General features: G+C 47.4%; 1 protein-coding gene across 1 annotated transcript; it reads right to left on the reverse strand.

Moving 5' to 3' along the window:
• Positions 1-10,556: 10,556 nt before the first annotated feature.
• Col15a1 (collagen type XV alpha 1 chain) lies at positions 10,557-119,287 on the reverse strand. Its single transcript, XM_074051391.1, has 41 exons — positions 118,975-119,287; positions 118,799-118,881; positions 79,705-80,252; positions 78,521-78,595; positions 77,026-77,106; positions 70,334-70,478; positions 67,953-68,065; positions 65,556-65,687; positions 64,123-64,281; positions 62,223-62,369; positions 61,709-61,837; positions 57,909-57,962; positions 55,251-55,343; positions 53,343-53,468; positions 52,791-52,853; positions 46,515-46,550; positions 46,001-46,141; positions 45,769-45,837; positions 45,030-45,065; positions 44,843-44,926; positions 42,764-42,829; positions 40,750-40,785; positions 38,846-38,908; positions 36,560-36,628; positions 36,436-36,471; positions 33,652-33,705; positions 33,495-33,554; positions 32,130-32,198; positions 31,991-32,032; positions 28,523-28,568; positions 26,162-26,242; positions 25,697-25,746; positions 25,156-25,248; positions 24,179-24,323; positions 20,348-20,412; positions 18,802-18,930; positions 18,608-18,667; positions 17,826-17,885; positions 13,869-14,054; positions 12,531-12,646; positions 10,557-11,648 (listed from the first exon to the last, which is right to left on the reverse strand). Exons 1-41 carry the CDS (start codon positions 118,983-118,985, stop codon positions 11,435-11,437), a joined length of 4,065 nt encoding a protein of 1,354 aa, XP_073907492.1. The 5' UTR covers positions 118,986-119,287; the 3' UTR covers positions 10,557-11,434.
• Between the last annotated feature and the right edge of the window lie 13,038 nt (positions 119,288-132,325).

Consider the following 132,325-nt stretch of genomic DNA (forward strand, 5'->3'; position numbering starts at 1 on the left):
TTCAATTACAGAAGCTACCTCCAGCAGCTTCTCAGTCATAGATAGGGAGTCCCTGACAGAGGGAAACTGGCATGCTATTCCCAATTTCCAAGCTGGATGTTTTCTTCTATTTGCCCTTGGACTTATCTGAGTAAAGAAGAAATAACTGGCCTTATTTCAAGGTTGGAATGAGGACACAAGAGAAGCTGCCTGTGGTTGCCTGGCAAGAATGGAGGGAATTCTGGTTGGGTCCACAGGTACGATTTAAGCCCACTGGTCCTCCAGAGGACTCTCTAGCATTTGAATGCTCACCACAGCAGGCAGCACTAGCCAGAGACACAGCAATAGCAACCCCAAAAAATAACTGCAGAGACTTTTGTCCAGATTCTTCTCCTTCTGCCCACCTCAGATACACGAGAGAGCTGGGACTTGAAGGAGGAAAGTAAGGGGATATCTCAGGCCTGGGTGTTACTCCTTTTCCATCTTTATTCCTGGAAGTCAGGATCCCAGGTCAGGAGCACTCTGTGTGAAGGCATGGCAGGGGAGAACAGATGGAAGCAGAATGTTGAGAATAGGGGCGGATGGTTTTCAATGACCAGGGAGTTTTGCAATCTTCCTGTGCCTGTCCTGGGCTTCTGTGTCCTCCCTCCCCTTCCTGCTTGGTATGTGGGTGGAGACCGGACCCCTGTAAGCTGTGCATCCCAGGAAACTGAGTCAGCTGACATCTGCCTATGTGGTCAAAGGTAGGTACAAGTGAGGGATTATAAACAGGAGGAAGGAAAGAATCAAGATATTCACTCTACACTCTCTTCCTTGCTTCTGCAGGGCATTTTGGCCTTGGGCTCTTCCCCTGTGACTCCAGGCCTAGTGCAGTTCAACTTTGCTTCTTGATACTAGCCTCCAGGCCCTGGTGACACATTCTCCTCCATTTCTCTCTCTCCTGATAATGCCTGGATAGACTTACTATCCTCTTCATTTCTTGAGTTTTCTATTACCCTTGCAAGTTGTTATCTGCATCAAATTCCTGAGGTCTTTAGAGTCTATGCTAAAAGAGACCAGGCTATAGAGATAGAGGAGTTGGGGGCAGCAATTGCAAGAAATCAAAGAGTTTCATACTTACACCTTAATCAAGACCTCTTAAACCGATTGCAAGCATCTCAACTCAATGCTATCTCTTCGGAAGGGTTTCTACACACTAGTGAAGGTAGCACCTTCTCCTCCAATCACACTCAACCCCATTACCTTTGTTTCTTTTATCAACTTTCAGTACTGTCTGGGTTCAACTGTTTATTTGTGTGTTTGCATGTTTTTATGCATCTCCGTCTGCCATATAAGATCCTTAGGGCAGTCACTCTGTCTTCTTCTGTGGTCAATCCATCACTAATAACTGACTGATCAGTGTCAGGATCTGATCAAGTGGGATGTAGAGACCCTGGACCTGAAGCTGGATGGAATAGCTGGATGTCATTTTGGTCATCAACCCTTAAGGACATAGTGAGCATGTAATTATTGCATATGAGTTAGAGCATTTTTGGGATCGTGTATGTGGAAGTGCGTATGTGTACTATGTGATACTGTGTTTAACATCCAAGGGGTGAAATACCATGGGCACCTTTATTGTCACTTGCCTGTTCCTCTTTCTTGTTTCTGTAGCAACCTCTTTCCTTTGAGGAACTGCTCCTATCCCACCCTTAAAACTATCTAAGAATGTAAGCTGTAGGGAGGTGGGCAAATTTGTGATACGCTTTTTAATTTCTCTTATTGTTAGTAAAATATTGTATTTTTGCATTAATTTTGATCATTCCACTTTCATAGCACATTAACCATGGTGTCTATATTTTAAAATTTAAATTTGTAAATTATGTGTAGAATCTTTTATATTTTGAAATAGCTTCTGTGTCAGGTTGTAGCTTTTACATTATAATTATATATATATATATATATATATATATATATATATATATATATATATATATAATTTTTTCTTTCTTTCTTTTGCCAGAAGGCTGCTTGCCATACTTATCAGAGGTCTCCTCTGCTTTGAGGCCATTACTAAGCAAAGTAAAGTTATGGGAGCACAAGCAATACTGTGCCAGCCAATCTGATAAACAGGATGGCTACTAAATGGCGACTGGCGGATGGCATACACAGTTGAGAGATATGCTGGACAAAGGGATGATTCACATTCCAGGAGGCCAGGATGGGACAGTGAGATTTAATCACACAATGGGAACAGTACACAATGGAAAACTTAGGAATTGCTTATTCTGGGACTTTCCATTTAATAATTTTGGACTGTGGATGACCATGGAAACGGAAATGGTGGAAATCAAAACCACAAGTAAGGGGGACTTAATGTATATAAGAAGGCCTGTGGCCTTGTTGACAAGAGAAGGGGAGGCTGTCCTACTGAGGTGGATCATAGTAGATACCTCCTGTAGTGGCCTCAGCCCCCTTAACCTGACTGAAATCATAGCTATGATGGAAGGTTCTGACTCACCCCCTGCTGCTGGGATTCCACCTCAAAATGCACCCCTCTTGTCATTCTCTCATAGCAGGAAGCAGACATGCAGACAGTTAACACCCTATGACAGCCCTCAAATGCTCCAGCCTCCTGTCCATTAGTGGACACTTTGGGGGAGACATTCTGCCAATTTCTCAGAGGTCCTGGAAGAACTGAGCTCCCATTGCTGACAGTAGTGACATCAATAATATATAGACACAAAAGTCCATAGATAGACTTTCCCTACTTCTCTGTTCCAGTAGCCCCTTACTCTCCCACTCCAAACAGGAGAGGATCATATAAATTCTAAGAATTCACTAAATCAGGTTTTAATAGGATATATGCTGGTGAACATATATCCTATTTTGGTCATTACTTTATTTTTATTAGCGTATATTAATTTTATTAGTATAATTAATTTATGAGTTTCACACATGCATACATTGTTTGTTGATCAGGTTAACCCCTCTATTGTTCTCTTTCTCATCCCCCCCTTCCCTATTTTTCAACAACTTTCAGTGAGTCACCTTGTGCCACCTTCACACACAGACGACACAATGCATTTCAGCATTCTTTGTCCATCATTCTTGTTCCCTCTCCCCTCTTCTTCTCTTCCCCAGTCCCTCAATTACAGTCATTTTTTTTACATACTTTTATTTCAAGAACTGTTTCTTGTCCTCCTAGTTTTTTATTTCATGCTTCTTGTACCCTGAAAATACAGGTTTGGAATTTAAAAAGTTATCTCCTGTTTGCTGTAATAATTGTTTTTAAATAGAAGCCATTGGATCCAATGGAGCTGCTAGTTCCCAATTTTGACTAACTGGTGCTTGTTGTTACTTACTGATGTTCTTGAACATTGAAGTCTGCATAGCAGCTCTTTGCTCATCTTGCCTCCAGCCCCTGCTGACCCCATCAGTCACAGCACAGTCACGCTCAGGCCCAGCCTCTGCTATGGTTGTTGCATACCACAGCACATTCAGACCCCTCCAGAAAGCCCTCAAGGCTTCTGTCCTGGTGCTGTTCTTTCATTTTTAAGTTTTCTTCTTCCTCTTCTTACAGGTTGTTTTCTTCTTCCTCTTTCCCTCTCCTTGTCTCAATTAAGATTTGTGGAAATAGCTGGCTCACTCAAGAGGCAGAGATCAGGAGGATCGCAGTTTGAAGCCAGGGCAAATAGTTTGTAAGACCCTATCTTGAAAAAACACCCAATACAAAAAAGGGCTGGTTTTGTGGCTCAAGTGGTAGAGTGCCTGCCTAGCAAGTGACAGGACCTTTGTTCAAACACCCAGTACTGCCAGAAAAAAAAAAAAAAAAAAGATTTGAGGAAGTGTTGTAACCTCAAACTGTTCTCTTGACATCAAACCTGAGTGGCTTCCTGTGAGATAGAGTCTGAGAGCAGGCTCAGGGGTGCACGGCCCATAGACCTCCAATTTCCGATTGCCAGCATCTCCATCTCTTTGCCTGAGATCTTTCTCTGACCACCTGAGTCCACTCGGCCTGTGTGTTGTAGGATGGAATTTGACACAGCGCCCCACTCTCTCATGCTTTCCAGTGGCTGATGGGAGTCAGCATATTGTTCAAGTGTATGAGGACCAGCTCCAAGGTGCCATGATTGGAACTTACTGGGGGACTCAATGATGGAAGTGTGGTCCTGGGGGGCAGTGTGACCGGTTGTATCCCCTCTCTTTGGGTCAGAAAGATAGGGGCAGTTATGGGTTAGGACAAAAGTAACTTCATCCTGGCTGGAATGTTCCTGGTTTATCTTAAGAAAATATCCAAGAGTCAGGAGCATCTCGAGCCAGGGTCAAGCCAGTTGTTAAGCTTCCCATATGTCTCTAATGGTATTGTCCATGTAGCTTGCTGGGAAAGTACACAGGATTACTAATGGGGCAATCATGGTGGTTATGACTCAAGATGGCTGCAGTCATGTCAAGTTGAATCCCTACAGATATAAATAACACATAATATAAATTTCCAACCCTTGTCCCTGGGGTTGGAAACTCAGAGATGCCAGAGTTCCTATGAAGAGGGTATAAGCTGGGTGCTGGTGGCTCACACCTGTAATCCTAGCTACTTAGGAAGCAAAAATGAGTTGGATCATGATTTGAAGCCAGCCTGGACAAATAGTTCACGAGAACTTATCTTGAAAAAACCCATCATAAAAAAGGGCTTGTGGAGTGGCTCAAGGTGACCCTGAATTCAAGCCCCAGTACCACTCAGTCATAGCTAAACACACTTTACAATCTGTCATTCCTTCCCTCTCTCATTTCCTCGATGTTTTCTGGGATCACTTTCTATATAAACTGCTTGCAAATGAATTCCCACCTAAAGGGAACTCAAATCACAACTCTGACTGAATATGGCAGGCGTTTTGGAAATTCTCTCTCCTGGTGTGGAGGATGAACTGGAAGAGGGAGCTAGAGCAGTGGGTAAGAGAGGAAGGAAGCAACACCACATCATCTTAAAGGAAGACCATTGCTCACAGGAAGGGGAGAGAGCCCTAGAGTATTAAAAAACATTTTGACACTTAAAAATCAAAGGGGTCATCATGTAACTATCCCAACTTTGAACTTTCCTAGCACTTATCTTTGGGTGGCATTCAGTCGATATTTGTTGAATAAAATAGTAGCAAGGATTTTGAATGTTCCCCAAATTAAAGACTGGTAATTGTCTGAGATGGAAATACCAATTACTCTGATATGATCATTATACATTGTATTCCTGTATTGAAATGTCATCCTATCTCATAAATATGTACTCAATTAAAAATAAAAATATATAGCTGGGTGTGATGATACATGCCTGTAATCCCAGAACTATGGAGGCTGAGGCAGGAGGATTGAGAATTCCAGGACAGCCTGGACTACAGTGAGACTCTGCTGCAAAAAGTCAAAAATAAATTAATAAGCAATACAATAAATAAGTAAATAAATGACTCCCTGGCTAGATGGGTAAGAAAAGGAGCAAATCTAGGAGAAGAAGGTGAGCAATTTCTCCTACTGATATATCAGATAACGGGGCATTCTGCCTCCTTCTTGGAACTCAGGCCTTGAGCAGGCATATGCATGGAAATAATCCATCTATTTAACAGTCATTGTGGCACATGCTCCCGTCAATCAGAAGGAATCTAGCCCTAGTGTTGGGGCTGAGTCCTTGAGGACCCAACTGAGCCAAATGATAACATTTTAGTTGTTGGATTATGGGAAGGGGGAGCAGAGGGGCAGGATGGCCAGCATATTTGGGCTTGGGACAGTGGATATTCACTCATGGCATGTAGAGCTGAACTTGTGGGGACACACTGAGTCACAGCCCTGGCATGGAGATGGGCAGAGAAAGCAAGCAGATTGGAAGACACCATTGGGCAAGGCTGGAGGAAGAATCCCCAGCTCCTCATGGAAGACACTGGTCAGGTCAAAGATGGCAAACACTGAAGGTGTCCATTCATAGCCAGAGTCTCTATCCCAGAGTTGCCAGTGAGTTCATTCAGTGCAGGTCATTTGTGTACCCTCCCCTCCCGATTTGATAGATAAGGACACTGAGCTGCAGGGAAAGGTTGAGTGTAGGGATTATTTTCAGGAATTTGGAGACCTCCCCTACACTTGACTGCATATAATTTGGAGTACAAGAAAGAAAGCAAAAAGAGGAAACTTGTTGCTCAAAGAGATTTGAGGAGGTTCGGTGCTGTCCTGGTGACCCAGGAGCCCTGGAAGTAAGCAGAAAGTTCCTTCTCCAGCTGCTAGGTTAAGCAAGATGAGCACACACATATGCTTCTATACTGTAGGGCTCCTGAGGAGCTGGGAGAAGGGGTAATATAAATCAGATTTGCAATGGCCTTTGTATTAGCATGGGCTTGGTGTATTTGAAAACTGGGGGCATGATTTATCTTTGTACCTTGAAATTGAAACATGATCTGGGGTACAAAATAGTTATTTTACAAATATTTCTTAAAGAAAGAGTGAATAAACAAAGACCTGCTTGATCTCAAACATGGATCTGATTCCACCTCTCACATTCTTAAAATTTTCCCAACATGCCCCTCCACTTGTAGGATAAAGTCCAGATGCCTTATTCTAGAATTCAAGACTGGTATGATCTCACATCACCTAAAATCCCACCATGACATCCTGCCCCTATTACTGGGTCTAATAGAATTTATTTTTAGTCCTCTCAATATTCTGTGCCCATTTTCTGGTCATTTCGAATCTCTGTGTATTTCAAATGGAGCAATTACTTCATCCGTTTGGCTTGGGGCTGCCAACCAAAGCCCTGGACATCCAACACAAGTGGGATCAATTGAGATCCTTTCCAGGAACTGATGTAATCCCAAAGGGGAGAGGAAATTCCTCTGTGGCCATTCCCTGGACTGATGAGGTCATGTGGGGTGACATAAGCCTGGAGCTGTCTGCAAGCACGTCTGCTACATGAAGGAATCTATCCTCAGTTGGAGGGATGGAACCACATTCAGAGAAAGGCATAAGCAAGCAAGCAATCAAGGCAGACAGGCACGAGCACGCACACACACTCACACTCTCCCACGCACTCGCACACACTCACGCACTCTCTCATGCACACACACGCACTCCCACGCACACACACTCACTCACACAGACATACTCACGATGTCACACTCTCCCACACTCTCCCCCACACTCACACTCCCTCACACACTCACACAACTCACTCACTCACACACTGACACACTCACGCACATTGACTCACACATACACACTCTCCTACCAACACACACACACTCTGTCTCACACTCACTATCCCACGCACTCACTCTCCCACGCACACACTCACTCTCCCATGCACACACATATACTCACACACACACACTCACACTTCCACGCACACACTCACATACTCATGCCCACTCACACACACTCTCCAACACACACTCACGCACAAAAACTCACTCGCCCACACACTCACACACACAATCGTGCACACTCACACACATATGCACACACACTATCCCATGAACACTCTCCCACGCACACACCACACATATACTCACGCACACTCACACCCTCACATGCACCCACTCACACTCCCACGCACACTCCCACATGTACTCATGCACATGCTCACACATACCCACGCACACACTCCCACTCCCACACATACGCTTACACACTCACACACTCACTGCCACACACTCTCCCACACTCACGCATTCACACCCACACTCCCCCCCCACACATATACACACCCCCACACACTCACGCACACTCACCCACTCTCCTATGCACACACACTCATGCACACTCACTCACACATACTCACTGCCACGCACTCTCCCACACTCACGCATTCACACCCACACTCCCACACGCACTCTCCCACACTCACGCATTCACACCCACACTCACACACACATACACACCCCCACACACTCATGCACACTCACCCACTCTCCTATGCACACACACTCACGCACACTCACTCACACATACTCAGATACGTACATACTTACACACTCACTCTCCCACGCACACTCTCACTCTCCCAAGCACACACACTCACACACACTCTTCCATGTGCACACACACACACACTTACACACTCTCCCACACTCGCATACACACATCCTCCCGCCCACCCACACATGCACTCATGCACAGACACACACTCCCCCCCCCCACACTCGCTCACACACTCACACACACTCACTAAACTCTCCCATGTGCACACACAGACACACTCACTCTCCCAAGCACACACACTCACACACATGTTCACATACACACACACTCACGCACACATTCTCCCACACGCTCACACACATTCATACACATACTCATGTATACACACTCACACACTCACACACATACACTCACACACATTGACACCCTCGTTCACACAATCACACACTGTCCCACAACACACATGCACACTCTCTAGCACATACACACAGTCCCCCCCCACTCTCCCACTAACACTCACACACACGCACACTCACACACTCACTGTCCCACTCACACACAACGTACTCACACACTCCCACTATCCCACTCGCACACACTCACACCCCACCAGACTAAGTGACCACATTGCCATAGTGCTTGAGTACCTGGTCTCATGAGTCAACTTTTTTTGGGGTGGGGGGTCACTTTGAGTTGTTTCTCTTTTTGACTCATACAAATAGCCTTGACTGATACTGGGCTGTCAACAGTTCCCAGAATTCTTCTGCCTACATCCCTTGCAGGTTCAAGTGACACCAAGTCCAGAGGCTATGGGAAACCTGAGGGTGGCTGCTTTTTCCTGTCTTCTTGGTTCTTTTCAGGGCACACTATACGGCCATGTCAGGTTGGCAGGGGGGTTCCCCAGATCTTCTTTTTCATTTGCTCTACCCTCCACACTAGAATTCTGGTCCCTCTGATCCTGTGGCGCTTGGCCCCTGACATTGACTGGCACCCAGTTCTGTCCTTTGGTTTTGTGGCTGGGGAAGGGAGACTTTGGAAGCCTGAAGCTGCAGGCTTCAGACCATTCGTGTAAAGTACCCAAAAGACTTCTAGCACTATGAAGATCAACCACTTGTGCCAACTCTCCCCATATTGCCTGAGAGCAGCTTCCCAGGGAAGCTTTGCAGGGAAAGGCATAGAGTGAAGGTTTGGAGTCCCTTCCATCATTGTACTTTAGTTGTGTGACAAAATTCAGATGTGAAATGTACCAGATGTCCAGAGGGGGAGCATGAGAAAAGCAAGGCAGGTCTAGGGGTGTGGGGATGTCACACACACATTAGGAATTGGGAGAGGTCAGTCCAGACAAAGTGACTGAGGCTTTCCCAAAATGAGGTGGGGTATAAACAATGCAGCCTGGCAGAGCAGACTATGTAGCTTGCCTAAGTGACCAGTAGGACATGGCCTTTGGCATGTGACAGCCAGGATTATGTAGAGGCTGGTATTCAGCAAAGGGTTCTGAATGCTGACCCAGAACTGGGATGGTCATTCTGAGCCTGAATGGGGTTGCAGTTGACTAAGGGCCTCCTGTTTGGAGGGCTGGTTATGCCTCCTGCCGTGCATGAGGATTAGGAGACAAGGGCAAGAACCTCAATGGCCATTCCTGGGGTTGGCAAAAGCCGCCTCTCCTCCTGTTTTCTCTCCCAAGCCCTGTCTTCCTGTGCCATGTGCACTCTGACTGAAATGGGTGGCATCTACGCTTCTCCTGTCCCCTTTCTCCTGCCATTCTTGGCCATGCCAAGCACCCCATGCCCCCAGTAACTCATGGATGGGTTAGTCCTCAACCATCCACTTCTGGGACTTTTCCAGTATTGCTGTCTTTATTCCATGACTCATTAGAAAGATTCGTACCACTCTTCCCTTTGATGCCCCTAAGTGGAAGTTCTGGGCCGCTTTTTTCCTCTCAATTTCCTTCCTCTTTCAAGGACTATAAGGGTGAATTCGTGTTGCTGAGTTCCTGAGCCAGCCCAGCTGCATGGGAGGAAGTGTCACAGCCTCTTGCCTGGTGATTCTGTTTCTCCTAAGAGTCAGACTAGAACCAGAGTCACACACTTGGAGCCAGGAAGGATGGAACAGGAAGCCTTGTGAGGTGGTTTCTTAGAAAGTTCTTGGGCATTGGAGTGAGACAGAGTCTGAGTCCAAAACCTGTCCTGCCACTCACCATCTATGTGACTTGGACCAGGCAGGCCCCTGAGCCTCAACAGTTTTGGCTGCATTTGTAAAGTGGAGATTGAAATACCCATTCTGCAGAGCCATTACAAAAAGTAAGTGAGGCCTCTGAGGAGTCTGATGTTTCCTAACTAAAGCTGCCATTATGCTTGTCTTATTCCAGCCTCCTTGAGAGAGAGGCAGTGGTGCCCACAGTCTTGCACTGAGACAGTGGTAGAGTCCCAGTGGGTCCTGTTTCCTTCTCTCAGCGTCTTCCACCCCTTCTGCTCCCACCGAGCGGGAGGCACAGAGCAGATGAGCGTTATGGAAAGATCTCCAGTTCTCTTGTCCCCTAAGGACTAGCTCCAGTGGCAGTGACAGGGCTAGCAAACACACCCCAGGTCACTGCCACATCAGTGGTGAAACATAAAGGGCAGGGAGGAGGGAATCAAAGAGAAGAAAAGTGCCTGGAAAAGATGTTTTTATGTTCACTTGCATGGAGAAAAAAATCAAAGTACACAGCATGTTGATGCATTTTTTCTCAGAAAATTCACCCCTAAGAACCTGTTTGTTTCAGTTGCAGTTATAATTCAAGAATTGTCAAGTGCAAATCAAAAATCAGGAGAAATGGGGAGGAGGGCAGCCAAGGGAAAGGTAGCAATTTTGTGCTATTCCTTTTCTAGTTTCAGGCAATTTAGAGTTTCAACTTTTCCAGCAAGTCATCAGAGTTATATAAACAGATGCCACACTAAAATATGATAGGGTAAAAATATCAAAGTCCAAAGCATGATGGCAATAATATTTTAGGGGAAAAACATATTAAAGTCTGATACTCTAAGGAAATACAAATAGGATCATTTGAGCAGTTCTGTTTCTCTGTATGAACAGCAGTTGCAAAGGATGGATGGATGTGAAATAATAACACATATAATTTAGGGGTTATATTTCTAAACACTAACTCTGGAAGAAAACATGAAGGATGTCTTACACTCAATGACCATGGTTAGAAAGAGGAAATTACTTTCTGAAGGATGCGATGGGAAAATGCCATGTTTTCTGTTTCAACCTGCCCGTAACCTGTGTTGGGATGTGTTCACGCTGCATGGGCTTCCTGCAGGATCTAGCACCGATATGGATCAGATTTGGCTTTGATCTGAGTCCTTTATGTCTTTCATTTTGAGTGTAATGAGGTATGTTTTCTTTGGTTGTTCTTAGGACGAATGTGTAATTTTTTTAAAAAAAACTGTAATATTTACAACAGTTAAACATTTTAGATTTCAGTGTCAACTCTTCACATAAGAAAAAAAATGGAAAACTCTTATTCAGAACCATCAGAAGGCCATTACTTCCTAGCGTCTGTCATGAAACTGTTTTCGATACACAGGACAATTAGCCTATTAGCACAGCTATATGCTTTCTGGTCCAGAATCTTCCCCGAGCTCAGTGGGGAGGCCAATCCTGTGACTGCCATGTCTGAAGCTCGCCACGCTTCGCAGTACTTATCCACAAGACGGACGCCGTGGGTGCTGGAGCCGTGCCAAACAACCTTCTGGGGCCTAAAAAGTAATTTTGTCATGTTACTTTTTGATGGACACCACTTTGTGATATATTTTGGTAAGCAAATTGGCCTAAGTGTGGTGAATCAAGCCAAATACCATCTGGACACACCCTATTCCACCTGTACCCAACTTGCATGCATTGCCCAATCATGCCCTCTGCTATCATGAATCTCAGCCATTGCTCCTGAGGTCCCTTCCTCTAGAGTGCCCTTTCACTTTCAGACCAGTCACCCCTCATCTTTCAAAGCCTAATTGAGGCCTCCTCTGATTCTCATCCCTAAGTAAAAATGAACGCTTACCTGTTTCTCCATTCTCTAACCACACAGCATTCTATTCAGAGTCAAAGTTAGTCTGTGTCTACCTTCCCTGACAGACCAGGAGCCCTTTAAGGGTAGGAGCCAAGCAGGTGAATTACTGTGCCTTCCAGGCCTGGAATCTGGTCTGTTACAGAGAAGACACTAGGAAAAGGTTTGCTGAGTTGTTCTATTCTGAAAAGCACACATCGTTTTCAAAGACTTAGAGTGCAACTCACATGGCAGAGTTACAGAACCACCTGGGGTTGTATCACTTACCACTTATTAAGTGCCTACTGCATGCACCTATATTCATTTTATCTGCACAACTATCCTATGGTACAAATATAATTCTCTTGCCCATTTTACAGGCACAGCAGCTCAGGTTCAGAAAGTCGGAGTGTCTTGCCCATGGTCTCATATTGAATTACTGGACCCAGGTTTTCTGGCTCCAAGGTCAGGGCTATCTCTGTAGCCCTCAGCTGCCTCACTGTGGCTTTACATTGGTGACATCCCACAGGGATAGCTGATAAAGGCATTCCATTGTTAGGATGCCTCCTAAAACTGTCATGCCACCCCCACTTACCAAGAAGGATCTGTCATCACATCTCGGCCATCAAAGGAGTATATTGGAACATGTGTATTGAACTGACCTCCGTCACCGGAAAAAATTGACTCCCAGTTATTAAAAAGTACCTGGCCCTATGAAGACAAATATCACATAAGAATTGTTAAGCCATTGGCCTGCAAATGGACTAGATTGTACCACTCTTCAGAGCCCAGAGGCCACTTCACACTGAAGACCCCAGCCCCAGTCTCAGGGCCTGGACAGAGTAGAGTTTAAGACATGTACATGGTTTGATTTTTATGATCAGTCCTTGAATCCATTGGTTCTACCATCTTCCTTCTTGAGGCAATTGCTCCTATATGTGTGCACAAGGCTCTTCTCCATCAAGAGTCAGTTTAAGGTCTTTATTTTATTATTATTTTTAAAATAGGCATATATACTCTGCTTTGAATTTGTGCAAGACCTCAAGCCAGTCTCCATGTGGGTGGTATGGAAGTAAAGCTCTGCCCTTTTCCTGAAAGGAAGAGCCTGGCCTCTCGTAGATGGAAGAGGAGCCACTATGCCAGAGGGTGAAGGTACTTGAACAGAACCTGGGAGAGCAGGTGGAGGGTACTGGCTGAGGGGTTGGAACAGGACTTTGCAGCCACTGGACTCCAAACTGGAGGACTGGGGTTCTAGGGATTGACTGGACTCTATGCCTTACTCGCTAGGACCCAGGATGTGTGTGACTATTAACAGAACAGCCCCTCTGTGGCCTCAAAGGAATTGGCCATTTCCATTATATAACCTGTGGATCCTATGAAGCCTCCTGGCAAGCAAATGGGGCAGAGAAAGGTCTGGCAGGCTTGGGCAGCTTAGCTCAAAGACAGTGCCGAGCCAGGATCGGGGTGAAGTGCCACTGCCCTGGGACCAGCACTCCACTGCTATGTCCACTCAGCTGATACCCTCCAGAAAACATTCTTGGTGGAACCAAGACTCAGAAGCCAGGAAATGAATTCTACTTTGCAGTGACATGGAGCAAACCACTTTCGTTCTCTAAGCTTCAGTTTTCTCATCAGACAAACTGGGAAAAGAGTAATTCCCATTTTTATTAGAATTACCTATTCTGCTAATAGATAAAGAGCTTTATAAACAAACAAAAAACAGACTCCAGTCTGCTCCAAGAGTCATAAGCTATCCAAGCACTAAGGCCACCGTAAATATGAAGAAACCGAGAGGTAAAGTGATCTGCCCAAAGTCACACAGTACATGAGGGAAAAACTGGGTCCTTGAATGATGGACCTAGATGTGGCAAATGCTCCAGTCCTTATGGGACCAGTGCACCTAGAAGGCAGTGGGAATGGGGTTTGTATTTACCTTGAGGTTCACTATTGGAAGGCTGTATCTCTCTGCTTTCCTCACAACTGTGGAGAGATCTTGCAAGTGGGAAGACAAGAATGCTCGGAAGGTGGACAGCAGTCCTGTAGCCCTGGCCTGCTGGAAGCACTGAAAATCAGCTCGGATGTCCCCAGAAAATGGCATGTTCAGAGCAACCAAGCGTAGCTGAAAAATATTGAGAGAAAAGACTACAGTTAGCATTGAAGGCAAATTCCAGCGCTGTGACCATCTCACATTCCAGAGAAGAGCCCAACCTTCAGATGGAAGGCATGGTGCAGACTATCTAGCTCAACCTCCATCCGATACTGGAGTGACCGTCCCCAGTGAGGAGAACCTCAATTCCCCCTCAGCAGCCTGTTTCAGCTCTCTGAACAGCCCATGGGATGGAAATGTCTTCCTTAAGTGAGAAAACAAAACAAAGCACTGCTTGGACAAAATAAAGCACTTCAGAGACCTAAATCCAGCCTGTGGATTCAGGAAGTCTGGTTTAACCCCTAGCTCAGTCCCCAGCAGGAGTTGTAAGCTGGCTTTGGTTCCTGATCTCAGAGCTTTCCCAAGCAACTGCTGGCTACCCTTTCTTCCACCTCCTACCTAGACCTGGGGCTGATCTTATGAGGGGTTAAGGGGAAAAAGCATTGAAAGGAGAAGGACATGGCTCTTATTACTAAGACTGCTTGGATAGAACTTTCTGGAAACTAGGGAATCTAGTGATCTAGCTTCTCATTCTTGCCAACTTGTTCAGCAGGCAAATCCAAATGTCATTCTACAGCCTGTTTCCTCTCAGATGTTCTCTCCCCAACCCACCATCCCTTTACTTCCCTCTCTCCAAGACCTTTCTGCTCCACCCTCTGGAATATACTACAACCAAGGAACACTCACACTCCTGCTCTTCAGACTCATCACAGGGATAACTTTTATTTCACCAGCTGACACAGGCTGGTGCAGGAGTGGGGCCCATGTGATCATGGAAAATGCTTTTTTGTTTGTTTATTTGTTTTGATTTATTGTTGTTGCTTTATTTTTGCAGGGCTGGGGATCAAACCTAAGGCCTCTAGCATGCTAGGCAAGTGCTCTACCATTAAGCTATATACCCAGCCCAGGAAAATATTTTTAAATATCTTAATCAAAGGATATACGATGAGTCCTCAGTGGTGAGCAAGGAGTGGTGTTTCTCTCCCCCATTTTTGTGCTACCTCTCAGATTTGAATCAATCAGATCTGATCAATCAGATCACCTTGTTGGCATTATTCTGCCTTTTCAGCTTCCAGCCAGTTGGTCACAGCTAGCTGTGAGCTACAATATCCAGGCTGCCCCATGTTGCCCTGTCCCTTCTCTGGACATTTTGCTCAACTCCCCACCCCTTTCCTTCCTTTCTGTATAGGACAGATGCCAAGCCTGTCACCTCCTCCAGCCCGACTCTGCTTACTTATCTCTGTTTTGGCTTTTATCATCATGTTAGATGTGGGGTACAGATCAAGCAACACCCCTAACTCTCACTCCGCCCACAACTGTGATGAAGTTTCCCAGAAGGCTTTCCAGCAGCAGCATTTGATGTTCTATGTCCCCAACCATCAGAACTTCCTGCACCACCCACTCACCACGACCACTTCCAGGCCATCAGACTTCAACCCATCCAGTCCTCAGATGCCCTCACCACACAGCCCCACCTGTCTTCTACCTTCTCTAGCATCTGGAGACTCTGGCACCCGAGGCAAGGGACCTACACTCTTATCACCTTTGTCAGCAGGCTTCTGGAGTCACATCTGAGGCCATTTCCACAGACTCAATGGAGTGAGGCTCCCCAATACCAGGACCACCTGATAATGGCACACCTTCAACCCCATCCTCCACCTATCCTTTCCTAAAGAGACATGCAGAGAAACGTCTGGAATTACAGCCAATTACAATTACAATTACAGAATTGGGTGTTTGGGTCTTCTGTTTGTGTTTCTTTAGTTTCTGGATATTTTTATAATGAATAGATACCATTTTTACGAAGATGACCATGTTACAACAATCAAAATGTTAAAACGGCCATTTTGTGGGTATTTGGAGATTTGGTAGAATCTCCAAAATTATAGATAATTTCCTAACTTTCTTCTTCATTCTTCATAGGCATTGAAAACATTTACTACAGTGAATATGTATTACTTTTGAATTTACAAAAGACTGCTTTAAAAATCCATTCGCTACTGCCCTCACTTCTTTTGGGGGCTTTTGGAAGGGTTAACTAAACTAACTTCTCTCTCTCCTCCCCTCTTATTTATTCCTCACCCAACTAGAATCTTCTTGGCTATTCAAATGCTTATCTCCACTTTCTAAATTTGAAGGGCACCTTCTAGTTCTTTTTGTGGACTTCTTGGCAGCCTTTGACATGGTTGGCTGGTACCTTGCTTGGCATTGCTTCTTCTTCTCTGATTATGACCTCTCAATTTCCTTCTCAGATTTCTTCCATTGATCCCTTTTTGCTTTTGCTCTTCACAGACTGATCCCTTTTCGTTGTGTAGATTCTCTTTGGGGAACCCTACCATCCCCATTGGCTTTGCTGAAGACTCTCAAGTCCATGCCTCCAGACCAGGTGCCACAGCACATTTTAGACCTCCCTATCTCACTCTCTCTCAGTCATCTCTACTTGATGTCTTAGAAGGATCTCAGACTCACATGCCCCAAGTGAGTTCCTGCTTGAGATGGCAGCCTGGAGGAGGCATGTTTCTGGGGTCTGTCAATCCCATGCCTTGTTCTTTGAAAGTGCCTATTAAAGGAGTGGCCTTAGGCCTTCAACCTCATTCTTCAGGCTGCTTGATTGGACTGAGAATGAGCACTTGACCTAAGATAGACCACAGAGACTGTCTTGCCCCAGACTCTGAATTGAGAGAGGGGATTGGCTCTGCAGTCGTAAGATCACAGACAGTTGGGGCCAGAATGAATGCCAGGAGAATCTACAGCTGCATGCAAGCTCATGGAACCTACATCTGTGTGTTGGGGTGGGCTGGAGAGAAGGAGGAAAGAGGGACTCTTGCAGAAGGGGGTCTGTGGTGATGGTAAAGTAAACTAAATGCAGAGACAAGAGACCCAGGTCTCGTTGTACTTTCTGTGATTGAGTCCAAACAGTTTCTGTAATGATTCGGACAAGATCTTTATTTACGCTAGTAAAGGGATGGAGTGAGAGTTTCTAATCCCAGCAGTGCCAAATGATTCCTGGGAAGGAACCTATGACCACGTTAGACAAGCAGAAACCTGGGCATCATTTCTCTCTCATCCTTACAATGCCACATTCAACCAATGACCAAACTGGCCCCTCCTGCCTCCTTCTTGTCTCTCCAGTCTGGCCTCTTCTATAGGCTCAGTGCTGGGCCCCTAGTTCAGATAATACAGAGCCACCTAACTGGCCTTTGGACCCCTCTTCCTGTCTTCTCCAGTCCACTTGCACACTGTAACAGAGGTAGTTTTTAAAGTGCCAATCTTACCATCGCCTTTTCCCGCCTGTCTGTAGCTCTCCACTGCCCACAGGAAAATGTTCTTCTCTTGGCTTACAGGCCTTTGCTTAACTCTGAAGATTAAACCAATCCCTCTTTGACTTCAACTCTATCCATCAAGCCATATGGAAATTCTTGCCAGTGAAGGAATGCACAGCGTTTCCCCTTGCCTTCCTCTGCTGCATCCTCCCTCTGCCCTAGCTCATTCCTAAACCCAACTCTCCTTTAGTTTAGAGGTCACCTCCTCCAGGCAGACTTCTTGACCTTCCTCAGAACCCTAGCATCTTGGGTTTGCTTCTCCCAAGTGATGATGACATTGTCTTGTAATTGTCTGTATCTGATTTGCCTCTCTCACTAATCTATAGGCTCTTGACAGTAGGAACTAGGCACTAAACAGAGGGCCTTGCACATATAGACACACATTCACTATTTGCAGAGTAAATGAAAGAATCATACTTACAGCAGGCTTCTCAAAATTGGCACTTAAAATAGGGTTCAGAGGAGGCTGGGGCTGGTATGGCTGTTAGATAAAAAAGGAAAAGAAACAGTCTGAATATGCATTCAGTCTGTTCTCCAGAGTTAAGTGGGTGCAAGTTCAAAGTTTCTTGGGATAATACTTTAGTTTGATATTGCCCTTAACTGTGACTCTTAACTGTGATGGAGTTTCATGGTCAAATCAAAGTCACTCTCAGAAAATGAGGGGATGTTCTCAAGAGCTTCAAAAAGAGCCCTGAGCCAAGGAAGCAAAGGACCCATGTTTAACAGCCAACACATTCAGATAATAGAGCAAGTCACCTCTTTGAAGCCTCAGTTTCATCATCGAGATGGGGGACAGTAGCTGCTTCAAAGGGTTGCAACAGGCTCACAGACAGACCTCGTCAGTTGCCTATGATCTTATAATGCAGAGAGTGTCAAAAACAAAAGGGTTCTTCTAGACTGCTGGTGCCAACCAATGATTTCACAAATGGGTAAACTGGGGCTAAGAGAGGGCAGGCCCTTGTTTAGGAAGATTCAGCTAAGACCTGGGAGCAGCAGGTCCTCAGCCTCTGGACCCATTTCTTCATCTACTCTATTGCCAGAATGTCCCATTGGCACCTGGTAATTTTCTGGGTTTCCACCAGGGGCTAAGCCATGCAGAAAGCTGGTCATTCAGAGCTTGGGCAGATCTTGGTGCTAGGTGCCAGGGGTGGGGTTTGGTGTCAAGAAGCACCAAGCCAGAGGCATGGCAGAGAAACTACTCACGTTGCTGGACAGTGCAGGTGGTGGGGGGCTGTCAGCAGGAAGAGGGATCAGTTCTCCCAGCTGTAAGGAAAAGAGCGCACTGAACATGAAACAGCAACTAGAAACTGTGCACCTGCTTTCAAAACAGAAAAATGGCATTTGTGGGAGTAGGTTATTACTATTATCTGAGGGTTGTTTGGAGTGTAAGAATTTACCTGTAACTTTTTCCAACCGTCTCGGACGCGAATGAAGAATTCTGCACTGTCCCTCAGGTAGATAAAAGTTCCTTCTATGATCAAGTGCGCTGTCTGCAGCATGTCATCCATGCTGCTGAGTGCTGTGACCTGTCAGTCAGATTATTTTAAATTCCAAACACTATGGTTACTATCAGAACAGGGTCACAGTTTGGATAAATCAACCCTTTTATAAAGTCATGCCATCATATTCAATTTTTAAAAAACCTTATTGCATCATATGTGATCTATAATGTACTAGAAACTGAAGAGCATCTTTTTGATGAAACACAAATCTAAATTATCATAAGTGAATTAAAACACAGAAGATAAGGTCCTATGAGAACAAAGACATAACAACAAAGTTGTCTTGGTTTTAGCAAAGTCACTGGTGAGTTTTGCCACCTCCACTCTTTTTTTCACACTGCTCGATGGCACTGACACTGGTAAATGATGTCATCTCATGCTGCTTTTTAGCAAGTTTCAAATTTGTTTTTATTTGCAATAAGAAATGCAAGCTGGCATGGGGGTGCATGCCTGTAATCTAGTCCTCAGGAGGCAGAGGCAGGAGGACCATGAGTTTGAGGCCAGTCTAGGCTACATAGTGAGCCTCTGTCTCAAAAAAACAAAAAACCAAAAAACAAAAACCCAGAAAGAAATCAAAAGAAATGTGTAAGTAGACAATTAGACTTATGGCTAGTTAGTTACAACATTAAATACTAAATACAATGTAGAAAATGGGGAACTGAACTTTCTCTGTTTCAAAAATGATTATGACAGTCATTTAGCAGATCTAGAAGTAGACTTAGAAAAAATCTACAGAACAGCACTCAGTCTCAAAGAACTATCAGTCAGGAGAGTTCTTCATTTTTATCTTAGCTGAGAAAAATGATAAAAATTAATTTTCACTTTGCCTTGAAGATAAAGACTTTGTACATTTTTGATGCACACAGGGCTTAGAAATCTCACCAAAGTACCCAAACATCAGAACCCCATCATCTGCTAGGTAACTCTCTTTGGCAGCCTTTTCTTTTTCTCACTGAAATCCAGTCACGATCAAGGAGATTCCTAGGACACCTTGTGAAGTGTTCACCCATCTTTCTGCGCACCAAAATAAAGTAATAACCCTACTCCAAGGAACTGTATGATGATGAGTGTTCAAGAGATGTCCTTTGACAGGACAGAGAATGACCCACGATAAATATGACCAGCATGAGAACCTGGTTCTCATCCACACTTGTGCTTCTGTGTTTACATGATATTGTTAGTTCTTACTATATAGCAGTCAATTAAGGATTAACAGGGTAGAACTTAAATAATAAGTTACTTTCTGTATCCTCTTATTTACTAAGCCATGTGAATAGATAATAAATAACCCTCTGTTTATTGAACTGTGCCAATTCTATTGTCATGGAATTCTCATTCCAAAATGAAAGGGACGCCAGTCCCTAAACACTGTAGCCAAAGTTTTAAGTTAAATCCATCCAAAGCAGAATGATGATGACAAGATATTGATAATGATACTGACCAAGTTTCTGGGTCCAGGAAGGCCTGGCTGTCCTGGAGGGCCAGGAGGGCCTGGAAGGGCCACAGCTAAGACAAAACAGAATAGAAAGGTTACAAAAAAATGTGCTCCTTGCAAAATGTCCCCCGGGGCTGCTGATCATGAGGAGTGCTAACAGCTCCTCCAGTGCAGCAGGGCATCCCACCTGTACCCTTGGGGCTCTGAGCCCAGTGTGGGACTAAGGCTACAATGATTGGTTCAGGGAAGAGCTGAAGGTTCTTCATCATCACCCTGGATCAAGTCATCCCTAGGCCTTTTTAGGTTTAAAGTGAATTAAGTTGAATTTTCTGTCACTTGCATCCAAAAATATCCTGACTCATACAACTTATTTCCCCCAAGAGACAAGCATGTGACCACTGAACAGAGGAAGTGGGCTCAGAAAGAGGAAGAAAAGGGGCTAGGCTGTGGAAAGAGGCCAGGGTAGTACAGTGACAGGAGTTCTAGCTTTGGAGCCAGGAGACAGGGACCTAAGTCCCTAGTGTGTCAATTACCAGCTATGTGATCTCAAGGAAACAGCAAGCTCTGAGCCTGACTGTGAGCTGTAAATAGGCATTTCTTCTTCACAGGCCTACTATAAGAACAACCGAAGTACAAACTAAGCTTTGCAAAGTGTACAGCATTCGGCCAGGGGTCCTTAGCTTTTGAAGAATCACTATGCCCTTAAAAGCCAAATCAGGGCTACTGCCTTCTTTCCCACAAAAATGTGCCTCACATGGGTGCACACACACACACACACACATAACTCCATAGAAAATGTTGGTGGTAACTTTCCAGAAGTCCGTGATCCCCCGATTGAAAAGGTCCTGTTTCAAGCAAACATAAGGAAGTATTCTTACAGCTGTTCCTTTGCTCTTTGGCTACCTCTCTAAGACCCTGTCTCCTCCAAACTCTGCAAAGCTCTTGGCTGAGTTAAGGATGTTTTCACAAGTTCTAGCAAAATTACTGCATGGAATTCTTCTGGTCATTGCAGGCAAATCTTCAGTTCTGACACAGGACTGGAATGTCCATACACAGGTGGTGAGTGTCCTGTGGCTAGTGGGTCAGAGGAGGACTTGGATATGGGTCCCAGTCATTCCTCCTACCAGTACTGGTCTCCTATCCTCTCTGAGCTTCAGGGACTGCATCCATGGAATGAGTTTTATAACAATGTACATTTCATCTCCCTTCAGGGTTGCTGGGAAGAGTGCATGGGAAAGCAGCTATGCAAGTGTTTTGTAAACTGGGACTCATCATATATTATGCGAGGGAAAAATCCTTGGTCAATGCAGCAAGGTGTCCTGGTCCCCTAGTGTGGTGTTGCTATGAACATCAGGTTCTCAGTTTTCTGTACTCAATTTGCCATGTGTCCCTACCTCCCACAACTACTCTTCATCCCTCAAGGCCCCGTAGGCACCTCTGGTTTTAGCCACTTAGCACCTTCTCTTGAGGTCTTCCCCTTCACCTCTACCACCATTTGGTTGCAGAAAGAGCCACCATGTTTTCATGTGATCCTATTTCTTGGCTACAGGTAATTGGTCCAAGGATGGTACCTAGCTCAGGACAGGCCAATCAGACTCCTTCCCTATTACTTGCCCAACTGCAGATGTTTCAAACTAAAATTGAGAAAGAAGTCTAAGATTTCTAGCTGACAGTGGAAGCTGTAAGTTGTCAGTAACCATATTCCCCTCCATGTAGAGGACGTCATCTGTGGGAAGGGAGTAGGAAGCTGACACCCAGAGAGAAGCTGAGATAAGAGATGGTCAGAGAATCCTTGTAGAGGTCAAGTTCTTGATTCTGGCTGCTCTTGATCAAGAGCATGGTCCAGTCAAGACCATGGTCTACCCTTTCCATGAATTGATTGTTCATCTCCTTCGTGGCCAATAAATTTCCCTTTTGCTTGACTACTTTGAATTACGTTTCTCGTCTGTAACCAAGAGAGTCAAGGCTAAGTCAGGGTCCCAGCCCCAAGATCACCTCCTGTATAAAGTTCTGCCTGATGCCTCAGACTCTTCCATCTGGCTCAGGCCAACCCAATCCACAGAAAATCATGCACTTATGGTATTACAGGCTGAGTATCCCTTACCCAAAATACTTAGGACCAGAAATGTTTCAGGTTTGGGAATATATATATATATTTTTTTTGGTTGGTACTGGAGTTTAAACTCAGGTCCTCACACTTGCTAGGCAGGCATTCTACTACCTGAGCCACTCCAACAGCCCCGGGAATATTTTTTTTGATACTGGAATATTTGCATATCTTGGGGGGTGGGACCAAAGTCTAATCACATAATTCATTCATGATTTATACATGTTTTATAAACATAGACTGAGGATAATATTATGAGTCATTTAAAATACTTTTTGGTATTGAAGTTTCATGGTGTGGAATTTTCCACCTGGGCCATCATGTCAGTACTCAAAAATGTTTCAGATTTTAGAGCATTTCAGATTCTGGTTTCCAGATTGGGGATGCTTGGCCTGTTATTATTTTCTACCATGTACATGGCAGAAATAACATGGGCTTTGGAGCTACACTGACCCGAGTTCTAGTCCTCTTGGTACCAGCTATGTGACCTTGGAAAGGTTGCTTGATGTCTCTGGGTGTCATTCTCACCTGTGAAATGGGGGTGCTAATTCTTCTCTTAAAGTGTTGTGAGAATTCAGCAAATTACTTCAAGGATTTACAAAATGCCTGGTGCTTGGTGAATGCTCAGTGTCTGAGTATTTCCTTTAACTTCACCCATTTTGCATTTGAAGCACCAAGGCTCCAAGGGATGGGCAGATTTTTATACTGAGTGTTGTAATCAACGCTTGTCCTTAAGCCAGGTTCTCAAGTCCCTAAGGCATTAACAAAGCAGCCAGGAAGGTCCCAGTATCCATGAAAAGATGCTTACTGTCAGTAGTTATGAAGGAAATGCAGACCAAAACCACAATGAAATAACACCTCCCACCCAGCAGGATGGCACAATTAAAACATGTAATAATAACAAGTGTTATGAGGTGTTGTGAAGATGAGAGACGGGACCCTCATACACTGTAGGCAGAAATGCAAAACAGTGTGGCTATTGTGCAAGATGGCTTGTCAGTTCCTCAAAACAGTTAAACAGAGTTACCATATGATTTGGCAATTCCACTCCCAGGTATAAACCCAGGAGAACTGAAAATCTATATTCACACAAAACTTTGTACATGAATGTTCACAATAGCTGGTAAGTAGAAGCAACTCCGGTGTCCATGAACAGATGAATGAATAAAAAAATGTATATTTAGACAATGGCATATTATTTGGCCATGAAAAGGAGTGAGGTATGATACATATTTTACCATGGATAAACCTTGAAATCACTATGCTAAGTAAAAGAAGCCAGACACAAAAGGTCACATATCATATGATTCCATTTTTAGGTAATGTCCAAAACAGGCAAGATCTGGGAGGAAGAGTAGGGGAAAAGTGACTGTTAATTGATACAAAGTTTCTTTTTAGTGATGAAATGTTCTAGAATTAGACAGTGATGATGGCTGCATTACTGAACTGTACACCTTTTTTTTTGTGGGGCTGAGGTTAGAACTTGGCCTTGCTTGTTAGGCAGGAACTTTACTGCTTGAGGAACACTCCCAGACCCTGAACTGTACACTTTAAACGGGTGAATTTTATAAGTGTGAATTATGTCTCAATTTTAAAAAGAAAAAAAAAGAAGGCTCTGTCCTATCCAGGAAACAGCCCATTGTTAGTGTCTTTCACACACCACCTAGATATGTGACCCTGGGCACAAGGATAAGGCCAGGATGAATGTAGACACCACTCACAGTACCAACCTGCGCCCAGGATAGCTGGAGGTCCTGGAGGTCCGGGGGGTCCTGGGGGTCCAGGAGCACCAGGTCTTCCAAATCCAGGTGGCCCAGGCAGACCAGGAGTTCCTGGGGGTCCTTGGGGTCCAACAATGGCCTCTCCCTTCTGTCCCTATCAAGGCAAGAACATAGTAACAAAAGAGAAAGTACCACTGACCCTTAGAAGTCCCACCTATTCCTTTCATGAGGAAAGAAGACAGTGGATTCCTGCTATTGTTCTCATTATTCACAATTCTGGGCACAATTCCAGTTGGTGTCAGCCCTCAGGAAACAGCAGCCCAGTCATTATGTCTGAAGACAAGAGAGAACCCAGGATCCCTGGAGTCAAGGAACTCTGGGATATCATGAGTTTAGTCCTTGCACTTCACAGATGAAGGAGGCTTCCAAAAGGGAAAGGACTTGCCCCAAATCGCTATGCAAGTTAAGTGTACAAGTAGAACCCCACTTCTACCCCTGGCATGAACTCTGTGACCAACACCAATAATCTGGTCACCAAGATAAGTAACTAGGTTATATTCTCATTGTGGGCAAAGCTTGATCTTCTCTCTCATGGTCTGGAAAACCCTCTCATCCGAAGAAGACCAAGCCCTTCTAGGAGCTCCATGTTTAAAAAAAAAATTAAGAAGAACTGGATAACCTCTCGAAAAATATTGCCTGTACCTTCCATTCTGTCTCCATTATATCTCCTCACCATTCATAGCTCTTTGTGTTGAGTGAGTTTGCTACCATGTCCATGAGTAAGCCAGTGTGCATATAGCCTGGGCTAGTTCCCTTCCCTCCGTGAGGCTCAGCCAACTTTCCCACCAATCAACAAGTGGGAGAGAGAGCAGGCTGCACCCCAAGTCTTGCCTCCAGCTTATACTATAACTGACCCTTGATTGTTCAACTGCCTTGTCAGACTGGGGGCTTCAGAGAAAGCCATGGGTCCTTAGGTCACTACTTACAATCAGGCCTGGATTTCCTGGCAGGCCTGGAGGCCCAGACACAAAGAAGTTGCCATTAGACTCTCCTCGGAGCCCCCTGTCTCCATTCTCCACCTGGAAGAGAGAACATAGGAATATTTCAGTAAGACTGGGATGAAGTTTCTCTGACATAAACCCAAGAGATTGGAACACAGATTTCTATGGTTTAAATGTGTTCCCCAAATTCCATGTGTTGGAAACTTGACCCCTAAAGTCATATGTTAATGACATTTGGATGTGATACTTCAGGGAGGTGATTGGGTGGTGAGGATCAATGGACTAGTGGTTATTGGACAATGGCTTTGTTATAAAAGCAGCCCTCCCTAGCCTGCTTCTTTTGTCTCCCAAGGACCCTGACCTGAGGTGGTACATGACATCACATGGTAAGGGTCTTCACTAGCTTCCAGAACGGTCAACTGAATAAACCTTTCTTCTTTATAAATTAGCTGGTTTGTAACATTCAGTTATAGCAATAGGAAATGGACAGAGATAACAGGTCAAATGTTCAGGAAAGAATACTCACCTTCAAGTTGTTCAGAAAATGCCTCAGGTAAGTTGGATCCACTGGAGGACCTGAAGAAGAAATGCTTCATAAAATTCCCAGTCATAATTTCAGAAATCTCAACTTTTCAGAGTCTAAAAGTTGGTAACCAGGGTTATTTCCTGGTGGAAGTGACCATGCCTTGGTTTAGTTCTTAGGGGTTGCACTGGTCTTAGTGGCACCCATAGTCTAGTCTAGGCCCAGTCACCTAGACACTGTGATCCTGGGCAAGTCCCTGGTCCGCTTTGGGCCTCATTTTGCATATGCAACACAAATAACTGGAAGTTCTGGTCTCTCTTGACAATGTTCCATCTTGGACATGCCACGTCCTTGACTGGGTCTCTCTCCTATGGCCAGGGTGACCATGCAATTAGTCTTATTCTATGACTCAGTGGCCTTTCCAGGACTAAAAGTCAAAGTCAAGACCTAGAACAAGAGCTGGAATACCTGGTGGTCCTTGGGCTCCTTGATCACCTTTTTCTCCTTTTGAACCAGGAAGACCCCAGGATCCTTTCTCTCCTTTAACACCTGCCACCAAACACACACAGTTAAGAAAACAAATCACCTTCATTCTATATGAGACCTTTCTGAGACAAGTTTTCAAACTAAGCCCCTTTAGCAAGGTCTACTCAGACTGACCCGCAGTGAAATCAGCAGGTATAAAATCCTTTGCTAAAAGATGAGGAAACCAGAGGTTAGGTACCAGACACATTCCCTGGCCTTGAGTGTGGCTGGGGAGACAGACACAGCTCAGTAAGGCAAGACAGGATAAAACACGCACAGTGCTGGAGAGACCAGAGCGGTGTCATGGAGCCCGGCAGGGGCTGTCGTGAACGCTCTCTCAGTCACTCTCATGAATGCAGACTGAGGCTCGACACCGGCTCAGCCTTCCAGTCTCAGGCCACCCATGCCTGTGCAGCATAATGGTACAAGTGGCAGAGGAAATTCCCAAGAGTGGCTACATAGGGTGGTTAAGGGTTTTGAGACCCCTACTTGCAAAGCTGGGAGATGGAACACTAACTGTGTGCCATACACCTGCCCCAGGAACAGGAATAAGCACTGCTTCTGCAGACTGTCTTCCATTCCCACCTTCTCTCTCTACTCTTTATAGGGGAGGGGCACAGAGGAAGCCCTTGGAAAAGCAGCATTTGGGAAGGGAAAGGACCCTCTTCTGCCCCCTCAGTGTGTGGGGTGGAAATGAGACCTTTGAATTCCTGGTCCCCAAGAGGCATGACCAGTAAACTTCCCAGTGCTCTCAAGTCTAGAGATGAGGTCACAAAGTATAGACAAACTTTCGGGTTTTGGGCTTCCCCAGTATAGGGGAAGGACTGGAAGCAACAGAAGCCTAATGGTGCCTGCTAGGGGTGGGCATGGAGGTGCAAACACATCTCTCCAGGCCCCACCAATGCTGGGGCAACTGTCTGAGACTCAGGGACTGGAAAGCGGGCTGTGGGCCTCCTCTGCCCCCCACTGAGACCACAGCCAGGGCTAACAGATAAGAGACGGTGAGCTCACCACTGCTGGCACTAAGTGAGTACCCATCACATTAGAAAGTTCCATTCACCCCCCTTCTCAGAGGAGCCCCATAGGCCAGGGAATGAGTGGGGGTTTGAGGAGCAAACCCAGCCTCCCATCCCTAAGGTCCATCCAGCAGCAAGAAACAGCAGAGTCTTGTACTAGATCTGAGCACTGAGTTTAAACACAGCCTAGACTTGGCAACTGAAGTGACAGAAAAGCTACAGGACCAGACATCATTAAGACACCATCACCTGACAGGTCAGGCTGACACAGCAGAGCTGGAGGTGAGTCTTGGGGGAAAGGAAGATCTTCCTTGTTTAAGTTGCAAGTGTCAGACTCCTCAGCCAAAAGGGAGACACAGGCATGAGAGGGTGGGAGGGGAGCAATGCTCACCTGCAGGCCCCAGATTCCTGGCTCGTCCTTCTCTGACATGCTATGGGCTGCCATGAGCACATGACATTCACTAATCAACTCCCCCAGGCGAGTGCTTCTCACACTTTCCTGTGCACACACCTCACTTGGGAGTTTGTGAAATGCGGGTTCTGACTGGGCAGGTGTAAGTGGGACCTGAGGCTCTGCATTTTGGACCTGGCACTTTAGTTTTCTTTTTTCTGGGAAACAGGATATCACCTCAAACTCCTGATCTTCTTGCCTCAGACTTCTGAGTGCTGGGATTACAGGGAAGTGTGGCCATCCCTGGCTTTTTGTTTTCTCTTTGCAGCGCTGGGGATGGAACCCAAGGCTAGGTAAGCACTCAACCACTGAGCCACCTCCCCAGCCCCAGGGCTCTGCATATGTAATAGCCTTCCAGGAGATGCTCCTGCTGCTTTATGCAGCTCTCACCAAGGACCTTCTGTGCTCTCACAGCTCTTCCTGGTATTAGCTCTTGGTATACAGTGCTGTAACTAATTGTTAATAATTACTTTCACTTAATAGATTCTAAGAACCTGGGAGGCAGGAACAGCATGGGATTCATCTGTCTCAGCCCCATGCATGGGACACCAAGCAAGAAGTTGGTATCAGTGAATGTCTTATGAGCAGATTAACAAAAGAAAGAACACATGGACTGCTTCCTGCTAACTGGAGGTTCAGCCAAGACATGCAGAGTAGACAAATGCACGACAAAACCAAACAGAGGTGTCCCACTCACAGCCTGGGTTCAGCTGCCACCCCGCCCAGCACACTCCATTGGGCCTTCCTGGCCATCTCGCCTGTGCCCAGTGCACACATGAAAACCATCAAGTCAGGAAATGTCCCAGAGAAACACTCAGTAAGGAGAGGAGTGCATACCATGGAACGTGATGAGCTCTGGATCCCCAGGATGAGTGGTACCAACCTGAAAAGAGAAAAGCCAGGTTAGGCCAGGCGCCAGTGGCTCACACCTATAATCCTAGTTACTCAGGAGGCAGAGATTAGGAGAATCGCAGTTGGAAGCCAGCCCAGGAAAATAGTTTGCAAGACTCTATCTCAAAAAACCCTTCACAAAAAAGGGCTGGCGGAGTGGCTAAAGGTGAAGGCCCTGAGTTCAGACCCCAGTACAGCAAAAAAAAAAAAAAAAAAAAGGCCAGGTCAGATGCTGGGTGCCCTGTCCTGGCATTTGCACATGCAAGTGGCCATAGTCCCTGGGGCATGTGGCAGAAGCAGTGCTATGGAGTCAGACCTTCCTTTTCTCTGGAGCACCCAAAGCCCTGAGCTCTCCAGTAGCCCTCAATACACAGATATCCCAGGTCTCCAACTGTGAGAGCTATTCGGTAGCTGGCCTGAGCTACACAGAATTGAGACCTACTGGCCAAAAAAAATCAGCAAAGGGGAAGCCCCAGGCTTTGCAGCACTGGTTTGGTTAACGATAAGCATTCTTGGCCTCCATTCTTATCAATTAGAATTGACTCATGTGCAAGGTCAAGCTTCCCAGCAGTGACTTGAGTAGCCTTGAAACTGGGCCAGCCACCAGCTTTGCTACTGTGTATAATCAAAGAGGAACACAGGGGGCCAAGTGTGGTGGCTCACCCCTGTAATCCCAGCTACTCCACAGGTGGAGATCAGGAAGATTGCAGTTGGAGGCCAGCCCAGACAAAAAGTTAGCAAGATCCCATCTCAATCAATAAGCCAGGCCTGGTAGTACACACCTGTCATTCCAGCTACTGAGAGGTACAGATAGGAGGACCACAGTCCAAGGTCAGCCCCAGGCAAAAATGTGAGACCCTATCCAAAAAATAAAGCAAAAAAGGAATGGGGGCGTGGCTCAAGTGGCAAAGCAGCTGCATAGCAAGTGCCTTTCTTTATCTATTAAGAAGGAACCACTTGCAACCTGGCATTTAATAGTCCATCTTGGGGCTGGAGGTGCAGCTCAAGCGGTAGAGCGCCGACTTTGTAAGTGTGGAGCCCTGAGTTCAAACCCCAGTCCCACCCCTATCCTCCCCAAAATAGTTCACCTTTCCCCATGTGAATCAAAGGGATCTACCTGGCACCAGGATCCCTCTATGCTTATGGGTGGGGATTACAAGCCGCTCAGGGGACACTAAGAGAAGATGGAGGAGGAGATGGGAATCTTCCAGAAAAATCATTTCTAATTTGAGGATGAAAGCTGCAAGCAAGGCTGTGTCCCTGCACAGGCGAGCTGTAAGTTGTAATGGTGTTGGAAAGGCTGAAATCAGAAGGTGCTTGTGAAACGCTAGGTATGAGAGGATGTGTTTCTGTTTGAAAGTGTCCACTTAGAAAGCTGGTCAGGAAACATCCAAGTCCCAGTTCCCATGGTGTCCAGCCAGGCAACATGAAATAAAAAGACCAAAAATGCTCTGAGCCCATCTTTGAGGGGTCGGTAACTCCATGAACCCCAAAGGCCATGGTTACTGCAAAGGGGCTGAACGCAGGTCTTGTAATTCTAGTAGTATTTCACAGCACTCTAAAGTTTGCCAAGAGCTGTCACATGCTTGGTCCATTTGAAGCATGAAATCATGTAAGCTGGGAGGGACTGCCGGCAGTCACACACGGTGGGACCCGGGGCCAGCCGACTGCCTGGCAGGCTGTGTTCTCTCCTTCCATGGAAACAGGTGGCTGCAGAGCTTCTCAGGAGGGCCTCTCCAGCACTGGCACTGGATGCTTCTCCTCGGGCTGTGGCCCTCATGTGGAACTGGGAGCCAGCAGTCCCCTTTGTCACCTTATGCAGGTGGATATTCTACCTTCCAGACCAGAGCTCCTGGTCTGCACACTAGGATGCCTCAAAGATGAGCTATGGACTGTTGTCTGGGGAAGCATTCAGTCACACTCCGTCATTTTGGAGCCTCTGAGCCCAGCCTCACCCACCTCCAGCAGGCATCAATTAGCACCCTACTTCAAAGCATGTTTCTACATCATGATCTACAAATGCCAGAGAGCAGGGACCACACCTTCTAGTTCACCTCTGTGGCCTAGGGCCCAGCAGAGTACTTGACACTGGGTAAGTGCTCGCTAAATATTTATTGAATGAATGAGAGAATGATTACGTACAGTTCTGTGACCCCACCTGCACATGGGACAGGCCCACCCTTTCTGGTTTCCCCACAGAAGTAAGTCTCTCTTAACAATATGGGTGAAATCCCACAGACAGTGTCACTGACTGGCTGGGGGACCAGGAAATTGCCCACTCCTTGGAATCATAGCACCTGCACCTGGTACCTGGTGGCCACAACACCTGAGTTATGATTCCAGCTCCAACACACCCTGTGATCTTGGACAAGCCAGAGAGGTGCTGTGAGTCGGTTTGTTTCCTTGTGATAATGGGGGAGAGAGAAAGCCTGCCCCTCTGGATCATGTGGTATCATGACCCTAGGAAAGGGCAGAGAATAAGAGTTACAGATTTTAGGCCCAAGCACAGAGAATACAGATTGGCAGTGTTTCTTTTCTCATCTGTGTTTTTTATATTTTTGTGGTGACACTGGTGTTTGAACTCAGGCCCTTTAGCTTTTAGGACGGCACTCTACCACTTGAGCCATGTCTGCAGCTCATTTTTGCTTCTAGTTGTTTTTCAGGTGTGGTCTTGTGTTTCTGCCTGGGGCTGGCCTCAGACTGCAATTCTCATATCTGTGCCTCCCATATTGCTGGTATTACAGGCTAATGCCACCATGCCTGGTTTTTTGATTGAGATGGGATCTTGTTAATTTTTCCCTTTTAACTTTTAACCCCCAGGATAGCCAATCTTCACTTCTGAGTAACTAGGATTACAGGCGTGAGTCACCATGTGCCACCATCTTCTGTGGTTTTGTGTGTGTGTGTGTGTGTGTGTATGATACTGGGGTTTGAATTTAGGGCCTCTTTGCTTGGTAGGCAAGTGCTCTACCACTCGAGTCACTCCACCAGCTATTTTTTTGTGTTGGGTATTTTTAAGATAGGGTCTCGTGAACTATTTGCCTGGACTGCCCTTGAACCATGATCCTCCTGATCTCTGCCTCCTGAGTAGCTAGGATTATAGGGTGAGCCACTGGCATCCAACTTTTTAAGGGGCCTATTTTGCCCAATTTTATGCTCCTGCAAGCATGAAGCTGACATGGTCATGCTACCAAAAGAAGCCACTGTGAACCCTTAGACAATCCAGTGTGCTCCTCAGCACCTTCTGTTATCTAGAAGCTTCTGGTTACCTGAGAGTCTTCACATAGATGACAGAAGAGATCAGAGAGGACATGCAGGGATGGAGGGGCCCAAGACAAAAGAATGATCTTTTTCTGCGCTGCTATCCATGCAAAACAAAGTCTGCTCTTGAAGTCTGGACTTCTTGCTACTTACTGGTGTTTTGCAGTGTGGCCGGACAGGTACTGGGAAAATGGCCTGTAGGAAATAAGCACAAGAGGCAAAGCTGTCAGACTCTGGCTCAGGCCACGATTCCCCAGGAGAGTCACCCACCCCCATCTGCATCCCAACTTACGCCTTTGATATTAACCACAGCTCCTGGGGGTCCAGGGGGACCTGGAGGACCAGGTGGCCCAGGAGGACCCTGAAGGAAAAAGAGAAAGGTATTATTGAGTTCAGGGTGCTGGGAATGCAGAAACAGCCACAGAGCTCTTCCCCCCGGGCTCTGGGTGCACAGTAAGAAGGGAGGGTCCTCAGAAGCCAACTAGCTTCTTTCTGGGGCAGGCTAGTCCTGTCCACAGAACACCTGTACATCAGTTACCTCACAACAAACCAAGGGGAAAACAGCAGAACAACAAATATTGTCCCTGATAGACATATGTGGATAATAAGGCCCAGAGAGGGGAAGTAACTTGCTCAAGGCCACACAGCAACTTAAAATAGAAAGTGGATCAGACACTGACTGTTAGAGCAGTGCTCAGCTGAAACAGAGCCTATCTCCTCTCTATCAGCACATCCCTAGTGTGAAGGCGCCAGCCTCAGAAATGCAAAAAGAAGTGCAAAACTCATGTTAGACAGCAATCATTTTCAAAGTCAGGTCAGCCTGGCCTTAATACCATGCAATGTTTTTTTCCTCCCTTGCAGTGGGAGAGCTGAGGCTCTGATGCACAGGCACAAGGACAGCTGCATTGGCCACTCTAAATGAAGACATCCATTGAACCAGTGGCTCCAGTGGGCTGCAGGAGTGTGAGTCAGACCTAATGCTTTAGGCTAGTTGCATTTCTGGATTTCTGGATGTGCAAAGTGCAGACAGTGTGATGCACAAGAAGCAGGAAAGGATGAACACATGTTGGCTCTTGATTTGGTCTTAGGAGCGGGTGGCCTTCAATGGGAGCCTTACTTCCTACAGGCCCCAGTTTTCCCTGTGTCAAACAAGGACCCCACAGAGTCTCATGGGATAGTGACTGTCCTGACGAGCACTTTGCACAGTGTCTGGTACACAGCGGGTGCTTAATATAACACTGGTTTTCTCCTCCTAGAGCCTGGGCCCTGCAGACACTGACAGCATTGCCATCTGTGGCCCTTCCAATGTGACCTCTCTGCCTTTAATGTTCACTTGCAGGTGCTGACAGAGCTCCTGGTGACAAGTGATCCCTGAGACTGTGTAGGAGCAGGAAGGGGACACTTACTAGAGTTAAGACCTGGGTTGTGGAACTGCATTTCTTGAGCATGCCCAAGTCCCCTTTTCCCACCCTGTCTCTAGGGTTTGCAGGAGGAGGATGACGCCCCACTGAGGTGCTCTAGGTGACAGGGACCCTTCTGAGAGCCAGCCAGGGGACAAGGCTGGTTCCAGGACCTTTGGAAGTGGCAGTGAAGGAAGTCGAAAAACAGTTCTGAATCCACCAGAACTGGGGGTGTGGGCGAGGGTTGTGGCACTCACCAGCATCATGACTCCTCGATCTCCTTTGGCACCCTTGAGGCCATTCAGTCCTGGGCGACCCTGAGACCCACGGGAGACTCTTTAGTAAGCTCCCTGTCCATAGGGCCAACCTTGCCACATGCCCCCCACCTCCCATCTGAGGAGCACCAATACCTACAGGTCGTCCTGGAAGGCCGAATTCTCCTTTGTGTCCTGGTGGTCCTTTGGGGCCCTAGAGGCAAAACAAACCCTAGACTAGGAAACAACAGAAACTCAAGGTCCAGAGGGATGGGGAGACCCAGTCTGCTTTTGTGGGCAGTGGTGACAATGAACCAGGGATAGGATGGGTGCAGCAAGGAGAAATTATGAAGTAACCATCTGTCTGGCTTCTTGTCTCCTGACTCTCTTTCTCAGCTAGAAGTGCCTGCTCAAATCCTCAGCACACCCCACTTTCCCGCAGGCTCCCCGGTCCCAGACCCTGGACCCAACTCAGGGAGAACAAAGGAGCCAGAGGCCAACAACTCAGGGCCTCAGCTCCCAGGTAGCTATGTGCTGCTGGTTTCGAATGTGGACTTTTGCCCTGTGTCATATGTCCCAAGATCTCCCACATCCCCCATTCTGAATAATGCAGCTCTGCCTCCCCCATCATCCCAGCCTGCCTAAAACCTGCTCCAGGACTCGATTCCTGCTCCCACCTGTCCTAAGGACCAGTCTTGGCCTAGCACCCCAGTCCGCCGGCTGAGTCCCTGACCCCTGGGCCCTATTCAGCACTTGCTTTCTGGGTCCATAGGTTTGTTGAGCCACTGCCCAAGCTCCTTTGGGAATCATCGTGCTTTTGGTATCTGAGATGCAGACTACTTCGTCTACAAAGCCGCCAATGACGTGCTTCTTTTCCAGAACACACACTATCTCCGCTCTGTGGCTTCCCACTCCTATAGCTGGGTCTGCCCTGGCTCCCACAGGATTGCCAGGTATAAGCCTGGGGCCTTCCCAGTCCCTTTGTCCTGCCACCATTAACATGGCTAGCCATGCCTGAGAGATGGCAGATAAGGACTGCATTGAAACAGGGTCTGTACATAAAGTTCAAGTCCCTATTACTCTTAGGAAAGGAAAAGCAAAGACAAAAGGAGTAAACAGGGCATGGGCCACTTGGTTTGTAGGTTCTAGTGCAACACTAGACATTAACAACGTCCACATGTACAGGAACCACCCGACCCTAGTAAAGTGTAGATCTGCTGTGTCTGAGCTGGGGTCTAGACAGCTCTGCATTTCTAACAAGCTCCCAGGAGATGTGAGTGATGATGGTCCACAGACCACACTTTGAGTAACAAGACCCCGATGCATTTGCAAAGGAGTTGGTAGCTATGTTAGTCACTAGGGCCACAGTTGGCCATATGGCATCTTCATGCAAATTAAATGGTGCCCCCACTGACTGTGTCTGACAAGCTGTGTGCAAGCTGGCCTTCAGTGGGACAACTGCCATGGCCATCTGCAGCCACCTGCTGGCCCCACTGCTGTTAGTATTTCCCACGGTATTGGAGGTTATGAGTGCTTAACTAGTTGGGAACAAGACTCTTGCAGTCTGTCTTAACTCTCAGCTACCTCACTGTAGTGTGTCCGTTCCATCTGACTTCAGGGACCAAAGGTCTTAGAAGGTCTTCTGAGAGATGCACCTTCAAGATTATAGGCCAAGGACACATGTCTGCTATATAACATGTCATCTTCTCTCTCAAGGCCTGAGGGCTGGCTTCAACCAAACAAACCCCATGTATAATTCTGTAGCCCACAGTGTTTCAAGAAAATCAAGGGCAGCTTTTTCCTTGGAAGGCTTTGGGGTGCAGGGAAAGAGTCTGGACATAGGGTGTGTCAAGCTGACCTCAATCCCCATCTGTCCCTTGCAAACGATGTGACAGTGGGCAGTTTCCTTAACCTCTGCGAGCCTCAGTCGCCTTGTCTATCAACAGGGGTGTGATGTTCACAGCTGAGGGTTGGGAGGGTGAAATGAGACCGTCCAGGTGAAGGCTTGCACAGTATCTGACCCACAGTGGTGTTCTACACCCGCACTTTCTTCATTTTGGGGAGAGAATTAAGACAGGGAAATTGAGGGCTCATTACTGAGAGAAACAATGCTTAGCAAAATTGTTCAGAAGCCCAAATTTGTGTTTATAGGACTCCTAGAACAGCAAGCACAGAGAGGCCATAATATCACCTAGTACTAATCCCATCCCTTCCCATACATGTGGGCAAACAAAAACCCTGAGAGAGGAGGGCAGGCTCAAAGCCCCACAGCAGATCCAAGACTTGAAGCCTAAAAGCCCAGGGGGATTTAAAGGGTTCCTGGCAATCGGGAATCTTCAGCTGGCAACTGCTGATTCCCCTCGTTCCTGAACACATAGCTACACTGCGTGTCTGAGGCCCCAGGAATCTGAGTTCTGGCCAGTGGAATGTGCTAGAAGTGATGTTCATTTTCTTCACAGTCTTTTCCCTCCCCAGTCTCAGCCTCCCAGCAGCTAGATGCTGGTGTGACTTGAATCCACAAAGCAGCAGAGTCATAGCATGAAGGCGTCCTAGATCTCTGAGTCACCGCCTGGAGGGGAAAGGCCCAATAGGGAACAACCACAATGACCTTTGCACAAGTAAGAAATGAGCTGCTACTGTGTTCAACCTCTGAGGTTTTTCTTGTTTGTTTGTTTATTTGTTTTTTTTCAAGACAGAATCTTGCTGTGTATCCCAGACTGGCCTCGAACTTGTGATCCTCCTGCCTTGGCCTCCAAGTGCTAGGATTATAGGCACTTGCCACTACACCTAGCTAACCACTGAGCTTTTTATGTTAACTGCAGTTTGCCTACCCTAACACACATTTTGCCATGTCCTTTGTATTTTCACAACCCAGACAGCATAACTGAGTAAGATAAATGCTCCAAACCCCAGCCCAGACCCATGGAGAGATGCTTTGGCTTACCATTGGTCCTGGGGCTCCATGCACTCCAGGTTCACCCTAAAATGGGGAGATACATACTTATTATTCAGAAGACTGCTGATTGAAGCAAAGATGGGAAGCTTTCAGGGCCTGGTGATATAATTACCTTTTTTCCCTTCACCATTTCCAGAGGAATGTCCCCTGTCAAGATGGTGCCAGGCTCTCCCTTCTCACCCTGCAATACAGAGAACATTTTAATGAAGTCAGGCTTCCTCTTGCCACCTTGTTTGGAGCATTACTAAGACCTCTCACTCCTGCCGCCATGATTTCTCACCTTCATCCTGTCTTCCTGGCACCTCTCCCACCCCACTGCTCCAACATGACTTTTTGCCAGAGTATTACAATAGCCACCTGCAAGATGGACCGTTTCCAGAGTTCTTCCCTTAGTTACTGTTCTAGAGCACAGGTGTGGTCTTCTACACCCTCCAGGGCTCCCACTAAGGACAGAACTGCATCTCAGCATCCAGCCCCAGCATGGTCCTGTCTACCTCCTGCCACATCAGTCCCTCCAGGAACCTATGTTTCCTAATGTATATGATGGCTTGCTTTTCTAACACCTTGACTTGAGATCTGTCCCCACCAAGAAGCCTTATTCTTGTTAATATACCTGAAACTAGGAAAGAAATGAAGGTATAAACACTAGAGACTCTCTCAACAGAGGAGCCTCGTATCTCTGCGTGCAACTTTGCCTCTAAACACTTACTTGGTCATGCGGAGCTATCATGGATGTTGGGAAAGAGGTGATGGGAGACCAGGGTTAAGGATGCAAAAATCCCTTCCCCCATTCTGTCCTCAACAGAGCTATCTACTCTCCCAGGAGGCTCCGGATTAAACCCAATTAGACATACAAGTCAAGAATAATGCCAGGTGGAGAAACCCTCTATACCCTCTGAGGCCTCAGTGCCAGTCCCCAGTAGCACACAGGCCCACACTGAAGCCTCCACGCAGGGGTACCAAGCAAGCAGAGCAATCTCCTCTCTCCATCCCCAGAAGCCCACAACTGATATCTGGATCTTACCACTCCGCTGGTGAGGAAAGGCAGTCCTGACAGGCCAGCAGCAAGGAGAAGCAAGCACAGAAGCGTTAGAGGCAGAGGAAGTGCGTTTGGTGTAATGGCTGGAGCAGAGTGCTCAGCACCTGTCCCAGTCATTCAAAGTGGCAGGGGGTTAGGAGCAGGGGCGGCATGTCGGCCTCTTTAGATCCATCTAACCTAGCCACATGGGAAGCAGCATTGAAACTGCCCTTGCTTGATTGACCAGGCCTCCTCCTAAGCCACAGCCGACTTGGTCCCATCTCTTCTCTGCAGGTCTGTGGCAGTGAAAGCATCCCATGACTCTGCTCCCAGTGTTCCAAACCTCTGCCCCATACACTAAGGCCTCTGCCCCTGAGAGCTGACCATCAGACACCAGAGCCTTTCTTCTCCTCAGGAGCAGTGTGGCAACACTGGGGAGGGAGGGGGAGAATCCCCCTCCTGACCCCCACCACAGGCTCCCTCCACTCTTGCAGCCTCTGTGCAGCGGGGTCATGCTCTCTGCCATCTCTTTACTCATCTGTACCTTGTGTCTTATTTCCATGCTCCTAAGGCTCAGTACAGAAAACTGCCACGTCCCTTAGGGGATCAGTGGCTGAGGACAAGGACATAGTGAATGGATGAGTGAATAAATCCAATCCAGTCTTTACGATCTGTTTCTGGATGTCACTTTCCCTCTCATCTACAAAAACCAACTGGGAAATTATTTCAAAGAGGCCAATATGGAAGGTACAAATGCCAGCTCTGCACCCTGGGAGTTCTCAGGAAGTGTTCTGCATGCTAAGTATTTATTCCAAAGATTTGGGCTCAAGACTCATCCAGCTACAGAATGCCCCAACTTATACTTGCTAAATGTTGGCATTTGCTTTATTCGTTAGTTATAGCTCTTTCATCCAGCAAGTGCTTGGGTCTCATTTGTATACCAGGCCCTTGCTAATACCAGGGCTATAGAAAAGGATGTCCCCAGGGAGTGTACATTCCAACAAGGATGCCCAGCAGGTGATGAGACACGACCAGCACATGTGAGAACAGCACACAAGGGTATTGAGCTGCATTCGCTTTCCCAATTATGGTGAAATCAGTTTCACCTTGGCCATAGAGGAACCTTGAGATCACAAAAGTTAACTGGAGAGTGGCTGCAAATAGGCACAGGGTTTCTTTCGGACATGATGAAAAAGTTCTAGAATTAGATACCCTGTGAATCTGCTAAATATCACTGAGTTATATAATTTAAAGGAATTAGCTTTCTGGCATATGAATGGCATCTCAAAGAAGAAAAGGTTAACAGCTATGTTCAGCCAACTGCAAACGGTTAGCTAATTCAAGAGCATAATTCCAGCCAGATCTCTGGGCCCCTCTTACCTGTTCTCCTTTTAGTCCTGGAAATCCAGGAACACCAGTGTCACCTTTTGGTCCTCTAGGGCCCTGGAAGGAATCGTCAGAGAGCATTGTAGTGTTTGTTACATTTCAAGTGCTTTAAGCAATCAGGAAAAACAAAATTAAACAAACAATAAGGCATGTGATTCCACAGGCCACAGGCCACGAGTAGTCACACAATCTCCTTAAATTTAAGAGGTCCAGAAACTGGGGTGTGACGGTAAGAAGGCAGCACTGAGTGTGTGGAAGCCTGGAGGCCTCACACCCCTTTGAACCTTGGTTTCTCCAGCAGGATGGGTGCTACTGAAATTGCCTGCTAGCTGGTCCTACTGCATGGGCTCACCAGCGACTTCCCTAAGCCATTCCTACAGCCTGCTTCCCCTGAAATTCACCTTCCATGACTTCCACCCTTTCTCTGGCTCGCCATCCTATATGAGAAGGATCCAGCATCATAGCCTGACACCCAAACCCATCCCAGCTAGGGCTTGTACCTCATCTTCCATGCCAGTAGAGTCGACTCCCTTGCCTTGTCCTCCCTGCACCCTCCTTGCCTCTGTACCAAAGCTCATGTCACCCTTGCAGGGACTCCCATCACCCTCTGCAGAGCCCAATTCCACACACCCAGCAGAAACCACCTCTTCTTAACTCCAGCAGACACTGAATGTCTGTGACAATGACTCACCCAGCCACCACATCCACCACCAAAAAGCATTTCAGCTCCTTACTGCTCTTTAACCTCCCAAGACCCTGTCTTGTCCTCTAGGGGGCGCACACACGCACAGGACCACTCTTGGAGGAGGATGCATTCTGGAATGTGCTCTGGGTCTTGGAGCAGCCAAGCTGGGATTGCAGCTCAAAGGTCCAGCCTCTGCTGCTAACCAAGAGGTTGTCTCGTGGCCAGCACTCTTCTATTTTTTAATATCTTGTTGACATGTATTTTTAGCATCGGAGTTTATGCTCCTTTAGAAAATGTAAAAAGCCCCCAAAAGGAAAAACAAACTAGAAAGTGCTCACTTATGGTTCAGCTATCAACTGCACAAATTCCCTTCATTTGTCCTGGAGGAAGTGCACATCCCCTGCTGGCATTAGGCCTTTGAGCCTTGCAGTGCCTTAGGGAAGTGGTGCAAGTGCCACCCTGGCTCTAGGCCTTGGGCTTCAGTACAAGCACAAACTTTCAGACAAAACCAGTCACATTCTATACAGAAACATCCTCACCTTCTGTGGTGAAAGCCTCACAAGGCCACAGAGACCACTAACAATTACAAAGCTCTCCTCCTCTCCTACTTTACTGTTGACACAATGCTCTCTTTAGGGACTTTACCTATTTAGACTTCATCTACTTGGGTCATTTTTTTCTTTTTGGTGGTTCTGAAATATGAAATCAGGACATCATGCTCACAAAGCAGGCGCTCTACCACTTGAGCCACACCTTCAATCCTAGACTTCATCTACTTGAAGTGCTTGACTCATCCACTGTCACTCATTGCAAGATGGCTCAGGCTTTGGTTGGTACAGTGACATTAGTAAGGCTTAACCCTCCACAAGCTGCTCACAGACCAATGGAGAGACAGAGAGACAGAGAGAGATGCTTGCTAATGAGAAAGAGAGATAGAGAGATACTTGTTACTGAGAGAGAGATACTTTTTAGAGAAAGAGAGAAGTATTTGTTATTAAAGGCAGAAAACAATTACTAGAGTGGTGAAAAAAAATCCCATGAGACTCAAAGAAGGGGACACTTCCAGGTGGGAATATGCAGAAAGAAAACTGAATGAGCAAGACAGTGCTAGAGCTTGGTTATGCAGAGGTAGAGCAAAGCGTCATTCTAGGAGGACGCACAGAGAGAGCACAGCCCCAGGGCACAGATGGAAGATGGCTACTGTGGTACTTACTGGAAATCCTGGCAGCCCAGGCAAACCATCCGGCCCCTGCAACATGAAAAAAAGCATTTCCAGTCAGTGGGAACTCTGAGTCTCAGAGGCCACTCCTCACCAGCACCTGCCAAAGGCCCACATCTGCTTCCACACCATGGGACTCATGGCTTCGTTTTGCAGAGGAGGATGCCAAGGCCCCAGGAGGGAAGGGACCTCACAGAGTCACATGGCTAGTTAATAATAGAGGCAAAACCTGCACCCAGATCCCCACCTGCTCCCCTAAGCCTAAACTCTGAACTTCACCACAGCTTCTTCCTCCATGAAGTCACTCGGTGTTTGAAATCCTTGGATAAGTAAACTCTGAGGAGTGGGCTCAGGGCTAAGCTGGGGATTAGGGGAAGAAGTAGGTGCATGGTGTTGGGACTTAGCTCTTTTCTCTTGGTAGGAGTGAGAATTTTAAAGGACCAGCCTGGGTTTTGTTCTGTGTTTTGAAACAGAATCTTGCTTCGGAGTCCAGGATGACCTTGTACTTGAAATCCTCCTGCCTTGGACTCCCCACTGGGAGTACAGATGTGTACCACTACATCCAGCTAGAACAAGTCACCATAAAGGAGTCGGCATGTGGGAAGTTTGGACTTTACTACACTGGGGGCCAGGGCCCCTCTTTCTGTCAAACTCAGATTTCTGCTGCTATTAAAGGTATTTGAAGTAGCTGTAATCCTAGCTACTTGAGGTGAAGATCAGAAGAATTATGGTTGGAGGCCAGCCCAAGCTGAAAGTTCGTGAGACCCCCATCTCAATCAATAAAAAGATGAGTGTGGTGGTGTGTGTCTGTCATCCCAGCTACAAGGGAAGCACAGATAAAAGAACTGTGGTCCAGGCCAGCCCGGGCATAAATGCAAGATCCTATTTGAAAAATAACAAAAGTGAAAAGAAGGGCTGGAGGTGTGACCTAGCAGGTGCAAAGCCCTGAGTTGAGATCCCAGTAGTTTGGGAAACACAAAGACCCTGGTGAATGAGTTTTCATCTGTTAGGTGGTTTGCCTTAGGTTTGACTACTGGAGTCTTTCAGATTGTTCACTCTAGTAGAAAGCAGGGAAAGGGAGTCTGTTGCATACAATTCAGAAGAGACAGCAAGACAACCTCACAGACAGATGCTGCTTTGCAGAAGGAGATCCCTGGTGACAGAAAGACCTCCCAAATATCAGCGGAAACCTTGGAGCAGGTCCTGGATTTTCCCCAGGACATGATGGCTGTGGATTCAGGCCAACTTCACTGGACTCTGCAGGGGAGGGTGGCTCCCCGCACACATCCACATTGCACAGCTGTGGGGGTATAAACCTCTGGTTCTACAGTGACTTGCAGAGTACCACAGTGTGCCAAGCAGTTTCACATCCTTCACCTCCTAGAAGCTGTCCCAAAGCCTGGCAAGGTGCTAGCAGAGAAGAGAACCAGGGGCTTGCAGTGCTGTGTGGTGGATATAGGGCTGGGACCCCAAGGCTCTAAGGCCAAAGTGCTCCTTTCCCTGGCTCCTCCTAGAACATACAACGAAGTTTCATGGCACAGAAAGAGGAGGATGCTCTATTCCTCTGAGGGCCTGTGTTGCCATGGGCCAATTCTATGGACTTGTGTGTTAATTTCCTCATCTCTAAAGTGGAGCTAGGAAGACTGGAGCAAGTCACAGTCCCTCCTTATGCTCCAGTGTCCCTATTAGCACATTGACAGCTCCCTCTGGACTCCTCCAGTTCTGTGAAATGAGACAATGCAGAGAAAAGTAGGCCCGCAGTGTTGCACAGATAGCAATTAATTTGTTTCTGTTTCCATTACACAAATTTCTGATGCATAGGACTGGAAGCTTCTGCTACACCGGCCACCACTCCCTGCATGATCAAATTATTATGATAGCAACTTTCTACTTTGATATGCTCTGGTTCCATGGTTCAGGAGCTAACGGAATCCCACACCAACCCAGCATTGCTTCAACAAGGGCCTGTGAGGAGGACCCTCACTCTACCACAGCTACGGCTACGAACCGGAGGCCCCATGAGCTCAGGAATGTCCGAGAAGTTCTTGGATCCATGGGTGATATTGATCAAAGACTGAAAAGAGAGAAATCAGACAATGAGGACAAAGGATGGCAATGAGGCTTTAACTGAACTCACCCAGCACGGCACACGTGGGTCACACCCCCAAATCACTGCCAAATGCACCCATCCTGCTCACTCCCATCAAACAGCCCTGAGCTGTCTTGGCACTTTCCTCTTTTAATTAACTTTAAAATGACACAATGTACAAATGCTTTTTCTCTTCTAAAATTATAAACACATGTATGCATGTGTGTATATGCACATATATATATGTATATGCACCCACAGAAAGCATACAGTGTGTGTTCCTGTGATTATTTTACATAAATGGCATAGGCTGTATGTTTTATTCTTTAGTTTGCTTCTTTCACTCCACCATATTGTGGAGCGATCTTTCCATGTGGGATTTTGGAGTGTGTCTATTTTTAGTTTGGACAGACTGCCAAGGAGCTGTGCAAAGGGGCTGCCCACTTCACACTGTACCAGAAGCAGACGAGGTTACCTATTCCCCCACACCCTTGCCATACTGGTTGTTTTTAAATCAGACTCTTTTTTTTTTCTTTTAACTCTAGTCATCCTTTTCCCAGTTACTTGGGACTTTGGGTCTTTCTCTTGTCTACCAGCTAGAGGTTATTTATCAGAAGCGCCATGATTTTTCTTCAGTGTGATGACCTAATATTCAGCAGACTGCGACCTGATCCCAGTCTGCATTCCAGTTTCTTTCAGATTTCCATGTTGTTCCACCCACCCCATGTCCAAGACCCACTCCCAGTAAGCGTTCTGTGCTGGGCACGCCCACGTCTTATCCTCTTTCTTGACTTCAGGGTGTTGCTGCCACTTCTCTGCTTTCCTGGCCCTGCTCAAAGATACTTCCTCTAGAAAGTCTTCCTTGATTTCTCACATCTCAAGCTGTTTTCCCTCCCTTGTTTCCCCTTCCTTTGCCTGTGGGTTTCAACTCTGTCACAGCAGTCCTCCTGACTGCACAGGGGACTTCCTATCCCTGTGTCTTCCTTAATCTTTATACCCACAGGGTCTGGCCTGGGGCCTGATACAGAGTCTGTGCCCACAAGTACTCATGCCAGAGAGTTGATGATAGACATAGAGAATTCAAGGACACCCCAGGTTTCATGCAACCTGCTCATGTGCCAGGCAGTGGGGCCACAGAGAAGAAAAGGTGCCCAATAGAGAAGACAGGTCATTGCTGCACGATGGGGATTTGAGTGACGATGTCCAAATCAAGTTCCTGCCTTTCCTGGCTATGGGGGTCAGGGGAGAAGGGGATGCTCCCCCCACACCTGGGTGGAGATCTCTCCATGTGGAATTTTGGAGAGTGGGTATTTTAAATTTTAACAGACTGCCGAACAGTTGTCCAAAAGAGCCATCCAGAGATGTTTCCCTGCATGAAAGGGGCTTGCTAAGTGTAATCCTCAGCTGCTCTTAGCCCCTTTCTGCCCAATGGGGAAGGTGGAGGGACCCTCTTGATGGCAGTGTTGGAAGCATATGTGGGCATGCTTCGATCTGCCTATCTCTAGGAAGCACACCCAATAGCTGGTGAGCAAGTCTGTGTAACTCTAGAGTTAGTTAGCAGGAACAGTGAGGGAAGGCCTTTAACACAACCTCCATCCACAGTAAAGGTGAAGAGGTCTTGGGCTGACCTCTTCATTCATCTTTGGTCTTATTTCTCAACTTGTTCACAACTTGGCTGGAGAGCACGGGCACTGATTATTCAAGGTTCCTTCAAGACCCCAACAGCTCTCATACTCCCTAGGCTGCTTTTGGTGTTGACCCCCAATGCTGCCAGCCAGAAGTGAAGGTTCTGGAGGCACTGTGTGGGAGAACAGTGGCATCAGATCAGGAACAGACAGATGAGGAACGCAGGCAGGTGGAGGCTCCAACACCAGATGCTGGCTGCATAGTTCTGCATCAGCAGAGCCCAGCTCCGAATCCCTGAAGTGGTGGGCGACCTCCTCACCCCTTTAGTAAGGCAAAAACACACAGCCTCACTCCAACCTGGATGATACTCACACTGGATAAGACCTCAATGCGCCCAGGTGGCCCTCTGGGCCCAGGGGGCCCCACAGTGCTGATTCCATCCATTCCCCTCTCGCCCTGGTTATAGTAGTAAGAAAACAAAATTCATTGACCTTGGATAATGCTTCTAGAACCAGAATAGGAAGTCCTCCCACCTGCTGCCTCAGATCTGAGGCCTTACCTTGGGTCCCCGGTCTCCTTTTTCTCCTTTGAGGCCCTGGCAAAACAAGCAAGCAGATAAGTAGACATCCTTTGGTCTTCTGTTCATTTTTCTCTGCCTGTCTTTAAAGGCATCTTGCCATCTGCCCCTAACTCCTTCCAATGATTTTGTTCCAGGCAACAGGAACAAATTCTCTTCCCGAGTCAGAAGAAAAGAAGTCTGAGAGCTCTTTTCACCAAGTGTCCTTTAACCCCAGCCTCAGAGGCCCCTGCACCTGGGCTCTGCGTTCAGTCACAGCAGGGGCTGCATCACTCCCTCCTGGGTGCTCAGCTTTGGGTCCCATGTGACAAAGATCAAGAGATCTGGGGGCGAGGGGGACAGTCCTCATAAGAGCACGCACCACAGCAGACACGGATAGCACTTCCTGGGAATGGATGCTGCAGGGTGGGGCAACTGTCAGGAGCACCCAGTTTTGAAATGGGGCTAAGTGCGAATGTTGAATGGGGCAGCAGAGAGGGAAAGAGAGAGGGAGAGGGAGAGGGAGAGGGAGAGGAGAAGGAGAGAGACTTCCCAGTTGTGCACAATACACTTCAGAGGCCGTAATGAGCAATTTATAGTCTGCAGTCCCCATTGCACAGCAGGGCTGAAGGCATTAGAGAGTGAGAATTATCGAAAGCTCAGAGCCAGGAGGGCCACACAGTCACCTCATTCTAGTGTAACCATAGGACAATCCCCACGAAGGTCTTAAAAGTCAACCTACACTTGAAGCAGTTGGCCCGGAGATTCTGGGCTCGCTCAACAGCCTGGTACTCCCTGAGCCCTCTATATCCTAGGGGAGGAAGAAGAAGAAGAATTTCAGGTCTGCTTGTTAAGCACCTACTTGGGCCAGGTGTGGTGTTAGGTCCTGGGGACTCCAAGGGAACAGCCTTGGCCCAGCATGCAGTGAGCTGGTCTTTCCAGTGTTCTTCAATTACAGAAAAGGGGGAAAGTACCTTATATCCAAGTTCTGTTGGACATCCAGGGCCTGGAGGTCCAGGGGGTCCAGGAGGTCCAGGAGGCCCCATGACTCCAGGAGTACCAGCTTGTCCATTTTTCCCTGGGGGGCCTGGTAAGCCTCTGCTGCCAGGGTCACCCTGTGAGAACGATGACAGACTGATTACCAGTCCTGATTCACTCATGGAAGGAGCAACCTGCACACCTAAGTCAGAAAATCACTCTTAATGAGGGGGAGGAATTCTCTGATCAGCGCTGCTTGATTGCACAGAAATAGCTGTCTTGCTAATTGACATTGCACTTGGAGATAAACTGATGCCCTCATCTGAATGCCCTTAGGGAAGGGTACATTGCTCCCTGCCATCCCCAGCTGTCCTGCCTTCTCCTTGCAATTCCCCTGAGACATGCACCTCTCTGATCTGTGACATTTATGTGTTCATTATTCCAACCTATGGTCCAGTGATGGCAAATTCAAGGAAAGGGGAGGAGGAGGAAAGAACAGCTTTAACTTACCTTCTCACCAACGGAGCCATTAGGCCCTCTAGCTCCCTGAAAAACAAACACAAGGACCAATTAGCATATAGCTCAGTATGTACATTCAGAAGAAAATACAGAATTATGGACACTTAAGCAATAGGATATAAAAAAATGGGACTCTTTCTGCCTGGGGTTTGGCTGGTGTTCCCAAGCTGAGCATGTAATGGTAGGTGTCAGTCAACTGGGTACATCATATTAAAAGCTTGTGAAACCTCTCTCAACTATTAGCTCATCCTCTACCTCCACAGTAAGCCAGAGCAGTTGGAGATGAAGCAAGGAGACTGCAGAATTCTCTCAGAGGCTTGTCAGTGTCCTGGGGTAACGGCCTTCCCATCTCTCCATGACAGGGAAGGAATGTGATGGTGAATCTTGGTCATCAACTTGACTGGATTGAGAGATGGCAAGGAGATTAGCAAAGCACACTTCTGGCTGTGTCTGTGAGGGCGTCTCCAGAGAGGATTAGTTAAGCAGGTGGGACCCGCTCTGAATGCAGGCAGCAGCATCCAATCAGCTGGGGGCCTAGAGGGACCCAAGATGGACGAAGAAAGCCAGCCAGCTCAGGTGTGCTCCTTCTCTGCTTTCTGACTACCAAGAGGTAAGAGACTTTACTCTGTCATGCCTGTACTGACTCACCACAGGCCCAAAAACAATGGAGCGAACCACCATGGACTAAAACCTCTGAAACTGTGAGCCCCAGTAAACTTGTCCTTTCAGGTTGTTCTCTCACAGCAACAAACAAGTCTGAATTAGACGAGGGGCTTCAAGAGCTTCACATGTGTCCCCATTACTTTTAGAGATATGGGGGATGATGACTGACTCACTGCTGGAAAGATCTAAAGATCCAAAGCTGACCACAGTGACCCCTAGAGGACAAAATAGGCAGGGTGCACTGGAGCAGGTTACATGTCCACCTCTGGAGGGACTCACAGTTCAGTTTGCCAACTGTGGGCTCTAAGCTGAGGGCAGGACTGACAGGGGCAACAGTTAGGAGTGGTCAGCTGTAAGAGACACTGCCCTGCAGGTGACAACAGGACGGGCCCCCTCCAGATGGGGAATCACAAATGTACCTGCAAGAGACAAGCCAGCAGTAGCATGGCCACGCAAAAGGCTGTGACACTGACAAGGATCATAATGTGCCAGCCACCTAAGACTGGGATGTCCTTTTCTTATGTCAAACCCATAGGAATGACAGAATGGATAGTTCTAAAATATCTGTGCTTAAAAATAAGAAGGAGTCACTTTGGACCTGAAATAGTTAGCAATACCAAAGGGAAACAGATGGGAAGCTGACAACAGAGGCCTCCGCCACGGAGAGAAACCAAGCTGCCAAGTGTTGGAGGAGGCAGGATTGGGGGTGGCCCAGGGCCTCTGGCAGGGAGATAGGCTGAAATTCTGCAGCAGGACAGCCACACAGCCCTGACAGCTCCCCTCATCTCCTACTCTCCACCCTCCCGTCATTCTACAAGAACATAAGAGTTAGTTATTAAAGCAAAGAGATAAGGCAGAGTCCCAGGAGACCAGGGAACCCTGGAAAGTATACAGGCTCCTTGTCTGATGGTACATTCTCCTTCTTCTAGCCTCTTCTAGAAACTCACCAGCCTCAGAAGTAGCCACCGCTACTCCCCAATGGTCTGCCCAAACAGGCAGAAAACAAACTAAAATGGGATTCTAATTTCAACAGCAAACACACAAGCAAGACTCACCAACTGAGGAAAGGCAACAGTATGAAAAGACACAGCAAAACCAACACCAGAATATGTACCTGAGGAAACAGCATTAAAACAATGCACTTGGGACTTCAAGTATACAATATATGTTCTCAGCGATAAAAGGGAAGATGTTATAGCCATGAAACAAGAACAAGCTGTCATGAGAAAAGAACAGAGGTCATGAAAAAGAACCAATTAAAGGTCTCAGAAATAAAAATATGTAATTGTTGAACTGAAGAACTCTATACAGGGGATGAATAACAGAATAGACACACCTGAAGAGAGAATTCAGAGAATTCTCCCATAAAGTGGTATAGGAGAATAAAGAAAGAGAACATTTCCGGAGAGGATTAGGTAAGAGGTGAAGACCTGCCCAAAATGTATGCAGCACCATCCCCACAGGCTGGGAAGTTGATGAAATAAAAGGGGAAAAGGGAGAAAGGCCACTAGCACAGGCACATGCTCTCTGCCGCAATGTCAGCTGCTTTGCTCCACCATGTCTTCCTGCCATGATGGATTGAAACCATGAGCCAAAATAAATCCTTCTTCTCTTAAATGACTTTTCTCAGGTATTTTGTCATGATGACAAGAAAGCTTCACTAGAATTCATTGGAAATTTTGGCTCAGTATAGTGAACTGAATTTGTAAGAACATGACTAGACTTTAACACACAGTAACACCAAAGAAACAGACAGACACACAGATATTTTTGTTACTGTGGCATCTGAGATGCCTAGTGGGTGTCGCTGGTTTTGCTCATGGTGCTCGAGCTTGTCATCTGCTACAATGGACTGTGGTCTACTTGGTTTTATAGAGGCCTGTCATGCAGACATTGTGCCAAAGACAACTGATGACCAGCAAAGATGTAAACTAGGAAACCAGGCAAACATTGCAGTGCTTCAATTCCCAAGTTCTAAGGAAAAGCAGCTCGCTGCTCAGGTTCCCGAGGGCAAGATTTCTACAACTGTTCAAGGGCAACTTGGGATTACTTCTAGAAAGAGAAGGTGGTGAAGATTTAGCTGCATTTCTCTTACAGCGTATGGAAAAGAAAGAAGCTGATTTTACAATTTTACATTTCGGGCCCAGTAAGAGGACGCAGAGCCAATTCAATGTTCACTAGGAATTCTGGGTATCAAGGAAAATTCCAGAGTACAGACTCTTTCCTGTCAGTACCTTCTGAGGCTAAAGACTAGCAGGAATGCCCTAGATTCTGAAGAAGTCATTCCCCCACTCGATCCAGATATCTGAAGGCAGAAGCCACAGTGCAGAAAGGAATGACGTTCCAGCAAGTTCCTTGGCATCCCTTCCAGAAGCATTCTGTGGCAGAGACCTAGCCACGCCTACCTATCCCTTCTTGAGCTGAAGATCTTAGAGTTAGCTGCTCATCTTAACTAAAAAATTGACAAATTAAATTAATTAGGAATTAATAAATTATACTTCTATCATTGAACTCAGCATAGAATAATGCACTTAATACATTCTAAATGACCATCCACATTTTCATGACAATCTTGAATTTGACAATAAGGATTGTAGGTATATATTTTAAATTTTTCAGCTAAATAAACTGAACCTTCTTCTGTGAGGGAGAACCCCACTTTAGGTCATTGCCTAGGCTGGTCTGTATGCCCTGCTAATGAGGAAGGTGACTGATTTCAACACAGCATGAGGAAAAACTTCCCAGAAGTGGCTCTGTCCAACTGTGGGAGGTGCTGCCTGGGCAGGGAATGAGGTCCTTGTCACTGGAGATGTGCAGCTGAAGGGGGAGTCAAGGGTCAAGGGCATAAATAGACCTCAGGTCCTGTAACGCCCCTGAGGTTGCTCATTGCCTCAGTGCATTTTTGTCATTTTACGTTTGGACTGTGCTCCTTGGCTTATTATTAATTTTTTTTAAAGGTAAAAATCATGTGCAAGTTTCCTTCCTGTTCCCCAAATGCAATTTTCCTAGTCCTTCTAGAGTCTGTTTTTACTTGACCAGAAAGCACCATGTACACTCAGAACTACAAATTGGGATTCATAACAAATTTGAGAAACAAACAAACAAAACCGATCTCCAACAGTCACACTGGGCAAGCCTGCTGCTCCTGACCCTGATTCTGGGCTTTGCAGAGCCTCCTGCAGGGCTGGTGTGTGCAGATGTGAACATGAGCATCTTTGAGTAAAAGACAGTGGGGGAGGGCTCTGGGGAGTTTGTGGGGGGAGCTGGTTACAGCAGGCAAGATGAGTGTGGGTTGGTGGTGTTTCCTGCAGAATTAATTTCTTATGAAACACTTGGCATGTGTAAAATGATTTTTCTAAAGCTCCATAGTTGTTTCTTTTCTTTTTCTTTCTTTCTTTTTTTTTTTTGAGAAATGTACTTTCTATGAAAATCAGGTTACTGTTTTAATTAAACATACTCAAGAGCTAATGGAAATTGGAAACTCAGTTCAGTGACCATTGTGTCTAGGCAGTCAGCATTTTCCATGTACAGAGGCCCACCTCCCATCCCAGCAGGGAGAGACCCACCACCACCACCACAAGCACACCACAAGTGCGGGTTTCCTTCTTTACATCACTTCCCTCTCTCTGCTGGACACGGCTGTCTCATCAAGCAGACTGAGGTGGCTATAGGGACAGGAAGTCCCCTCCTCCTCCCAGAGCACCTGCATAGGCTTACAGAAAGGAGGCAGGACAGGCCTTTGATAGAACGAAGATCTGAAGGCAGGCCGACTCTGGGAGTGGCAGATGAAAATGGTGTCTGAAGAGTTTCATTCATTTGTCAGAGGTTCACTGAGGCCTGTGCTAGATTCTAAGGGCACAGAGACAGCAGTATCAGGGTGGGGACAGACAGGTACGCTGACACCTCCAGAGACATTGGCTAAGAAGGTTCTCAGCAGCATAACTATTGTGATAATAGAAAGTGGAGGAAAGAAGGTTGCTTTCTGATCATAAAGAGTCAGGGAGAAGTTGGGTGTGGAGCACATACCTGTAATACCAGCACTGAGGAGGCTAAGGAAAAAGGATAACAGGTTTGAGAGTAGCCTGGGCTACATAGTGAGACCCTGTCTCAAAACACCAAAAACCAAAATCTAAAAACAAAACAAAAAGAGTCAGGAAGAGCTTCCCAGAGGATATTCAGTAGCCCTCCTTATCCACTATCTATAGTTCCAGTTACCCAGTTAATCACAGTATGACAACATTAAATGAAGGGGATGGTAAGAGAGCCTGCCTTGCAAGTGTGAAGACCTGAGTTCGAATCTCAGTGCTGCCAAAAAAAGTTACACTCATTTTGGGCTGGTGAAGTGGCTTAAAAGGTAGAGTGCCTGCCTAGCAAGTGTGAAGTCTTGAGTTCAAAACCCCATTACTGCAAAAAATGAAAAAAATGAAGCATATGAAAACATTAAATGGAAAATTCCAGAAGAAACAAGCCACAAGTTTTAAGTTGCACACTGTTCTGAGGAGCATAATGAAATCTTGCACTGTCCAGTCCTATCCTGTCCAGGAGGCAAATCATTCCTCTGTCTAGCGTATACCACTCATGCTGTATATACCACTCACCCATTAGTCATTTAGTAGCTGGCCAGGTTATCAGATTAATTATTGTGGTATCACAGTGTGTGTGTTCAAACAACCCTTATTTTATTTAATAATGGCCCCAAAGCACAAGAGTAGGGAGGCTGGCAATTTTGTTATAATGTATTATTATAACTCTTGTATTAGATCATCAGTTATTGCCGTTAAACTCTTAGTACACTACATTTATAAACTAAACTTTGTCTTAGGTATTCACATATAAGAAAAGACACTATGTATAGGGCTTGGTACTGTCCAGTTTCAGGCATCCCCTGGGAGTCTTGGAACATCATCCTTTAGCACAAGGGGAAGCCACTGGGTACTGGAGGTTGAGAAAAGGAAAAGGACCTTCATACAGGGTGAAAACCATGTGTAGAGGCCAGGAGGCTGGCAGGGAGGAGCATGCCTGAGCACTTGAGTAGTCCAGCTCCTGCCTGGAGCTGCATGACGGAGCAGCAGGCCATGTGCTACAGAGACAGCTGGTGCAGCTGGGGAAGAGCATTAGGGCTTAGTCCTGCAGGAAGTCACTGGTTTGTTCTCAGTGAACAAGGCAGTGACTGATGAGGGTGTGGTACAGGGAGGTGGATAGGTTGGACAATGGATTGTCAGTGGAGAGCTAGGACAGCAATGAGGAGTGTGAGGTGGGCAAAAAGAGATGGATGCCAGGTCAGGGTGGAAAGAGAGCTGGGAGGTGTGGAAGTCAGTCTTGGCAACTGACCAGTAGTGGCAGGGGAGGGAAGGGACACTGTGGAAGTCTCCATGTCTGAGTGCAGGTTGCCAGGTGAATGGCGGCACCGGTCACTGAAGCTGCGACATGCAGGAATAGACAGGAAAGATGCTGAGCACAAGTTTGGGTATCATGAGTCCAACAGTGGGGACATCCAGCAAAGGTGACCAGCAGGGGATAGCAAAGAGTCATTCACAGAAGAGGCGAAATCAGGTTTAGATCCTGCTGGTTCCCAGTGTTGGAACCCTCCCACTGGCCCCGTACCTTCTCTCCTTTCATCCCGGGCTGGCCAGAAGCTCCATCAAGTCCAGGCTGTCCTTCAGGGCCCTGGGGAATACCAGTGACAATCAGCCCACAACATCTCTGCTAAGAATCACACACAAAAACTCTTACTAGGAAGGAGGCTAAGGATTCAGGAGCTCCAGTCTTAGTCCCAGTTGGGTCACCGCTGGCTGTGAAGCATCCAACTATCCTTTCCTCTTCTGTGGCAGGGAGGTGTCAGGAGCAGGACTGGACTAGATGGTCTCCAACGGTTTCCCATTCCATGGGATCCAATGGTGCAAGATACCACATGAATCTGCACTTTCCTACGCTGACCACGACAAAGCAGGAAAGCAATGTGTACACTAACGTTCTTGGTTTCTGTTTCTCAGAAGTCTTAGGAATGACTTGGATGAGGGGGATTTTTTTCTTACAAACACTGGCTAGCCACTCCCTTCCCAGCCTTGACAGTGCTGGCTCTGCGACCCATCTGCCCCTTCTTGGCTAAAGGAAGCCTGTGACCACAGAAAGCAGCAGAGGGCCTCAGTTGCTCACCGGGAGGCCAGGTTCACCAAAAGCTCCATCCTCTCCAGGAGACCCAGGGGGTCCCATGAAAACATCAGTTCCTGGAATCCCAGGTGAGCCAGGTGGGCCAGGTGGGCCTGGAGGGCCTGGGGGACCCTGAAAAACAGTCCTTGCATTAGGAACGGTGAAAGGAGGTCAATGTATACTTACAACAACTCCATGAGGAAGGATTAGTGTTCCTTCTAGCAGATGGGGAAACTGAGGCTCAGTGAGATAATGTGACTCAAGACTCACACACACACACACACACACACACACACACAGCTGATAAGTAGAAGAGGTGAGATTTGAATCTAGGGCTTTCTGAACCCATTACGCCATGTTTTCTTCCAAATGGTGGATGCAAAAAGATTCAATTAATTGGAACTTCCAGAGGAGCTCCAGCTTAGCTTTCTGATTAACTGAGACATCAGTCAAAAGCTCCCTGTGTTTGATCTTAAGGTTGAAACTTTTTCTGAAGTGGTCTCAACTCTTTAGCCTCTTGCTGGGTTGGCCAATCCCACCACCTGGAAGGTCCCTGGAAGACCCTCTGGGCTCCTGCTGCTCTCAATCACTGAGCCCAGAGCCCTTCTGGTCCTAGTCACAGGGATGGGCAAGGGGACAGCTAAGTGAAGTTTCTAAGCTGGGGGTTTGGCACTGGGGCACAGGAGAAGAGCTGGAATTGAGGCCAGGGCCAGGGGACAGAGCAACAGCCGCAGCTGAAGGAGGAAAGCGCTCTCCTGGGGACAATTTCAAGAGGGACTGGTGGAGCCCGGCCTTGGGCAGGAAGCCAGCGAGAGACAGGCGCCAAGGAGAGGGAAGAAGCAGTGAGCAGGGGTTTCAGGAAGGGTCCAGGAGTGGGAAATATGCAGTCAGAGAAGAGGCCAAGGGTCTCACTAATGAATAAGGAGTGAGATGGGGAGATCAAAAGTCAGCTGGTAGAGATGAAGGTCAGGGCAAACTTGCTGTGGAACAACAAGCTTGAGCAGGCCGCCAACAAAAGGAAGGAAGAGGAGAGGAGGAGGTTCAAGATGCAAACTCAAGGTCAAACTCATTAAAACCAAAATGAAACTAATCAAAGTCAAAGTTTCAAACATACCCAAGAGCAAAGGGAAGACTATAATGAAGAACCACAAGAGCTCAGCTCCAGTTCTTCTCCACACGGCCACACTGGTTTTCTCCACTGCCCACTCCCACTCCCCTCCCTCCCATATCATTTTGAATTTAGTCTCACACCCCACCTACCATCACCCTTCTGTTTTGTTTTGTTTTGTTTTCAAAACTCCTCAAGCCTTTAATAGGATACTTGTCTAACAGTACACATATCTTTTTATTCCTGGATATGAATTGTATAAAGAGGCTTCACTGTGATATTTCTACACACGTATATAATGTACTTTGATCATTTTTGCCCTTCTATTTCTCTGCGTAAACATTATTACTGTATTTCTTTCTAGACTAATTTTTTCTCAGTTTTTTTTAAATTTTATTTTATCATTTTTACATTTACTCACATGTGTATATACATTGTTTGGGCCACCCTCGTCCTCCCCAGCTTCAGGGCAGAATCTGTTCCACCCTCTTGTTCTTCCATTTTGTGGAAGAAAAACACAAGAGATAATAAGAAAGACATAGCATTTTTGCTAGTTTGGGATAAAGATAGTTGTACAGAGAGACTCCTAGCATTGCTTTCATGCAGTTGTGTAGTACAACCCACATTGGTTCATCTCTACCAGACCTCTTTACTACCTCCTAGTCCCCTTCCCACAGTGGCCTCTGACAGTTTAAGATTACTATATTTGCTCCTCTACTGTGGGGACATCAATCACATTCAAGTTTTAGGTTTCCTTCCCTTTCCCTATTTCTCACGTGTGCATTGCCATCACCCTTTATACTCACTCTTAACAGCTCCTCACGGCTCACCAGGTCCTTGAAGCCTGAGCCAAAGTCTAGTCCCCAGTCCAGGCCAGAGCCCTCGGCCTCTGCTCCCACCTGCAGAGAAGAAATCACTGCAACTCAGATTCAACAGCCTCAGGCAGCCTGGTCACGGAAAGTGTCTCATATTCTGTAACTTCTGCTGCCAGTTTTCCTTTTAGCCTTTTCTTCTTCCTGTCCAGCTCACACGTGGCCAGTTCTCAGCCTCCTTTCAAACCCTTGCTTTTCCCTCCTGGCCCAGTTCTGCCATCACCTCCTCTGTGAAGCCCTTTCTGCTCCATTTTCAGGCACATCATCTCTCCCTCTTCTGTTCCCACCAGCCTCTATTAAGGTCTCAATTTGGTGCTAAGACCACCTGACTTGAAGCTTAGTTGTGGGTGTGTCTGTCAGCCCCTCTACCCTGGGGTACCACAAAGACAGGGGGTCCTGAGACCCCCTGTGTGTCCAGAGTTTAGCATAAGAGCTGGCACTTGATGTTACCAAATGCCTCCAAAAAAGCAAATGGAATTTTCCAAACACCTTCCTGGTACCAAATTCCTGAGAGCAAGAACCAAGCAAAGTTTCAACCACTGGATGGACAGTCATTGGCACCCTCACCGGCTCCAAGGAGGAGTTGGGTTTGGAGTTAAAGCCAGATGCAGGAGGATCACTATGGTGGTTGGTGGTGATGGAGACAGGAGAACAGTTACAAGTCTGTCACCTTTTTCCAAGGGAGGAGGAAGCACTGCACAGTGCTCAGGGGGACTCAAGGATGGCCTGGATGAGGAGGGGTCAGAGGGGCTCCTTGAGGAGTTTCCTTGTTTTTCTCCTGGTGACCAGGTAGAGGGGGTGACATTTCCAGAGATGGGGAGCCCAGGGGGGAGGTGTATAGTTTGGGACACTCTGAGTTGGAGGAACCTCTGGGCCACTCACTGTGCCTGATACGAATGGGACATAGAAGGATTCTGTTGCTGAGTCCTTCCTGGTTCTAATTGAGACAGATGCCCTGAGGTCTGACTGGAAGGTACTGTGGGGGTTGAATCCCAGCCTGAGGCTGTCCCTCAATACTGCATGTGTGACATTGGATGGGAATCTCAGAACAAATGGTCCACGAGATGGTCCTCTGGTTGCCCCCTTCTTTCCCGTAGAAACCATTCATCTTGGATGACAAAGGAGTGATGAAAGCTTTGTCCTTTCAGAGCAAACCTTTACAGGGATGGCCCTCCCAGGGCTCAGGAGTCCTTTGTTCCTGCACCACACTGGTGGGAGGAGGGAAGTACATGGTGGGGATTGCTGAGCAGCACGGACTCATGTAGACACACATTGCACACACACACCCTTGTCACCCAGGACTCCCCCACACCTGGTCTGGGCCCATTACAGCCCTGGTGTCCAGGACCAGAATGGCCTCCCCCCCCACACTCCGCTGAGGCCTGTCCTGCCACAGAGCTCCTCCCACCAGCTCCTGTAAACTCATATGTCTTTACTGCTCACAGGCTTGTCTCCCTAGGATCATGAGCCCCTAGAGGGCAGGCACTGTGCTCGAATCATCTCCAGGTCCCTGGCAGAGGGCTAGTGTTCTGAAAACATTTTTAGAATGACAGAAGCAGGCATATGGAAAGGAGAAGCAGAAAAGAAAATGATAGTGCTATCCCAGGAGGTGCTGGCTGTCAAAAAAGACATTCAGGGAAATGGCTGTCTTGATAACTATGGGGACAGAATGGCCAAGTGACTAAAGGGAAAGTGGGAACATCAACAGTGAGATCCCAAATATGAGCACAGTGAGATCCCCCTCTTAGATCCCCTGCCCGCCCGCCATCCTCAAAGTCCTGCTTCCCTCTGCGTTCACTGAAGCAGCCAGACCCAGAGAGAAAGGAGAATGCTACCCCTCCCAGGCCCTGCCATCCTTCCCACACCTTGGCTGGCAGACACTTGAGGCCCCTGGGCTAGAGAGTCCTCTTCCCTAGGGACCACTGCCAAAGGCAGCTGAGGAGGGGCAGGGGACAAGCATGGAGATGGGGAGGCCCTCAGAGGCAGCCAAGTTTTCACCTATGGCCATATGAGGCTCCCTGAGCAGGACCCCCAGGGACCACAGGCTGGGTCATTGAGACACCTCGAAGAAGGGGATTGAAGATATCAATCCCCTTGGGAGTTGTTTGTCACCAGCAGTCACTTCAGTAAGAGGAAAATATTATCTTTTTGCAGTGACTGACATCAGGCATCATTTCCATAAACCACCTCACTCCTACTCCTACTCCATCACCTCCAATTGACTGACGAAGAAAGTGAAGTAAAGACACAGTTAAGAACCAACAGAGCTCATCCAGCTGCTAAGAGGCAAACCTGGGGTTGTGGACGCAGAAGCTCTTTTTCACTCAGCACTTTCCTGGGAAGATTCACCTGGGGCAGAATTGGAAGAATCCTTCCATAGCAAATAGGAAACTCATGGAGGTCAAGGTTACCAGTTTGTAGGAAGAGAACAGCCAGAACTTCCCTGTGCATATATCGTGATTCTCCCAGACACCAGATTCGATCTCTTTTAAACTCAGCTCTCACACTGGTCTATCATCTCCACAATCAGAACTAAGTTAGCCCCAAGTAACATGCTCAGCATGCTTGACCTAGAGCTGGCAGAGCACCAACCTTTTCTCCTTTGGGCTCAGCCTGTCCTTTCATTCCCACGTGTACCTGTTGAGTCTGAAACAAGAAGACTTGGTTAGAGCTTGGTCACTGTGTCTTTGGAATGTGCAGTTGCTGATTTCTGGTAACATTCCTGTCCCTGGTCAGTGACCTGGGCACGAACAGGGTCCTGCACTGAGATGGAGTTGGTGAGCCCATGAGGAGAGAGGCCATGGTCACTGCTGTGTCCCCTGAACCTGGCAGATCATAGGCTCTCTGTACCTATTTGCTAGGTGACTACCAGAAGACCATGGTATTTGGAGTCACCCAGACCTGACAATCAGTCTCAACTTTTGTTAGTGTTCTGCAGGATTTAATGTATTTAAAATATATTAGTTCATCTTAAGGCAATGTAATATAAAAGATTCTAATGCCCAGTCAGCCCTCAGAAATGGAACAACTTCATTTCAATCATGGTGGGCTTTGCTAATCAACTTCTGGCTGTGTTTGAAGCTGGCAGCCATGGTCAGTGCAACAACCCAAGGCAGGAAGTCCAGAGACCAAGGCTCTCTCTCACCCCTTCTTGACTCCTGAGAACTATGTGACTTTGAGCAAAACTCTTAACTCTTTCTGGGCCTTATCTGCAAAATAATTTTATGGAGCTAATTTATTGAGTATGTGCTAGGTAAAAATTTCCATGTATTAACTCAATCATAGTATCACAAATCAACAGGTAGTACTATGATTCTGATCCCCACTGTATTCATGAGTAAACAGAGGTGACATTGGTCATAGATGAAAGGCAGAGCCAAGCTGGGATGCTGCCTCTAGCCCACTGAGCAACACTGTCATGATGACTGAGATTCAAAATGATTCAAAAATATTCTAGAGTGGGTGCTCTCTTGATTGTCATTGGGCTTTTAAACTCTGCTCAGGAATTGGGGCATCCATTTCTGCTCATAGCAGGTACCTAACCCAGGAATGTGTGATCACCCTTCTTCATTAAATGCTATTCTGCATATTCATTCATTCCCCTCCACCAGTCTTTTTAGAGATTTATATCATATACATATCTCGTATATATAATAGCATATATTTATATCATAAAATTATATATATTATATATATTACATATATATATAGGGCTAGGGTATAGCTTAGTGATAGAGCATTTGCTTAGTATGCATGAGACCCTGGGTTCCATCCCCAGCACTAAGAAAACAAACAAACCAACAAGAAAAGCAGTGTAAAAAAAATAAGCCCCATGATGAAAAACACTAGAACCCAACAACCTCCCATAGCTCCACCCCTTTGAGGCAATAACTGCTAACATTTAGCAGTTTGCTAACATTTTCCTGTTTCCTTCCAGGGTTCTGGCATGTGTACATTTTAAATAGTTATGACCACACAATATGCTAAAGTTTGGAACCAGCTTCTTTCACTTAACATGATATAGTAAGCATTTTTCCCATCATTAAATGGTAATAAGAATAATGTTAACAGCTGCATAATTCCATTTTTTGATATACTTCAATTCAATGAATCCCCTATTGTGGACTAATTCAATTATGTCCATTTCTTCTCTGTGATGGACGTTATTGAGATTAACGTCCTTGAAACAAAGCCTTTTTTACATATCGGATTATGTCCGTTAGGATGAATTCACACAACAGAAGTTTCTGGTTGCACTTTTAGGGTGGTTAATTTATGGTTGTTAGCATGTAGTTTTATGGTTGTTATGGTCTCAGCAGGCCAACTTCCCAAACCAGAAAACACAAGGATACATGGACAACTTTGCAGTGTCTTCAACAAAGCAAGGAAAAAAGAAAAAAGGTAGCAATCAGATTACAAAACAACCAAGAGACACATAAACCATGTGTGATGTGTAGATTCAGAATAAAAAAAAAAAAACTAACTGGAAAATGCATCTGTAAAAAAACGACTAACTGGAAAATGCACCTGTAAAAAAACGACCAGGATACTAGATAATATGAAGGAAACGGTACTTTTGTTAGGTGGGTAATGAGAATGTGGCTATAACAAAACAAACCGCCATACAAACAAAAAAACCAGTTCAGGTCTAACAGCTACACACATTTAATTAGTTACAAGTTAACTGATGTGATGTAAAAAAATACTCCAGGCTTCTCTTCCCTCCCTCCACAAAGGTGGTGGTAGGTTGGTGCACAGAGAGGGCAAGACTGGCAAAAGGTTGGTGATTGTTCACACTGAGTGATGGGTACACAGTGGAAGTAACTGTACCACTCTAAGCCCCTTGGTGAATTTCTTAGATTTTTAATACTAAAAGTTCTTTTCAAAGAGGATAGGCTCTGCCTGCACCTGCTATAGCATCCTTAGTTTTTCACCCCCATGGGTGAGGAGAAGGAAGTCACACAGTGTGCCTCGGGGCCACAGCATCACAGCCAGCTGGCAGCTCCCAGTGCTGGCATCCAGTAAGGAACCCTTGGGAGCCTGGGCCCTATGTCTCGCTCACTAGGACCACTGGACGCAGGCTCTGTGGAGCGTTCAGCTGCCCAGGTGTGTCTAATGTGTACTAATGGTTAGAAACCAGAGCACTTGCTCTCCTTCCTCTTTCTTCAGTGATAGCAGGAGGCTCGGGGCCCACGTGGAGGGCATGCCTAGAAGTGTACCCCACCTCCTGCTCCTCATGGAGGGTCTTTCCATCACACTGCACTCTCATGGATAGGAATGTGGGTAGGAAGCTCACATGCAGGAGCTGCACAGGCCAGCAGGCCCTGGGGCAACCTCAGCCCAGCCTCTCAGAGCCTGCTACAGCAGGCAGGGCCTCTGCCTCTCCCCGTTCACTTCCCTCAATCAGGATGGAAATGGTTTACCTCACCCTGGAGATTGGTGGTGTGGTAGGATCAGATAACTTACTTCCTTCCCCTGGACTGAATTCCTCAGGGGCAGGCAGGGGATCACATTCCTCTCTGTCTCTTGTCTGGACTGAGGGTCCAGGCAATGGGTAGCTCAGAGACTGAGTGGAAGGCAACTCTGATTGCACAGACAGGAAGCAGCATGGTGACATGCAGGCCTCTGGAGGAAGCCCTTAGGCAAGGAACATTCAGGATTTCCAGTGTGCTCTCTTGACCTGCCTTGGCAGCCCCTTTGCTTACAGGTCAGTTGTGAAGCTCTGTGGCCATTGGGCCACATGACTGGACCTTGAGTCCTGGCTTTCAAAGTTTTTACACCCACGGGTTGCTGGGGGGACTGACATCGTTGAGCTGGTCACCCACAGTAGGCTTTCCTCTATGACTACATCCACCTCTGAAGAACAGTTTCATTCCCTGCTTCAGAAGCCCAACTCTGGGTTTCCTTCTTCTAAAAGACAAAGTGACAGCCCTTAAGTGGTGACACCCTTATGTGTGTGCACAGAGGGTTGCAACATCCCACAGATGCCCATTCCTCAGATGGGAAGCAGGCCCAGAGAAACCAGTTTGCTCAAGGTCACAGAGTAGCAGTCCAGAATCCTTGAAACTCATATTACAGGGTTTTGAAGGTCCCTATAGGCAGTCCATCTTCTACACAGTCCCCTCTAAATCTCAAGGTCAGCATTGCCTCCAACAGTGCAGCTTGTAAGGAGGCTCTCATTTCAGTCAAAAAAGGGCAGCTTGGGACCTGAAGCTAGGCTCCCTGATTTTTTGCTTCTTGCTTTTTCTTCCCCCAATTGTAGTCTCCTCGAGTCCCAAGGTGAAGGCTGTAAATGCCCACATTTGTGAACCAAAATGACAACCCACCTCTGAGAAGCCTTCTCTCCTCTGTAAGATCTTTCAGTCAAACCGGTACACTTCTAGACCACTTACCACACTGACCCGTCCCTCAGGAGCCACCATGGCTGTGGGGAGCAGTGGCTCCACAGGGGGTGTGCCACCAGACCCCTCTCCCCCAGCTTCCTCTGTTGTGGCTGCTGCCAAGACTTCATCAATAGGTGCCTGAAAAGGAGACCAACACAAAGAGTCATATCACCTTACCCATGAGGCATGGGGGTTGCCAGCCTGGTGTCAGAACACTTTCTTAAATATAACGGCCATCACCCCCAGAACATTTCCCAACATATGGTTTGCCATTCCTGTATCTCCTCTAACAGCTTAACTCCCAGTCACCTCTCCCAGCTTTGGGTCACTCACTTCTGAGAAAGTTCCTCTTGGACACAGCTAATAGGTAGTAGGTTGGGATAACACTCAACGTGCGATCCCTTCTGTAACTGCATCTCTTCCCTATCCAGTCAATGTCCCTCCAGACACCTCCAGGCAGAATGTGTGTCCCAGGATGCTGACCTCTCCCCGTGAGCAAAGAAGGATGCCAGTTGACACTTACAGAAGTGACTGCTTGCTCAAAGGCCGCGGTTGGTGTGAAGGCAACCAGGCCATCAGTGGGGGCTCCACTGGCTTCCTCTTCCTCAAAAGTGTTAAGGGGCACTTCTGACATAGCTGCAGCTGTGGTGAAACCATCACTGCTTGGACCCTGGAACAAAATAGGCATGAAGGATCACACCACGTGATGCACGCCTGGCTTCCGTGGGTGTGCACTTGTAGCTGCAGGGTGGAATATGCTCTCAGTCAGTGGGCAGTTCCATCACTCCCTTCCCTTTGCTCACAGAGGGAAGGCTGTACCTTAATCCATACACCCTGGGGCCCAGGGTCAGAATGCACCTCCCCAGTTCACCCCCGAGTCCCACTAGCACACCTCTGCCTGGGGTGTACCTGGTCTTAGCTTGTATACCTCCAGTAATGAGAGCTTGCCACCTCTACAGGTGACCATTCTACTTTCAGACAGTTCTGATAGGCCAGTTCTAGTTTCTATTAAGCTAAGACTTGGTGAAACTGGGACCTGCTCCCTGGTTTCTCCCCCTTTAATAAGTGCTTTGTCTTTAAAGAAGAAAAGGGAGAGCTAGGTATGTGTTTAAGCTTGTCACCCTAACACTTAGGAGGCTGAGGCAAGAGGATCATGAGTTCAAGGCCAGCTTACACTATATAGTTGAGACCCTATCTCAAAACAAGTGAAAACAAAGCAAGAAACAAAACCAAAAGCCCACTCTGTTCTCTGAAATCATCCATGTAACTACCAGGTGCCTGAAGAGCTCTGGCCTGTCCTCATGCCTGTCCTCCCACTGTCATTTCCCTTGGGGATGTTACACTAGAGCAGGAAGGCTGCCTGCCAAGGAGACACAGGCCAGACAGCACGCACGTGGAGGAGCTCAAAGGCAGGGCTGCTGATTTATGAAGGCTTGACCACGCCTCCACATATTCACTCAGCAAATTCATTCAGTTCCGGCTACTTGTCAGGAGGGAAGCGCACCTATGAGCCAGGGGTCTGTAAGCCCCACCCTCACTGAGTTTACTCTCTGCTAGGAGCCAGACACAGACTAGTGACCATGTTTATTCTCAATTATGATTATGACAAAGCCTTCTGAGGACGGCCTGGACGGTGCCTTCCTGAGCCAGTGGAGTTGGAGCTTGCTATGAAGGATAGGGCAGACGGGGAGGAGAGGGCAGAGAGAAGTTCTCCATGGGGAGGAGGACACTGTAAGACTTTGAGGCACGAGGAGAAGAGGCCTGCCCAGAACTGAAATAAGGTTGGGTGGGAGGCTGGAGTGCCTGCCTCAGGAGAGAGGGGTCCAAGGTCTGACCAGTCAGATCTTGCTTGACTTCCCGGAGAAGCTGAGTCTGCAGGTCAGGATGGCGGGAAGTTTCCAAGCTGAGGGATGACACCTAGAGAGGTGTCCTGAAGAGACCAGGGAGGTGTCCCAGCAATTGCCTGGGCTAAGGACAAGTGAAGACCCATTACAGGGGCACGGGAGGGACACAATGGCCCAGGGCCCTGGAGTGCTTGTGTCCAGCCTTCAGGAGCTGGGTAGTGTCTCTGCACTGCAGGCAGATGTGACTGAGAAGGTTTGACTCTGCTCTCCACCTTGCTGAGCCCCACTCCCTGCCACTCCATCACCTCTTCCCTCACACACAGGCCACCACTCATCACCTGGCTTCTGGCTACTGCTGGTAGGGACAAAGTGTGTTGCACAGAGCCTGGAACACAACCCCATCTCTGATTGCCTGGACCTGGCTGGCCTGCAGGGGTCATGCCACACACCTACCAGACCATGGCAAGCTCCACCCCTGAGCCAGCATTTGTCAGAGACCCTTGCCAGGACAGGGAGGCCAACCTTCCTCTGGATTTGCTGACTGTAAGACCCACACTCTGAGCACTTCATGCTCCTTACCAGAGCAGCCTCTTCCACAAGGCTCTGGGTAGACATGGAGATGGACAGGGTCGGCCCCTCAGTGGGCACAGTGCCAGCCTCTTCTTCCCCAGCACTGCTGATGGGCACTTCACCCTCGCCTGAGGCTGTCATTGCTAAACTTTCTTCATTCTCTGGACCCTGCATAGAAAAGACATCTCCACAGTGCATACCAGTGGACCACAACCCCAAGCCACTTCACTGCAGTTGGAAAGAGCCAGATGGTCAGATCCCCTCTTACACCTGTGTCCTGTCTCTTCCTCACCTTCAAAGCATATCCAAGACTTCCCCTCACACACTGGCTTCAGAGTGGCATTGGTACACAACCTGGACTCCCACACCCACCCCAGCACTCCACCTGTGCCATTCACCCAACTCCCTGGCACTCTCAAGTGACATGGGCTCACCAGCTGTCCCTTCCAGCCTCTGCCCACCACTACCAAGCATGGAGCTTCCACTGGTGTTTAAGTGGCTGTGTGGGAACAAAAATTCAGGACCTTGGACTCCAGAGCTTTCTCATTATAGGAGCTGTCTGCACTCATTGACCACTTGACCACCTCCTGCCTCCTGCTCTCCCTAGCTCAGTGCCTTCTGGTCACTGGGACCTTTGGCAGGATCCACCATGGTCAACCACACTCTACAGCCAGTTGACTTCAGTGCAGCTTCCAAGTCCTCCCCCTGCCTCCAGGCTGGCTTCCCCCATTCTTTCTCCACTCAGAAGTCAGGGTGAGGCTGGTGGAGTGGCTCAAGTGGTAGAGCACCTGCCTAGCGAGTGTGAGGCCCTGAGTTCAAACCCTAGTACTGCCAGGAAAAAAAAAAAAGTCAGGGTGATCTTTCTAGAATTCCAACCTAACCACAATCTCTTCTTTGTTTCGTGGCTCCCCACTTCTACTGGATCCTCTTGGGCCTCTTAGCAAGGCCACCAAAGCCCTCTGTAGCATAAGAGGCCAATCTCTCCACCCTGGGCTCACAGCCGACCCCACTGTATAGTGCACTTCTTTACTTCCTCCAGGCCTTTGCTCCTGCTGGCCCCCTTCCCTGGAACACCAGTCTACTTTCATCAGCTTGGCTAATCTACTCCAACTCTCAGATGCATCTTCCACCTCCTTGACCTCTAGAGTTGGGCTTTGGGCCTTGTTCCTGTGCTCCCAGAGCATCCTAGGCATCTCCTCTTGAAGCTCTAACCACTATGTCTCCAGGAACAGGACCTATCCTTTTACTGTCAGTCCCTGCAACCATGCTGTGCTATTAATGTCTGCTGAAAAGCAACACCCGCCTCAGCCAACTACTCCGTGCCTGCACACACTTGGCCTCAAAGTGCTGCCCATCTGCACTCTGGCCAGTGCCTGCTCCCAAACAGGACAGCCTCCAGCCCTCAGAAGCAGGTGAAGCGGGTGTGCATTCAAGCTACTTACTGGAGTGGTCCCTTCCCCGGAGTTCTGGGTGGGCATGGCTGGGGTCACTCTCCCAGTGGGCACAGTGCTGATCTCCACTGCTTGGGCAGTAGTAAAGGGCATCTTCTCCTCTGCTGTTGTTGCTGCTGTCCCCTGAAAATGAGGACATGACAAGAGACCATGTCACCAGGCTCCTGGCCCTGATCAATGGGCCTGGGGCTGGAGAGAACAGAGAACCAGACTCTCCAGCATGCTGCCTTTCTGTAGCTTCTTAATCTCAAGTATGTCCACATCTATGACTTCACCCCAACTCCGCACCAGTCCCAGGTCACAGAATCCAGGGACAGGAGAGACTGTCCAGGTGTCTATGGCCCGTGTTTGACTCCAGTGTCTGTGTGTTCTGTCTGGACACTAAAACTTCTTATGGTTGCCTCTATGTGTCTATCCAGATATAAGGACCGTGTCTTTCCCCATGATGTTGTTTCAAAGATGTGCTGACAGCCCTGCCATCCTCCTTTGCCTTCTCCAGCCCTCAAGGTCTGCTTCCTCTTTACACATGGCTCAGTTTCCCCTGGGCAATACACAGTTAGATTCTTCGAAGATTACATAGCAAATGGGGTAAATGGAAACAGAGCAACATTGGCTTCTGGTGTCAATAAGCCATGGTTTTCTCTGTTTTCCAAAGATTTGGAATTTTTATTTTAAAATTTAAGTTTTTGCAAAAAATAAATAGTTCCTTTAGATGCTAAATACACAAAGCTGATCAAAGTTATACAAATTTCCTTTCTTGAGAACTTCTCAAAGCCTATAAAAAGAGGGAAGACAGACTGGAACATTTCTAAGACTTATCTGACTTCAGAGCCTTTTTTTTTTCTTTGGTGGTGATGGTACTGGGGTTCAAACTCAGGGCCTCACCAGAGTCCTTTATCATAGAACATAATGAGTTCTTACAGACTTAGAGCCCCCCCCCCCCGCCAAACAGAAGGAAGACAATGTCACAGGATATCAAGTGAGACTGTCTTTGACTCAATGTCAGTTAAAGCCCCAAAGGTCAAGTACAATTCCACAAATATCAGGTAGCTTCCACCTCTAGGGCCTGCTAAGAGACAGGGCATGGCAGCAGTTCCACCAGCTGAAGCCCGTCCCCTGCCTCCAGACTGTCAGAAATGGTACAGGATTCATTGTGTAGTGGGTTGACTAGAAAGGAAGATTTCCTTTGTAGAGAATCTCCAGTGTGCCATGTCCCCCCCCTCTGGCCCCGCAGACCATTTGATGAGCTGGCTATGTATTCCTTGGGATTTGGGAGACACAGGGATTGCCTTATAACTCTCTTAGGGAAGGACCAAAGGTGAAAGTAGGGGCTATTCATATCCAGGGGAGGGAGAGGAGCGGGAAAGGGTGAAGGGGATCTGTCTGCTGCTGGTTTACTGGGGAGAGATAAGATATAACTCCTTTAAAGGGAACTGGCTCCATCCACCTTCAGGGAATCCAGCAGGGTGCAGAAGCCAGGCAAAGTTAAAAGGCCAGTAGTGGGAATTTGGTACTAGGACTCCTTCAGGAGAGCCGCCAAGGAACCCTTAAAGCAACCTCCTGCCCCCGCAAAGGTCCCAGCAATCAGGCACTGTCTACAGTGAAGGCCAGGTCACATTTGACCCACCATGTGCAGTTGTGCCCTTTTCTCCAGGAGGGCCAGTCCCTTCAGATGTTAAAAAACAGCTGCTGTAGGGGAGGGGGAGGTCATGGGGGCATAAGGAAGAGAAAGAAGTAAGACGACAGAGAGGAACCCCTAACCAGGCTTCCTTCCCAGCAGATTCCTGACCTACAACAGCCTACATATACATGAGAAAGACTGTAATTTGTATTTTCATGGAATTTTTGATATTATACTGGACTGGACTTAGAAAATACCTGTGAAAACTGACAGTTACCAGGGTGACTGGGTCTCTGAGAACTACCTGAGTTTTCATCCCAGGACAGGAGAAGAAATGGTTCTTTGGCAGTTGGCATTTGCCTTTGTTCTACATCTGACCGCAGCAAGCATTTCAGAAGCTGCCTTTGCAGGTGTAAAAGGCCAGTTACTAGGCAACAGCACAGATACACCTGCAGTTAATGGGGTTCTGTCTTGAAGGGGGATCCATGGGCTAAGGGGTTGTAGTTTTCTCAATGGAGCGGAAGTAGGTGGTTACCAGGGTGAGGAACCTGCATTGTCACCAGGCAGGAGTAGGCCAGCCTGGGGCTGGAGTGTCCCTGGAGCCTGGGGACTCTTGCCTCCTCTGCACCAGAACAAAGTCAGTGTTGCCGACCTTCAACTAAAACCCTTATGGTTTTCAATGGTGCCCAATAAAAGTTGCCATCAAGTGGGAGATAGGCAAAAAATTCCACCACTGAATTGTCAAATGAAATTTATCATGCGCTCGCCTGTTCTTCAGGGCTGTCAGGGAAGGCTCCATCCGCTGAGCCAATGTCAGTACTGGGGTCGCCATCCTCAGTAGGAACCCCCTCCAGTGTGTCATTCAGGATCTCACCAGACCCTAGAGGGAGAAGGCATGCTAGAATTAGTAACCGTGTTTTGCAGTCTTGGAAAAGAATGAGGTATCTTCACTTACTAACTTAGAAGGATGTCCATACTATGTGACACAGGATTCAGAAGGAACAGCCCAGTCACAACATGGCTGGTGATTTACATCACAGGCTGCGGCACTTCCTGCCCATGTGGAATCCTGCTTTGCCACTTCCCAGGAATGTGACCTGTGTCAAGTTGCTTAGCCTATCCCTCAATTCATCCACAAATGGGAGATCATAATTCCTACCTCCTGTGGTTATTTTAATGATTTAATGCAAGAAAGGCATTGAGTACAGCTGCTGACACAAAAGTATGGTTTTTATATTTGTAAAACAGAAAAAACCTGCATATAAGTATATATGTTGTATCTGTCTAGTTATTCTGTAACATTCAATTCATGACATGTAACAATTATCTAACATATAAAATGTATGTATGCATACATGTCTGTATGTTTATCCCTATATCTGGCTAAGCCACAGTGCTTACTACTGGTTTCTTCCAGATGATTACGGTGGAAGCAGAAGAGGAAGCTGTTGTTTTTTTATTGTTACTGTTGTTCATACAGTTGTGTACTGATTGAATTGTTATCATGTGTACATATCTCTTTTTGCAATATAAAAAACAAATGGCATGAATCCTAAAGCAAAGAAGAAGGAATTAAACTAAAATGAATGCATGTCCATTTTGGCCAGGCCCCTGGGCCAAGCATGTCCCAAGCACACCCTCCTTTATTTAATTCTCCTCCTGCCCATGGTCTTACCTACATGGACCCATCCCACCACCTCGCTGAAGTGAGCAGAGCCAGAGCCTGAATTCCACATTTTCAGCTCCCTTGCTATCACTTCACAGCAGGTGTCCTGCTCTGATCAGCACAGTAACACATTTTGAACCCTCTGCAGAGGAGAAGGTCCCTGGAAGGTGCTCTGAAGCCATGTGGGCCTGTCTTCAAGCCAGGCCCTTTCCACAGATGTGGTGCTCACAAACACACCATGGGACGGTGCTCCAAAGCACCCTGCATCCCCATGAACTTGAACCCAGTATCAATCGGCCCTCTTGTTTTCTCTGCTCGGACTACCAGGGAGTGCTGTACAAGTAGCCACAGGCCCTAAGCCCTCTAAGTCTTGACCTTCTGAGGATAAGATGGGGGTAGATGTTGTCAGGGAAGCGTGGAGAAAAAATATGGGGGGGACTTCCCTAGCCAGGATGGTACTGGGGGTTCAGACTCCTTTCTCCCCACTATCTGGGCTGTCTGCACAACAAGAATAAAGGAAAATTTCAGCACACAGAGTTTTGAAATCAACTTTCTTGGTGGACTACTCAGTGAGCATGTCCCTGGGTCATTAAATCTTCCATGTCACCAGTGTCAGGGATGCATATATCTATGATAGTTTGCCCAACCACTCTGGGCACTTTGGGTTGTCTTCACTATTTAGAACAGAGCTGCTAGGAATGACCTTTTCCCTATACCTCAGAGTTCTGGCCTTGGCTACAACTAGGGTCTGAAATGGCCACCCCCTGGGTGAGAGTGGTCTTAGGCCATGGGTAAACATCAAGTTGCAGCTTGGGGTTTGGGTGTGGTCTCTGAGCCTTTGCCAATGCTCCTCTGCATAGGAAGAGGACCAGTAGGCAGGGCCCTGAATCTTGGGTGGGGAGCCAGGAGGCTTGCTCTCCTCCCCGGGTTGTCACTGAGCTGCTGGTGACCAGAGAAGTCACCTCTCTGGCTATCAGTTAGCTGACCTGATTCTCTGAGTCAGAGTGTTGGTGGCAGAGGTCTGAATGAGTGGGGATTGGAGAGTTAAGCCAGAGCTCTGGGCTGTGTGCTTGTGGGTGCATCACTCACTCTTTACAATGATAAAATAGTGACTGCTGTATCAGCTAGGAGGTATGTTGTTGGGGTTGGAAAAGAAACACGGTATGCATTCAATTAACAGCAAGGATTATTTTAATTGTGATTATTACAATAACGTATGTTATTTCTGTGAAATCCCAGAAGGGGTAGAGTTTGGGGATTAAGGTATCCAAGATCAAAGGCCAGCAATATTATGCAAGGGCTGTGTAGTCTTAGCTCCCTGTGACTTGATATCCTCATTCTGTCTCTAAGGTGAGGATGACTATCATTACTTCCTTGGAGGGAGAAGAAAGGTGAAATCAATTCTGTATGTTACATGCATGGCCCAGGCTAGACACATGGTAATCACCAAAGGCCACCGCCTGTGAGTGCGTCAGGACTTGCCTTGCTCAGGGCTGCTGTGTTGGATGATGCTCAAGTTGGTTTCTGGGGTCCCTTCCGGCACAGGCTCACCGGAAAGCTCCGTATCCTCAAAGGGAAAGTATGAAGTTGGAGGTGTGCTTATGGGTTCAACTTTTGGTTCTTTGGGCTAAAGGGAGAAGAATGAGACGCAAAAGAATTTACTTAATAGTAAAGCAGAGGAAAAATGACAGAAAATAATTGATGCACAAAATCCTGATTAAATCCAGAACACCAAGCCCACACTTCCTGAGCCTACAAGAGTTGTGTGCTAGTGGTAATGAAACTCCCAGTTTACAGGAACTCCCTTCTCATCTAAGGTCCTTGATCACAGGGACTACATTTCTGTGATCCTTAAATCCCAGACCAGCACAGAGCAGATGCTCATTAAAAATCCGCTACATGATCCAGGCACTAGTGGATTACACCTGTCTGTAATCCTAGCTACTTTGGGAGGCTGAGCTCAGGAGGGACTGTGGTTCCATGCCAGCAGGGATAAAAAAGTTCAAGAGACCCCATTTCAACAATAGCTGGGCATGGTGCTGCATGCCTGTCATCACAAATATGGTATGCATAAAATAGAAAGATCATGTTTCAGTACAGCCTGGGCAAAAAGCAAGACCCTGTCTCCAAAATAACTAAAGCGAGAAGGGCTGGAAACATGGGTCAAGTTGTACAGAGCCTGCCTAGCAAGTGCAAGGTCCTGAATTCAAACCCCAGTATCACAAAATAAATAAAAAAATCTGCTAGATGTGGGAATAAATGAACAAATGAATGAGCCAGGATGTGCTCGTAAACACCATATAAATGCAACACCAGATGTGCACTAGAGGCTATGGAAATGAAAGATGCAAGTGCTTCCTTCCTAGGAACGCTCCAGAAGCCATAAAGCTTTTCCAAAGGTAGCCAGTGTCTTAATGAATCTTACCACTTGGGGGAAAACAAACCTACAGAAATCCCAACAGTTGGACTTAGAGCAGTTTAGAGATCCAGGCAGAAAACCTGATCCAAGCAGGTCCCAAACACATCAAGACATCACTCCTAGGCCCTGGAAGCAGCTCCTGAGGCCCAGGGCTTGTCAGCATTCACAAAGCATCATCACTTTCTAATCACAAGGTTGCAGTGGTCAGGGAGCTGAGTGGAAGGTTTGTCATACGAAGAAACAAATCTTTGTTTTGTTCAGGTACTGAGATTCCAGGGTTAAGTTCACACTGCAGCCTTCATTTCTATATCCTAACACCAGAAGGTTCTTTCCTCCATGTCAGAACCTAATATGCAAACAGTGAATCAGAATAGGGAAGATTCTTAGGAGCTCTGGAATTTAGGATTTAATGGTTTGGTTCTTGCAGCCAGACTTGGGTCAAATCCCAGCGCTCTACTTAGTGGCTAAGTTATGGTGAGCAAATTGTATAACCCCACTGAGCCTTGGCTCTTCCTCTGTACCGTAGAACAGTTATAAATATTCAAAAGTAACAAATGCATGGAAATGTTCATCACCTTGATTTTTAGTGCCCAAATATTGCATAATCATTAGTGAAAAAAGTGCAAACGAAGAGGGGAAAAAACCCATAAAGTTATCGCTGTGAACACCAGAACCTAGAAAAATCACTGTGGGTTTTATTGCACTGTAACACCTCAAGGGTGGGGTGGGAGAGCAGGCTACAAGGAGCCAGGCCTTCAAGGGTGAATGGAGTGGCCAAAAACAGGGATGGACAGAGGGATGATGAGGTCAGGGCTGGACCACCTGAGTTTGGTAAGAACTGGGGCTGGAGGAGGAATGCATCAGGACAGTGGCTGGGGAAACAGGGCAAGTGAGGGCCAGTCCACCGTGCCATGACCTTGAGTCCCCAGTGCCTTGGGGTCTTAGGCCAGGAAGTGAACAAAGTCCACTGGGAACTTTGGAGAGTCTACTTAGTGGCAGTGACAGTGTGGATTAGAGGAGCTGAGATCTAAGCCAGGAGGCCAAGGGGTGCACTGAAGAAGCCCATAAGGAGGAACTAGAGGGGATGGGAACAGATAGGCACCCCCAGAAAAAGTAGGAAAGGCCAGCTAGGATGTCCGTGTCTCCTGGCTAGATGCTGGTCTATAACAAGTTCTTAGAACTGCTTCTGATAAAAAGCACTCCACACTTGGGCCCACCAGGGACTAAAAGCAGACTTAACTCAGAGTGAAGATATGTAAATCATTCAAGGCACATACATACGTCTAAAAACCAGTGATACTTAGCCTGTCTCATCCTCCTTCAAAGCTGAAAGCACAAAGATAGAAGTACTGTCAGCTTTTACAATGTCCTGTTCCAAGTCTCCTAAAAGTGCCCAAAAGTGTGTCCTAAACCTGTAGACACCATGGATTCCAGGAACAGCAGAGCCTCACAGACAGATCACCCCACAATGAGATCATTCCCAAATAAAAGCAATCATCTCATGGGAACTAGATTGTCCCCTCAAGCAAGAAGGACTTCTTTGAATTACCTTTAAGAGCCAGAATTGAGATAATGATCAATCAGACCACACCTTAACCAAGACCGGCTTAATTTTAATAGCTCTCACTCCCAGCCCCAATTCTTCCTCTGTTTAAACCTAAAGCTATGCTAGTACCCAGAAGATGAACTCAGGGGTCACAGAATCCCTTTGTTCTTTCCAACACGACCAAGTTGAACAAATCTTTCTCTGCTCTTCACCACTACTCATCTCCTCAATTGCCATATTGGGACAGGTGGCTGAGCCTAGTCTGTTAGGACTCCTGCCCTAATACTAGATGTAGCTGGATTAGTGAGGATGTTCCTCTCCTCCCCCTGAGAGGGGTCCAGGCAGAAGCCCATTTGCCATGGTTCCCTGATAGTTCCAAGAAAGCCCATGGAAGCCCATCATTAAGCTTGAGCAAGGCCACTGGTGGCTTGGAGGCAAGCCATTGGACTTAGGGAAAGGAAGTGGGCAAGTGCAAATGTGGGACACAGGACAAGGAGGAGCCATCACTCAAGATAGCTAAGCCTGGGTCTCTATGAAGTCACTGGCTCAAGACCTTCTACCAGAACCTTCTTTTGGCAAATCCCAGCCAGGTAGCCACAGCTGTTCCAGGGCAGAATGTGGCTCTGGGCAGTTGACCCTCTGCAGGGAAAGTGAAGTGTTCTGCCTCACACACAGGGCTGTTTATTGGCGATGGATAATGTAGGTGGAGAACTAGTGTGGTGTATGACAAAATAGGAATGTCCAGTCTTCAGACTTTAGAAAGTTTTCAAGTTATAAAAAGTATGTGATTTTCTGAGCCTACACGCACACTCACATGATCAGACATACTAATTCCACACATACTTTCTTCAACCCTACCATGTCTCAGGTCCTCAGCTGAGCCCTGAGGATAGAGAAAGGAATGAAGGAGACGGTGTGCCTACCTTGAAACTGCCAGACCAAGGAGGAGGCATAGACTCAGACACAACTAGCTGGGATTTCACAGCACACATGGGGCAGCAAAAGCATAAGCCAAGTCAGGGAGGACAACTTGGCTAGAATGGCCTCTGTGGAGAGGATGTGGACAGGATCCTGCAAGGTAGGAAGGCATTTGCCAGGAAGGAAGGAGTGGGAGGGTATCCAGCAAACAATTTCATAACTAAGGCAGGGATGGCAGATGGTGTCTGGGGAACTGTGAGCACTTGGGTGTGGCTGGAAGAAAAGTCCTGGCTGTGGGTCAGAATCACCTACAGAGCTCACTTCCCAGCTACTGGATGTCCAGGTAAGCAGAACCAGCAAGTATCTCATTAAAGACTCCTCTCATCCTCCCATACACTTAGACTTTGATGCACAGCCGTGGCTGAAATCCAGAGGGATGTTAATTCTAACTCAGCACAAAATAGAACTTTCCAGAAATGCGAAGATGTGTTAGCAGAAATTGATTCTGCAAAAGAGAAAGGAGTGGGGTAGCAGAGTCCACAACACTAAATGGGGAGGAGGGAGAGATAGGGCTGACTTTTTTTTTTTCTTTTTGGCAGTACTGGGGTTTGAACTCAGGGCCTCACACTTGCTAGGCAGGTGTAGGGCTGACGTTTTACAGCTCTGACTATGCAGACAATCCCTGGTTCAGTTCGCAGGTTATGTCCTGGAGGGATGCAGGCTGGAAAGGCAGAGGACAGGGAAACAAGACTTATTCCAAGAAAGAAGCCAGACAGAGAAGGGAGGGGACTGTCTGAGATGAAGAAGGAAATTCCCTATCCTACCTAAAAGAGCCATCAAGGCCTTCCAGAAGGCAATATACAAAAAGGGAAGTCCCCAGCTCTGGGTGGTGTGACTGAGAGCACAGTGGGCCCAGAACCCAAGACCTGGTTCTGCCACCCTCAGGCTAAGGCAGCCTTATGAGGCCATGATTGCTCTGTGCTCCTGTGCCCTAGTCTACTGAACAGATTCCAGAACACTTCCCTGCCATTGAGACTAAAGGAGGTGCAGCCCTTGAGGGAGCATGAGCCACGCATGGGGGAGGGGCACACATGGAAGGACACAGAGGATCAAAACAGGCACATGAGTGTCAGGACAGCAGCTCTGGGACTGCCAGGCCCAGGGCCCTGGCCCTGGCCCAGAGGAAATCTTCTTCATGACTGAGGGCAGCCACAGAGATTGGGCATGCTTGTCAGTCCCAACCATCAAGCAGCCAGGAAGCAGAGGGCAGAGAAAGCCCCAAGAGGAATGAGGTATCTACACTGTGCTGCACTGAGTCCAGTCCTGAGCTGGACAGACTAATGCCTTACCTCCCTAAATCCCCTCAGATTCTCAGTAGGAGCAATATCTCAGTAGGAACCACCACAAAAGTCTACCCAGAGCTGAAGTGTACCATTACACTGTCTGAGTGTCTCACAGGAGGCAGGTCATCTAACCTGCATGCTAACTCCATGGAGCAGGTGCACTACAGTGTAGCAGCGGGGAAGCTGAGATATGGCAGGTTAAGTCACTTGCTAAAGACCACAGCTACTAAATAGCCAAGCTGGGACCCATACTTGGTGGGCCTCTGATCTGCGTCAGCTGCCTTTAAACCACTGAGAAAAGTGGACTGGGGAATCTGGAGAAGTGCTGGGCTGTCCCAGAAGCCACTGTGTCCCCCAAATGCACCATCATCTTTTCTTTTTCACTTCTCCAGATCCTCACACCCCCTCCTGGCTGACTACTCCACTCCTGCTCAGGCATCTACAGTGCCATTGTCCATGGAGTGGGGCCAGGCTGGGGAGCCAGCCCGGCTGGGCTTCAGTCCTGACTGCCACCACACAACCCTGGCAGAGTCACCTATCCTTCCTTGGCATCCATTTCCACATCTGCTCAATGGTGTTCACGCCACCTCCCTTGCAGGGCGGTTGCAAGGAAGAAATGACGTCACATAGACCAAAATGCCACATCTCCACCGGGCATGAAAAAATGCCAGTCCTCTTCCTTCCCCTTCTGTTTCTCTACCCCTATCCTGAGCTTCTCTGTCCCCTGTCCCACTCCTAACCCATGACCATCTCACCCTCTCAAACCCTGCTCACTTTTCCTGTCCCTCTCTGGGACCACTATGAGTTATTGGCCTCCCAAGTTATGGACTGGTACCCTGGAGGAATGCATCAAGCTCAAAGTCCTAAAGGACCACCACTCTGTCACCTGCTACCCTGTGCCCATGGCATGCTGGTGGGTGACCCATTGCTGATGGGCACACAGGATTCCAACACTGCCCAGAGCAGCTACCACCCCCATTCACGGTGGGTGGGTCCCTTGGACCTTTGACTGCCCCCATCCCAGCCAAGAGTTGACTTGCAGCCCTGGGAATGCTCTTCCACAACCCCACCCAGGCTATGAATCCAGGGGAGGGCACCAGGAGACCTGTGCTCTCACCTAGCCCAGCCCACCCAGGCACTGCTAGGCCAGTCTCTTCCTCCATCAAGGCCTTGGTCCACCCATCTTTACTAAGGTCAGTTTTCTGTACACTTCATATAGGAAGAGGTGACCATTATGTCCTTCGAGCACTGCACACTGTGGTCCTTTCCTGCCATACCCACATCACTGTTGCCCAAGGTCTGTGATGCATAGCTGCTGCCTAACTTCCATCTCAGCAGAGCTGAGTTGACAGAGTGGCCCAAACAAGCCCAGGAAATTACTGGAGTTTCTCTGCTCAGTGACTCCTTGCTGTTCTCATTAAATCTGGGCTCCTCACTGTGCTGCCCTTGGCTCAAGGCTTTTGAGCCCACTTCCTCTTTTCAGTCACAGGGCACACATCCAGGAGGAAGGAAGCCCAAGCACCAGGAGGAGGGCTGTCTTTCCCATGGGGCCAGGAGAACTTGGCAGCCAAGGTTTCCAGGTATCTATGGGCATTATTCAGGGCTATGTCCCTTGTGCCAGGCATGAGGCTGAGACTCGCCTCTGTAGGATAGCACTATTATTGTCACCATTCTGTGGAAGAGAAGCTGAAGTTGACAGGGGCTGAGTAAGTTCTCCAAGCCCACAGAGTTGGGAAGCAGCAGAGAACAACATCTGTCTTTGGACGGGCCTCTCAAGGCCATATGCACAGGGTAGTCTGAGCAACTGGTAGGCTGGCTCGCTTGGGCAGTTTGCAAAATGCCCATTGGCCAGTGTCATCCTGACACTTAACCTTACAGATCTGAAAACAGACCTGGGGCACTAGACCAAACAGGGAACCCATCCACAGGGGGCAGTGCCCGTACTTACCGGGGCTTGAGTGTAAGTGACAGCCTCTAAGATCTCAGCAACTGTGTCTGTCTCCTGAAGCCCACTGGCCTCTCCCGATGCCTGTGATGAGATAAAACATGCCACATGCTGGGCAGGGGAGCAGGTTACACAGGAGCACACACCCGGGATGGTCAGAGACCAAAAAACTGACTCCTGCAGAGGAACCGTGTATACGCGCATGCACGCACACAAAGCACATAGCTGGCTATGCTTTTGGTTTCCTTCCACATTTTATGTTCCAACAAGCAAAATCAATCATTTTATAGTCTCTGTAACATCACCTTCCATTTTATTCACTTCCCTTCACTCCCAGTCTGGTTAAGGCGGTCAATGGAACCCCACTTTTGGAACCATTACCTCCCAAGTATGACTTCCTGTGTTACCTTCTCACCATTAGCCTCCAAGGCCGCCAAGGAGCCTATGTACTGGGATTGTTTTTTTTAATGGATCCCTTGCTCTGTGACTCTAAGTTGTTTCTTCTTCAACATTAACGTTAGGCAGTGCAGAGATGGATGAATGACAACATACAGTTTTCCTCTCCCCAGTTTCCCGTGAATGTCCAGGGCTCAAAGACCACAGACATTGGTACAAGGCCAAACCCCTAGATCCCACCTCTGAGGGGTTTTACGACTCAATCCACAGCTTGGTTTTTACACTTAATTGATGAAATTAACTCATGATTTGTTTAGGCATTGACATCACCCAAGAGCAAGAGCAACATGTCCTTGGGAAACGCCAGCCTCTGCTTGCCTTGGCACCATGCTCCTGTCTGCCTGGAAGGCCCTGCAGACAGCGCCTTCTCCCTGACTCCCATCCAGCTTCCCCTCCTTCCTTTCTGCTTCCCAACCTTCTGAGCTGGGACCTAGCATCTCCCTTGAGTTTCAACATACTCAACTCAGTTACTACATTGGGTCTGTGAGTACGAGCAGCTAGAAGAGGGGAAAATTTCCAGTGTATCCCTTTTATGTCCAGCCTCTACCCAGGGCTGTCTTCTACCAGCAGCTCAGTGAATCCTGAGAGAGGGAAGGCAGGAGGGAGGGAGGGCGCCATCTTTTCTCCCTACCCCCACCGACCCCAACTTAGGAAGTGATTTGCTTGCCAAGCATAAAACCAACCTAAATTTAGGTTAGTTTTTATAGGAATTGACACCCAGAATATCTTAGCATTTTAACTCTGATTTTAGAATCTTGACACCCTTCTTGGCAAGAAGGGTTGGAAACCAGGCCACTGACTGACACAGCCACAGGAGAACCTAACACCTTGTAAGACACACAACCTCCACGCCAGAGAGATGGCTGAAACTCTTTAAAAAGTGAAATAAAACCAAAAGTCAAAAATAGGACTGGAAGCAGTGCTGGCCAGGATGAGACGTTTTAGACTCCATGACATTGAGGATGAAGAGTTACTGGGCACCCCAGCACTCCCAGGCTGACCACTGAGGGGCTACAGGACCACCGTGGGGCAGGGTGCTCACCGATGACTCCTGGGCTTCACAAAGCTCCTCGGGGGTCCTGGGGTTGGAATAGATGGTGAGCTGCTGTATGGAGCCCTGGGGAAAAGCAGAGGAATCAGAAGCCATGGATTACAATTCCACAACATGACCACCAATGGAAAATGTGTCTATGTAACACGGGAGTGAAGGATGGGTGTGAGACTGCACTGCCTGAGGTGGCAATGAGGAAGTCAAGCCACCTCCTGTCCCATGCAGTTGGGGGGACTTGCCATGGGCCAGGGTAATACAATACCCCTTAGCAAGAAAGGTTCTTGGGATTGCTGTGCTTTGAATGTGGTCTGCCACATCAGCCTCCTGACTGTCCCGAGGGTGTATCTGTAGCAGGCATGTCTCCCTCTCCCAGAAAAAGTCTTTCCTTAGCCTTTCCTCAAGGCTTTTGGACAGTCTTATCCCAAGGAGAACTGCCAGCATCATCCCTGCCCCCACTCTGGCCAGCTCCTACACCCGGCTCATTCTCTACGAGACACTAAGTGAAGTGTAAAACTCCCCTCCAGACTGTAATGTCTCAACATTCTCAGTGCCTTCCAATGTACTACAAACAAACCCAATCTCCACCCCATAGCGGTGTCCTGTTCACTAACGAGGTACCACTAAGTACATGAATACCTAGTATACTTAGTGATTTTCCTTAGAATGGCTGATTCTTGAAACCCCGTTTTGGTAGTAATGTCAGCTTTCTGATTTTTTTGTTTGTTTGTTTCAGGGCACATCGTCCAAAAGGAGACAAGGAAGTTGCTTCTTATTCAGTGTTCTAGATTAGTCTAAATGCAATTGTTACCCATATCCAAAGATAAAGTTATGTAAGAGTAACAAGCCTTACTCTTTTAAAATTGTGGGTTAAAACATACAAAATGCCCTCAGGTATCATACTTGGCTCTACAAATCCACAGGAAGGAGGTGTTTTTGTTTTTGGGGTTTTTTAAATCTCCCTGTTCAGACAAGAAAACACAGGGAAGATCAGAGGAGCCAGTACTAAAATCAGTAGGTGAAGTTGAAAATGGAGCACTGGACCTGGGTGTCAGGGCACCAGGCCTGAGGTTTTTCCCCCATAACATGCAAACCTTTATGAGGACATAAGAATTAAACAATAAATAATACTTTGTGCACGGGCTTCCCTAATCTGCCAGGCGGGGACTTGAACTCACTGTGAATCTCTCCAGTCCTGTGGCACCTGCATTGCCTATGAAGATCCCTGCACTGGACTCAAAAGTCAAAGGCCGGGAGGACCGCTGGAATAGGACATGGCTGTGCTCCTCACAGTCCATGAGAAGTGTCACTTCCTCATCCTGGACGATGACAGCAAAGCGGTTCCACCTGTTTGTCATCACTGGCACTGAGAAGACAGCAGCCTCATGGGACACGTGGGAGCCGGGCTCTGTGTAGTAGAAGACGACCTTCTGGTGGCCATCCTCCACACCCGCGAGCCGCAGGCCAAGGTAGATGACCTTCTGGAAGGCATCAGTAATGGCAAAGAGCACGCCACCCTGGGGGCTGCTGGGCTTCACTGCAGCGCTGACGGCAAAGTCCCTGAAGAAGGTGGGCGGGATGAGGGTCCTGGCTGGGCGACCCACGTTGGCACCAGGCCCAAAGCTGTAGGCTGGAAAACCACCATAGCCTGTGACAAAGGACACAGACGAGGGCAGTGGGACTCCAATGAGCTCTGTGAGGTCCAGATGGCTTTGGAAGGCCGACTCTGCGGGGAGGAAGAGAGGCCAGGTGTCAGTCACAGGTGAAATGGGATGATCTCTCAGAAGCCACAGGTTAGAAACTCCGGTTTCTAAACTGTTGCTCCTTACACTTTTTTTTTACAACACCCCCAATATGAAATGGATTTATATTTTTTCTTTTATTATTCATATGTGCATACAAGGCTTGGTTCATTTCTCCCCCCTGCCCCCACCTCCTCCCTTACCACCCACTCTGCCCCCTCCCTCTCCCCCCCACCCCCCCAATACCCAGCAGAAACTATTTTGCCCTTATTTCTAATTTTGTTGTAGAGAGAGTATAAGCAATAATAGGAAGGAACAAGGGTTTTTGCTGGTTGAGATAAGGATAGCTATACAGGGCATTGACTCACATTGATTTCCTGTGCGTGGGTGTTACCTTCTAGGTTAATTCTTTTTGATCTAACCTTTTCTCTAGTTCCTGGTCCCCTTTTCCTATTGGCCTCAGTTGCTTTTAAGGTATCTGCTTTAGTTTCTCTGCGTTACGGGCAACAAATGCTAGCTAATTTTTTAGGTGTTTTGCCTATCCTCACCCCTCCCTTGTGTGCTCTCGCTTTTATCATGTGCTCATAGTCCAATCCCATTGTTGTGTTTGCCCTTGATCTAATGTCCACATATGAGGGAGAACATACGATTTTTGGTCTTTTGGGCCAGGCTAACCTCACTCAAAATAATGTTCTCCAATTCCATCCATTTACCAGCGAATGATAACATTTCATTCTTCTTCATGGCTGCATAAAATTCCATTGTGTATAGATACCACATTTTCTTGATCCATTCATCAGTGGTGGGGCATCTTGGCTGTTTCCATAACTTGGCTATTGTGAATAGTGCCGCAATAAATATGGGTGTGCAGGTGCCTCTGGAGTAACCTGTGTCACAGTCTTTTGGGTATATCCCCAAGATCAAATGGTAGATCTTTTTTTTTGCTGGATCAAATGGTAGATCGATGTTTAGCTTTTTAAATAGCCTCCAAATTTTTTTCCAGAGTGGTTGTACTAGTCTACATTCCCACCAACAGTGTAAGAGGGTTCCTTTTTCCCCGCATCCTCGCCAACACCTGTTGTTGGTGGTGTTGCTAATGATGGCTGTTCTAACAGGGGTGAGGTGGAATCTTAGCATGGTTTTAATTTGCATTTCCTTTATTGCTAGAGATGGTGAGCATTTTTTCATGTGTTTTTTGGCCATGCAATGGATTTATAATCAACCCAACATCTGACTCTGGTAAAGCAGGGCATTGAATCTCAATACTCACCAGGCCCTTGAACATTTTTCCTGCCATTTAATTATCATTTTTCTCTTCTATTTTATTAAAACCATACTGGAAATGACCTACTAAATTGATTTTATTACTCGCTAATTCGTCAGGACCTACAATTTGGAAAGCATTTACAAACAACTGGAAGAATATTCTTCAAATATTTAATATTCCTGTAGTAACTGGGAGGTTCTTTGTGTGTGTGTGTAATATGAAACTGGATAGTTTGTTTTGAATGTGGTCTACTGGTTAAGTGCCTTGGAGTGCAGGGGGAAAGTAGGGACAGAGGGACGTGTTCCTAGAGCTCAGGACAATTGAAGTTTGCATCACCTTCATCACTCTTCACCATTGTCATCATGTCGTCATGGTCATTGTCATCATCCACTCCCCGAGCTCCTGCTCAGTCCCAGGCATTGCTCTGAGCTCTTCACACACTGTAGGTCATTTAACCCTCACAACCCCATAGGCTAGGGACTGCTATTCTCATTTTAAGAACACTGAGGCTTGGAGATGCTAACAAGTTTGCTCAAAAGTTCCACGCAGCACCTGACCCAAGTCTGTGCTCTTCACCAGCACCCACTGGGGGAGAATTGATAAGAGCTCCAGTGCAGTGACCTAAAAAGGACCCTGGGCTTGGGAGCTCTGGTTCTGCTGCCCATTGATCCCAGAGAAGGCAGCAGGTTAGTTGCAGTGACATACACACATTCATGACCTGACACCAAGGTACCAGAAGTGAGACAGGGAGTTAGGACCCAGGGAGAGGTGGACAAGTCTAGTGCAGCCTGGACATAAGCAACCCCTTTTGGCCTTCTTATGAAGCTGGATCCTGAGAAGTCAGCCAGGTGAAGCCTGGATTGAGTACGGATCAGGTCGAGCACTGTCCTCTCCTGCAGGCCAGAGGGGAGGGAAACTCACCTGGTGGCTGCCTGAGCTACAGCCAAAAGCCAAGGGCTCATGAGACCCTGAAGACCTGGGGACCTGGCAGGTTGGTCTCCAGAGAAGATCCAACCCACTCAAGGGCACCTCCAAGAAACACCCTACTGTAGAATCGACCTGTTTCTAGCTTGCCCTATGTCACTGACTTACTGGACATAACCTGTGACCTTGGGTGGGTCACCTAACCACTGCAAGGCTGAGGTTTTTCACTTACCCCAAGAGGAAACCTACAGAGGCTCCAAAAGAATGAGAGTGAGACCATCTGTCACCCCTAGTTAGTAATGGCAGTGATGCCACGTCTCTTTCTTACTCTTTATTTTTTAATACATCTACTGAGTAACCAAGACGCCTATTGCAGGGACTGTCACCCCACTATGCTGACATGGCTGCCTCTGTGCCCTTGAGCTCCCTACAAAGAACAGTAACTGGGGGTGAGGTTCAAGTGTAGAGTGCTTGCTTAGTTAGCACAAACCACTGAGTACAGCAAATAAAAATAAAAAAGGACAGAAAGTGCTGTGTTTTCATACCTGATTTTCTCAGTTCTCACAGTAACCCTGGGAACGAAATGCTATATCCCATTTTACAGATGAAAACCTGAGGTTTAGGATGATAAACTGCCTGGCTAGAGGTCACCTAGCCAGCGAGGAGCAGGAGGCTTTCGAGCCATGCTGGCCTAACTTCCAGTTTACTCAAAATCACAGCCTCACCAAGAGGAGGGGCCCTCTGAGGGGTCCTGGTGGGGCTCCAGCTAGCCTGCTGACCATGCCGACCACCCTTCAGCTGTGAGGAGGAGGGAGCTGAATCCCTGGAGGGGTCCAGGACCTCAAACTTCCCATGGAAGCCACATGGGACTTCTGTGCCCTACCCCACCCTATGCAGCACCCCCAAAGAAGGCTGCCCACAGCCAGCAGCTTCTCTCTCTCTCTTTTTCTCTCTCTCTACACACACACACACACACACACACACACAACCATCATGAAACCTGGTCACATAAAAAAGTATGAAGAATATGAGGCACTTAAATGGTTAAAAGGGCAAATCTTATATATATTTTACGACAATAAAAAGCAAGTTATTAGGCCATAGTGGTGTTGCGAGGATCAAATGAGACGTACAAGGTACAAGGCAAATGCCCAGAAAATGATGGTTAGCATTTACACCATTGTCATTAGCATTCTACTTTCAGGTTCAGAAAAGAATCTCTGAGGTCACCGGATACAACCTGTACCTAAGATGTGTCAACTGTGCCTTGTCCACTAGTCACACGTGACTATTGAACACTTGAAATGTGGGTCTTCCTGATTGAGATGTACTGTAAGCATAAAATGAAAACTGGATTTCAAAGACTGGGAATATAAAATATCTCACTAATAATTTTCATATTGCTTACATGTTGAAATGAAAATTGTTGGGTTAAATGTTATTTAAATTTTTTTTCTTTTATTCATATGTGCATACAATGTTTGGGTCATTTCTCCCCCCTTCCCTCCACACCCTCCCTTACCTCCCCTGCCCTTCCCTCTCCCCCGCCTCGCTACCAGGCAGAAACTATTTTGCCCTTATCTCTAATTTTGTTGTAGAGAGAGTATAAGCAATAATAGGAAGGAACAAGGGTTTTTGCTAGTTGAGATAAGGATAGCCATACAGGGCATTGACTTGCATTGCTTTCCTGTGCATGTGTGCTACCTTCTGAATTAATTCTTCTCGAACTAACCTTTTCTCTAGTTCCTGGTCCAATTCTCCTATTGGCCTCTGTCACTTTAAAGTATCTGCATTAGTTTCTCTGCATTGAGGGCAACAAATGCTATCCGTTTTTTGGGTGTCTAACCTATCCTCATACCTCCCTGTGTGCTCTCTCTTTATCATGTGATCAAAGTCCAATCCCCTTGTGTTTACCCTTGATCTAATGTCTGCATATGAGGGAGAACATACGATTTTTGGTCTTTTGGGCCAGGCTAACCTCACTCAGAATGATGTTCTCCAGTTCCATCCATTTATTTGTGAATGATAAGATTTCATTCTTCTTCATGGCGTCATAAAATTCCATTGAGTATAAATACCACATTTCTTAATCCATTTGTAAGTGGTGGGGCATCTTGGCTGTTTCCATAACTTGGCTATTGTGAATAGTGCTGCAACAAACATGGGTGTGCAGGTGCCTCTGGAGTAACCTGTGTCACAGTCTTTTGGGTATATCCCCAGGAGTGGGATTGCTGGATCATATGGCAGGTCTATGTTTAGATTTTTAAGAAGCCTCCAAATTTTTTTCCAGAGTGGTTGTACTAGTTTACATTCCCACCAGCAGTGTAAGAGGGTTCCTTTTTCCCCACATCCTCGCCAACACCTGTTGTTGGTGGTGTTGCTAATGATGGCTATTCTAACAGGGGTGAGGTGGAATCTTAGTGTGGTTTTAATTTGCATTTCCTTTATGACTAGAGATGGTGAGCATTTTTTCATGTGGTTTTTTTTGGCCATTTGAATTTCTTCTTTTGAGAAAGTTCTGTTTAGTTCACTTGTCCATTTCTTTATTGGTTCATTAATTTTGGGAGAATTTAGTTTTTTGAGTTCCCTATATATTCTGGTTATCAGTCCTTTGTCTGATGTGTAGCTGGCAAATATTTTCTCCCACTCTGTGGGTGGGCTCTTCAGTTTAGAGACATTTCTTTTGATGAACAGAAGCTTTTTAGTTTTATGAAGTCCCATTTATCTACGCTATCTCTTAGTTGATGAGCTGCTGGGGTTCCATTGAGAAAGTCCTTGCCTATATCTATAAGTTTCAAAGTATTTCCTACTCTTTCTTCTACCAACTTTAGAGTTTGGGGTCTGATATTAAGGTCTTTGATCCATTTTGAGTTAATATTGGTATAGGGTGATATACATGGATCTAGTTTCAGTTTTTTGCAGACTGCTAACCAGTTTTCCCAGCAGTTTTTGTTGAAGAGACTGTCTTTTCTCCATCGTATATTTTTAGTGCCTTTGTCAAAGACAAGTTGGTTATAGTTGTGTGGCTTCATATCTGGGTCCTGTATTCTGTTCCACTGGTCTTCATATCTGTTTTTGTGCCAGTACCATGCTATTTTTATTGCTATTGCTTTGTAATATAGTTTGAAGTCAGGTATTGTGATACCTCCAGCATTCTTCTTTTGACTGAGTATTGCCTTGGTTATTCGTGGCCTCTTGTGTTTCCATACAAATTTAAGGGTAGATTTTTCAATCTCTTTGATGAATGTCATTGGAATTTTGATGGGAATTGCATTAAACATGTAGATTACGTTTGGGAGTATAGACATTTTTACTATGTTGATTCTACCAATCCATGAGCATGGGAGATCTCTCCACTTTCTATAGTCTTCCTCAATCTCTTTCTTCAGAAGTTTATATTTTTCCTTGTAGAGGTCATTCACATCCTTTGTTAGGTTTACACCTAGGTATTTGATTTTTTTTGAGGCTGTTGTAAATGGAATTGTTTTCATATATTCTTTCTCAGTTTGTTCATTATTAGTGTATACAAATGCTAATGATTTTTCTATGTTGATTTTTATATCCTGCTACCTTGCTATAGCTATTGATGGTGTCTAGGAGCTTTTGAGTAGAGTTTTTTGGGTCTTTAAGGTATAGGATCATATCATCTGCAAATAGGGATATTTAAATGTTATTTAAATTTTTTGAAGAATAATATGAAGTGGTGCCCATCACTCCACTTAAAAAAGAAAATACCCATTTGTCTGAAGCTCTCCTGAACTCTCTTCACCCTGTCCCTCTGCCAGTCCCCCAGGGTCGCCACTCTTGGGACTTTGGTGTTTACCTCTCCCACACATTGATCTTTGTGTTCACTATTGTCACTAACAGAATGGTTATCACTGGACATGTTTCTAAACCTCACACAAATGTTGGCACGCTGCATGTATTCTTTTGGCACTGGCTTTTTTTCCCCCCTCATCAACATTGGAGTTTTCAGATTTATCCTTGCTGGCATATACAACTTTGGTCTGGTATTTTCACAATAGTGTACTATGGTATAAATGAGTCACAATGGATTGATTTACTTTGTTGATGATAGAGAGAGAGGTTTCCATCGTTACTAACCATATTGCTAAGGACTTCCTTATACTTCCCTCCTTGTGCTTACCTATGCAGGTAATCCCATCACCTGCAGATGGATTTATCAGACAATAGGAGTCTGTGGGCCTACACCTCTGTGTATGCTGCTAAACTGATCTCAGAAGCAGTGGGGCCTCTGTGCCAGCCCATGAGCAGCCTATGCTTGCTAGCAGTTAGGGCAGGCAGAGAGATGCAATTTGGAGAGGTCCATGGGATTTCTCAATTGTACTGGCAATGTTTAGTTTTTAAACCAAGTGATATTCTAAAGAAGTAGTATTTATTGTATTATTCTTTACAACAAATTTCATGGAAATATTTAATAATTTTTATGAAAATAACTACCCCTTGTCAGCAGAAGAGCACATCTGATCACGTTTGGTGCCAGGCTCCAAAGCCTTCTGTGGCTTCCCATGGCCCTTAGAGAACCGGCTGATAGGGCTGCAAGGCCTGGCTTGAGAGTCTTTGTGTTCTGGACCCAACCACACAGCCCAGTGCTCGACATGCCCCAGCACAGTCCCCAGAGGGCCCTACGCCATCTCTACCATAAATGTCTCCCCACTGCTGTCTACCCCATCCCACCATAAAATAATATAATAAAATAATATAATACAATAAAATAATAAAAGCGGTATTTTGCCAGAATAACTCTTGTTCCTCATTCAGGACTAGCCCAGGCCTCCCCTCTCCTGAAATCCCTTGTGTCACCCATACCCTCACCTCCCTGAGGTATGAGAGGCTTCTCAATGCACTCTGGGGTCTCATCATATCCTCCAGCACACTGCGTATCACTGTTGGGCCACTCGTTTCTCTCCCCATTGGACCACAAGGACAAACACTTCACCATTCACTGCTGTGTTCCAAGTGCCCAGCCCAGGGCAGATGGACAGATGGATGGATGGATAGATGAATACAATCCCATCACTTACCAAACACTAAACTGAGGTGAATAGAGGAAAAGTGGCTGATAGCCATGAACTCAGGTTTGAATCTCAGTAGAATACTTTTCCTCTCTAGTTTGCAACTTGCTTTGAAACAAGCACGTTTAATTTTAAGCAATTTGGGTTTAGTGCTCAAACCCCAGAATGCATAAGTTAAAAGACTGACAAATTTGGTATATTTTGACTATAAAGAAAGTCCTCCATAGCAAAAAAAAATCATAATAATGATAATTCCCACAATGTCAAATAAAAGCCAAAAGCTGGGAGAAAGTTTGCCATATATATCATAGACAACAAAGCCATTTCACTAATATTCAAAGGAAATGAATAAGCAACAACCCAACAGAAAAGAGGGCAAAGAACAGGAAATTCTACCCACAGTAAAAGAAATGAAAATGGCTTTTAAATATATGAGAATATTTGACCTCATGTATAATGAGAGAAATATAAGATAAGATTACAAAGAGATACCAATTCCCTATCAGATTGGCAGTGATGAGAATGTTGGCTAATCTGCTATGCTGGCAGGGAGCTGAGGCAGCAGGAGGCCTCCATGCCTTGCTAGTGGGAGCATAATTTGTGTTACATCTGTGGGAGGACATCTGCAATGTTTATCAAACGTACAAATGCACATGTCTGCTTTGACCCAGAAGCTATATTGCTATGATTTTTAAACAAAGTTACATAAGCAAAACATAAAGCATCATGAAAGACTATCATTATAGCACTGTTTAAAATTTACCTAAATGTCCACCTTTGGAAATGGCTAAGTGAATAATAAAATATGATATATTCATACAGGCAAATACAATGTAGCCTTTCCAAGATGTTATTCCTTATGTAGTAAGGTGAAGCATTCAACAAACTGTATTAAGAAAAACATAATAAAAAGTAAGAATGGAATAGCTATCAATTGTAAATAAATATATATTAGCATATATTAAATATGTAAACTATATTTAAATACACAGTCGTGTGCCATATGACAATGCTTTGGTCAATGGTGACCCGCATAGATGAAGTAGTCCTTAAGATTACGTTGCCTAGCAACATTGAAGTTGTCTTAGTTGAAGGACACTCTGTGATGTTCCCATGATGATGACATGGACAAAGGATGCACTCTCAGAATGCATCCCCTCATTAATCAATGTATGATTATGCATTGATTAATATATTAGAACATATTAGAACATCTCTAGAAGGATACACAGGAAACAGGGCTAGAGATTGTCTCCAGGGAAGGGAGCAGAAGCTGGGGGATGGGAGGCTTGCATTTCACCCTTTCATGCTTTTTCAATATTATACCATGTGCATAGGATGAAAATAAGGACATTTACATATTTTAAAACATTAACTCCTTGCATCTGCTTTTAGAAATGTAAAAATACATTCTTGTTTTCCTCACTCAGATAGAGTACATCTTTATAAAGAAAGAAAAAAAAGGAGAAAAGAGAAGGAAAGCCAATACCCCACTAAGATTTCTTTTCTCTCCTCCACAGTCCAGAGAGAAAAACAAAACTGAGCCAGGATTGCTGTGCTTTCTCCTTCCTCTATCTGATCTAGTAAACAGCTCTTCCTCCAGCTCCCTTTTCTGACTGAGGACCAGAGGGAAAGCCCTTTCTGGCAGGATTCTGCAGGTCTAGGGAATTCCTGCCCTTGGCCCTGACTCTATGTAGCATGTATCACTTCATTTCTCAGAGCTGTCAGGTCCACAGTCTTGGGAGCTCCTTGAGTGTTGGAGCTGGGTCTACACTCCCTGTCTCCCGGGACTCAGCCCTGGTCCTCAGCAAGTGCTCAGAACCTGTTTACCAGCTGAACCAAATTCCAGGGGTAACTGGTAACTCTAGAGTAAAAGGGCCAGAGGCTCACATGTTGTGGTTTGTTCCCAAGTGATATCCCTAGGGGTTCCGGGTTCAGGTGGGGATTCTGGGGATGCAGGGGAAGGGGTTAAGAGGGTCCCACTCAGAAAGTTGTTTTAACCAACCCGACTGCCCAGGTTTGGTACATCCATCTGGGGAATTCCTAGTCCCAGGAGTCTGCTTTATTAAAAATTCATAGATCTATCCAACCTCCTTGTTTTATAGGCAATGAATCTATGGTCAGGAGACACAGCCAGGAGGCAGCAGGTGAGCAGCTGAGTTGGGATAGACAGAGACCTGAAATCACAAGTGCCCAGAGCTAGTGCCTCCCATGACCCCTGGTGCCAGTTCTTCCAGGTCAGAGTCTCTGCCCTTTACCAAGTGCATAGCCTTTGTGCCAATGACCTCCTGGTGATGTAGGGACATTCCTGCCCACCTCCCATGTGGGTTCAAATGAGAAGACAATGGGAACTGCTCAACAAATTTTAGCGATTGGCTTGTGATTTGATTTAAAGGTATAAATTTAGCAAAAACCAAAGTCTGCAAGGTCTTCCTCAGCAGCCCCACCCTGCTGCCCAGGCCCCGGAGGCCTCAGATGTGCGAGAGGACAAGTATACGGGCACTGGGCCACAGGCCTTGTTTCCACTGGTTCAGCGATAGGGGAAGCCAGGCCACGTACCCAGAGGAAGCCCAAGTCATCCAGCCCTGCTCTCAGCAACTGCACCTCCCTCCACATGCATTGTCCCACGGTGCTGTGGCAGGGAGCGACCCCTGACCTGGAGTGACCCATGCTCAGAGCTGCGCCTGGGCCTGCTGGCTCATTTTCCCCTGGCCTGGTCTCCAACAGAAGGGCCACCTGCTCCGGCAGCCACCAGGGAAGGGAGGAGAAGCCAGGCTGCCAAGAGAAACAGCCTCAGCAACTTAGTCCATGGACTTGTCCTGGGATGGCTTTGTGCTGGAGTGAAGGAGGAGGGAGGAGGTCACAGCTGGTGGGAAAACACTTGTCCATCCTGGAGGAGCAAGACCTGGGGGGCTGGGGCACTGCTGGTGAGGGCTGTCATGGAACTCTCCATCCTCAGAGGGGACCCACACTCTACACAGATTATAATAATGCACCTCACAGGATAATTGTGTGCCTTGAGTAAAACAATACACCTAAAACGTTTTGTACACAACATAGGTAACAAGTATTAGCTAGCAAATCTCTATTATCTTTATTTTGCTGTTTCACCACACAATTGTTATGCAGAAAAAGTTCAAGTCCCAGCTCTGCCCTTGATGCTGTCTGTGCACCTGGACACACTGCTCCACATCTCTAACTTCAGTTTTCCCCTGTGCATGGAGTTAGACAAGATGGACGCTCAGAGCTGTATCTGGGGTAATATATTCTATTTATAGTCACTGTCTTTGAGAAACTTCTGGGGCTAAGTCTAGCTCAGTCTTACTCTTTCACTTCATTAGTGCACACGGAGAGCTTCATTTCCCATGGCAGTTTTTAACTTTTCTAATTCATGAATTTGGTAATGCTTACAGAGCCTGGCCTGAGGATAATATTGAAAGTATGGAAAACTGAACCCAGAATATGCATCATCAAGACAGTCACTGTTTAGGTTACTGTTAGACGTGACCCATTCATGTTTTTCACAAGTTCCAAAGTCTTCAATGGCTCCCCAGTGCCTTCGGTATAAGTTAAAATTCCATTCAAGACACTCCTGCTTCATCTCCTCATTCCCACCTCCCTGCCTGTTTTTGTCTTCATTCACACTGTTTCTTCTATTAATACTCCCCTTCTCTAGCTTCTCACAGATGAATCTTTCCAGGCTCACTAGGTTACACCACAATATACGAAAGCCCCATGCCCACCCTGTAAAGAGGGCCACAGGCTCACACCTTGCTTCAAACTCCCACATAGGAGCTTGGCACCAGTAGGCGCTCAGCAATGTGGCAGGAAGGAGAGGGGAAGACAGACACAGCTGGGCCTCACTCCTGTGGAATCTTTGCTTCTGACTCCGTGGCACAGGGAGGAGACATCAGGCAACTTTAAAAATGGACTAGCAGAGGAAAATCTGAGCAGTCACTGCAGGGTGCCACTTTCCTCCCAAGGGTCCAAAGCCAGTTCCCATGGAAACCTGGGCAGGATCCCAGCACTGAAGAAACAACAGGGCAGGGTTCCTGGTTTTCTTCCAGATGACAGAGACCTGGCCAGAGAAGGGAAGGAACAGGAATCCTCACCTCTCCTCCTCCTCCTTTCTGCCACCTCCCCTTTCCGACTTGGCCTCGGTTTCCCCTTCCCAACGATGGGCTGTGGGGTCCGGAAGCGTGTCGCGGGCTGGCTTGGGCTTTGGAGCCTTGCCTCCCTAGGGAACTGTATCTAGCTTTGCAAAGCTGTATCACACAGATGATCATCTGGGCCCTGAGCCCTGGGCTCGCGCTTGTCAGCATTTCAGGCCCCAAGAGGCTAAGGCGAGTTCCTCTGGCACCGGGTCAACACCAGCTGGGGCTGCAGGGCAGTTCCGAGCTCCCAGCGGGAGCCAGGCGAGGAGCGGAGGACACCCCGCTGCCGGGCGCGGCAGCGGCCCCTAGCGGCCTCGCGGGGATCTGCGCCTCCGCCCAAGGCAAAGAAGGGTTTCTGCCAGGGGTGAGGGACACCGAGAGTGCCTGGAGAAACGGGGACCAGAGATCCCAATAACACACTCATGACCCGGATCAGGAAAGGACCCAAAAGAGCAGGTCTAAGGTCCTGCAGTGAGCTGTGGGCAAGCCAGACACCTGGCCAGAACCCAGAAGCTTGGTCCCCATCTTCTGTGCCTTCCCTACATCTGGGGAAGGTCAAAGGCGTCCTTCCCCATGTCTCTCTCATTCCCGCCCATGCCTAGGAACACCAATGTCACCCTTTTAATGGCTTCACTATGGCCAGTGTATCCCCACTGAGGCCAGGGCTCAGGGTCCATCATGATGTCTGGTGGCCAATAGGCTAAGAGCATAAAGGGTAAGGGGGGGATGACAGTCCTCAGGATCCCAGCAAAGGCTCTCTAGCCCAGAATTCCCTGAACTCAGCCTGGGGACACAAGGTAGTCTTCAGTAATCCTCCTCAGCTGCCCACAGCCTGAGCTGGGGAGTCCCAGGGAATCCTATGATCCCTTCTCACTACCCCATCTCAGGCCATTCCACTTGGGAGCATGACCTTCCCACAACTTCTCAGAACTTCTGGACACCCCTACAGAGAGCTGTCCTGAGGACTCAGGTGTGACCAAGTTTGACCTCCTGACACATGGCTTCGCTTCCTTCCACTTGTCCAGACAGCCAAGGACTATGGGAGTTCGGCGAGTCACAGAGTGCAGCTCACCCCCTGGAGACAGAGTGTACTCACGCATACCCATTCAAGGTCATCTGGCTTCTGCTGCTACATCTCCTCAGCTGGACAGCTTACTCCATGCCCGACAACCCTGACCGTGACAGGACAGCTTGAAGACTTTAGGGTTCTTTCTCATGTTGAACTGAGCCCTATCTCCCTGTGACTTCCACCCCTTGCCTGGGCCCAGCTCTGCTCTCTGGGACCACACACAAGTTGGCCTTTAACATCGATTTCTTGACTTTTCAGATGTCACACAGGGCAGTGGAAGAGGCCTCGACCTGTGAGGCAGACTCTAGCACCAACTCGGCATAGGGTCCTTTTGCCTATTGGCTTCAATATTGCAAAACTAGAGTCTGGGACTAAATGTTTTCCCAAGGTCTTTGCCAGGTCTGTGAGCCTCCAATTCCACGTCCTCCTTGTCTGTTTCTAGTTTTTCTAGCCACCCTTGACAACTGGTTTCTTCAAGCCTGGAAGGAATGACTTCTACGGGGACGAGAACAAACCCAGCCCTCCTCACAGAGCTTCTCATCTCTGGACAGCGCAGCCTGGCCAAGGGCAGGAGCGCCTTGCCTGGGGAAATGTCACAGCTCTGCCTGTGAGGAAACTGCCTCAGCCAGGCCGCAGTCTCCAGGGGCCCAGGCGCTACCTGACGCCCTTCGTGAGGGCGGTGAACACAGCCCACTTCATGCCGCTCAGCCTCCGTCTGCACCCAGCAAAGAGCAAGAGGTTCTTAGAAAAACCTACCACCCAAAACATTTCTTAGAAGAAGAATTATTTCCCCGCCAGGGAAAAATCTTGGACCAATTTAGAAAAGAGACCTGGCTAGGCAACAATCAAAGACCCCATTTTTCTGAATTACAGAAGAGCATTTTTCTACATGTAAACTTAGAACGCCTCCTTCTCTTTTCCGGTTTTCATATATAGCAGAGGAATTTTCCTGCTCAATGAAGTTACTGTGTGAGCACTCCCTCAAGCTCGCTTTCTCTCTCTCTCTCTCTCTCTCTCTCTCTCTCTCTCTCTCTCTCTCTCTCTCTCTGTCCTTCACCCTAAGCCAAGGAGAGGGTTTTTAGAGGAGTGTGGAGCTGGGTTCCAGGGCCACAGTTTGGTTCCCTGGTGAGCAGCTGGAAGAAGTCCTTACCTGGCCAACACCCTGTCAGCTTCCAAAACATCCTCTCACCTGTTCCTCCACCAGGAGGCAAGCAAGGCAGTAAGCATCCTTTTGTTTCCCAGGGGAGAGAATCAAGCCCCAAAGAGAGGAGGCAACCCACTCAGGGTGCCAGGGGTATCAGGACCAGCACTGTGCCCTGAAGCCAGCTCGGCCCACTGAAGCCCACTGCCCCTGGCTTTCCTGTGCCTGTCCCCAGTACAGCTGCCACCTCCCATCACTCCCACCCACCTGGACACCTTCTCCCTCTGTATCCCAGTGGCCAATACCCTGTCCTCTTACAGGACTCTACATGGGCACCTGTTCATGGACTGTGGCAGCTCAGTCCCCAGCACAGAGCCTGGCAAGGGTGACCTGCAAATGAACTGTATGACAAGATACAATGTGATCCGCAGCTGCAGTTTGCTGTCCTTTGCTCTATGGTGAGCCCCCGCTCAAAGAGCTTCCCATGCTGACCCTGCCGTGTCCACTTTACAGGTTAGAGAAAAGAGGCTTGGGCAAGTTAAACTACTGTTCCAAGACCATGAGGTCAATGAATGATTGGAGGTAGGATTCAAATGGGAGCAGGCAGGATGGCAAGGTGCAAAGGCTCCAGCCCTTGCCACGCAGAGCCCGCAAAGAGCACTGAAGAAGTTGGAGGCCTGCTCCTCCTGTTTGGCCCCAGGAAGCAGAGTCTCCAAGGACTGGCCTGCTGACAGCCTGTCCCAGCTGACTGCCACAAATAAGGATTAACTGCCTGGGCTTTGGCATCAGCCTGATCTGGATTGAGTCCTCAGTCTGCCACTAATGGTGTGACCTTGGCCAACCCCCTTCACCTCTCACCTAAAATGAGTCCCAATCAGTACAGTGGAGCAGCCATAGGACCTGACTCACAGAGTCGTGAGAACTGGTGGCACAGTGAGGAATGTGCTTAGCACAGTGCCTGCACTTGGTCCAGTGGGAGGGAGTCTAAGCAAACTTGACCGGGTGCTGATGAGAGCCAGGTGCTCCCAACTCTCAGCATGCAGCATCCCAGTTTGGCCTCACAAACACCCTCCATCTGTGAGCCATTAAAGAATTCATATAATTGGGTAAATAGGGTCAGGGAGCAAAGAACTCAGAGTTCAGCCTGAAGAGAGCAGGTATGACTCCCTCATTCCGTGACCTGGACCTGTTCGCCAACACCCCTGATGCATCCATGCATACACACATACACACAAACACATGCACACACTAACCCCTCCATCATCAGGATAAGAACTGTATCAGAGTCTCAGGAAGTGTGTCATGGGCTGTGCAGTCTTGTTGGAATGGTGGCCTTTGATCCCTTCCTCCACCTCTCACCTCTCTTCTGGAACCTGGATACAAAGCCACCCCAGCAACCATGTGGCACAATGAAGGCTGGCAGGTGTGGGCAGGTGTGAGCTGCCATGGGTTCAGGGAAGTTTGCAGTCAACTCCTTTCGGTATATGGACTTTCCTTTTCCACTTGGGGAACAAAGACTCTTTGAGCAAGTGTGGAGGGCCTTGATTCCTGAGGATGACGCCAGCTAAAATGAGTCACCACCTCATCCACAAGGCAGCTCTGGAGGGCTCGGCTTCGGGCTCTGCCAGAAAACACGTGGAAAATAGCTCAGAAGAGAAGGGGCCTGTCAAGGGTCAGGAGGCGTGTGGATGGGAACACGCAGAGGCCTGCTGGCAGCGGGCACCAAGTCTCAGCATCTGAAGGGGATGCAGACCCTGCTGGCAGGGAGGCAGGCCCAGGGCGCACGTCTGAACCTGAGGGTTTCCAAAGGCATTCCCAGGACAGTATGGGAAAGGAGGGGTGTGGAGGAGGTCACCAGTGGGAGGAGCCTGCCCCTCGGTGTTGTGACACACACACAGGCTGGCTCATATACATTCACATGTGCTCACATACAATCGTACAGAGTCCCCAGAGATGCTGGTTCGGCTGGCTCAGGTGTGGCCTGAACACAGGGAGGTTGTACAAGCTCTCCAGTGAGGCCCTGATTCTTCATCAACCCCATTCTTACTGCTCCCAATTCACAGATGCGGAATTTATATAATTTGACCAATGGCACAGCAACTTGAAACCCTCACCTGCTTCAAGTCTCCCTCTTTTACTCTTCTGGATGGCACTTAAATCTGAGGCTACCTCCTCCAGGAAGCATGCCCTGATCGTCTCAGCCCTCAGACCCTTCTGCCTCTCGATTCCATTGCCTTGACTGTGACGCAACATCGCTCATAGCATTAACACTGAACACCTCCCTCCCAGCCAGGAGCTGGCTCTGTGGACAGCAGTGAGAGGCAATCTCTCATAAGGGCTTTGTCTTCTGACAGGGTCTGAGAAGGCAGGAGGTTCTTATCCTGGAGACACTGGGCAGCCACTGTTCTCATCTTGGCTGACCTGGCTTTTTTTTTTTTTTTTCAGAGTTTGAAGAAGGATCTTTGAGCTGCCTGGTATCATAGCAAAAGATTCAGCCAGCTCTGTATTCAAATCCTGGCTCTGCCTTTAAAAGTTGTGCAACTTCGGACAAGACACTTTACCTATCTGAACTTCCATTTCTACATCTGTAATAGAAGAATAATATCACCTGCTTCAGGAGAGAGTTTTGAGAACGACCTCAGAGATTAATAACCTTGCAATAAGAGACATTAAACACTGAGCAGAGAGTGTACCAAAAGCATACATTTATTGTCAATATCAGCCTTCTTTTCTCGCCCTTGAAATACTGTCTAGAATTGCTATAAGCCAGGCATTGGTGGTTCACGCCTGTAATCCTAGCAGCTCAGGAGGCACAGATCAGCAGGATCATGGTTCAAAGCCAGTCTGTGCAAATAGTTCATGAGAACCTATCTTGAAAATACCCAACATACACACAAAAAAAGGGCTGGTGGAGTGGCTCAGGTGGTAGAGGGCCTGCCTGTCTAATAAGCATGAGGCCCACCAAAAACAAATAATACCACCAAAAAAAATTAAATCTGAAAACAGAATCTGAGAAAAAAAATTTAATGAAAAAAGAAAGGTGGCTTTGTGCAATTTTCCCTCTGGGCCCTGTTTTTTCACCCACAAAGTGAGGTGTCAGAACTTCCCTCACTAGGTCACAGCGAGGGCCAAACATGGCTCTGAATGTGAGAATTAACATAGAGGGTTTCAGACCAGGTCTGCGGGTGGGGAGTGGTGTTTTTCTGACTAGGGAAATTCAGACATGCAGAAATGCTGTAAGATGGCAGAGTCTCCGCCTGGCCTGCCTGGGTCGTCTTGAGTCACAACGGCCTGCCCAACAGTGGAAACTGGGAGTCAGAGTTACCTCCTTCCTCTCAGGCAGAAGGCTATGGGCCAGGCCCATCTACAGGTGATGGACAAAATGACACAATGCAACAATAATAGCCCACGATCCCTAGAGTGGGCTCAACAGGACCCGAAAGGATATGGCCACACATAATGCCTGTAATTCCTTATCTAGAAAGTGTCTTAGCTATAAGATCTTAAGGAGAGCTTCCTGGTTTAGCTGAATGGGTCCAAAATCCAATGGCAAACGTCCTTATAAGACACACACAGGGGATTTGACAGAAGAGGAGAAGCCACATGGCCACGGAAGCAGAGATTAGAGTGATGCAGCCACAAGTCCAAGATGGCTGGCAGCCACCGGAATGGGAAGAGGCAGGAACTGGATCCTCTCCTAAATCCCTGGCAGGTAGGGTGGCCCTGCCACACTGAGATTCAGGCCTCTGGAGTGCTACAAGAATAAATCACTGTTGTTTTAAACCACTCGATTGTGCTATTCATTACAGCAGCCCAGCAAATTCATCATTCCCTGAATAACCCACCTGGGCTGGGTTATTCGATACTCACAAAAGCCCAGTGATCACTTCTGGTTTGGAGATAAGAAGATGGAGGTGCAGAGGATTTGACCACACAGTTAACAAGTGGCAGAGGCAGGGTCTGGACCCTGACAGTCTGGGCTTCAGACTCCACAGTCCATCTGCTTATCCATGATGCCATGGGGTCTCAAAGGGTGGGGCCTGGAGAGCAGCAGGGGCAGAGGACTTACTAGAGACACGAGGCCTCTACATCTACTCCAGGACTGCTCCATCAGAAACTCTGGGGTGGGGCCTATGTTCTGTGTTTTAACCAGCTTTGCAGGCATCTGACACACACTCAAGTTAGGCCGGCTGTGCCACTGAAGCTAGGGTGGCATCCAATGTCCGATGGTAGGAAAGCAGGGAGCAGGAGACAGGAGTGGGCAGGCAGCAGTGGAGATGTTCTCTTCAAGGGCCAGAGACCCAGCATGGGCTCAGGGGCGGCCACTGCTACTAGGAGATAGATCAGGGAAGGGTCCCAGGCCTAATGGACAAGATGGGAGTGACTCCCCAGCCAGGCTGATGGCAGGCTGAGGCCCTGAGTGACTGTAGCCCATGGATAAGAAACTGGAATGTCTTATCTGCTGTGTGGCCCCCACTGAGGGGAGGAGGCTGACCAGCAGGAAGCCCATCCACAGCATTCTGGAATGTAAGTGGCTTGGAAAGAGGCCTGGAACCTGCAACCGCTGGGCCTGGATATGTTGGGCTAGGGTTCTACAGCCCAAGGAAACTTGTGGCTTCCCAGGTGCTGCCCCCAACAAAGGTTCCCCACCTTCTGGAGGGGCCCGCAGGACCTCCTTTCTTGCCTCCCCCATCTCCTTCACCCCACATTGGGCTTGGGGGTCTGAAGACTCCAGGGAAGGCCACTTCAGCTGCACTGGGAAGTGGCCTTCCACTCACCACAGGACTCCAGCACATCTACAAACGACTCTGACCATCCCTGGGAACAACTCTTCCCCATTCCCTAGCTTGCCTAGGAATCCCAGTTTCTCACTACTGTGTGCATTTGCTGGAGTCCTCCACTGGCCCGCAAGCACTTCAAGGGATAGACAGCATGTTTTGTTTGTCTTTCCATCTCCCAACTTCACCCCCACCTTCCTAACCCAGGGCCTGGCCGGGGTTGTCAAAAGTTGAAGATTTGATGAATGAATGAATGAATGTGTGAGCAAATGAAGGAGCTTAGTAGATTCTGGACAAGACTGTATGCCCATCCTGCCACATCCTATTTATTATCATCAGTCATAAAGAACTCTCATGACACCAGCTACTTGGAGAGGGAGGTAGGAAGATCACGGTTCAAGGCCAGCTCAGGCAAAAAGTTAGCCAGACCATATGTCATAAAACAAGTCATGCATGATGTCACACACCTTTATCACAGCTACTCAGGAGGCACAGGTAAGAGGATCATGGTCCAAGGGTGGCCAGGCAAAATGTAAGACCGATCTAAAAAATAAACTAAAAGGACATGGCTATTAATGTAATATTAATAGCCACAGGGAGGTTTGTTGTTGTCTCTTCAGAGGGCTATAATCCCACCCTTTCAGCTGACCCAAAGTAGGAAGGCTCGAAAGATGCAGCCTTCTGCAAAATGTCTGCCCTTGGCTCTCACCCACAACTGAGCTGGGTGTGCCTCTCTGAGGCACACTGGCTTCTCAGACTTCAGACGGAATTCCAGCCACTTCCATCTTCCCCCTCTAAAACAAGGGTCTAGGTTGGGCCTGTGAATAACAGAAGCCTCCCCTGCTCTGTGACAGACTGACAGGTTCTTGAGGTTTGGCTGGAAGCCCCCAGGGAGTCTGTCCTGGCCCATCTGGGTGTTGAAGCAGGAGGTAAGGCCCCAGGAGCCAGAAAAGTGAGATCCCTGGTCCTCCTGCATGGATGAGGCCCCACCTCTATGAGCTGAGCACTGAGAGTAGGAAGGGCATGGAGTGGTAGGAGGAGCTTGAAAAAACTGTGCTTCTGGAGCTTTCTCTCTGAGTCTCACTAAGCCCCTCAAGTGAAGCATGTGTCCTGGGTGTTTCTTGAATTCTCTGGCATACTTGATGCTACATGGCCAACAAATCTCTAAGGAATTGCTATCCACAGGCCTCACAGCTGTCATAATTCACATGATCCTAGCCCCTAGGGAACACAGCCACAAGAGGAGACTACATCTCACAAAAGGAAGCGCTGGGCCTCCCCACCACTCTATCCTGGTCCCACTGTGGCCCTCCCACTACAGCATCCACCAGCCAACCTTGTCTAGACTTGTCCTAGGGTGAGGGGGATGAAGAAGATGAGCAATTTGGTCCCCAGCTAGAGGGGGCCAGACATCAACACACAGAGAAAGCCGTGAGAACAGGACAGGCAAAAGTTTGCAGGGCTCCCTGCCCACTGGAAGTTCTGGAAAGTGATCTGAAGGAGAGAGCGACTGAGAAAGGCCTGGGAGGCTTTGCAGAGGGGAACATGGGGGAGTGAGCAGAGCATAAGCAAGCCCACAGCTGGGAGGTTAGGGCTACATTGAGTGATTCCAGAAATGGGACCCGCAAATAACTGCCCGCATTAGAACAGAAAGCAGGAAATTGTGATTGCAGAGTTGAAATGCCCCACTAATCACAGGCTAAGCCCCGAGGTAAGCACCTAGAGCCATGAGCTCATGTCATCTCAGGGCAATCTGATAAGGAGGGGCCATGATACCCCATTTTTCAGATGAACAGACTGAGGATGAAGGAGATCAAGGTCACTGGCTGGTGAATGGGGTGGATGGACTTCCCAGATCCTTCTAGCCTTAATCACTTAGGAGACAAGGCAGATAGCAGGGAGGTTTGAATATTAGGCCCAGAGGACTGAAGTTTACATGACGGGCAGCAAGGCGCCTTGGAGGGTTTCTGAGGAAGAATCCAGCTGACCATTTTAGGAGGAATCATTCCTTCACCCTGAGCTGCCACCCTGGCAGTCAGGCCCCTTCCCTTCCCTTGCCAAGGAGAGGGTGGGACTGGGCGACTTGGAATGCAGAGCGCAGGCGGGGCGTTTGGCACCACAGGAGCAGCGTTGCCTGCAGTTTCTCAGCACTGTGGCATGCCTGCCCTGCCCTGGGCAAAATCAAGCTGCCCTGGGAACGGCCCGGGGCGTCCCCGCAGATGCACTCATGTGAATCCAGCCAGAGCAGGCAAGCGGTGAGGACAGAATGAGCTCATGGCTTCGGCAGGCACTGTGAAACTGCACCCACAGTGACCAAAACAGAGGAAGAATCAGGGTCACTTTCAGAGCTGGGCTGGACCTCGGAAAACACTTGGTCCAACGGCCCCAAAATGTACAAACTGAGGCCCAGACTGATGCACAACCATCCCAAGTGCCTACAGCATATAATGTCGCGGATTCTCCAGGCCACGGCCACCCATGACTTTGAAGACCCGAGTCATGGGAAAGTGCCTCACATAGTGCTTGGTACACACAAGGCGCCCACTGCAGGAATGAGTGTGTGTGAATCTGCACTGCAGGCCTGTGGTCCAAACATGACTTTGCTGCTGTTGAGTAGGGGGAAATAAACAACATAAGGAATCTGTCCCACAGTTGTTTCCAAACACGCTACATCTTTCTACAAATTTTCTGGCTCAATTATGCAAAGAAACCCACTCTCTGCAGATGCTGGAGCCCCATTTGGCACTGAGATAGGATTGGAGTTTAAGGGAACAGCCAGAACAGATGGTGACCTGAAGTCATATTTTGAAACAGGCTGACTCTTGTTTAACGTAGATGAAAGTCAGCTTGACGGTATCCAAATGTTTGCTGGAGGAAGAACCTGTGGCCTCTAGAATAATATGAGCGAATCAGACCTTCCGAGGTGAGAACCCAGGAGACCAGAAACAGAGCAGGGAGCCGGTGACCGGGGAGGGACCTGAGGAGGACCAGCCTTGCCCAGCATGGTGCAGGAAAAAGACACAGAAGAGAGAGATCTGCAACAAGTCCCCACTGGACCCCTTACTCGCCGGCGACCTTAAGACGTGCTCTTAACTTCTCTGAGCTTAAGTTTCCTCGTACGGGCGAAGAGATGAAAACATCTCACTCTCAGGGCTGTGGTACGAGGTGGATGTCAGGTGCTAAGCACTGTGAATCATTTGCTCACTCACTCATTCACTTACAAATGATTACCAAGCACCAGAAACCACATGCCTGGCATTACTGGTGCTGGAGATGGGGTGAAGAGGACAGACATGGCCCTACTTCCATGGATTGTCGAGTACTGAGCACCTCGTCCCTGACTTGGCAGTAGAGAGAGAACACTTGTGGCCTGGTCACCAGTCAGAATCTCTGAGGATGAAGTCCAGGCCTCAAGGATGCTGCTGTGCAGCAGGGTGAGAGCCATGGTCAGGGGAGAGCTAGCGTCCCTCGGTCTGTCCCCTAGCACTGCTCTGAACTCTGCCCAGAGTCTCACATGGCCAAGAGGTAGGACTTCTACCACCTCTCTGTCCAGGTGAGGAAACCAACACTCTTTCCGAGCAATGTGCCCAGGCCATATAGCTACTAAGTGGCAGGGCTGGGATCTGCAGTCCATCAGATAACTTCAAAGCTCAGCTCTAGTCACACGCTGCCAGGCCCATGCCTCGGGAGGAGACAATGCACCTGTGGTCAAGCCACACTTAGGAATTTCAGGGTGGTTTGACACACCCACCCAGACATCTGCAGACAGAGTTCTAGACCCAATTCTGGAACCACATATTTAAACGAGCTCCTATTCTCTCTGGATCTCCATTTCCCCATCTGTCATTGGGAAGAGTTCATGATCCCCAAAGTGCAGCACTTTCTTCTCCAAGTTCCCAGTGGGTTCTGAAGGAAGCAAGATGCTGGGTGCCTTGTAGACCCCATGAGAAGGGAGTTCCAGCTATGCAAGGTGCATGAATAGTGAACAGTACCTTTGCCCACAAGGAGCCACTATGCAGCACAGACCACACTGGGTAGGAGGCTCCCTCCAACGGGTGATTCTTAGAAATCTTGAAGTTGAGTAGGACTGGCCAGTCTCCCACATGCATATGCATGAGCAGCATTTTTCACATTCCGCCCAGGCTTCCCATGGTAGGACAGCCTCGCACACTTATTCCTGGAAAGGTAATCACAGACTGAGAGAGCCACCATCCTCACAGCCACCAGCACACACACTGGTGTGCATGCTATCCATGCAGCCAGCATTTACTGAGCACCTGCTGCATGACAAGCACCATTCTGAGTGGTAGGGATCCAGCAGTGACAAAGAGAGACCAAGTCTCAGAGCTTACAGTTCTAGTACAGGAGCTCTGGAGGTCAGTGACCTGGTCTTGTTAATATCAAGCATGTGTCAGCTGTTTGTGGAGAATATGTTGATGCAATGGGTTCTGGCTCAATAATGCTGAGCCTCCCCAGAATCTGGGCATCTAGAATTTATACAGGAGGCCATCTCCACTGAAGTATGCTATCATCCGAGAGAGGAGCCCCCATCTGTGAGCTCAAGTCTAGCCAAAGGGCTCCACAGGAGCTTGGAAACTGATTTAAAGTCTTCTACTTTAAAGCACTTTAAGTTTTCACTCTATAATGTATGCGTGTTTGATTCTTTTAATAATGTAAAAATGTTCTAAATTATTCCCCACTTGTGACTGACCTCCTCACCCGAACTTAACAATTGCTGCATAAAATAGATGCTTCAGGAAATAAACAATGTGGTTCTTTGCAGGCCACTGTCACACAGCCAAGCACAGCCCAGTCTGAGAAGCAGGTCTCTAAAGCAATGGCCCAGGCGGGAGGAAGGAATGCACCATCTCATCCAGCTGGCGTGATCATCAATCATCTCAGAAGGAATCACTCCCCAAGTCATCCCACCCGAGACCTTGACCCTGTCACTTGGCAAGAGCTTTCTGCATTGTGTTTTTTGGATAATCCAAGGAGAGACAAAGAATGAGAAGAGATGGGGCTGGAGCTTGGCTCTCCTGGCATGGCCCAGGAGGAGGCAACATTGGCCAGCCAGCCCTGACCATCTCATACTGCCCAGGGGAGGACCTAGGACCCTTTCCTCACTTGCCCCTCACTGCCTCTCAGCAGGCAGCTGGGCTGGCCTGGGAGGCTCTGGGTGGCTCAGGGAGGACTGGCTTGGGGCTCTCACTGGGGCCCTGCTTCCCTAGTGTTTTGCTGCAAGTCTCTCTATGCCCCTCTCTTAGCCATATAGAGGTAGAGCCTCTCCCTCTGACCTCACCTGGAAGTAATTTGCTCTCCCACAAGTGGAAGCAGAAGCCAAGAAGAGCCCTATTCGCACGCCTCCTGGATCCCAGGCCCAGCCTGTGCATCTTGAGCTGTGAGTGCCACATGGACCTGAGGGACCATGACACCCAGGCCAGACTAGGGAAAGCAGATGCTGGATGAACCATAGTTTTCCCACAGACCTTCTCCCTACTTTCCCTTCCTTACATGCTCTGGCTATTCTCAGGCAGCTTCTTCAACCCCCTCCCTCATCCTGTTCCCTCTATCTGGAGCATTCTACACCTCTGTTAACCCACCATCCCCACCTCTTTCCTGGCTAAATCTAGTCAGCCCTCTGACCTCCCCTTAAACATCATTTCTTGGAGACACTTTCCAGACATCCAGTGCAGGTGAGTGTCCAGGTGTATGTACTTTCATAGATAGCTCCCTGCACCTTTTTTTTTTTTTGAGACAGGGTCTCACTATGAAGTCCAGGCTGGCCTTGAACTGGTAGTCCTCCTGCCTCAGCATCCCAAATGCTGAGATTACAGGCCTATACTTCTTCATAAAACTATTTACCTTTATAAACAGATTTTTTAGTGTCAATGTGCTCCACTGATGATAGGCTCTATGACAACAGGAACCACGCGTGGCTTATCATTTTACGCTCAGCACATCGCATATCACCTTGCATCCTATAGGCAGTCAATAAATGCTTATTAAATAAAAGCGAGTGGACAAAAGGGTGAATGAAAAAATCTACCAGGCTACCACAGGCAGAAAGGCCATTTCTGCCATGGCCAGAAAATTTGCAGTTAACTCTATCTACCCATCCACCCTACAAAGTCCTTGTTTAGCTAGCTATGTTTCACCTTTCCCACAATGGATTCTGGTTGCTTCTCTCCCTCCACTGGGAGGGTCAACAATTCTAAGCCCCAAAGGTGAACGACATTGTCTTGGCCCTCCCAGTTCTTGGTTAGAATGCCCTGTGAGCCAGTTCTGACCCCAAGCATAAGCAATGCTGACAGAAGCCACAGGGGGCTTAGGGATGACGTCTGTAGTATTGACATTGAACCTGAATACTTCAGCCATTATCCTTTATTGAGGGCTTACTATGAGCCCTCAATACTGTGCTAAGAGCTGGGGAGACATTACTGCATTTAACTTATGAAGTCTGAGGTAGGTACTTATTATTATCTATCCCCACTCTTATAGATGAAGAAACTGGGGCTTCAAGGGGGTTAGTAAATCACCCGAGGACACCAGCTACGTATGCAAAGCCTAGAACCAAACTAGCTCAGCCTGACTTCTCAGCCCCACCGCTTAACCTCCATACTACAAAGCACTGCAGCTCACACAGTAGGTGCACACCACCTGGGCCGGCTGAGGTACGGCTTCTGGTGCTACAAGCCCAGGGCGGGGCCTGGGACCCTGCTTTCCTCACACTCAGCAGGGCAAAGGAGGGTGGAAAGGGAAAATGATGGTGAACTCAAAGACCAGCGAGTGGTTCAGTGTGGCTGGAGCCACGGCACAGGGAGGGATGTCAGAGGAGAAGAGGCCTTGACTGGAGTCCCAGAGTGTAGGACTTGCCATGCTGTCATGGAAAGCTTTGAAGAAGGGATGTGACATGACAGGACCTGTGCTTTCAGAGAGATGTGCTAGAGGTCAGAGAGAGGGGAGGTCCACCTGGGGATGAGAGGGGAGCTGCTGCAATAATCTGTTTGGAAGATGTGACACAGGCCTGGCCCCAGGTGGAGCAAGGGGTGAAAGGGAGAGGTGGCATGCAGACATCACAGGGGCAGAATTCATACCGTTAAAACAAAGCTACCATTCTCTTCCCAGGTGCTAAAAATGTCTCGGCCATCCCAGGCACTTACAGCAACCAGGCAGAGAACACAAAAGCTGGTAGCAGATACAAGCTACGATGGCCACTATCCCAAACCAGGCTCAAACAGAACCGTCTTTAGAAACAGATCCAGCAACCACGTCTTCCAATCCTGCCACACTGTCTCTGTGGTAAGCCAGCCTTTCTCTCCCTTTACAGATTAAGTGTCAGAGCCCATGGAGAGGAAGTGACTTGGCCAAACTCCCCTGGCCAGGCCTAGGACCAAGGCATCCTGACCATGAAGCCAGTGCTGTGTATCTCAGAGCAGAGAAAATGAAGTTTTTATAAACTGACACCAGCCCACACTTGAAAATATTAAGCAAACAATTCTGTTTCTTAAACTGGAAAACTGGAAACTCATATCCTAAAAGCATACAGGGGGTGGGGGGCAGCGAGGGGGAGCGAGGGCCTGACACAGAGCCAACTACTGCAGACAGTTTAACCTGAAATAAAATTAGAAAATGTGTCACATGGAAAAACTCCACAGTAAGAAGTGGGTTCTTGTCCCCCCTTTTTCTTTCTGTAACAGAATGAGTAATTTGGCATTTTAACTTAGCCAGTGAGAGCGAGCAGCTGTAGTCTCTGTTTGGTACCAATACACACAGTCGTTGGGCAGTTTTGTGACCCAACTCCATGAATGGCTGTCAGTGAGGGACGTGCTCTGAACAAGAGCCCAGGGCTGAGGCCTGCTGAGTTGCATCATTGCTCCCATCTGCCGTCAAGTTCAGCCCAACTGAACTCCATATGCTAAATGCCCTTGCTAACCATGATTTTATTTATTTTAAGATCTTATTGTGTTGGCGATATTATAATTATCATTGGCAGCAACTTTTAACTCAGGGTCTCAAGCTTGCTGGGCAGGAGCTCTACCACTTGAGCCACGCCCTCAGCCCTTTTTTGCTTTAGTTAGTTTTTGGATAGGATCTCGTGCTTTTACCAGGGGCCAGCCTCTGATCTTGGATCATGATCATTCTACCTACACGTACCACCATAGCTGGGATAATGGGCATGCATGCGTTACCATGCCCAGTTTATTGTCGAGATGGGGGTCTTGATAACTTTTTGCCCTACTGACCTTGAACCTTCATCTTCCCGATCCATCTCTGTCTCGTAAGTAGCTGGGATTATAGGTATGAGCCACTGTGTCTGTCTCTGCTAACCATGGTTTTAGGATTTACCTGGTCTGACTCCTTCATTTCCCAGATAGGGAAACTGAGGTGCAGAGAATGTGCCTAAGGCAGAAGAAGAGCAAGGGATGCCAAAACAGCCTCTGGACCAGTCGACTACGCCAGTCCCTGTGAACAGAGCAGCTATGGTCACATGGGGCCCCTCTTTGGCTAGTGATCTGAAGGTAGCAGTGTTTCATAGATTCTTGCCAAAAAAGCCTTGCCGAGTGCAGCCCACAGGCCAAACACAGTGCTAGGGGATGCAGGTATACAGAACAACCATCTGGACCCTTGGAGAGTCCCTTCACCCACTCCGGCCACTCTGGAGGCCCTGCTGACGTGGGATCTGAGGAGGGATGTTCTGAGAGACCAGAAGAGCACATGGTGAGACCTCTGAGGGCCCTGGATGCCACACTAAGGAGTAGAGTGCTGTCTTCCTGTTCTACACTGTTGTCATAAATAACCAGTCTCAGAGGCTCACATCAACACTATTACCACTTTCCCATTCTAGAGGTTAGAAGTCCAGAACAGGTCTTACTGCAACAGAACATGCTTCCTTCTGGAAGCTTGAAGGGAGATGTCTGTGCTGTTTCCAGCTTCTAGAGGCTCCTGCATTCTTTGGTTTGTGGCCCTGTCCTCCAACTTCAAAGCCAGTGGAGAAGGCTGGTCAAGTCCTCCTCAAGTGCATCACTTCCACCTCCATTTCCACCTCCCTTTTCCACTTGACAGGCCCTTGTGATTATGCTGGGCCCAATCAGAAAATGCAGGGTAATCTCCCTCCTTCAATGTCAGCTGATGGCCAACTTTGACTCTGTCTGTAACCTTCCTCCCCTTTCTATGTAGCCAACTGCAGTCACAGCTACTGAGGATTAGGATGTGGACCCCTGAGGCAGGCTGTTTTTTTTTCTGTGGTGGCCATCATGAGAAGAGTTTTAAGCAGGAGACAACATAACCAGAGTGAGGGCAAACACCAGCATGCATTTGAACCACCAGGGATCACATTAAAATGTAGGTTCTGGTTTACTGGTCCAAGGTTAGGTGGGAGATTCTGCATTTCTGCTGAGTTCCCAGGTGATGCTGAGCTGCTGGGCCATGGACCACAGTTGAGTAGCAAGAAGCCAGAGAGGCTTCTGGGGCGGCCATGGAGAAAGGGGCTCTAGGGTGGAGAGAGTGGATGTGGGAGACAGACCCATGTGCTGCTGCCAAACTGGAACTGAGCTCTGGCATTCACAGTGCTGTGACAGTCAGGTGTATTAAATACACACACAGAGACACTTATATAGACACAGAATTTGTACATGTAAAATACAAACACATTTATATATGCGTATTATTTATATATATGTAACCCAGACACTTTACATATATTTATATATGTAAAACACACACATACATATAACTGAAGTGCATATTTAAAACATAGAAAGTGCCATACAATTACCAGCACAAATTGCATTTCTAGTATTTTCTCAGGTTCATGTGACACTCTCTTAGCTCCAGAGCCCTAACCTGGGAGTGAGGACAGCCAGTTCCAGGCCTGGCTCTACTGCCAATGTGCACTGTGATTAGAGCAAGTCCCTTTCCCTTTCTGGGATCGAGGATAAAGACAGATGAAGCCAACACTAAGACTGTGGGCTGCAGGTGGAGAAGCAGCAGGAAGAGTAATTTCAGAGGGGGTTCTGTGTGTGGTGCTGTTGAAACTGCACCAAGTTAGGTTGAGTCAGTCATCGGCTGGGACCTGTGCATCTCTGTCCCCGTGGGTGGGATAGTTGTAACCTCCCAGCACTGGAAACACGTAGTGGGATTATTTTTCATACAGCATATTTTATTCCCAGTCAATCTTCGTATGAGCCCCCTTTTGCCCCCTGCCTGGCCCCCTTTGCCATCACAGTGGTTGGCTGCAGGGTGGTCCTCCAGTGGGGCTGGAGGCACACACAGACTTCATCATGGTCAAGGGTTTATAAAGCTGGTTTTTCACTAAGATCTCCACAGCCCTGGGCTTTGAATGATTCATTCATTGACATATTCAAATGCTCATTGTGTTCATGTCAGACTCTGGGGAACCATAGATAAATAAACCAGGGTTCCTGCCCTCAAGAAACACACAGTAATGTGGGAAAGAGAAGTAATGAGGCAGGACCTTGTAAGCAACGAACAGGCTCCTCCTCAGGAATAGGAATTATTGTCCCCATTTACAGATAAGGAAGACAAGGATAAGAGTAACTGGTCCTAAGTCATTCAAAGGGAAGTAGCAGACATGGAAGTGGAACTTGATCCCAGAGCTCAAAGGCATGAGCTATACTCCCTATGCCTCTCCCTGGGCATCAGCTCTGCCACCTGTGCTGTGACTGATCACAGATAGGCACATCCTTTTCCTGGGACTCAGAAGGATCACCTTTGGAAAGAAGCTGTTGGAATGGACCAAGTCGCTCTTAACACTCAAACCAGGAGCACTGAGAACCCACTGGTGGCCGAACCTCACCATGAGTGAGGAAGAGCACAGCACATCTGTCCTGTGCAATCCCCAAGAAGTTGGTTCTAGGGGCAACAACCACCGTGGTCCTGCTGATCAGAGCACTCATATTCTAATTTCCTGAAAAATCCTTTCGCTAGCCCTGGCCAACAGGTACATGCAAAATGAGCAAATGACTGGGTGGGGAAGGAAAGAATTCCCAGCTCCATTCACTAAGGCCACGATGGCGACAGGAGATGTAGACACTGCACCTTTCTCTGGTGTCATCTTCTTTTGGATTAGCCAAGCAGCAGCCGTGGACAAAGACAGGGTGGAGAGAATCTCACTCCTTCCTCTCCAAAGAACACAACACAGGCCTCAGAAATGGGCAGGGGAATTTGTACTGGGAAATAATCATAATAATATTCAAGTTCAGAGCCATAGGAATTTGATCATCGCAAAGGGGTTTCCAGCAGTGAACATTCGGAAGCAGCCAAGAGGTCCAAAAGAGGACTAGTTTAGCTATACGCATCAACACAATTAAATGCTATCTCAATTACAAAGAATATTAGAGAACAGTATTCCAAAGGAAGTGTCCAGGTGATTGTTAAGGGCCGGGTGAGCAATCCACAAAATATAAAACAGAGAATGACCTATTCATACTCTGATATATGCAGATGTCCAGGCATGGGAAGTAAACTCAAAAGATAGCCCCCAAATGTTTGCAGGGCTTATCTCTGAGTCATGAGTTAATATAGGATCTTTTAAAATTCCTTTTTTTTTAAACCCTAGGATTTTAATAATAACTTTGAATACATTTATTGTCAAAAAATGTCAATGTTAAGAATAAAAATCTAGTCTTTCAAAGTCTGCTTATATCTCTCCATGTCCAACATCTGCAGTAGATGTGGGCATCTCACATCGGTAGTGCCCAGCTTGCATGCACTGAGGGGGACACTGGACAAGTACTCTAGCACACAAGCCACCTGCTGCACACCAGTCTCCACTACTGGCTTGTGAACGCTTTATGATGGACACTGGATCCAACACAGCTCACAGCCACTCCACCACCACTTGCAAGAGCCCCTGAGCGCAGCCAGGAAACGTGGGTAAAAGACAGATGTCCACGAGGACAGCCACCAGCAGAACAAAAGACCTCAACAAAAGCTCTTTCGGGGAGGAGGCTAGTTGCAGAAGACATCCTAGTTAGGGGGGGGCAGCTTTTAACCTGGGCCCCATTTGAGTCATTCAGTGATAGGAAGTGAAACTCCTACAGAGACCTATGGCTAGGCAGGTTCTTGCAAGCCGGACTCCAGCCAAGCCCCCCAAACCAGGAAGTAGATGCCCAACCTCTGAAGTCAGAGGTCCCAGCCACTTGAAAACAGTCCCCTCAGAAAAGCTTTCTTCTCTGTCCATATCACCTACAGCAGATGGTAAGTATGAATGAGATTAGACTGGATTGGGTTAGGTTGAATTGGGTTGGATTAGTTTGAATTGATTTGGGTTGAGTTGAGTTGATTTGGGTTGGATAGGGTAAGTTGATTTGGGTTAGATAGGTTAAGTTGATTTGGGTTGTATTGGATTAAATTGATTTGGGTTGGATTGTGTTAAGTTGGGTTGAGTTGAATTGGGTTTGATTGGAGTTGGGCTAAGTTGAGTTGAATCGGTTGAAGAGTTGAGTTGGGTTAAGTTGAGTTAGGTTGTGTTGAGTTGAACTGAATTAAGTTTGATTGAGTTGGGCTAAGTTGGGTTGAATTGGGTTGAGGTGAGTTCTGATGAGGATGTGGTGTGGGCTACACTTAGGTAACCTGGGCCCCAAGTCCTTATCATTCGCTGTTACCTATCTAGAGATCTGAACCGTCTCCTAGTCTCTGCTCTGACCCTAGACTCTTTCTAGGTGGATGAAGTAGAGAAAGGTCATCATCAGCGAACCAGGCTCTGCTAAACACCCCTGCCACCACCTCAGCTCCCCTGGGCTTATGTTGACAGCAGTAGCTAAGGCCCCACAATCCAGGGCTCTAACTGGCTTATGTGTGCCCATCCTCTTCAGTAGACATTAATGTCTTACACTGAATCTTAGTAAAAGATTGCCTTCTCCTCCCTTTTTTGGTAGTACTGGGGTTTGAACACAGGCCTCGCACTTACTAAGCAAGTACTTTACCACTTGCACCACAGCCTCAGCCCATTTGTTTGCATTTTGTTTTTTCCTTAACTTTATCCAGAAAATTGCCTCCATTTTTATGACCCTCACCTACCCACATCAATAGTGTACTCCCAGTATGCAATTATACCATGGGTAAATTCCCTGATAAACTGTTTAAATACTAAAGAATTCAGTAATTAATGAAGAGGAAGGCTGACTTCTTTTACCAGAATTCAAAGCATACTATAAAACAACAATCAAAACTATGTGGATTTAAACACACACACACACACACACACACACACACACACACACAGAGCACAAAAGTGACCAGTAGTCTAGAAACTACAGAACTAAATTTATATTACTGAAAGATAAAATAGACAATCTGTTATATAACAGTGATAAACCACACAAGAATGGGGCAAAAAGTCACATTGTAATTAGGACCTGGTAGAACCCTGGGTCCCACTTTGGGAAAAAACTGACTTCAGGTTAAAAACCCTAGCCCATGACCCATTTTAAATGAATCAAGCTGTAGACATTAAAAGAAAATAAGCTCTGTATTTAAGTAGAAGAGGAAAAATAGCTGTGCCACCTTTGACCAAATGAAAGCCATCAGTAATGAGAGACGTGCAGATAGCCCAGAAATGAAACTATTTGTACAAGGAATAAAGAGCGAAGTATCAGTGTAAATTGCAGCCAGCCTGTCTGGTTGCTAAGTTATGAAAGGGAACTAAAGCCCCACCATGTCCTCTGATGACTTGACCACCATCACTCTTCAGTTGGCAGAGCCAGGGAAGGACCAGGATGACTTACACACCACAGTAGATACATTAGCCTGACCAACCCATTCATTCCTTCTTTGACTCACTGGAAAGGTTTGCTGAGTGGCCACTTTATGCCAGGCCCAGTGCTAGTTTTTGAGATTCAGAGTTAGACCAAGCCCAGTCCCTGCCTCACACCCCTTCTTATGTAGCAGGGAAGACAGAGAAGCAGCCTGAATAGCCTGGGCTGAGAGGTACCCAATGTGGTTGGGAGGTGTGGAGGACCTCCAGGGGCTGACTCCTAAGGAGGGTGGGGTGTTGCCAGCCTGGGGAAGAGGCACTCCAAAAGGGCCCTGGCTTTTGTGACAGACACAGATGTCAGATGTCACAAGTCTCCTTCAGAAACCTGCTGATGGTTGAGTGTGAGCCCAAGTCAAGAAGGCCTCTGTGTTAGTGGAGGGGACAAGGCACAGGACTCCATCCTAGGTACTACGATGGTGACAGGGTAGTGACATGAGGGAGTGGCATGATTAAACTAGCATCTAAGAAAGATTCCTCTCAACTAGATCTATTCTTAAGTAGGTGACTCCATCTGGGGAAGATAGTTAAAGGAAGTTACCCAAAAAGGAAACCAAGGCCATTTGTCTGAAGATGTTTACAGCAGTGACAAATAGCCAAAGGCTAAGTAGCCAGCTCTGGTCAGTCATCCTCAGAGACGAAGTCAACAATGCCACCTCTGAGGTATGCCACTCACCTGCTTCTCTCTCACTTGAGAAATCACACCACATTGCCAAGAAGCAAGAGTGACATTGCTACAGGACACTGCTGAGCTCTGATTCATATGCTTTCACTTAAATCAGGATTGCTCAGAGAAATGCAGACAAATGGCCAGTAAGGACCGGAAAAGATGTTCAATGTCACCAGCCACGAGAGAAATGCACAACCAAACACCACCACTGGGATGCTAATAATGAAAAAAGGAAGGAAGAAAATAACAAGTATTGGGGTAATGTGGAAAAATGAGACCCTCATACACTGCTGGTGGGAATGTAAATGGTGCAGCCATTGAGGATAACTGTTTGGAGTGGGTCCTCAAAAACCTAAACATAGAATTACTGTATGACCCAGAAATTCCACTTATAGATTTAGAAGACTTAAAAACTGGTATTCAAACAGATCCTTGCACACAAATGTTCATCGATGTACTCCACAACAACCAAAAGTTAAGAACATGCCCAAAGGCCCATCAAAAGACGACTGGAAGAACAAAATGCAGTATACACCCACAATGGAATATTATATAGTCATAAAAAGAAATGAAGTGTTGACATACAATCCAACATGGATGAACCTTGAAACGGTATACTAAGGGAAACAAGCTAGTCATAAGGGGTCACACACCTGACTCCATTTAGGTGAATATCCAGAGTAGGCCATGTCCTTGGGGACAGGACAGGAAGCAGTTTGGTGGTTGCCATGGGCTGGAGATTGGGGGAAAAGCGGAGGGACTGCTTAATGAGAGTGAGGTGATCAAGTGCTATGGAAGTCCATAGAAATGGTGATTGCACAGATGTGCACTTTAAAATGGTCAGTTTCCTGTCGGAGGAATTTCACCTCAATAGGAAAAAGAAGTCAGGAATGCAAATGGTCCACACACACATGGAAAGAGGATCAACTTAGGAATCAGGAAAATGTAAATTAAGGCTGCAGTAAGATTGCATATACACCATCAGAAACGCTGAGATCAAGCTCAGTGACAAGACCAATTACTGGTGAGGACAGGAAGAGATGTGCTTCCTCAATTCCTGGGGGCCTCGTGGAGGGCCCCCGGGCACCACTGCCCACAGGAGGGTCAGCACAACCTGTGGCCCATTGCGACACTCTAGGTGTAGCACCAGGAGGGACCACACAGGTGTGCATCGAGAGCCAAGGTGAGAACACTGTCCTGTCCGCTGAAGCTGACAGGTAAGTCATATTGGTATGGTCAGAGGATGGAGTGGAGTACTATACAACAATGGAAATGAACAACTGTAGCCATAAGCAACCATGAATAAATCTCAGAAACTTAGTGCTCAGGAAGGAAGCAGGTACCAAGTTCAAAATCAAGTAAAACAGAGCTTCTGCAGTTAAGGATATGTACTTAGTGGTAAAGTTGATTTTCAAACACAGGAAGTGAGGCGCGTAAACGCTCAGGCAGTGGTTCCCTCTGAGAGGAGGAAGGAGGCCCTCAGCACAGGGCAGAAGTGAACTTGGGGCTGGGCCGTTTCCCAACTTGGGCTAATGGACGTTTGCTGGCAGCTAAGTCACTGTGCTGTACTTTCCGTGTGTGTTCTTCTGAGAGGCTGTGATATTTTGTAAGAAAACAGTTTAAAGAGAAGCCAGTGACTTGAACATATCAGCACCTTAATTAGGACAAATTACTTAAAACAACACCATCACGTACACTGGGAGACATGGGCAAAGGATCCTTATCTTCTAAAGCAGCAGGAATTCCAGTGGCACTGTAATGTCACCAGGGAAAGGAGAGATGATGCTGTCCTGCAGCCCAACCTCAGCCTGTTAGGGGCGTAATGGACCCTGTGGGTGACTTCCCACTAAAAAGCGTCTCTTCAAACAGGATGGTAGGAAGCCAGATACAGTGGCTCACACCTGTAATCCCAGCTGCTTGGGATGATCACAATTTGACACCAGACCAGGCAAAAAGTTAGCAAGACCCCATCTTAACAAAGAATCCAGGGATACTAACACACACCTGTAATTCCAGATACCCAGGAGGCATAGGTAGGGGGATTGTGGTCCAAGACTGGCCCTGGGCAAAAACACAAGACCCTATCTCAAAAATAACTGAAGTAAAAAGGGCAGTGGGTGTGACTCAAATGGTAGAGCGCCTATCCAGCAAACATGAGGTCCTGAGTTCAAACCCCATGATGGATGTTGGGCGAGAAGAGCTTCAGGAAAACTGTGTCACAGTCACCTGTGACCTTGTCTCTCAGCCTGTGAACTGTGACCCCTCCGGGCAGATACACACCCAACTCCTTTCTGTCCCTAGCCAGCAGTGTTGAATGTGTCTTTGTTGAACTAAGAAATGTGGAATAATTAAACATTTCCCAATATTTTACACTACGAGATAGAGAACGAATGAATCTCACCTCCCCAGTTTATAGGCAGGAAACCAAGGCTCAGAATGGAGAACCTGACCTATCCAGGTCACACTGAACAGTGAGGAGACCCAGCTCCCCAGGGCTTGAAGTCTGGGGTTTGGGGGCAGACACTGGGAAACATAGAGACCCCCCTCCAGCAGTTCGTAACCCACAGATTTACTGCACGCTGTGTTCTACACCTATGAGAGGAGCCTTGCCTGGGCCCACCATGGCATTTAGGGACACTGGGGAGAGCAGAGTGGACACATGGAATTGAAGATGGACTCCGGCTTTCCAGCTGGAACTCAGGAAATGGTGCACTCGGGCTGGCAGCTGGTGGGCAGTGAGTGAAGGCCAGCTCTGGACTAGGAACCTGCTGGGAAGCCCCTCACATCTGAGACTAGACACCCTACAACAGAGCCTCTTTCTGTTTTTGTAAATAGCATCATTGAGGTCAATTTGTACAGCTTCACAACCAGACCACAGCCCCCAGAAAGCTCCTCTTGCCCACTGGCAGTCAGCCTCTCCCTGATCAAGGCAACCACCAACCAAGGTCTGCCGTCCTCTGAGGTTTTGCCTTTTTAGAAATTTCATACTAAGGACTCTGACAATATAGAGTTCTCTTTTGATTTTTTTAGTATCTGGCCTCCTGTACTTAGCTTAATGCTTTTAAGGTTTATCTATATTGTAGCATGGATCTGTGCCTCGGTCCTTTTGATTGCTGAATAGTATTCCACTGAAAGGATATATCACATTTTGTTTATTGACCAGTTGATGAACCACTTTATTTCCATTTGGGGTCATTAGGAATAACGCTGGTATGAACATTCACATACGGGTTTTTGGGTGGGCAAAAACTTTCCTTTCACTTGAATGAATCTTTAGGTGTGAAATCACTAGGTTGTAGGGTAAGTGCATATTTAACTGTTTAAGAAACTGCCAAACTGTTGAAAAAATGTAACACACTTGGAATAGCCCACTTAGAAGCATACTTCCGGAAGCCGCCCTACCGAAGGGTTTAGCACAGAGGTCAAGAGCACAAATTCTGGAGTCAGGCCCTCTGGCTCCAAATTGTACTTTTGTCACTGACAGCCACATGCTCTTGAACAAATGACTTTGTGCCTCAGTTTCCTCATCTGTGAAAGGGGATAATAAGTGGGATTCTTGCAAACAAAATGGTGAGTTATTCACACGGCAGCCTTAGAGCCCTGCGGCTCACAGTAGTACTGCCACTTTCTATAAAAACCCAGTTGATCAGTGGCCCATGGACAATCAGCATCTGTCTTGGAGTCCCAGACATGTAAGGGTATCACAGATCTACCCATGCACAGCTGTGTGGCTTTAGGCAAATCACACGCCCTCTGTGAGCCTCCACCATAAGATGAACTCGAACTTCCCGGCACACCTAGGTGGCAAATCCAGTGTTTCGATGGAGGGGAGTGTTTCACAATGCTCACAGGTGTATTACCGTTGTGACACTCTGATTATGTGGTTTCTTGGGGACTTGACCCCACAGTCCGCACAGATGCTTCTCCGTCACTGAAGCATCTCTAACTGAGTGCTGGAGTGTTAACAGCAAGTATGCTGAGTCAGACTCCCTGGTTCAAATCCTCCCTAGACACCTAGTGGCTTGGGATGTGACCTTCAGTCAGCTGCTCATCTGAAGGACAGACATAGTACCAGTCCTTAGCTCCAGCTCCTGGGTGATGATGAAAGACTAGATAAATGAAATGAGAACACACAGTGTTTTCTGAACGTCCACCACCAGCGGGAATCCTCTTCTTATTCCAAAGGAGCACTGAGTGCCGTCAATGTGTCAATGGCCCTCCTGAGAGCTTCCTGGTGCTCTGTTTTGTGTTGTGGAAGGAACAGGGCTTCCTGCAGTAGAAACAACAGCCCTAACTCTGACCTGGGGCCAGGCTACAAACTCAGGAGGAAAAAAACACCAAAGGTTCTTTCTTTGAATCCATCTTCCTTAGGGAGAAGAGGGGATGGCAGCGAAGTTCACTGAAGACCACAGAATCCAAAGTTGCCCTCTGCCACTGAGCTGGCGGAGTCTGATAGCACATGGGAAATTGCAGCACTCAACTTGGGCCACGGTGCTGAGTGCCAAAACTTTGCTCCAGCTGCCCTTTGATCTCCAAGACATGCCAGGCTGCACGCCCTGGCAAGAAAGCCATCCTTGTATCTGGGTCTTACTGCCTAGCGACCAGAGTTCTTCTGGGGCACAGGAATTAACCAAGGCTAGGCACTCAGTCCCAGCTTCCTCTGGGGGCTGGCTTTTTGGTTTTTGTTTTCCCTCCAATCTTCCCTCTCCCTTATTGGATTGAAGCTGTGTAAAAATCTCCCAAATCCACAAGGGGTCAGAGGCTACTGTGCAGAAAGCCTGCTCTTCTGCTAAGCATCTTGGGGAAACTCCTGGAGGCCTGGGTTCAAGCTCTGACTTTCTGATTGGCCCCTTCCTAAGCCTCTCTCAACCTCAGCGTTGTAAAAAGCCTGCCTTGCTTATCAACGTACACTTATGCAAGGATGGAGTGGCAGTTTCCAGGCTAACTTCATCCTAGTAAGTGCCAGGAACACTATTGCTAATCTTCCCTTTAATCTTCACAGTGGCACTAGGAATTAAAATGCCCTAATTACTCCCTTTCTTAGATGAGGAACTGAGGCACAGAGCTGTGAAATGCATTCCCCAAGGTCACCCAACAGAGCCATAATTCACACCCAGACAGTCTGAGTTTAACTGAGACCAACCGTAGCTGAGTTCTCATGGGGAAACTGAGGCCCAGAGAACAGAGGGGACCAGATTCGGCTTCCCCAGGCCCAGAGCTCTTTCCATCACCTATGGTGCGGCGACCCAGAAGGGAATCGACCCCCTAGTAACTGAGAGTTAAATTAAGCCTGCGATCCGTTCAGCCCCGTTATTGCTGGTGCGGCAAAGGTCAGATGCCCTGCGGTGGCCCTGCTGCGCACCTGTGTCCCGGTACCGTACCGAGAGAGCATCGCCTGCCCTTGCCAGCCAGCGCGCACAATCCGAGCGCGGGCACTCAGTGCGCCTCGGCTGACTGTCGCCTCTTGAGTTTCCAAAGTCCCTCTCTTGCTCAAGACTGGAGGAGCCGCGCCCAGCACAGACAGCTCGGTGGCCCGGCTTCCCAGGGACCCCATGTGCGGCCGGAGGAAGGCGCTGGCAGGACCGCAGGGCGCACGGAGCGCCGAGGACTCCCTTTTATGTCCAGGAATGAGGCGCGCAGGGCAGCCGCGCGCGCCGCCCAAACCCCCTTCCCCAGGGCGCGGAGGCCGCGGTGCCACCCCGGGCTGGGTCGCTTACCTGCCGAGGAGCGCGCCTGGGTGACCACGGAGAGCAGCGCCGAGATCGCGGGTAACAGCAGGCGCAAGCACCGCGCGCTGCTCCTGCAAGAAGCAGGGGAGAGAGAAGGTGAGGCAGCGGCCGGCCGCGGGGGGCCGGGACGCGGGGACGCGGGGACGCGGGGACGCGAGTCCTACCTGGGCGCCATGGCACGGGTCTGCTGGAGCCGCGAGCTCTGCGGAGGCGAGGGGCTCTGAGCGCTCGCTCTTCCCGCGGGAAACAAAGGCGGCGCTCGGTGGCGGTTGCAGGATCACCGGGTCCGGCCCGCGCCTGAGTCACCCGCGCTCTGAAACCCGACTCCGCCGCGCCCTGCACTCCCCCACGCGCGGAGTCCCACCTCAGGCAGCAAGCGGCGCGCTCCAGCCCAGGGATCCCGCCACGCCGGCCGCCTCCCCACGCCCCTTTCCTCCCGCGACGGACGGACTGACGTGCGCTCCCGGCCGCTGCCTCCACCCCAAGCGGCCTTAAGTAACCTAGGAGGAAAACCCGGCGCCCCCTGTGCTGGCGAGCCTCCCCACCCCCGCCCTCAAGTCTGTCCCCGAGGCTGCCCCGCTGACAAGCTCTCTCCTTTCTTAACCACAACTCAGGGAGGATGCGATCACTGTGGTTTCTTTAGATGACCTAGGAGGACACTGAGGCTCAGAGAGGTGGAGCGAATGTCCCAAGGCCGCACAGCCGGAATGAACTCCTAGCTGCAGTGCCCTGCCCAACACACCTGTCGCAAGAGCCCACTTGGATGCCCAGGAGTGGAAGCTTTTGGGGAGCTTAGTGATAACTTAACACTAACTCCTTGAAGGCCATGAAACCACCAGTGTGCAGTGAGCACTTTGGAATCCCATTATGGACGGAACCCTAAGAAACCTGATCCAACCACCTCCACGTATCCACATTTTAATGATGGAGGAACTGGGGCCCCAAAGGGCAGGGCGGCACTTTACTCAGTGAGTTCCATTGTGAAGGCAGGAGACTCCAGGGGTTGGGAAAGGTCTTCATACAGTGCAGATTTGTGGGGTCAGCAGGTCCTCACGGACTCTGAGTGCTCCGCCCTGGAGAAGACAGACCCCTTAAGAAGCAGCAGAGAAGGTAGGAATGGTGGGCCAGGGCTCTGGGCAGCAGTCTGGATGGAATCCTAGATCTGTTGCTTTCATAATGTGGGAAACATGGGAAGATCTGTAAAATGGGGGTGAGGATGGTCCCTCCTGCTAGGTGGTGGGAAGGTTCCAGGGGTTCTTAGAAAAGCCCTCAGCACCCTGGGCACTGTGTGTTCCTTTTGGTTGTTCATACTGCAGCCTGGGGAGGTGACCAGCAGGAGACAGGCCCAACATTAAGAGAAGCTCTTCAGGGATGGAGGCACAGGAACCCAAGCCACTCTAGAGCTAGGATGGCCTGGTGAGGAGATAACACAGAAAACAAAGTGTCTCCTACGGACACTGTCCACTGAGACTTTTCTCCCACTTGTAGCCATTCTGTGCTGTGCATAACCTTATTTTATTCCGAATCACTAACCATAGGAATTGGTTTCCATGGTTCTGACTTTCTTTATCACTTACCATATTAGCTATGACTATAACTGACTTCCTTAGAGCAGTAGCTCTGTATTACTTAAGAAAAGCCACATCAGCTGTTACAACTGGTTCTTAGAAGCTGCTTCTGCTAAAAAGCACTGACTCCTAACTTGGACCCACAAGGAACTAAAAGCAGGATGAAAGCCTGGTCTCCCACCTTCATTTTGCTTTTCTCTCTGTTGTCTTTAAATCTTTGGGTTAGATTTCTGTTTAACTCTGCACGTAGACATGTTAATTGCTTACAGAGTATCTGTTTAAAACTAGTGATACCTCACTTATCTCATCCCTCTTCAAGGCTGAAGGGACAAAGATAAAGAGTACTGTCAGTACAATGTCCTGTTCCAGACCCCCAAAGGTCTCCTGTCATTGTCCTAAAGGTGCAGTCACCTTGGATTCCAGGAATGACAGGGCTGATGGACAAACAGTTTGTGACAAGAGTTGAGTCTACCCTCTAGGCAGTAATGACTTTCTCATTGTGACCAGCCTGACCATACTGAGATAATAGTCAACCAGGTCACAGTTTGACCAAGACATATGAACTATGCATGTTTCATGTGCAACCTTTGACCCTTCCCTATATAATCTGGAAACTCATGTCAAAACCCTAAAGATGGACTTGGGGTCATTGACCCCTTTTTCTGTTCTTTTCATGTGCCAGCATTGAATAAACCTCTTTCCTCTGTCCTTTACCACTACTCATCTCTTTAATTGACATTTTGGGGCAGGTGGCCTAGCCTGGTCTGTTGGGACTCTTTCAAAAGAGTCCAGGCTTTTGCCCTAACCTCCAATTATCACTGTGATGACATAGTTTTTCTGTAGTTCTGTTTGACAGTTAGAGCCAGAGTCTGTGAACTGTGGTGATAGGTTCAATGTGGCCCACAGATATATTTGGTTGTCTTGCCCAGTGTCAACCTCTAAATTAAATTAGTCAGCAATATTTGATGATTAGGAAATGGTGCCTTAAAATCTACATTTCTAGTTTCTTCTTAAAATTTGGAAAAACCTGGTGACATGGGGCCACTCATTCCCAGAGACAACAATTCCTGGTATTGAACAGGGCATTGAATCAGTTCAGGTAAGACTCTCCAGTTTGCCATAGTCCCCACTACTCCCTATTCCCAATGCCAAGACTAAGCATCAGGCCCATTTAGCACACCTGTATTCTGGCTTTGCTTGGAAGAAAGAGAAAAATGGAATCACTTAAAGAGCTCATGAGCCTGTTAGAAACGGGCAAGCAAAAGGTATAAAAAAAGCCACACCTAAGAAAAGATGGAGAAGAAATATTTCCACATGTTCAATGTACAAATAAAGTGTGTCTGCACTGAAAACCATGGAAACTAAGATACCACCATGAAACAAACCTGGCCCACCTCCATTGTGTATGTTACCTGAAGGGTGAAGTCCTAGCTGCATTTTAACTGATGGGTTTGACTGTGATCCAACTTACCAGTCCCCAGCACATATGGAAACAGCAGCAAGATTCCTTTAGGACTCTTGCAGGAAGTCCTGTGTATACATTTCCTATTTTTTTGGCTCCAGGGTAGTGTCTAACACCCAATTCACTGGTTTAAAGATGAAGTCCCCGACGTTCATGTCTCCCCTATTAAGTGATTGGAAATAGATGCATGTTACTATTGCTGATTTTGTACCTCTTTTACCTGGGAAGCCAGACATGCTCATAGACAAAAAGGAGTTTAGCTTGGAGGCGGGAATTACTGACGTAGACTGATGGAGGACAGGGAAGGTCTAAGGCCTGGGAGCTGAAGGGGGAGGAGGGGGCAAATGGTCCCAGCTGTGGGTGTGGGAGGAATGGGGCAGGAAGCCAAGCAAGGCATTCCACCTCCTACCAGACAGTGTTGTGAAGGCTTAAGCGATTTCCTTCCATTCAATGTGAAGATGTAGAAATAGCCAAGAGGAAGCTTCATGTCATACCCAAACTAGTCTAAATTGTTTACCATGGTCAAGTACAATCTGTAAGATTGGGATGTGTGGAGACTAGGGATTTAATGTCCCAGCTCTTCCAGAACCCGGCTAAATTAATAGGCTGTTCCATTTTCCTGTAATCCATCCAAACGTCCCAGAAGACTGTATCCAAAAGCATTCTCCAGACTGTCTCCAGCCGCTGGAAGGGGCACAGAAATCCATGAGAAGCTTCCCAAACTTGGTTCGGAAAGAAGTTACTGAGAACCGGTACACGTCACTCTGGTCTTGAGTTTCTTTGGTACATGAGTATAATATCTCTCTTGTGGAGCTTGGTGTAAAAGTTCACAGGAGAGACCAAGAGCCTGCATGGTCATCTGAATTGATGAGCAGAAAAAGAATGGACTTCACTAGCTGACTAGAAAACAATTTACTAAAATAATCAAAGAAGGCTGACTGAGCCAGGCACTAGTGGCTCACAGCTATAATCTTAGCTACTTGGGAGGCAGAGATCAGGAAGAACATGGTTCAAAATCAGTCCAGGCAAATAGTTCACAAGACCCTATCTCAAAAATACCCAACACACACACACACACACACACACACACACACACACACACACACGCACACCCATACACAGGGCTGGTGGAGTGGCTCAAGTGGTGTAGCACCTGCCTAGCAAGCTCAAGGCCTTGAGTTCAAACCCCAGTACCACACACACACACACACACACAAAAATAGCAAACAATGACAGCTAATGAACTTCTGCCTTCCATGGAGGGCCTTGTGTTCTGATGAGTGTCTCCATGTGTTTGGTTACACAAAGGAGGACCACACGCTAAGAAAGCTCATGCGCTCAGCATAATAGACAATGATGGATTTGCAAATTTGACAAGCCAAGAAGGAAGCAGACAAGAAAAAACAGGAGAGAGGATGTATCAAATGGTCCCACTGTCAGTGCCCTGTCATAGCTCCTCTTGGTCATTTATATGTGTAGTAGTTGTCTTGCAACTGCCAGCACCTGCACCCATTTACCTGAATGTTTCCTCTGGCCCCTGGAGCCTGTTGTACTCACAACACAACTCACTTCCACAACTAACGAGTGGAAGAAACTGGGACCCATACTTCCCCATGAAATATTACTCAGCCATAAAGAGAAAGGAAATTATGTCATTTGCAGGAAAATGGATGGAACTGGAGATCATTATGACATGCAAGATGAACCAAGCTCAAAAGCCAAATGTCACATGCTCTTGCTTATTTGTGGAACCTAGACCTAAAATGATGATGGTGATGGGGCAAGAATGTATATAGGGGACTATCTGTAGGGGCAATGGGAAGGGTGAGAGAAGGGAAGGACGCTGACGGGTGAAGAGGATGGAAGTACACTATATGTATACATATGAAGACAGCATAATGAAACCCACTATACACTGCTTGAAAGAGAGGGGAGAGAAGAAATGGGAATAAAGGAGGGGTGAGCTTGTGCAAGGTACACTGTAGGTATATATGGACTTATCACCATGAAATCCCCTTGTATTATTAACGTGTGGTAATTCAAAAATATAATAAAATACATTTTTTAAAAAGAAACCCTTCTTCCCTCATCTAGCTGGTAGGGACAGCCAGGCAGCAATAGCCACCTCTCTCCCCACTCCTCTACCAGTGTTTCTTGAGGAAGCTGACCAAATGAAAGCTCACAGTGGATCCTTGCTCTACTTCTGAGTGAATCCAAAGTAAGATGGCAACTTTCTCCTTTAAACACTTGTTCTAGTCCCAGTCCCCTTCATGGCAACCAGTTGAACTCTTGCCAACTTCAGGCAGACACAGCTCATAGCCCTTGCCTCATGCTCACCTCTGACTTCCACCTCAGGGCTTCCCTGGTGGTGCTAAGGTATCACAGCCTCACAGTCTGCTTGGTATCCACCTGTCAAGCAAGCCACCTGGAAGTGCCATGCAAATTGTCCCCCGGGGGGAAGGAGCAAATTTTTAACCAATGGAACCCAGTCAATATTTTTGTCTCCCTTCCTCTTCCAGATGCAATGTTCCAATAAAGTAATTTCTTTGTGTGTGTGTGTGTGTGTGTGTGAGTGTGTGTGTGTGTGTGAGTATGTGTGTATGTGTGTGTGCGTGTGTGAGTGTGTGTGTATGTGAGTGTGTATGTGTGTGTGTGTGAGTATGTGTGTGTGTGTGTGTATGTGTGTGAGTATGTGTGTATGTGTGTATGTGTGTGTGTGTATGTGAGTGTGTATGTGTGTGTGTATGTGAGTGTGTGAGTATGTGTGTATATGTGTGTATGTGTGTGTGTGTGTGTGTGTGTGTGTGTGTTGCTAGGAATCAAACCCAGGGCCCTGCACACACTAAGCAAACACTGTACTACTGAACCACCTCTCCTGCCCCCAAGGGAGTAACTTCAAAGACATCTTGAAATATGGTCTCACGATCCAGAATAACCACTCGTGTCTAATGCCTCTGCAGGGCTCTTCCTCATTCCTGCTTCACTCCCCTGTTCTTCACCTCTGCTCCCTAGGACTGTACACCTGGATAAAATGGAAGCACATAGATTTGCCTCAGATGCTATTGTTTGTGTAGAGAGAGGTGGTGGAAGTCCCTGTGGACTATATAGTAACAGATAAGGAAAGAGTTAACATGGCCCTGGGGCAAAAGAGTGACTAGGTCCTGATGTTCTGGCCATGTGAAAATGAATGTTTTTTAATGTTCCCATGATTGCATTTGCAAGATCCCATCACATCTCATGGACCAAAGCTTTTTTTGATACATCCCCATGAAGAGACTACATTTGGCATGGTAGCTGCAACTGATACTACCGTGTGGTCAAGTTTAAGCCCATTTATACCATCTGCCACAATCCATCCAGCTTTTATTTGGGCATATAAGTGAATTAATGGAAATATACTGGGACCCACCACACCTGTGCCATTCAAGTCTTGAAAGTGGCTCTAATGTCTGTACTACTTCCTGGGGTTGGTGGTGTTTCTGATCTATTATCTTGAAGTGGGGGAAAGAGAGGTGGTGTCAAGGACTTCCACTTGACATTCTCTACCACACTGTACAAGCACTCTGTCAAAAGCTCAGAGTATCTGTCTCAGTTAGATATTTGAGATCGGACCCAAGTAGATCTAGAGTACGCAAGTCAATTATGTGAACTCATAGCCCACACTCCCGCCACCTGGTGACACAAAGACCCCTTCTTTAACTCACGCTGGTGATTTCCTACAACCAGTGAAGAGAGAAGGAAAAAACACAGGCTGCATCACACATGAGTCAATGTGCTATGTAGGTATTGTTTGAAATGAGCTGTTGCTTCATTGCAGCCTCCCAAAGGTGCCCCTGAAAGACACTGATGAAGAGAACTCCTCCTAGTGGTAGAAATATAAATGGTACACCTGGTCAACCTCTTTGAAGGAGGAGAGTGGTATACTTAGATCTTTGGGGATGTTTGAGCAGTGGACCCAGGTCTTGGATGATGGGCAAGGTCCTGGAGGATAAGATTGGATGAACCAGGACAGGAGATCTAGGGAAGAGTGATGTGGCTTGGCCTGTGGAAATGAGCCCCAAGTGACGTTGTGTCTCAAAATGCTCGCTTCCCACCACAGAAGAGACACTCAGCAACCAGGTGGACAGGATGGCTCATCCTCCATACGTCAGCCAGTCTTTCTCCTTGGCTACGCTAGAACTGACCCAGTGGAACCTTAAATGGGGATCATGGTGGCAGGAGCCAACAGCACGGACCCTATCCCTCTAAAGCAGACCCATCTGCTGACATTACTGAATGTCAGTCTGCGACTGCCTCAATATGGTACCACTCCTCAAAAAGACCAGCCAGCCACTGGCACCAGGTTGATTTCCTCAGCCCCTTTCCTGAGCAAGTCTTCCTCATCAGCATCAATACCTACCTGGAGGTGGTTGACCTTCCCTCACCAACAGCCCTTGCCTGCAGCCTCATGCAAGACCTTGCAGACCCAATTGTTTGCTTTATCAATATGGTGCCCACAGCAGTGCTTCAGATGAAGCGAGACAGTGGGTGGATGACCAAGGGATCCACTGGTGTGAGCATGTCCCATATTACCCAGAAATAGCTGACTTTTAGTACAATGGTAGAAAGACCTGTTAAGGCTCAGCTAGGACACCAACTTAGGGACAACCTGGTGCCAGTGTGGAATCCTCCTCCAAGATATAGTAGGTATAGTCACTAAGTGGTCAGTATATATTGCTGTGTTTCCAAATAACTAGAATAACTCCAATATGGATCCATAGAGGACTGGTTTTAGGACTCCCACAGATACCAACATCTAAGAATACTCAAGTCCCTTATATACAATAATGTAGTATTCGCATACAACCTTTGTGCATGCAAACCATCTCTAGATAATTTATGATATTAATATAATGTAAATTATATGTAAATATTTGTTGTACTGTATTGTTTAGGGAATGATAACAAGAACAAAGTCTGTACATGTTCAGTACAGACAGAATTGTTATAATTTTTTTATCTGTTGTTAGTTGAATTCCCAAATGCAGAATCCACAGATTAAAAAGGAACAACTGTATTTGAGTCTAGAAACCAAGTGTTAGGCATGGGATCAAGCCCTTTTACTCTCCCAATGATGCACTGAAGCATTAGGCTCTTGCTAGGTAGATACTGGTGTCCCGTTGAACTTTTCCAAGCAATAGAGTAAGGCCACTGAACTTGAAGCTGTGACCACTGCTGGGTCATTTTAGTTCCTCATGACAGTGGGCAAGCAGACAAAAAGGAGTAATTGCATAGGTGCAGACAATGGGCTCTGATGACTACCAGGAGCCTCAGCAGCAGTTCCACTGTACAGACAGAAAGGACTTTTCTAGAACCCAGAGAATGCCCTGGCGTATTTCTTGGTGCCTCTGTATTCCATAATGATAGCCAGTGGGCACAAGGAGCAATTAATGCAACTAAGTGAGCGACCTTTATAGAAGAAAGAGCCAGACTATCTCTCCAGGCAAGCCAGACAGACCATCCAAAGAACTGGATGCGGGTCAAGAACAAAGGAAATCAAGAGGGAGTGGTAGAAAGCGATACAGAAGCAGCTACAGTGAGGAGATGGTAGCTTGTTTTACTTTTTTGTTTTTCAGAGATAACAGTTGGCTGTGATCTTGACAAGAACTCCATGATGATTACACATGTACCTCTCCTCTTAGAAAGTGAGTGAGAACATTGTGATCTCACAAAATTGAAGGCCCTACATTCATCACCCAGATATGCATTGATACATTGTAAGCCCCCAGCGGATAACTGAAACTGCACATGGTACTAAACCCTATGATTTTTTCCTATACATACACAACTATGATAAAATAGGCACAGTAAGACATTAGCAACAATAGCTCAATAATAAAATAGAGCAGTTATAATTCTATAATAAAAGTATGTGAATATGGTCTCTCAGTCTCAAAAATCTTACTAAACTACATTCACCCTTCTTATGATGATAAGGGTACAAGGCATACTTGATGAGATGAATGACATATTCTGAACTGCATGCAAGTTAAAGCTTGTGAATTGTTTATTTCTGGAATTTTCCATTTGATATTTTCGAACCACAGTTGACTGCAGATACCTGAACTGTAGAAAGGAAACCCATGGATAAGGGAGACTGTTATGTGGGCACTTGGAGGTATTGGGTGGTCAGGAGCAATCCTGAGGTTCAAGGATTAGACTATATAGTTCCAGGCACCACTCTAATCTCCCAAGCATCAATTCACATTCTGTCAACATTACCTGCCTCCAGGTCACCATTTGTTCCTGCTACAGCCATGGCTGCACAGATAATCCAGTATGAACTTCCATCAGCCATGGGCACAGCGTGACGGTGCCCAAACTCACAACCACTGTGCCTTCTGCTCTGGGACTTCTCCATTCAGCCCAAGCAGGGTTCATTTAGTGTCACATATAAGCCCCTTGGAAACTCAAAGGAAATAATATGTGGCAAACTTTAGAACAATGGGAGATGGAAACAATGGGTAAAGAAATATTTCTCCCTTCCTCTCCCAGATGAGCCACCCTGAGGTTTTGCTGCTGCTTCTCAAAAGACAGTGCCACAAGAATGTGAATTCATTCTTGTCGAATATGTCTCATTTTGTCTTCCTTCTTCCCTTCTTCATTCTCCCTTCCCACATTCCTGGGACTTGGCTCCTTAATGAAGTAGAACAGAAGTCTTTGCCTCGGGCTCTGTTTTTGGGAAACCCCAGCTGAGACAGAGTAGGGACTGTGAAGGTGATCGGCATCACCAGGATACTGGGAGACCAGAAACTCTGCATGGTGAAGCAGCCAGGGAAACACAGTCAATGTGGGAGTGGGGAAATCCTAAGTCTCATGCTTAGAGTCATTTGCTTTCTAACAACAGAAAGGCTTTCACTGAAGTTTACCAAACATATGAACAATTTATGAAAATGGAGCTTCGTGGGATTGACTGAGAGACGAATTCCATATCTTGGTCAACAGAAGAGAACAAAGACTGTGCACATGGGATGATATGATAGGCTACAACCAGGACTTCATAGAAACAAGAGTCTAGCTTCAGAAGTAAGCACAAGAATATCAGCCTTCTGGCAATTTGTTTAAATACTGAAGATGACTTTGGATTTCCAAAAGTCACAGAATGGGAGGAAGCCGAGGTCATTTCCAAGGGGATAGAGAAGACTATCCAGCATCTAACATCTGAGCAGTGTAGAGTATCCAGAATTAGACCATATGGGCTTAAATCCAGGCACTGTCCCTTACTGGCTGTGTGGCCTTAGGCAAGTTACTCATCCTCTCTATTTCTCAAGTTTCATGACTTGAAAAACAGTCATAATTAATACAAACTGGTTGAATACATTAAATTCAGTGACTTGGACATATAATACTTCACTAATCAATTTTCTATCATTATTATTTTATGCTTTTGTCTATGTAATACAAATTAAAGGGACAAATTTGGAGTCATAGGAAATCAAATCTGACAGAGCACTCAGAGGTCTTCAATCTCCATTCTATTCATGCCCAGAGGAAGGGGCTTCCTTCCTCTCTGACATAACTGTGACCCAGCATCATGATTAATCTAAAACAAAGCCAGAGCCACATGTGCCAATTCCTATCTAGTGCTCATCTCTCTATCTTTTAGGGCTCCTGCTCAATTCCCCCATACACCCAGAGTCAAGACCATTACAAATGAGAACTGGGAATGTATGCCTCATGCTTACAAGATGTCCTAAGTTTCTTCACACTCTACTAAGCCCTGTCCTAGAGTGTATGACTCTACCAAATGGAGTTCTACTGACAGCATCAGCCACGATTCCAATTCATGCTTTCTAATCCGTGGCCCACCTGCAACTAATCACTTTGTGGAAAGAAGCAGTGCAGATTCCTAGTTTCTACCCAATACCCACCCAGTCAGAATGGCTGCAGGTGGGGACTGGAATTTTCAGCCACTCCCTAGTCCTTATGCATGTTGACATTTCATTGCCATTGTCTGAAGTTTCACCTCGTATTTCTCATGGCACTTGGTTGCTGAAGTCTGTCTGGGAATCTCTGCATCAGAATACTCTCTCATTTCAAACACTATCCCCACAATGATGCATTTGCAGTTTCCGGCTCAGACACACTGCCAAGACCACTCTTGGATGGACTTTCTCACTCACCACACCCTTGGAAGAGCAAGAAAAAATGTATTCTATTGAGTTAAGGCCTTTGGATTTTAGAGTAAGATTTTGGAGAAAAAACCGCCTAGAACGGGAAGGGATCTGGTACCTAATCTCAAGCCCAGTGCAATCAGAGGCTCTGCTGTGCAAACTCACTTAAATTGGAGAAGTAAGACAACTCTTAGTTGTTTTAGGTGCCCTTGGACTTGACAGAGGCTTGTGGAAGGGATTCAGGGAAAACCCTACCCCTGCAGCTAGGCCTTCCATTCTACCTAGCTCTATCATCAAGGCACCAGCCAATGGCTGTCACTTCCACAATATCTGTAAAAAAACGTGACAAATATGGAAGCAGTAACTGTATCCATTATTTTTGTCTCAAGGAGAATAAATGTGTACTTGAGATAAGTCAGGGAGGGCAGGACATGAGATCTGTCCAAAATAACAGGAGTTCCATCATGATGAAGGCTTAATGTCCTCAGAAGGCAGGGCCACACCTGAATTTTAGAGAGTGGCCAGTGGCACAACCTCTCTCTGTCCCCCTTCCCCTTTTCTGCCACACCACCTCCTGCCCCTGGCTCTGTTGAACACACCTGGGATGGGGCAGAGCGGTCACTTGATTCAGCAGCAGGTTGTTGCTTTTTCCCTCAGCCCGACAGGATCAAGAGTTTGCAGCTGGTCAGCAGCACTCCTGAGGGTTTAGAAATGTGGGACTAAGGGGAATTTCCTTTGTCACAGTGAAAATGGGGTGCTGTTGCCATTGGCAGGTCAAGGGTGCCAGATAACATAAGAGGTAGTCTATTCAACAAGAAATATCCCAGCAAAAAGCCAGTGGGTACCTACTGAGAAAAAGGGAGAATGAGGGTGAATATGGTGGTTGTATTTTGTATCATATGTGAAAATAAAAGAATGAAACCTGTTGAAATTGTTCTGAGAAAGGGGGGAGGGGAAAGAAGTAAAATGATGGAGGGGGTGAAATCTAACTAAGATATATTGTAAGCACATATGTAAATATTACAATGTATCCCCCTGTACAACTATTATATGCTAATAAAAATATTTTTAAATGCCAGTGGTGCCTACTGAGAAATAGCAGATTGTAGCTTTTAGTAGTTATTGATCAAGGACTTTGGTCTCACATCCCATCAACTCACATCTGAAATAAGTTTTATGCAACAATATTTAACCTTACTACAGATATTTTCTACTCTATTCTTTTCTGTTCTGTTTTATTAAGAAAAAAAAACAGGCTGATCAAATCCCATTAAATAGATATCATCACCTACAAATAGGCAATACCCATATTATGGTGTGATTATTTCGGAACTCTCAGCCCCAGTGGATGGGATGTGGAGTGAATCTGATGATGGAAATTATTTGTCTGCTTTCACAGGTGCTGCTTGACTTTTAAAAAGTCAGGGCTAAGGAGAAGGTCCAGGTGACCTCTGACAAGCTAAACCTCGACAAACCAGATGGCCAAAGAGGGATCAGCAGTCAGGCCTGGCTGCCTCTGGTTGCTCAGGTGCCTATGTGTTTCCCCACAGTGGGAATGAATGGATCCAACCCTGTCATAGGCTCTGGCACCACAGTGGACAATGAAACTAGCACAGTGAAAGGGGTGGAGAAAGGATAGAGAACCAGAATAGAGCCCAAGGGCCTAAGAGTAGTTCTCAGCTTCATTCACAGCCTGAAACCTCTGTCATATGGGCAGCCTGGTCCCAAAACCAACTTCACATTTCCCTGCCACTGTGCACGAGCCAGAAGGTTCTACACTGGCAGAAAAGGAACAGATGCCGCCCAGGGCTCAAGAGCAGGGCCAGGCTCAAGGGGCAAGGGGCTAGGAGACTGGCTGTGGGAGAACCAGCCACCCTTTGACCATCTTCTGCCACTACAGCCTCAACTGCAAATTAAATAATCTAATCCCTTGTCCCAATTCCTTCCTCCTGATATTCTTACTACCTTCGTAGCAGCTACCATATCCACATGTTACTGTCAAATGGTACAAAGGAGCCACTTTCAGATATCCCTGCCCACTACATTCCTTCCTTCCTTATCTTGGTTATGGGTTTCTGGTTTCCTGGCTTTTGTGACTCAGTGTCCTCACTTGGAGAACCCTTTATAAAGTGCCACCTCATTCCCTCTACCAGGACCCTGGATTCCCAGGGGACAACTCCCCCACCACCATACCCCAACCCCACCATTACTCCACTCCTAATGACTTGGGAGATTTCCTGTCTCTCCAGCAACAAGCTAACAAAAGAAAACCTTGACATCGCTGTTACCTCTGTTTTTACCTGCTATTAGTAAGATTAAGTTGACCCACATG

The sequence above is a fragment of the Castor canadensis genome, chromosome 13 (genome assembly GCF_047511655.1).
Source record: "Castor canadensis chromosome 13, mCasCan1.hap1v2, whole genome shotgun sequence".
Classification (NCBI taxonomy): domain Eukaryota; kingdom Metazoa; phylum Chordata; class Mammalia; order Rodentia; family Castoridae; genus Castor; species Castor canadensis.

Bases quoted from the DNA above. Each gene is read 5' to 3' on its own strand.
- Col15a1 (XM_074051391.1), bottom strand. The intron at 25,249-25,696 runs GTGAGTATTCTT...TCTCTCTTCCAG, and splicing joins ATTTTCTGAACAACTTGAAG to GTGGAGAATGGAGACAGGGG. The intron at 17,886-18,607 runs GTGAGTAGTTTC...TTTATCTAACAG, and splicing joins CACCTGCACTGTCCAGCAAC to CCATACCAGCCCCAGCCTCC.